Consider the following 144,179-nt stretch of genomic DNA (forward strand, 5'->3'; position numbering starts at 1 on the left):
CATTACCAGAGCTTGGCCATCAATGACCAGGCAGCTGGGTCCCTGAAGGGTAAGATCTGCAGGGGTTTTAACTTGTTTCGTCAGTATATTTGCGAACACAGACTTGTTGGTGGAATGTAGACTCCCGTTAGTTGTGGCCAGAGATGGCGAGATGGGCATGAGCTCATGCTGGAGGATATTGTCAAGGTCTACCTTACGACCTGCTCTGTAAGCTGTGATGAGCATTTGTAGAATCTGCCTGTCCACTTTGATGGTGTTTTGCTTGTTCTTGGAAAGTTGCACAACTTCATACAAAGAGGCAAATGTCTTTGGCTTTGTTCTTTCGAATGGGTGATTTCAGGTTCAGGTGCTGGTCACTATCTGGAGGTTCACACAAACGTTTGTCCACAAACATGTTCAGTTGTGCCTGTCCAAGGTGTTCTGCGCCAAGTATGGATTCTTGAATCTCCGGTGTGACTACGTCATTGTTGATGTATGTAAGAAAACTTACAAAAGCACATTTAATTCAGGTTTGTACCTTGTGTAGTCACACTTAACTCATTAAGCCCCACCATTTATTTTTTGAAAATTCGCCTAAAACAGCATGCTTACATTAAAATGCTTATATATCCAGATTTATAAGAGCTACTTGCATAAACTTGGTACCCAAAGAAAGCTAAGACTTGGGGGATTCTAATGTTGGTGTCGAACACTGTACAGTTATTACCAAATTGCTGTAGTATTCCTGCAAACACTGAAGAAATGTCATTTTTTGTATCCTCACCTATACAAAGATTACAGTTAGACAGTCAAAAACACCCTGTTACTCATGGTTGCACCCCAGCTATATTCCTACTTTCTTCCTCCATAGGTGCAGATGTTCTGTGCAAACTTTCATGTCAGTAAAATAAAAACTGTGGGTTTAGCACCTGTTTTTGTGGAGAGAGGGCCTGGTGCTGGCGGCCATGTTGGATTTCTCAATTTTGAGGCCTTATTTGACATTTTTGAGGTTGGTATACAGCAGATTTGGATTCAGCACCCCTTAATACCCCTAGAAATGTTGTGTACCAAAAATAAACACGAAATGCCTTCAGCACTTTATACAAGCACATTTTCTGAAATTCTGCCTAGTCTATAAGCACCCAGAATCAAAGCTGGTACTGATTCCGTACGATCACGCATGGGCAGCTTTCAAGAGCCACACGGTGGCCCTGGAAGATCAGAGAATGCGAGACAGAATTAACTGTCGGATTGATTATGCAGCTGATCAGCCCTATGCACTTGAAATCAGATATCACCTCAAATGCTGGTTGAAATATGTGCGTAATTACCAGAAAATTAGTGAAGATGACAAACTCCCACACATGCACAATGTCACTCTCCATGAGGCTCAGACTATCTTCTTTGACCACATCAGAACAGTTATCTTTGAGGAACATGAGCTAAGATCACTGCAGAGTCTCCTCCAAGACTACAGCTCTATAATTTCTCGGTATGGATTCCCAACATCCAGGGTCAAGTCATCCTACATCAAAGACATCCTGACCCGGGAGTTTGAGAGCAAGATCGGCTTCCTCTCCCGCCCTCAGAGGAGCCATAGCGATCTAGTCTATGACATGTCTGGGGGTGGTTCATATGTCGAAGCAGCACTCTCCTCCATCGGTGTCAGCAGTGAGCAACTGGTACGTAATGTGGCTGAGCGGCTCAAGGATGACATCAAGTCAGTCAAACTTGTCCCATGGCCACCGAGGGTCGAGGAGCTAGAAGAGGAGGAAGAGCTTTCGCCTCTCATGGTGCAGCTGCTATCTGCTTTGTGGGGGAAGAAGGGGGTAGATCTGACTCCAAGCACACACTCTCTCACCTCTCTCATAACACAGTACGTCATAAAGCGACCCACCACTACCGCAATCAATGCCACTGTCACCCTTCATGGGATGACTCGAAACAAGGAGCTTGTTGACTCTTACTGGGCTGGGCTTGGGGATAAGCTACCAGAATGTGCTTCTCCTGCGTGATGTCTGGACCATGCATGACCTTGAGCGGTGTTCCGTGTGTCCTGGCGGGATCGCTGAGGGAGAACCAAGCATCAGTATCATTGACAATGACGACTTTCTCAATGACACCTTGACAGGAGGGGGTACTGCACACCGCTGTAACTGGATGTTTCTGCAACGTTTAGAATGTCTTGTACAGGACTATGAGGCAAACATCCAGGTTGAGCATGCGTGCATAAAAGATGCCAAGATTGTGTTGCAGGCACTGATGGAAGGTGGCTGTCTGACTTCTGGGCAATGCTGACAGCTCTCCCTGCTGATCAGGTCACCTTCCTTCGTACTGACTTCACTCAGTCCATCACAGGAAACCCCTACTCCATCATGGCCTGGGACATGTGGATCGAGTGTACAATGAACAAGGGCAGCAAAATGAAATCTGGCTGGCTCTCCATCCTCCAGAATGAGAAGCAGCTGCTGGTGCACTCCAAAAATGTAAACAATTTGGCCAAGATCCTGGTGGCTCACAATGCCCTGGCCAAAACAAAAAAAGCCAAGAGGAAGCACATAGAATGTGGTTCGAAAGGGATGAGAGAAGATGAGCAGCGCGTGCAGGACCTGGTCGCATGCATGCATGAGTTTGATTCCTTCCCATTTGATCCAGCCTCACCCACCCTCCGCACCCTATAGTCAGCCATGCCTGCCTCCGATGAACTCATTGCGGATTTCAACTCAGCCCATGCTGTGGGAGAGGAGAAGTTGACCAGCTTCTTGCGAGACCGGGTGTTCAGTAAGAAAACCTCCCTCCATGCACCTGTCCCTCTGAGCAAATGCTTGACATTTGCCACGCGGCCCTGCATGGAGAAGCCTGGGGAGGAACTCAAAGCAAGAGCTGCTGAGATGGAGCGGAGTGCTCTCAAGGCAGTGATCGACCTGGTTGAGGTCAGTCAACTTGTGAATCTCTCTGCGTTGCTGGAACATCGTGTTGTCGAGGAATGTGTGGCCTTATTCAACTCCAACGGCACATATAGGAAGACACAGAAGAGCAAGCTCATTCAGAAGCTCTCTCTCCAATCTGTAGATCTGCAATAACCCTACACCGCTCTTTTCGACATGGGCATGATCTGGAGGATGGCAACCCCATCAGCAGAAGATCGGCAGACACAAGATGGCACCCCATACAAGTGTTTGGACTATGGTGGCCCGCCATGGTGATGCTGACCGTATTTTCTGTGTAAATGACCCGTATGATGCAGCATACTCATCTAAAGATGATGAGTGAGACCTGCGGGTACAAGGTAAGGTACATGTCCCCAACACCTACATGAAGCTGGGCAACCCCTTCCCCTCTGCCAGAGTTCAAAACACTGCTGTGTAGCGTCAGCAACAAGGAGCGGCTACAAAAAGTAATATGCAGCTATCTGACTGACCTTGTTGCACAGGGTGTAGATACAGAGATCATCTACTCTGTTGGCTCCCACTGCACCAACTTGTCAACATTACATTTACATTTACATTTAGTCATTTAGCTGACGCTTTTATCCAAAGCGACTTACAAGTTCTGTACAACAAGCCATCAGGAAGGGCACAACTCTATCAGCTGAGTAACAATGTTCATCCAAGTGTTGAGTGCTACAGTGTAGGTTAGTTTATTAGGACAAGTGCATGACAGTAAGGTTAGTTAGGGTTAGATTTTTATTTTTATTTTTTTAATTCAGATAATGGTTGAAGAAGTGCGTCTTTAGTCGACGGCGAAATATTGGACGTGCCGGGAGGCCAGCGAGCAGTGCGTTGCAGTAGTCGAGGCGGGAGATGACTGTTGATTGGGTTGGGTGGCTTCTTTTGTTAGGAAGGGGCGGATCCTTCTGACGTTGCTCAGGAGGAATCGGCAGGTTCTGGTTGTCGCTGCGATGTGAGCAGAGAAGTTCAACTGGTCGTCGAGGACAACACCAAGGTTCTTGGCAGTCGGGGACGCGGTCACAGCTGCATTCTCGACTGTGATGGAAAGGTCGTTCAGGGGGGAGGATTTGGCCGGCAGGTGGGGCAATTCTGTTTTGATTAGGTTCAGTTTGAGGTGGTTGGTCGTCATCCAGGCGGAGATGTCGGACAGACAGGCCGAGATCCGCTCAGAGACGTGGATATCTGAGGGAGGGAAGGAGAGGAAGAGTTGAGTATCGTCGGCATAACAATGGTAGGAGAAGCCATGAGACGTGATAATGTTACCCAGTGATTTAGTGTAGAGGGAGAAGAGAAGAGGTCCTAAAACCGAGCCCTGGGGGACACCCATCCGCAGGGGGCGGGTGGCCGACAGGGTCCCTCTCCATGACACTTGGTAGGAGCGGTCATTGAGGTATGATGACAGCCATGTCAGCGCAGAGCCAGCCACTCCCATTCCTGCGAGGGCCGCAAGGAGGATCTGGTGGTTGACTGTGTCGAAGGCTGCAGATAGATCTAGGAGAATCAGGACAGAGGAGAGGCCTTTTGCTTTTGCTAAGTGAAGTGCCTCTGTGACCGCAATGAGGGCTGTCTCTGTGGAGTGACCAGTCCTGAAGCCTGACTGATTAGGGTCTAGGAGGTCATTATGTAAGAGATAAGCAGTAAGTTGGTTGGATACAGCACATTCAAGTGTTTTAGAAAGGAAGGAGAGAAGAGAGACAGGACGGTAGTTGCCTATGACGGTAGGGTTCTGGGATGTTTTTTTTATGAGGGGCGTGACTCTGGCTTGTTTTAGGGAGGTGGGGACCACCCCCGAGTTGAGTGAGGAGTTGATGGTTGCAGTTAGGAATGGGAGGATGTCTGGTGCTATGGTCTGGAGGAGTGGGGAGGGTAGCCGGTCCAGCTGGCATGTAGTCGGACGGTTCGACATTACCAGTGTCAGGGTCTCAGCTTCTGTAATGGGAGAGAAAGATGACAGAGTGAAGGATGAGGTTCTCGATTCAGCATTTGAAATGGGTGGGGGTTGGGAGAAGGAGCTGCGGATGTTCTCCACTTTTTCCTCAAAGAAGATCGTAAAGTCTTCGGCAGAGAAATATGAGGGAGGGGGGGGGGGTGCGGGGGGAGTGACGAGGGAGGACATGGTAGAATGCAGTTTGCGAAGATTCTTGGCAGAGGCCTCGATCCTATGGTGAAAGAAAGACGCTTTGGCATTAGTAATGGTTTTGGAGAATGTTAACAAGAGGTTGTGATATGTGTCGATGTCAGCAGTGAGGCGTGACTTTCTATACTTCCTTTCAGCTGCTCTCAGGACCTGTCTTTGTTCTCTCACTGGATCTGTCAGCCATGGACTGGGTGGGGAACGGCGGGCAGGTTTCTCAACGAGGGGACAGAGCTTGTCGAAGGAGGTTGCAAGGGCTGAGAGGAGGGTGGAGGTTGCCATCTCTGTGGAGAGAGCAGAGAAGGTGTCACTCAAAGGTAGAGCGGATAGTATGTCAGAGGAGAGGGTGGAGGGGGATAGGGAGGGCAGGTTGCGTCTGAGTGAGACGGTTTGAGTTGGGGTGAAGACCTTTCGGTTAAGCATGAGAGTTAGTGAGAAGGATATGAAGGAATGGTCAGATACATGTAGGGGAGTTACCGTGGTGTTAATGATGCTGGAGTTACGGGAAAATATGAGATCCAAGGAGTTGCCTGCTTTGTGGGTGGGAGGCATGGTAGTGGGAGTCAGGTCAAATGATTGTAGGAGGGAGACTACTATGACTGACTGAGATGAGTCAGGCAGGTTGAAGTCGCCCCCAATAGAAGGAGAGGGGTACCATCTTCCGGTAAGGAGCTTAGAAGCATGTCCAGCTCATCTGTGAAGTGAGTCAACCCAGCAACCAATGCAGAACTACAGCTTTGACCAGTCTGAGGCTGACAGGCTACAGTGTCCCTGTTGTCATTGATGCAGCCGACACCGATGCCTATGTCACAGCAGCGGTCATCTCTCAACAGCTGCCCGGTATGCTCTGTATCAAGAGAAAGCAGGACACAGTCTTCTGCCGTGGCCTGGTTACTGAGGAGATGGCAGATTGTATTGTGCAGCTACACTGCATTACAGGCTGTGATGCCAACTCAGGCTTCTATGGCAAGGGTAAGTCGTCGGTGTATGACAAGGTCGCAAAGAGCCCTATGGCACGACGGCTGCTCTCGCGGTGTGGAGATAGTCTTGACCTTGAGGAGGAGGTGCTAGAGGAGCTGTTCGAGTTCACACAACATGTTTTTTATGGCGACAAGAAGAGTAGCACCATGGCTGAGGCCCGTGCCACAAAGTGGAAGAGAATGAAGAACAAATCATTCATCCATCTCCCTCCAGATGCAGATAGCCTACGCCAACACTGCCTCTGTGCGAACTACTTGGCATATCTAGTAGTGCACCACCCCTCCCTGAAGCGACACCCTTCGCCACTCGAACATGGCTGGGAGCTGGTGGGTGGTCGCTGTCGTCCTGTCTGCCACACACAACCTGCTTTCCCAACACATCTACCTGCATCAGGGCCAGCTGAAGAAAGTGAGGAAGAGGAGAGTGAGGAGGATGATGATGCGAAGGGAGATGATGATGTATGGAGGAGGAGGGATGATTCATTGGAATCTGATGATTCAGAATTTAGTGTGGCAGAATGCTCTGATTCGGACTGATCATGACATGTTTAAAGTGGTTTCATTGTTAACCTGTTCAAGTTACAGCTATTTAAGAGAGCGTATTTTGAAGTATAATTAGTTATCTTGTCATACTGTACATTCATAAATTATTTTGCTGAGATCCTTATGAAGGTAGTTTGTTTAACACTTTGCCGCCCAACCACGAGTTAACTCGGGTTTCGGTGCCATGCGTTGAGGACCAGAGCCACGAGTTAACTCGTGGCAAGTTGTTATTGTTTTATGTAAGGGATAATGTATAGCTACGAGGTCATTGTCGCAAAATAATTGACTGGAGTTTAAAATACCGAGCCGCCTCTGCAAAACGCAACTGCAACTGCAAAACCGCAAAACTTCACCCTGGGCACCGGTTTCAAAGACCGCGGTTGCAGTGTAGCAAATCCCCGGTTGTGTGTGGCCGAACAGTGCAACTGCGCACATACAATCATGGTTATATTAAAACCAGTGCGCGTGTGGATGGGGCCTCAGTGCTGACATTTCTGCATGCTTCAGAGTTGTACCAGAGGATATAGCGTTACTGTATTTATTAGTATTGGACAGGCAAGAGGAGCAGAGAAGATGAGATGAAGAAGAAGAGGGTAAACAATCAAAAGTTGGTTTACCAGAGGCCTAACTATGGCACACCACTAGCGTAGTATAAGAACTGAGGAGGGCAGTAATACGCCTGCGGGAAATTCAAAAGAAGAAAGAAGAAGAAGAAGAAGAAGAAGAAGAGCTCATCAAAAGAATTGCGGAGGGCAGTAATACGCCACGATGCGTCTACACTGCCGGAAATTCTAAAGAAGAAGAAGAAGAAGAATTCTCTCAGAAGATCTCATTCTGAAGAAGAATCAGGACTGACAGACTGAAGCCTGCATTGCTCAAACAAGATGCCTAAGGTGAGTGTCCACAACGGCTAGCTAGCTGTTCTACTTGAATACTTAATGTTAATATTGAATCAGACAATATTGAATACTGAATGAAAAAAGACTAATTTAATCAGATGAATCACTTTATTTGATATAAAAAAATTATATTTTAAATTCTTTAAATTTTTTTAAATTAAAAATGAAGGTTCGAATGTCCGTTTAATCAGATGAATCACTTTATTCAAATTGAGGATTTAGTTTGAGGATAAAAGAAAAGGTTCGAACTTCCGTTAGAAAAACCCTGACGAAGTTTGAATCCCAAAAACAGGCTTCGGGGACAGCCTTACCAAACATTATTATTTATATTATTCAAATGGAACTCAAACATGTTCCGTTGTGATGTCACAGTATGATGTCATAATCAAACATTCTAGAACATTTGTGTTCTATATATATTCAACAGTTTCAAGATCTCATTGTGCATCTTGAAACGACAGATAGACTAAACACATAAAGCCTGCATTTCTCAAATAAAATGCCTAAGGTGAGTGTCCACAACAGCTAGCTAGCTGTCCACACGGGGAAATTGTGAAGGTGTGGGTGATGCCTGTGCACCGCCGGCCAACGGGAGGTCTATGAATTGTTGAATAGATACACAAATGTTCTAGAATTGGCTACTATGACATCATACTGTGACATCACAAATGTTCTAGAATGGGCTATTATGACATCATACTGTACCATCACAAATGTTTTAGAATGTTCTATTGTGACATCACAAATGTTCTAGAATGTTCTGCCATTCATTCCTTATGACCAACATTTCCCGTTTAAAGTCGATTTGTAGCCAAGCGGTGAGGTGAAACGTTCCAAAAAGTTATAGCAACTCGAGTTGGACCAAGCCGGTCGTTTTTTTTGTATCCACTCTTTCTCCCATTTCTTTTCTATTTTTCTCCAATCCCAATTTCGCCTCGCCAATTCTCATAATAGAACATTCTATAACATTTGTGATGGCATAGTATGATGTCATATTTGAACATTCTAGAACATTTGTAATGCACAGTATGATGTCATAATAGAACATTCTATAACATTTGTGATGTCACAGTATGATGCATAATAGAACATTTTAGAACATTAGTGATGTCACAGTATGATGTCATAATAGAACATTCAGAACATTAGTGTCACCCACACTAATTACAAGTGTGGTTCAGTCAATACGACAAGCGGTTCAAAAGATACAAAAAGGGGGCGCGGCCTAAGGATCAAGATGAATGAGGAGCCGAACCATGGGGGCGTGGTCAACAGACCAATGAAAGAGGATATCTTTACTGAATATGTCATAATAGAACATTCTAGAACATTTGTGTTCTATATATATATAGAACAATTCTAACAATTCTCTCAGAAGATCTCATTCTGAAGAAGAATCAGGACTGACAGACTGAGCCTGCATTGCTCAAACAAGATGCCTAAGGTGAGTGTCCACAATGGCTAGCTAGCTGTTCTACTTGAATACTGAATGTTAATATTGAATCAGACAATATTGAATACTGAATGAAAAAATACTAATTTAATCAGATGAATCACTTTATTTGATATAAAAAAATGATATTTTTTATTTTAAAAAATTTTTTAAATTAAAAACGAAGGTTCGAACGTCCGTTTAATCAGATTAATCACTTTATTCAAATTGAGGATTTAGTTTGAGGATAAAATAATTTTTTTTTATAATTATTGTTATTTTTTAATTATTTTTTTTAAATTAAAAACGAAGGTTCGAACTTCCGTTCGAAAAACCCTGACGAAGTTTGAATCCCAAAAACAGGCTTCGGGGACAGCCTTACCAAACATTATTATTTATATTATTCAAATGACACTCAAACATGTTCCGTTGTATGATGTCATAATCAAACATTCTAGAACATTTGTGTTCTATATATATTCAACAGTTTCAAGATCTCATTGTGCATCTTGAAACAGGCCTGTTCAGACAGATAGACTAAACACATAAAGCCTGCATTTCTCAAACAAGATGCCTAAGGTGAGTGTCCACAACAGCTAGCTAGCTGTCCGCGCAGGGAATTTGTGAAGGTGTGGGTGATGCCTGTGCACTAGGGATGTGCATCTCCTCACTGAGGCCGATGCGATGTGCATCTCGATACGGTGCCAACGATACGATACATTAACGATACATTTGAAGCACCGGGCGATGCGATGCGATATGATTCACCCCCTGTTGAGATACGATACGATTCGATACGATTTGATTCAACATAATGCGATTCGGGGCGATACGATGCGATTCAACACGATGCAAAATAATAATAATAATAATAATAAATAATACAATTTTATGGTATGACAGAGGATTTGATTGTATTCCTTGTGCAGCTTATATTATTATTAAAAATTAAATAATCTACTGTAAGACAATTTATATAAAAACTCTTGGGTGCCTAAGAAGACTTTTGCATAAACTGTCTTTTCTATCCACTTTAGCTAAAAACACACGAGAGAGAGAGAGAGAGAGAGAGAGAGAGAGAGAGAGAGAGAGAGAGAGAGAGAGAGAGAGAGAGAGAGAGAGAGAGAGAGAGAGAGAGAGAGAGAGAGAGAGAGAGAGAGAGCCCCTCCCCGTCTGAGCGGCCGTCGACAGTTGATGATGTCACACACTAGACTAGGTCACTAGGATGCGTCTATACTTTCCGACCGTAGCATTATGTCAACAACACGGAGCCAGGCTGGATGGATTGCATGAAGCGATTAATTAAGAAATGAATAACCAATAAATGTGAAGTTATCTTTGAACCCCTGTTGTCAAGCGTCTTCAATATACCCCTCCCCCCCCCCCCTCACTAATGTTACTGGTATTGCAGAGTCACTTTAGTTAGACACTAGTTTAGCGTTAGCTGAACGGCTAACTGGCGTTAGCCAGAGGCTACTAGCGTTAGCATGTTGAGCAATTCTATTCATGTCTCCTCGACTTCCACTGTTTGTTGATAACTGTGACGCGGCTCTCGCCTTATGTAGTAGCAAAGCAATAGTATCTGCTGTGTGTGTGTGTGCAGTCACAGTGCACTGCTGACAAGTGGATGAGAGGAAATTATATCAATGCATCGGTTTTTGACCGATGCAAAGACGCTACAACAAGATGCATCGCGAGTTCAGCCTGACATTTTGCCGATGCGGACTTATTCCACCGGTGCACTTGCATCGTGAACGTGTATGCTGGCGCACCGATGCAAATCGATGAATCGTCACATGACTACTGTGCACCGCCGGCCAACGGGAGGGTCTATGAATTGTTGAATAGATACACAAATGTTCTAGAATGGTCTATTATGACATCATACTGTGACATCACAAATGTTCTAGAATGAGCTATTATGACATCATACTGTGACATCACAAATGTTCTAGAATGATATATTATGACAGCATACTGTGACATCACAAATGTTCTAGAATGTTCTATTATGACATCATACTGTACCATCACAAATGTTTTAGAATGTTCTATTGTGACATCACAAATGTTCTAGAATGTTCTGCCATTCATTCCTTATGACCAACATTTCCCGTTTAAAGTCGATTTGTAGCCAAACGGTGCGGTGAAACTTTCCAAAAAGTTATAGCAACTCGAGTTGGACCAAGCCGGTCGGTTTTTTTTTATCCACTCTTTCTCCCATTTCTTTTCTATTTTTCTCCAATCTCAATTTCGCCTCGCCAATTCTCCCTTCAATTCACCCCCACCTGTCTTGAACGTTGCCAGACCATGCCTCCCACTGGTCGGCTGCAGTGATGACGAAGCCTTGCATCACGTGTCCCCTCCGGTACACGAGGAGGCAGCCGTCGCATCTTTTCACCTGTACAGCGCAATCTCTCAGTGGCGAGGAGTACCGCGTGGGAGGCTCACGCTGCCCCCGTTACTTCCTGATTCTGCTGTACAGGCGCACCAACCGACCTGTAGGAGTCGCTGTCCACAACGTCCGATCCCCACCGGCTTTTCCCACCCCCTAATACTGCCAATTGTATTAGTATGAACGACCAGCCAAGCCGGAAGCAACGCCGAGAGCTGGGCTCGAACCCAGCATCTCCTGCGTTAGTGGCGAGCGCCTTGCCCACTGCGCCACTTAGCCGCCCTCAAGCCGGTCGTTTTGATACCTTACACTTGTGTGTGGTGTGGACAAAAATCGGCGGAATAGTAAATAAATAAAAATAAATAGTATAGATTACAATAGTGTGGGTGGGTCACCTCACTGTAATCAATGTGGACGGCCACCTCTTTCTCAGTAAGGCTCTCCTTGAGTGACTTCAGCCTCTGGAACTGGTGCTGGATGTTATACACATGAATGGCCAGTTTATTTACATGGTGCTGTGTTTTTGACATTCGTCTCCTCCAGTGCACCATCTACCATCTTTTCCCTTTTTTGTGATTTTACCTGTCCTGGTAACCCACTGGTCCCAGGAAATTATGTTTCCCTTGGTTGATGGATCAATAGTTGTAGGGAAGGTTTAGCCTTGGCATTGAATGCACCTTCTGTACATGCATTCCATATCACTTGAGCTGCAGACACAGGACTCAACTATTTCAGTTGTGGATGGTGTCGCAACAATCCGAAGCTGGTGAAGCTTCTTGATTTTGAATTGGAAATTCTCTTGGATTTTGCAGGCACATGTTTCTCGTTGGGAAACGTTTGGTCTCACGGTCCAAAAGGGCTTCAGTCTGCAGAACTGAGCCCTTGAGAGTTTGTAGCGAGGATGCTGACTGAAAAATGTAATGTGTAGTCTCTCCATAGTGTCAGTCAGTGCCCTCTTCCTGAACACTTGTCCTTTCTTGCGGACATCCCCTGTTTTGCCATTGATGACAGTTGAGTTGTCATCCTGGTGCAAGAAACGACTCACAACATGTCCCATCAATCGTCTCTGGCTGTTGTTGGGCAGGGTCTTGGGCTCTCTCCGGTGGGTGGCTCTCTTCTCAATGGTGCCTATCAAAGGTGCAGGTCCTTTTTTGTTTTTTCTTGTAGCCTCCTAAGCTGCTTCGTTAGGTTAGAGTATTTTCGGGATTGGATTTCCATTTGATCTTTTGTCGCCCTCAGTTTTGACCTCAGTAAAAACTGGGTAGAGGTCTGCTCTGGGTTGGGCAGTTCAAAGGTGGCTCAGGAGGGCTTGGTACTACCTGGACATCCTGCATCCTCCTTTTTCTTCCTGCTTTGGGGGTGGAGGTCTGCTCTGGTGTTGGGCAGTTCAAAGGTGGCTCGGGAGGGCTTGGTACTACCTGGACATCCTGCATCCTCCTTTTTCTTCTTGCTTTGGGGGTGGACATCTGCTCTGGTGTTGGGCAGTTTGATGGCAGTTCTGGGGGGCTAGGTGGTACCGGTAGGCCTCCATCTTGCTCTGGTACCTGTGCGGCATCTGGCTCATTGATGGAGGGAGGGGTCAAATCCAAGATGGCATTCAGTGTTTTCTTTTTAGCATAATGCCTGTTCGAATTTTCTCTCCATTGTTTTTGTTTCCTTTCATATTGTTTGGAGGTAAGATCTTCCATTTTCTTGATCTTACCATTTTCCGTTCGTTTTTGATATCTAGAAATGGAAAGGAAGCATACCATAAAATTAGGAAAAACATATATGGACAGACCCTACACTAGTGTGTGTGCATATGTGTGTCCTACAGTAGGGTTATCCCTGTGTGTGTGTGTGTGTGTGTGTGTGTGTGTGTGTGTGTGTGTGTGTGTGTGTGTGTGTGTGTGTGTGTGTGTGTGTGTGTGTGTGTGTGTGTGTGTGTGTGTGTGTGTGTGTGTGTGTGTGTGTGTGTGTGTGTGTGTGTGTGTGTGTGTCCTACAGTAGGGACTGAATGGCTTACAAAGTGCGAGTGTGTACACATCCTCTAGTAAGGGCCAGAAAGCTGGACATCCTATCAACTAAATGGCTTGTATGAGGCTTCCTATAAACTAGCATGTTTGCTAATGACTGTACCATTTCCAACCCCCCTAACCTCTCTCTCCTTCCTTCTGTACTCGTCTAGCAGGTCAGGGTTGTTGTAAACCTTTTCTCTGAATTTTGCTAGCCTAGCCTTTGCTAACGCTTTCTTTTTCTCAGTGGCTGACTGTCTGCAATGAAACAGGAAAGGTAGTAAATTACATCAAAATGAACTGTTGATGATACACATTTGATTATTACTATGTAATTACAACCTTATGAACACTTAATGTTGAAGTGTTACCAATTATTACTTTTTAATGACAAAGTTATGTGATGTGTTACCAAATTCTCATTGCCGAAAGAGAAGTTCTCATTGCCGAAACACCCATTAAAATGTTGCGGTATATGAGAAGTGTGTTGCGGAGGATGAGAGGAGTTAGCATTTTTAGCTAACAATGGAGAAGCCATGATGACATCGGCAAAAAAATGCCATGGCACATCTTAGGAATGTATTAACCTTTGTATTGATCAAATATTGATGATCAAAACTTTTCAAACAAGTAATACTTCATGTTTCAGTAATGAGAATCAATTTTGTCGTGTAGAAGGGCTGAAGCGGGAAGTTAGAACTTTTAAGTGTTAACCATTGAGGTGACTTCACTTACCTTGTAGCCATCTTCTAGCTTGTCTTCTTTGTGATGCATCATGGGACAATAAAACTTTATTTAAAAAATACTGTAGTCTTAACAGGAAGGTGAAAACTGTTGCGGAGAATGAGAACTGCATCCATGGACATTATGTTTTCCACAAAAAAATCATTAATTTGTAAATGTAATTGTATAATCATCAGAATTTCCTTGATGACACAAATAAATAAACAATATTAATAAAGTTTTAGAGAAACATTTTGAGTTCATGAAATATAAAACTAAGTCAATGGTCCATAGAAATCAATGTGGACGCATTGCGCTAATGAGAATTTAAGCACAAAATGTACTAAAATATTAAAATAATTAATTGTTATGAGTAAACAACTCATTGTACAAAGAGCAAATTTTTATCTTTAATATTATGTTTTGTTTACTTGAATAAATGCTAACCTTTATTTAGAAAAGATCACGGCCATGAATAAATGCTAACCTTTATTTAGAAAAGATCACGGCCATGGTAAATCATTGATTTCATGAGAATGACCCATCATGCGCTCTTCCCAGAGCTCCTAGTTCTCTGCTTTTCCATCGAATGTCGGCCACTTGTCTCTTCTCTTGTTAACCATCCTCTTCGTTAATGGTATGCTTAGCTTTTACTCTTGTTGGCCTAGCGACTAGCCACGCAGTGCTCCCGGTGCTATCCTAGCCTATAACTTCAGCTAAGCTTGCTACAGTACCTCCACTATTTCGCCCCGGCGTTATCTGGGCCCATAACCTGTTAACAGAACTCAACTTAGGGCGACAATAATGTGGTCAAGGGCATGGTTTCTATCTTGTGCCTGAACTGGCGTGGCTTCGTTTATTCACATGTAAGCAGCAGCAGTACAACTCTTCTCTCTCTGAGAGACATTGGGGGAGAGAACGAAAGGGGTTGATACCTTTCCTTTTATAGTTGCCATAAGGTAGAATTACCTGGGTGGCTCCGCCTAGAGCGCCCTCCAGTGGGAACAGATATATATGCAACTAGGCAATCACTGGTGGAGACAATTGTATATGCAGGTAAACAGTTACTAGTGTAAACAGTCATATGTACAGTTAGACAGTTACTAACAATCCTATACAGAGTCTCTGATCTCAACAAGCACTCATTCAAGGGTACTACGACTATGCTTGCACCTCATGGTACCAAAGCACCTCAAAGACGCTAAAAACAAGATTACAAACATCACAAAACAAACTGGTCAGACTACTACTTGACCTTACTCCTAGAACCCACCTCACCCCTGCCCACTTTGACTACCTAGGATGCAGTGGAGGCTGCTGACCAAATTTTTAGGTGAAGCACAAATTATTATATTATATATTAAATTATATTTTTTAAACATCCCCAACGCTGCAACACCCCCATTCCTCCCAGGTGTCAGGCTCCTCATTCGCTTCCATTCATTTTGGGGACCATGTTTAAATAACATCCTTCTGAAGTATAAACAAACTATATACTGCTGTGACGATTTCAATAAAACAGACCATTCTGAGTCAATGGTATGCAGTGGCGTTGCGCAATATGTCGGGCCCCCCCCGCAGGGCAGACCACTCCCCTAAATCAAACCAAGCAGACCATGTACAGTATACAGTGGCTCAGCGGCCCGATCAAACCAAGCAGACCATGTACAGTATACAGTGGCTCGGCGGCCCCTGATCAAACCAAGCAGACCATGTACAGTATACAGTGGCTCGGCAGCCCGATCAAACCAAGCAGACCATGTACAGCATAGGTGTCAAACTCAAGGCCCGCGGGCCAAATGTGGCCCGCCACGTCATTTTATGTGGCCCCCAAGAGCTCTGGCAAAAATGAATAAAAAATAATTTAATTTTTTTATTTTATTTTTAAACATTAATATTGGGTTAAAAAATAGCAGTGTTAAAATAATTGTGGGTTAATGCGTTAATAAAGCGTTCACTTTGACAGCCTTAGTTATTACACATTCTACACACACATACATGTACATGTGTACTTGGACATGTGCGGAGGAGGGAGGTGGGGTATATCGGGAGGAGGATGCTGGAGATGGAGTTGCCAGGAAAGAGGAGGGGAAGGCCCAAGAGGAGGTTTATGGACACAGTGAAGGAGGACATGCAGGCAGTGGGAGTGACGGAGGACGACGCAGATGACAGAAACAGATGGAAACGGAAAGAAAAAGAAGAAGAAGAAGAAGAAGAAGAAGACACATACATGTATGTTGAACATCTGAGGTATTGATGAAGTAACACCCCCATTCCTCCCAGGTGTCAGGCTCCTCATTCGCTTCCATTCATTTTGGGGACCATGTTTAAATATCATCCTTCTGAAGTATAAACAAACTATATACTGCTGTGACGATTTCAATAAAACAGACCATTCTGAGTCAATGGTATGCAGTGGCGTTGCGCAATATGTCGGGCCCCCCCCCGCAGGGCAGACCACTCCCCTAAATCAAACCAAGCAGACCATGTACAGCAGCGGTTCTCAACAGGGGTTCCGCGGCACACAGGGGTTCCGCGGAGAGCTGTCAGGGGTTCCGCGAGATGCCTGGCAATGTTCTTTAAAAATATAGAATGACAACAGTCTTATTTTGAAAATCCTATAGCGGGTCTCATTTATGCCCACGCGCAGCTCCAGCTATAATAACTAGGCTCCGAAAGCTAGCAACATTAAGGTCATTATGATACTCTTATTTTGAAAATCCGTGGTGTCGTGACTCATATCCGCTCCAGCACACAGCCAATAGGATGCATCTCAGGCAGGCTGAGCAGTGAGCAGAGTAACGTCTCTCAGCTCAGCAGTAGTAGTAGCGTCTGGATCTGGAACGCGGACATTGAAACACAGCAAGGGTAGTGTTTTTGCGACCCAAAACAAATCCCTGCTGTTTTATTCCGCAACGGGTCAAATGCATATAACATGCTTTGCAATCCTTGCCATTCCTTTATGACCACGTTGTGTTTAAGACCGGAATTAATGTCCCGTTACCATAAGCTAACAACAAGCTAAAGCCCTGTTCAGAGCGACAGAGAACAGCAGAGTGGGGACTTGGAAGGAGGACTGGGGAGGAGGGGGGGGGCATTCTCCCTCTATGTGTGTGCGTTTGAAAAGTTGATGAAGTCAGACTACTATATTATATTGATAGTAAATGTACTGAGGGTGGACAGACAGATTATGTTGATATTTAAACATAAAAAATACAATACATAAATGTATCCATGATCATCATGCAACATAAAACAATTGCAGGAACGGTTTGGGAGAGGAAGGTGTTTTAGGTTGCGTGTTCCAAAAAATTTACTTAAAGTTTAAAGCTCAATATATCAAAACGTGGCACTTTATAGTGAACAGGCACTTTATAGTGAATCCAAATTATTTTTGGATTACAGAAAATTATCCCTAAAGTGCTATCTGTTGCAGCTGCACTGTTTTCCATGAAAATACCATATTTGGATAAGTTTGACCATTTCTAAAAATCTGAAAATCATTATTTAATAAAACACAGAAAAGTATCACCAAGTTACTCTGGATAAAAAAATACTTTACAGACAACATTGAGACAAAGCTTCCTGACACATCTCCATCCAAACTCTTGGAAGAACTCATTGAAATCTCATCTGATACCACCTGGAGAGCTAGTTTCAGAGTGTGGTGCTGAGTACCAAGTATCTCATGATGCTGCAGTTAAGGTGTTGATACCATTCAGCCCCACATATCTGTGTGAAGCTGGCTTTTCATCCATGACAGCTCTGAAAACAAAATATAGGGCCAAGTTGAGCCTTGAGGATGACATGCGTGTTGTGTTGCCTTGTCAAAGATCTCCCCACGTATTGACCGTATTATTAGCCAGCAGCAGCGGACCTCGCATTGAGCTAGAAATGTCCACTGAGTGAACAAGTGCTTATTTTCTGTATTTATTTATATTTTTTGAGAAATGGTAACTTGGTGATCATTTTCTGTATTTAAAAAAAATACATGATTTTCTGTTTTTGAGAAATTGTCAAACTTATCCAAATATGCTATTTTTATGGAGAACAGTGCAGCTGCAACAGATAGCACTTTAGTGATCCTTTTCTGTATTTAAAAAAAAAACTTTTGTCATCAGATTCAGACAACTTTATTGATCCCGCGTGGGGCAATTCATATTTGCAGATTCACCAACAAGCAACAAAGACAAACAAACAACAAAACATCTCAACGACAGCACGGCAAATAAAGAGTCATTGTATCATCATTGTAGCAAAAAAGACAGGACCGGGAAAGTCTTTATCGTATGTAGGGGTGCCCTGGAATATTTTATTGAACACAGGGGTGCCTTGGCAGCAGAAAGGTTGAGAACCCCTGATGTACAGTATACAGTGGCTCAGCGGCCCGATCAAACCAAGCAGACCATGTACAGTATACAGTGGCTCGGCGGCCCCTGATCAAACCAAGCAGACCATGTACAGTATACAGTGGCTCGGCAGCCCGATCAAACCAAGCAGACCATGTACAGCATAGGTGTCAAACTCAAGGCCCGCGGGCCAAATGTGGCCCGCCACGTCATTTTATGTGGCCCCCAAGAGCTCTGGCAAAAATAAATAAAAAATAATTAAATTTTTTTATTTTATTTTTAAACATTAATATTGGGTTAAAAAATAGCAGTGTTAAAATAATTGTGGGTTAATGCGTTAATAAAGCGTTCACTTTGACAGCCTTAGTTATTACACATTCTACACACACATACATGTACATGTGTACTTGGACATGTGCGGAGGAGGGAGGTGGGGTATATCGGGAGGAGGATGCTGGAGATGGAGTTGCCAGGAAAGAGGAGGGGAAGGCCCAAGAGGAGGTTTATGGACACAGTGAAGGAGGACATGCAGGCAGTGGGAGTGACGGAGGACGACGCAGATGACAGAAACAGATGGAAACGGAAAGAAAAAGAAGAAGAAGAAGAAGAAGACACATACATGTATGTTGAAAATCTGAGGTATTGATGAAGTAACAAAGGAAAAAAGCACTTACTCCTCAGACATTCTTTGACAATTTTACAGCCCAAAATACAAAAAAGATCCAGGTGGAATAGGTAAAGGGTTGAAGAAATATTGTCTGAACTGTCAGATGCAAACTGGCTGTGTGACATAACCGAGCATCTCGCTCAATTGAATAAGAACCTGTAGGGACGCAAACAAGTCCCACCCAAAACTTGACCAATATAGTTGTGAACTGAGACAACCCTTATTTTGTTATTTTTGAGTAGGTACAGTTACAGTTGTGTGTTCATGCAGACACATAATAGCAATTTCATTACGAATTGAAAATGGGGGACCCTGATGTAAACAAGACGAAAGTCTTTCTCTGGTCTGCATCCTCTTAACAATTGTGAGCTGTACTGTACTGTACCCATTCTACAATCTGTTAATTAAAGTTAATTAAACTATCTTCCATTAGTTGGATGTATGGCCTCTGCAAGGTTGTGTGCATCTGCTACATCTGTCCCACGTGTTCTTTGCAGCTCACAGTTGTTAGTTCTGCCCCTCTTGACTGTGACAAAAAGGTTTTGAACAAACTTAATGTCATAGCTTGTATTTGATGATATTCTTCTTTGTTATTTACTTGAATGGTTTGATCATTGATTGATGGAGTAATATGGGGTTCTGATCAACAAAAATTATTTGTTAAAATAACATAAGCTAACATATATGTTTACATCTATGCAAATGCATATGCAATATGTGTAACTTGAATAAGTAATAAATACAGAAACAACATGTTTAACAATATGTAAATGAGTAGCTACATTTATTTTACATTACATTAACATTTATACAGTATTTGGCCCTTTGAGGGCAACCATAATGCTGATGTGGCCCTCTGTGAAAATGAGTTTGACACCCCTGATGTACAGTATACAGTGGCTCGGCGGCCCGATCAAACCAAGCAGACCATGTACAGTATACAGTGGCTCGGCAGCCCGATCAAACCAAGCAGACCATGTACAGTATACAGTGGCTCGGCAGCCCGATGAAACCAAGCAGACCATGTACAGTATACAGTGGCTTGGCGGCCCGATCAAACCAAGCAGACCATGTACAGTATACAGTGGCTCGGCGGCCCGATCAAACCAAGCAGACCATGTACAGTATACAGTGGCTCGGCGGCCCGATCAAACCAAGCAGACCATGTAATTCAATTCAATTCACGGCAGAACATATAGTTTGGCTCCACACACACACACACACACACACACACACACACACACAGCGGCATCACTTATGAACGGTTATTCGGTTACTCACCATTGTTGCAGCTGACGCGCCTTGCTCCAAATGCGTAGACAATAGACAGACAGTGACAAAGTTCTCCTCCATGTCCTGTGGGTGTTGTCTCCTCAACGTTTCTGCAGCTGAGCGAATTGCAGTTCTGCTCAATGAATGAATCCGAGAGAGGAATCCGAATTTCCCCTCTAACTAGTGCTATATGCTTCATTGCGTCATTAATAAAGTTTTCAATCAATCAATCAAACAATTCCGTTTGTTTAGACATTCACAAGACTTGCATAACGTTACAACATAACGTTAGCTAGCAAGCAAGCTAGTCGACAATATCTCCTTCCTCCATTGCAATGCTATCTACAGTACTAGAGAATTCAAAGTGCCCTCGAGGCGATGACGTTGTTGTTGTTGTTGTTGTTGTCACGTTTAGCTTTTATCGGCTCGCAGGTGTATATATATATCATGAAACGATGCACAATAAGTTCATGAACAATAACAAAACACTCCACCCTGGGCCTGATAGCTGCAGTGGTAGCCCTTTAGCTACGTTAGCTCCAACAAGTTATCTTCTTAAACTGAGATAAAAATTATTTTGTAAACAAGCTGCAGAGCCGCAGTACGGCAGAAGCGAAACCATTATCTGTTTGGATCAAAAGGCTGTCAATCATTCTAGCTGCAGAGCCGCAGAGCAGCAGAAGAGAAAACATTATCTGATTGGATCACAAGGCAATCATTCAATCCCCCATTCAATGGCAAGAGTTTAACTGCACAGACCGTGCTTAGATGACGTTAATAGCCTATTTTGATTGGCTATTATTTATTATTTATTTAATCCTGGGTCAACCTGTGCAGCCATCTGCACAAATATTTACTGCAGTCATTACTGCAATGCAGGCCTGCTCAGAGCTGTCAATTTTGGCCATTTTTGAAGAAAAAAAATTCACTGGAATTTTTTTACATTTTTCTTCTTTTTTTTTTTTAATATTTTTTGCACAACTCTCTCCAATATTCAACACATATCTTTCCACATCACAATATGCAACGTCCAAGATTTGCCTTTTTCTTTTTTTGTAAGAACATACAAAACATGTAAAAGACTCATACAAATACATTAAAAACTGACATGGAAATTAAAAAAAGACTTACGAAAAAAAATACTATACATTGTGCATATATATCCCTGATGCACATACTTTACATGTAGACCGATCTACCTGCGAGCAGGTATGTGCTGCATCTTCTATCGGGATGCCATCCTTCTCCATATTGCATGTGAGAGAATGCGTCTCAGATATATGTAGGTGTGCATGAGAGCATGCATGCATGTGTGTCTCAGATATATGTACGTGGGTACATGTATCACGTAAGTATGTGTGCATGCCTCATACGTGTGTGTGTGCATCTTTCTGGTGTGTGACTGTACTCCTACCTCTTGTGTGTGTCTCGTATCCATGTGTGCCTCTGCCCCCTATGTGAGTGTGTATCTCAGGTATGTATATGTATGTGCGTCTCAGCTACGTATGTGTGTGTCCCCTATGTATGTGTATATCCCCCATATGTGTAAGCAATGTTCCCTCTAATTATTTTTTGGTCTGAGCAAACACTCAAACCTCCTGAGCAGACATCAGCAACTACTGAGCAACATACGTCACCTGCCGATTAACCGGTTAGTTGATAAGCGGCGGTTTGTAAAAAATCTGAGAATCTTAATTTCCCTTAATGTCTAACATAAAAATATATACATTTTGCTGATACACAGAGAAATAATACAAAATGGCATATTATATTCCTTAATCAAATATTTATTTGACCATTGATTGACGATACAGAGCATAGTCCTTACTTTGGCTGGGTTGGCGGCGGCGGTGTGAGTCGTGTCACTAACTTTTGTCTTTTTAGGAGGCTGACTCGTCATTATTTTATTAAGTGAATAATAATGCGACTTCAAGGGTGACCATATTGTGATTTTTTTTAAAGAGGACACTCTGCCTTCAGCCTCAAGATACTTAATCAACGTTTACTCAAAGATCCCTTATCATTATAATATATTTAAAGTATACCTCCTCTGTATCGATATAAAATTATTGTTTATATTATTTTATATAACAAAATAATATCTCTCTATAACCAAAGTTACTCAACATGCTGTATTATGCCTAAAGTAATCTATCTGACAAATCTCAAGAAAATAACTAAATCAACCTATGACAAAATAATATATATTTTCAAGTCTTACTGGACAAAATAAATAACAAGAAAAATATGCTGTAATGTTCTAAATAATACCTCTTCTGTATTAGAAAATCCAGCTTTAAAAAATATATCTTCATCTTTTCAATGTAATGTAAATTATAAAACAGTAACCTCACAAAGATACTAATTTAAACATGCACTATGCAGTTTCAGATGTGTTGCAATTAGTGTACTAAACTAATTTATTACACACATAATCCTTAGAATGATTGTATCATAAGCATCTTATCAAACCAAAACATCATTTTGAGGCATCAAAATAGTTTTCAATTATTTTCTTTCTCTCTGTATAGCTGCATTCATGTTTATGTGTGACCAATCAATTCGGTCAACTTTGCCATCAAACTCTCGCCTCGCACTGCTTTGTTTGTAATGTTTTGCTGTGTCCATGTGAGCTTTGAGATCGCCAGCACCTTTATTAGACACATAAACATATGGTCAAGCTTTGCACGCGTTGTACTCCGCTTCCAATTAGTCTCGACCGGGATGATAAATTGGAAATTTTCTCTGCAGTTCATCTGTAATGTACATTTTCGCGTTTGCATTGTGAGGAGCCAGCAATGCTGGTCGGATCTGTCCACTTCCTCATCTGTTGTGTGTGTCTGTGTGAGTGTGCAGTAGCGCTGCCCACAAAGCACTGAAAGCGGGGCTTCTCTTGGTAACGTCACACGTTAGGGATGTCCAGATCAAATTTTTTTGCTCCCGATCCGATCCCGATCATGTGATTTTGAGTATCTACCGATACCGATACCGATCTTTCCCGATCCGATCAAAAAGAATATATATATTTTTTTTTTATCCCAATTTCTCACATTACATTCACCCTGAATGTTGACGTTATCCAGGTGGAAAGTTAACTTCATTCAAGCGAGGCATTGCAATCCTTGACATAAATCATTTGATGTATAATTAAATCGTTAAAGCGTTTGGGGCTGAGAGTGTGGCTGGTCTGCCGTTTTGCAGCTGGATACTATTGGTTTGTTTTGGCAAAATTCTTCTGCTCTGTGACAATAAATAAATGAATGATGATATGCAATTTAAAACCAAAACTAAGGCCTCAGTATGAGTTTAAGACGTGAACATATTTGTTGAATAAAAAAAAAAAAAAAAAAAATTTTTTTTTTTTTTTTTGCGCGACCGATTTCAGATGTGCGCGGGAGCGTTTTGCCATGTGCGCGCGCGCGCACGGGCGCACCTTAGGGGGAACATTGTGTGTAAGTGAGAGCCTATGCTTCAACTATGTGTATATGTACGTGTGTGTATGTCTATTTCCTATAAATGAGTATGTGCATGTATGTGTGCCCCTGGCATGTATATCTCAGCCTTGTGCATATGAGTGTGTGTAAATCTATTATGTACACATACGAATATGTGTATCCTAGATACGTGTATGCGGCTAAACATGCGCATATGAGAGTGTGATAGAGACGGTGGCCATTCCATAGATACACCATCCGGACATAAAATCTATGCATATACATACATAATACAATATAAAGTACCATCAGATCAGATCCCCTTTTTCACATCCATCCTTGATACCATTGTAATCCCATCTTAATCATTTGTCCCCAGACCGTTCAGTCAGGTGTAGAAAACTGTCCCATACCTCAGCGAAGATATCCTCTCTCCCTGCGACTCTATATGTCACCCTTTCATATGATGCTGTCCGGAACATTAGTTCCATCCATTCTTTAAAAGTAATATCAACGGGTGATTTCCAATGTCGTAATGCAATTCTACATCCTGATATCATGGCCATTCTATACCACATTCCCCGGTATTTAGGCAGTTTAATCCCTTTCGGTACTATACCCAAAACACATGCCATTGGGGAGTTATTTATCTTCACATTCAGAACCTTACTTAGGAATATCACAATTTGATCCCACATTTTCCGGACCTTCTCACATTCGTATAGCATAGTAAAGTGCCTGTCTCCTTCTCACATCTCCAGCAGATGTCACTGTCCCTTAATTTTAGTCTGGCCAGTTTACTAGGCGTCCAATAGCTTCTGTTCAACACTTTGTAAAAGATAAGTTGTGATTGTGCCTCCCGAGAGAATTTACCCCATTTGGACACCAGCTTCTCCCACATTTCCTCAGTAATATCCTCACGTACATCGTTCTCCCAGCTCAGCCTCAGACCCGCCAACTTGGGTGCATTGTATTCTCTTATAACATCATAGAATCTTGACGCACCGCCTTTCCTACGCCATCCTTTATAAAATATTTCTTGAATTGCAGTAATCGGGCCACACTTTGGCCCTCCCATTGATGACGATATACAATGTCTAATCTGTAGGAATTTATAGACGTTTTTATTATCTATACCAAAATCCTCTTTAATATCCTCAAAAGGTAAAACCCCATCTTCCCCGGCTATATCACCTAGTACATGTATCCCCCTTTTAATCCAGTCGTCCCATATGACTGATTTCTTACCAATCTTTAGTTTTTTATTATACCATATAGAGGCTCTTGTAGTTAAATATGGGCTATCACCAGTCAGCCTGTGCGACTGATACCAAGTTTCCCTGACAAATGCCATTAGAGGGTTCTTAAAAGGTATAGGTCTGTCTGATTGTGTCAGGAAGGATTCCAGAGATGAGGGATATAACATTTCCTCCTCCATCTTGACCCAAGCAGGTGCCTCCTCAGTCGAGTGATTCAATTTGGAGAGCTGGGAGAGCGAGAATGCATAGTGATACCAGTCTAGTTTAGGCAGGGATAAGCCGCCATTTTCCTTTGCTGAATACATTTTGGCCCGTCCAAATAGCTGCCTTTTGCCCCCCCCACAGATATACATTAATGACTTTGTCATACTGTTTGAGTAACTGGGTCGGGAGAGTCAGCGGCAGCATATATAGGATATCATTTAATTTGGGAGCCAATATCATTTTTACTAAGTTTATCTTCCCCAGGAGGGACATATTCATCTTGGCCCAATTCTGGGTCAGAGCACTAATGTGTTCGATTATAGGGGCAATATTGGCTTGCACTATCTCTTTCAGACCTGGGATCAGCTTTATTCCTAGGTATATCAACCCTGATGGCATCCATCTGTACTGCCAGCCCCTCCTGATAGCAGGGGTACAACATTTAGAGAGAGGCATTGCTTCTGACTTGCTCCAGTTGATTGTGTATCCAGATATTTCGGAGTAGGACTCGATAATAGTTCCAATGACCCCAGCTGCTGTTTGGGGATTGCTGGATACCAATAAGATATCGTCCGCATATAAAAATAATTTATGTTCCACCTGCCCCGCTATTACCCCTTTGATGTCTTGATTAGTCCTTAGTGCGATAGCAAGTGGTTCGAGGAAGAGCGCAAACATTTGGGGAGAAAGCGGAGAACCTTGCCTCGTCCCCCGCCCTAGATTAAAGAGCGAGGATACGATCCCGTTGGTCAAGACTGAGGCCATCGGATTTGTGTATAACAACTTTACCCACCCAGTAAATGATGGTCCGAACCCGAAGCGCTCTAGCGTGTGAAATAAGAATGCAAATTCCACCTTATCAAAGGCCTTTTCGGCGTCCAATGAGAAGGCCACTGTAGGTTCTGTATCATCCCTAACCTTCCACATTATGTGTTGGAGTCTGCGGATATTATCAGCTGAGTTTCTCGCCTTCACAAAACCCACTTGATCTGAGTGCACCAAAGTTGGTAGTACATCTTCTATTCTATTCGCTAGTATCTTTGCAAATACTTTTTCTTCCAAATTGCTCAGGGATATAGGCCTATAGTTTCCACAGTATTGAGGGTCTTTGCCCTTTTTCTGTAGTAACGTAATAGTGGCCGATCTCAAGCTAGTGGGCAATCCCCCTTTTAACAGTGAATCTTGATATACTTTCAATAGTCTCGGAGCGATTATATCACTGAATTGTTTGTAGAAATCGGGAGTAAACCCATCGTCTCCTGGTGCTTTACCCAATTTAAGGCTGTTGATTGCCGCATGTATTTCTTCTATCGAGACCCCCCCCCTCCATTGATTTTACTTGTTGTTTCGATAACGACGGTAATTCAATTTTGTCGAAGAACGCGTCCAGTTTTACCTGATCCACCGCCGTCTGTGGGGTATATAAATCCTGGTAAAAGCACCTGAAAACATTATTAATTTCCTTTTTGTCTGTAATAATTTTGTCATCCTTTTATTACGAATTGAGGATATAATATTTTGATTTTGCATTTGTTTAACCCGATTCGTTAGTATTTTACCCGCTCTCTCCCCTGTTCATAGTATCTTTGGTTGGTCCTAAATAACGCATATTCTGCCTTCTTTTGATATATGTTGTTCAATTCATATTTGGATTTGTTTAGGTTTCTCAACGTTTCTGGGTCTGGTCTCTGACTGTGCTGTTTCGAGAGTGTTTTAATTTCCTCGTCCAATGCTGTCATTTTTTGTTTCTCTGCCCTTTTTAGTATTGCACTGTATTGTATGAGTCGCCCTCTCATGTAAACTTTACATGTGTCCCACATTATGCCACTATCATCTATTGACCCTTCATTAAGTTCCCAGAATTCCTTAAATATAGTTCTAATGTATGCACACGACCCTTCATCATTTAACATCAGGTTATTGAATCGCCATCTCAGAGATCGTTGCCCTTCCTCCATGGATGTGATCACTAAATCAACCGGAGCATGGTCAGATATTACAATGCTCCCTATCCCAGTATCTGCTACTTGTTCTACCAGTGCGCTAGAGATCAGGAAATAGTCTATTCTAGAGTATGAGGAATGCAGGTGAGAGTAAAACGTGTAGTCTCTTTCCTGTGGGTTCATAACCCTCCAAATATCCACTAGACCCAATTCCTCTACCAGTACACCAACCGCCAGTCTCCCTGCGTTGTCAGCGGTCCTGGGTTGATATGATTTGTCCAGCAAGGTGTTTCCAACCAGGTTGAAGTCCCCCCCTATGATTACGTTGCTATTCCCTATTTTCCTGATCACCTCACATGGGATGATGACATCCGTCTATATTCCACGATACTATTTTAATCAGCCCCATATTCCTCGTAATGTATCTCCCCTGTGCAATCCAGGACGTAGTGCCTCTATGTCTGGGGCGCCATCTCCCATACTTCTATATCTAGAACCTGAGATTGTGATGATATATATACAATAGCATAGCATATAATGAAATAAAAAGGAACATATAAAAACTAAGGCTGTCAAATATATCGCGTTAATATCGCGTTAACTCCCGATTCTATTAATGCCACTAATTTTTTTAACTCAAGATTAACTAAAAAAAAAAAAAAAAAAAAAAAAAAAAAAATTACTAGACTTCACTCAGGTGTATTATTGTTGCTCTCATTGATACTATGTTTGTTTCTGAAGTGTGTGTGTGTGTGTGTGTGTGTGTGTGTGTGTGTGTGTGTGTGTGTGTGTGTGTGTGTGTGTGTGTGTGTGTGTGTGTGTGTGTGTGTGTGTGTGTGTGAGATATAGAGAGAGAGGGGGATGAGAGAGATGAGGAAGGGGCAAAAGAGAAAAAGAGTTGGGTGAGTGTGTGTGTGAGGGAGAGAGGGGGGTGTGTGATTAATCAGCCCTTGTGTGTGTGAATGTAACAAGTTCCTAACGTTTTCTTTCCCCTATTATTTCATGCACACTTTATTCATTGTTTTAAATTATTATTTTCTTTTAAGTTATTTTGTTCATCACTCTGTTTTGAATTTGATGCAAATTTGCAATGCATGAGGGTCATCCTTTTGTGTTAAATGCCTGCACAAAGCAAGCATTTGTTGACTCGCATGTTGATAAGAGTATTAAAACTTGGAACTTGAAAAAGATCTGTTTTAGGTAAAACAAAAAATAAAAATGCGATTAATTTGCGATTAATCGCGAGTTAACTATGGACAATCATGCGATTAATCGAGTTAAATATTTTAATCGTTTGACAGCACTAATAAAAACATAAATACATTTCCCCCCCCACATTTACCCAAGCTACATTCGATAGGACCCCAGATAGAACAATTGTACCGAGGGTGAGATCGATACTCACCCGTGCAGAGGAAAACATTTCTAATAAAAAAAAGATAATAATAATAATTAAAAAATATATATATATATATATATATATATATATATATATATATATATATATGTAAATTAATAATAATTATGAATATGAGTGAATTTGTGTTTCACGTGTTGTCATAGAGAAACCTCCACTGCTAGGATGGCTTAGAGTAGACGACAGAGTACAGCAACTTGCAATGGGCCTGGTCTACAAGATACACTATACGACTAAGGTACCCATGTACATGTCAAAATACTTCCCAAAGGTCAGTGAATACCACGACCACAACACCAGAGGAAGCTCAACAAATCATGTTAAACCCAGATTCGGCTCAAACAAGGGACTAAATATGTTTCGCAATTATGCCACATCAATGTGGAACGCCCTACCCAAAGCTGTAAAGGAATTTGAATCCCTACCCACATTCAAAACCGCTCTAAGGGCGCGTTCACACCTACCCTGTTTGGTCCACTTTAAGTGGACCATGGTCCCTTTAGATCAATAGTCTGTTTCGTTTGTACAGGTGTGAACACAATCCGAACAATTTTGAGGATCAAACAACCGAACCATGGTCCTCTTGAAAAGTTGGGCCTTGGTTCGTTTCAAAGTGGACCATGGTGCGTTTGCTGTTGGTGTGAACGCGATCGGACTTTATATAGTACCTAATCTAGATCAAATGAGTGACAGGCGCCTAGTGGCGGCTGGCGCGCGACCCAACTTGACAGCCCAAGTGACAGCTTGCGCGTGACCCAACTCAAATGAATGACAGGCGCGCGGACAGTCTCTCTCTCTCTCTCTCTCTCTCTCTCTCTCTCTCTCTCTCTCTCTCTCTCTCTCTCTCTCTCTCTCTCTCTCGCTCTCTCTCTCTCGCTCTCTCTCTCTACTCTCTAGTCGACTTTCGCCGCGCTCGTAATGACAGTATCTCTCTCATTGCGCTGTCGGCAACTGTTTTTTTTTTTTTTATCCACTTTTTCTCCCATTTTCTATATTTTCTCCCATCCCAATTTCGTATCATCCAATTTCAACCCTCCCCTGTCACAAACGCTGTTTCTTGCCTCCCACAAGCCGGCTGCAATGTGGACTAAGTCATACATAGCACAAGTCCCCTCCGGTACTTGAGGTAACAGCAGTCGCATCTTTTCACCTGCGCAGCTCGATCTCTCAGTGGCTCACGCTGCCCCCGACACTTCCTGATTCTACTGCGCAGGCGCACCAACCGACCTGTAGGAGTCGCTGTCCACACCGCCCGATCCCCACCCATCAGTTTCCCACCCCCTAATACGGCCAATGTGTATTAGTATGGACGACCAGCTAAACTGAAAGCAATGTGGAGCGCTGGGATCGAACAGGCGGTCCCAGCATCTCTGCATTCGTGGTGAGCGCCTTGCCCACTACGCCACGTAGCCGCCCGCGCTGTCGGCAACTGTTTACATTTGTGAGTGCTATAGAGTCCAATAGATGAACGACTTGGCGACTGTATGTCCTTTGTTTACAAATTAGATCCGCACCAAAAAGGGTAGTGTGAACGCAGACCAAAATCAAACAATGTATCATTTTCACATTTGGTCCACCAGACTAGGGGTGGACGGTATAAACGGTATACGGTATAAACGGTATGAATTTGCGCTACGGTATGGATTTTGACTATACCTTGTAACCGGTAGAGCAGCTCTAAAATAGCAATGACGTCATGTAACCACAGCGCGACTATTTCACTCGCATTTGCCCCTAAAAATAGATAGAATTAGTCATAGATAATAGATATGTGCGAACTGGAAAAAGTTATTTAGGAGCACAGAGGCTTCGCGCAGTGGGCGTGTCAACACGCAATTGTCATTTCATAATAAACACAAGCAAACTAGCTCTTCCGCGCTGCGTTTGAAGGCTGTGTGACAACTTCGCTCGCATCGCTGCCTGTCAGGAAGGGGTGTAATGTAAACTCTGCGACAAGTCCAATGGTCTAACATGCTTTGCATCCTCGCCATTCTGGAATGCCCACGTCGCGCTAAAACCTTATGTAATGTTAACTGTCGATGTAGTAGTAGCCTCAGCAAGCCAACGTTAGTTGGCCCCAGTCCACTAGCAGCATGTCGATCTACTAGTAGCATCAGCAAGCCAACGTTAGCTGGCTCCAGTCCACCAGCAGCATGTCGATCTACCAGTAGCATCAGCAAGATAATGTTAGCTGGCCCCAGTCCACCAGCAGCATGTCGAAGTAGTAGTAGCATCAGCAAGCTAACGTTAGCCGGCCCCAGTCCACTAGCAGCATGTCGATCTACTAGTAGCATCAGCAAGCTAACGTTAGCCGGCCCCAGTCCACTAGCAGCATGTCGATCTACTAGTAGCATCAGCAAGCTAATGTTAGCTGGCCCCAGTCCACCAGCAGCATGTCGAAGTAGTAGTAGCATCAGCAAGCTAACGTTAGCCGGCCCCAGTCCACCAGCAGCATGTCGATCTACTAGTAGCATCAGCAAGCTAACGTTAGCTGGCTCCAGTAGCAGCCTCCTCCCTCCCTCTCTCTCCCTCTCTCTCTCTGCTAACAATCCTGATTCGATTCTTGAACCTATTTAATTAAAAAGGAAGATATTGATGGACATTAGCTATAGTATAGCTCAGCAGCTGTAACAGAATAACAGCTGCCATAGCAGTGTTTTACCCCTTCAGAAGAAGGGTTTCTTGTTTACTTTTTATTGTTTATGGTTTATTTATATAAAATGAATAAGGCATTAGAGTGTATCTATCTAGCCATACATACTAGATGTTATTGCTATTTTGATTTATGTTTTTTGTTTCCAGTATAACAACAATTTTAATTTTAATCTTATATCTATATTTACCATCTGTATATTGTGGTAATTTTGACTTTAGTTTTTTCATCGGTTTTCCTCTTTATTACGAGGCTCAAAAAAAGAGTTTGACTGTACGCCAAAGGGCGGACTTATTTACCCTAGGGTTCTTGTTTAATGTTTATTGTTTATATTTAAAATCAAGTCAAGTCAAGAGTTTTAATTGTCACGGCATACAGGTATACAATGAAATGCGGGTGGTCTTGCCCGCAACAATGTGCAATACAGTGGTACATATAATAGAATCAAAAGAAGAAACAACATTGTGCAGTAACAGATAGCAGGTAACATGGAGTGACATCTCGGTATCTGTACATAGTTATTTACAGCGCATGTGTGACATGCTAGTTAGCTTTGGTAGTGCAATACACTGTGTCAAAATGAATAAGGCATTAGAATGTACCTATCTAGCCATACATACTAGATGTTAATTTTGGTTTTGTTTCTAGTATAACAATTGTATGTTTATGTATCTATTATCTACATTTAGATCTACATTTTTTATTTGTATATTTAGGTAATTTCGACTTAAGAATGGACTCTTGACATCAAAGTACTTCCTGGGTCAAATTAGACCTTATAGCAATTCTCAACACACCTGTGGATGATGTCACTTCCTGCTTTTCTTGGTATAAAAACAATATTGTCGGTGAGAACATTTGCTAGCCATCAACACTGAGGAAGGAACATAATTGTTCCGAAACATGTTTGTTTCAGGCTGCCATTAAATATACCAAAATCTGTGAGTGCTGGTCCAAGCGTATTGCTTTCTTTTTCTACCCCTTCAGAAGAATAATTTATTTTTTTATATAAATTAATATACCGTGATATATACCGTTACCGTCTATGCTTAAAATTATACCGTGATATAAATTTTTTACAATAACGTCCAGCCCTAGTCTGGACTATCCGCGGACTTTCAGGTGTGAACACGCCCTAAAAGAGCACCTACGGGAGGCTGCAATTCGAAACTGGCCACCGTAAATGTCCAAACCCCCCCACCCCCTCCTAATAGACAGTCTCCTCCCCACCGTATGTATATATTCTCTCCCCACCGTATGTATATTTCTCTCCCACCCACCCCCTCCTAATGTACAGTATCCTCCCCACCGTATGTATATTCTCTCCCCACCGTATGTATATTTCTCTCCCACCCACCCACCCCCTCCTAATGTACAGTCTCTTCCCCATCATACTCTGTCAGGATCTATGTAACAGTACTGTATATTTCATATCATATATGTCACAAATGTAACAGTACTATATACCTGTATGTCATGTATGTCCCTATGCCATAAATGTCATGGTGTGTCATAAATGTCACTATGAATTGAAAATGGGGGACCCTGATGTAAACAAGACAAACGTACTGTATTGTACCCATTCTGCAATCTGTTAAGTTTTCATTCATTCATTCATTCATTCATTCATTCATTCATTCATTCATTCATTCATTCATTCATTCATTCATTCATTCATTCATTCATTCATTCATTCATTCATTCATTCAGCCATTCATTCATTCAGCCATTCAGCCATTTTATCTGGTTGGCTTGTTGATAAAGAGGGCCAGCCAGTTGCTGAGTTTATTTCTGGGCGCTTGATATTTGCTGTTTCAGGCATCGTAATTCTGCCAGGGATAGATTTATTTTTCGGCTTTGCCCCATGCCTATTCCAGAGGGCATTTTCATTACCAACAGTGTCAATTAGCTGGTGGGGTTTGTTGTCTTTCGCTGGTAGCTTCACAACCGGAGTCCATTGGATTGTCGAGTCAGAACTCTGGAAGCGTATCCTCGTATCCTCGTTTCTAGCAGTGTAACCTTGTATTGTCTAATTATCTTTTTTTGTATAATTGTGCTTATTGTATAATTGTCATTGAGGACCCCCTTGCAAATTAGATGGTACTATCTGTACATTGGTTATTCCTAATGTGGTATAATATGTCCTCATGTAAATATATCCCCCTCCCCTGTGTTCCCTTTACCTGTGCCCCCCCCCCCCCCTCTCTGTGGAATAAGACACTCCCCTCCCCTGTGTCCCCATTACCTGTACCCCCCCCCCCCATCTGACCTATCAAATGGGACCACACCCCCTCCTGTTAACTATATAGATCTCCTCTTGAGATCTATCCAGGCTTCTTACCTGGGTAATTTCAGCTGATCACCTGGGGCGAGAGCCTCAGCCATTCTCTCTATGTAATCTATCTGTTTGGTTAATAAACCTTGTTATTATCCAAGCCTCGGTTGACTGAGACATTCTTCATCAGGATATCCACAAATATCCCACAATTGGCGTCTACGAACTTGTGACGGACTTTTTGCGTCCTCCCGGCGTGCTGTATCATTCAACTATACAGAGAAAAGTGAGTATAATAGGATGGTCGACCAAAAATGTATGGAAAGGAATTGAAACCTTCCCGCTTTTCTCTGTGCCAGGTGAATATTACAGAATGTTGTCCAATATTGAGATCATGGCTGAGTAGAATAATGTGCATTAATATATCTGATCTGTATTGAGAATCGTTACCAGGGCGCGCGTGCACCTGGGTCCTTATCAGGAGGTTCTGAAAGGATGGGTTATATGTGCTAGTCCCAAAAAGTTTAGGCACAAAGGTTGAAGTGCTATTCCTGGTCTAGTCGGAGCCGACCAAAAGCTAAGGCACACAGGTTGTTGGATTGCTACCCCTAGTCTAGCTGATGCAGACAAAAAATATAGGCAACAAAATAGATACGTGAGCTTATTATGATGTGATATCCTTGGAAAACGCTACTCTGTTAAAAACGTTCTGTGATTCCTTTGCAAAGAGGCGGGAAGTAGGACCGAGAAGCTGATAGAATCATAATTAGAAATTACCAGAGTAGCGTCATAATATTCATTGTTTCAACCTCAAACTAAGCTCACAATCTCTTCCATTTCCTGAAAACGATGTATTTTTGATTAAATTAACCAATTGATCAATACAGATAGCGGGAAGATGATCACGCGATGTCCTAGTTAGTACATGATTACGCGATGTCCCGGGAGTACGTAAATGTACATTAAACGGGACATCAGTCGCGGAAAGTACATTAAACAGGACGTTAGTCGCGGGTTAAGAGGCCGAGAGTATGATTAAAAGGTATATATAATCTAATATATCGCTGGTAAATTTCGAAGTCAGGTTCGGTCGTTATGATTTTAATAACGATGTGTAGTTATATATCAAGGGTATGAATGCCTTGTCGCAACAGATGTTGGTCGACTAAACGTACAGCGATCCAATACAGTCAGATATACACACACGTTAACTTATATGTATTAATGTTTGTTTGTCTGTTTTAAGTCTCGTTTGTATGTGCACAAGTATTATAGGACCCGTCGCGTTGCTTTATTGAGTCAAGAACCGGCTGCGGATAGCGCGACGAGCATTGAGAGACGAGTTACCGTTATACAAAGAATAACATTGAAGTGCAGTTCACGGGAACAAACTAGGATAGTAATTTCCGGATTCCGCAGAACACCGGCCCACGGGAACGGCCATTTGGGGAAGTATAGTTTTATCGTTTCAGTTTGTTTACGTTTCACATATGCACAGGCGCGTTCATTCGGTAACAAAACGCTGGTATAGGAATTCCAGGCTATTGAGAGCTCGTGGGAAAAATACTGTTTGAATTACAAAGCGTTATTTCCGAGGCGAATGAGAACACACGAACGTCGCATGGAGCAATGACGTGACGCTATGCGTGCCGTGAAGTTATTATTTTATATTAAACTATCCATAAGCGAACGTAAAGTGTAATGTGCCCAAAGCCAAGGGTGCGTGAAATCCACGTGTAGTATATGTTTTATTTGTATATGTATGTGCGCGCTGCTATTGGAAAATGTTGAGTTGTAGTGGCGAGATGCGGGTTGCTGACGACACGTAACGGATCCAACGTCAACAAAACAGCTTTCCCCGGTGAGTATGAAAATCATAAATATATAGATGCTTTGATTGATTGATTGAAAACTTTATTAACAGATTGCAGAATGGGTACAATACAGCACAGCTCAACACACAATTGTTAAGGGGATGCAGACCAGAGAGAGACTTTAGTCTTGTTTACATCAGGGTCCCCCATTTTCAATACCAGATTTGTTTACATCAGTGTCCCCCATTTTCAATTTATCAGAACATATTATGACATACATGACAGACAGATAGTCAGTACTGCTACATCTATACATTTATGACATACCAGATTTGCAAATTCAGTACTTTTTGTGATACAAAAGGAGTCAAGAAAAGGGAGTCATTTGACGTAGAAACTGTTCATATACACAACTATCATCTCAGTTACAGCAAATTACAACTATCGCAGATCACTTGAGTGTTTATGTTGCTTTAATTTACACATTATAAGTCACATAAAGCTAATTACAATGTCTGTTTCAGAATTATAATACATCTGTGGGCGTACCTTGTAGTCCACATAAACAGCGTTAGATTAGACTTTATAAGCTTTCAATGTTAAAAAACTAGGGCACAAACAACATAGATCATGTTTAAAAGTAAGATGTTTAGGTTATATTCACTTGAGTTAATGTGTTTATCTAAAGAACCAATGAAAGATAACTAGCCCTTTCCATTGTAAGACATTTTTAAACATGATTCAAAATGTGTGGGTCCACATTCATATGATGCTTGTGTACATATGCGATATGATTGATAAATGATAACACTATCATTACATCCAAGAACGGGATGGATGAGATCTAGCTAATGTTTGTTGAGCACACAGACAGTCAAACCCAGGTCTTAGAAAAGAGTGGAAAATTAACATGTGTTTGTATTTACAGATCTGGCTCTGAGGCGAGATGCAAAACAGTGAATGACTACACCCAAATTGTATCACAAAAGACAGAAAATCCAACAATTTGCATGTCAACCGAGAGACAGTGCAGAGCTGAGAGACAATCGATTGACCATTTGGAACAAATCTGCATCCAAATACCCACATGTAAATTTCTTCAGAGTGGGCACTTGGGAGACAAAACAATGCAAATGCCTAGAGAGGACTCTGACCACACCTAGAGACGACGATAGCAGACACCATTGGATGGGCACTTGAAACCCACAGGGTATGCCTACACTCTGACCACAGACTTGGTGGACCAACAGAGAACCACTTAGTTAAACATGAAATCAGACACAAATGATGATGTTGCAAAATTAACTGGCTACCTAGATTTTATGTTTTTTCCCCATGCTATGCTATGATGAGCCACACTGAGATGTGAAGAACAACCGAGAAGTCATGGCGAGGTAAGTATCTTGAAGAAGCACACCATCGTACGCGGCCTGAGGTAAGATCAACTTCAATTTAAGACCATCAGAATATGAAGACAAGGAGCTATTTTATCTGATTCAAGACTTTGGCCATTCATTTACAAATTTTATTTAAAGCCTAATGCTGTAAGATCTAGTTAGACACAAGATCTGATAAAATTGTAGTGAATGTGACCTTCTTGACGTAAGGAATCACTGCTAATGCAATTGGCTTGCATTTCCTATTGTCAATTAAGTGATTTTATTTACAATGAATTGAATTAACCCCAAAATGATTTTCCACTTTAGCAGAAAGGCGTTGAATCATTTATGTGAGGAGTTTTCTAAGGCAGTGTTTATCACCATCAGATCACGAATTGGTGAGAGGACAGGACGAGTGAGACGACGCGTGACCTGAACCAAGGAGCTGCGGACACAACCAGAGGCGACGACAACAACCGTGGGAGAACCATCCAACCCAGCCCACAGACATCCCCAAGAAAGTGGAGCAGAGGACCACGAAGGAGAATGACCAAGGAGACACTGACGAAGAGGAGATCAACCTTTGACGGCCTCCACCCCGGCACTGCAGACCAAACCCATCACCTGCAGATGGGAACCAAAGCCCCGACCATCAAGGTGGATTCCCACAACAAGATTGTCATCCGTGTGAGAGAGAGCGTCCTACTGACTAGCCACTACACCGGCGGGCCCTCGCCCTCCATCAAGTGGTACCGCATTGACGAGGAGAGGACAGCGAAACAAGCACAACACATGTGATGGTGGTGGAGAACAACATAGACTGCAGGAAAAGACCACTATAGTTGACTGCTACCGGTGACCCTTGACAAGGTACACAGGGAGCGGACGGCGACCTCCTGTAGGCCCCCTCTGAATGAACGACGACCAGTGAATGTTCCCGACTGCATCGTCAAGAAGAGACATCATCAGAGACCTGTGGAACAAGATACTTCTGAACACACATTGTCCACATTGTTATGTATGTATTGGCCCTGCCACACGACAGACCGAGAACAGATGATCAACACTTCACAGCAACTGTCAGATTCACAAACAAGAACTGTAATTTTATAATGACAATGAGAAATGATCACAGAGTCACATTGCGAAATGGTATTGTTAAACAGGGCAGAACCAGTTGGATTGTTCCAAGACACCAAGTTTGTTTTGACCACAGAACAATGCATAACGATTATCATAATCACCTTTTATATTAACCACTAGGTTAACGGTTTTCAATTTTATTTTGACACATTAGCCACTAAGGTAATGTCTATTGTATGTATTTATTTAATTTTTATGTGTTACTGTTTGGCCCTGCCACACGACCGACAGAGAACACCTTGTCAACAACGACGCAACATCATTCAGATTAATACCTTCACAAGCAGGAAACTTTTCACACAATTGTATGTATCTGCAAAACGATGAACTAGGGATGTGATGAAAAGAAATCAATGAGAAAGCATTAACAATGGTTAATAATAATAATGAGCTAAAATGTATTGCTGAAGGAAGAAGTGACCACATGATCACATTACATCACATTAGAATTACTTAGGTTACAAAATTGTATTGTCAGACAAGAAAGAATCAGTTGTTTTATTCTCTCATAGAAGAGGACATGTAACGTTGTTTTGCACCTGTATGGTGAACCATTGATAGTATATGCAATAGAATTACATACAGAAGCGATGCATAAGACGTTTTATCTCCTCATTTATAGAGAAGAAATGGAGAAAATTGCCTGATTCTAAGTAAAGACCAACAAAACTGAGGCAATCACAGATGAAAGTGACACTCAAACTCAGGGTAAATACAACTGGATCCTAAGTAATTTCATCAAGAATCATCATAAAACGTGCAAAAATATATATATATATTTTTGAACAGTTTCCCATAATCAATCATGTTAGTTTTATTAACCACCAGGTTAACGGTTGTTAAAATGTTTTTGTACACATTAGCCTAATTATGCACACAATTTTGTTTTTTCACCCTGTGCAATCTGACCACACAGTATTTAATTGGTTTATTACGATGCCTGTATGCACAACGATCACATTAGCTCCCCAGAGTCACGACATGAACGACTGAAGGTATGCCAAGATATTTGCACAGCGATAGCTTCAAATGATTATGTTAATTGTTGTTTGATATCAGAGATGAGGACCACTCATTGATATAGGAATTTTGAGCGATTAATAAAAGAAAAGGGTGATATCTATTCCCACATCTCTGATATCAAAATAACACAGACCGCAGTCCAGTCGATCATGTCATGAATCATGTATGTAAATAATTCTATTAATCATGTATGTAAATAATTCTATTTTAAACTATTATCCCCACTTTTACCTGTTCCAAACAATCCTGGTATATTATACATTAATCTCACCCACATTATAAGAAAGAAAAGTGAGTATTGTGGTATAATATGTCCTCATGTAAATATATCCCCCTCCCCTGTGTTCCCTTTACCTGTGCCCCCCCCCCCCTCTCTGTGGAATAAGACACTCCCCTCCCCTGTGTCCCCATTACCTGTACCCCCCCCCCATCTGACCTATCAAATGGGACCACACCCCCTCCTGTTAACTATATAGATCTCCTCTTGAGATCTATCCAGGCTTCTTACCTGGGTAATTTCAGCTGATCACCTGGGGCGAGAGCCTCAGCCATTCTCTCTATGTAATCTATCTGTTTGGTTAATAAACCTTGTTATTATCCAAGCCTCGGTTGACTGAGACATTCTTCATCAGGATATCCACAAATATCCCACACTAATAAATTATTTGTATAATGTATAATGGGTGGTATTCTCTTTTAAGTGCATTTCTTAAAAATGACTCCTTATACTTTGAATTGAATTGTAATCAAGTAACTACTTTATTGGGGTGTTCAAAGTTTTACTAATTAAGGATTTGTGTATTTTCAGGAGGAAGGGCATGTGGTTAATGATTAGGACTCTGTGTTCATAGTGTTCATAATCTTTGTTTGATCTCCTTCTCAGGGCCAATAATTCATGGAGCAACAATAAGGTGGTGCATTCCCCTGGGTCCCAGAGGAGGAGATACTGTATGTACCAAGCCTCAACACACATTGCTCTAGTCTATTCATGTTGCTGCTTGTGTTTCTACAGACACTTGTCATAAGAGAACAATACATTAGCTTCCCTGTTTCCTTGTTTCCTAATGTTTCCAACAGGGATTTTAACTGTTGACCTGGAGATTATGAACTGGAGACCAAGCATGCGGTGAAGTGTGAATTTGCAGTCTTTTACAAGCCCTTCCCAGCCACTGCAGGTCTCAGAAACGGTGGCCACAAGCAGTCTTTTACAAGCCCTTCCCAGCCACCTCAGTTCTCAGAAACGGTGGCCACAAGCAGTCTTCTACAAGCCCTTCCCAGCCACCTCAGTTCTCAGAAACGGTGGCCACAAGCAGTCTTTTACAAGCCCTTCCCAGCCACCTCAGTTCTCAGAAACGGTGGCCACAAGCAGTCTTTTACAAGCCCTTCCCAGCCACCTCAGTTCTCAGAAACGGTGGCCCCAAGCAGTCTTTTACAAGCCCTTCCCAGCCACTGCAGGTCTCAGAAACGGTGGCCACAAGCAGTCTTTTTGGCGTAATCAATCCAATAAATCCTGACACCAAACTGAGTGTGTTTAGGCCCAATTCCAGCAGCAGAGTGACTATAGCATCAAGCTTTATCCATCTTCCTAAATGGGCAGGATTAGAAGCCTGCTGAGGCCAGGCCGGGCCCTCTACTGGCTCCTGCTCAGCTCCGTCCTGGTGATACTTTGGATGGGCCATTCACACATGGGTTTAGATCCCGACTTCAGTTCCAGCCAGCTTGAGTACAGTGAGTCTGACGGGAGTCCTGAGGACGAGGCGGATTGTCCTGCTATCCTGCGAGGAGACGGTGAGGCTTTGGAGAAGGCCAAGCTGCTGTGCAACACCAAGGTGTTCATGAAGAGGGTCCAGATACCTGACCAGTATTATGTCAACGCCACGCAGGACTGCAGGTGTGATATTGTTACCTTACAGCTTTCAGTTACAGTTTCACACAGGCCTGAACATTTGACTCTGACCTGAACGTAAAGACATTTGTCCAACATTTAAATAAACTGTAATATAGTATATTCTACATCTGAATCTGTCTAAAACCCATTATAATAATAATAATAATAATAATAATAATAATAATAATAATAATAATAATAATAATAATAATAATAATAATAATAATAATAATAATAATAATAATAATAATAATAATAATAATAATAATAATAATAATAATAATAATAATAATAATAATAATAATAATAATAATAATAAAGCATATTTTTTATTACCCCAACCCATCAAAATACCCAATCTGCTCAGCTACTGGCTTTACTGTACATAATAATGAATTGAATAAAAAAAATTCTCAGCAGGGAGGATATGTGACAGTAAAAGGAACATGCCAACATTTGGGGAATGAGAGAGAGACAAGAAGATTCAGTAGAAAGCTATCTGGGTGCACGTTAGCCTAGCTTAGCACAATTAATGGAAGCGGACAGTGCCGGTTAGCCTTCGGGAGAGGTGTCAGTTGGACAATGCCTAGGCTAACCGGCACTGTCCGCTTCCATTCATTGTGCTAAGCTAGGCTAACGTGCAGCCAGATAGCTTTCTACTGAACGCACAGAGAGGAAACTGGTATCTATCTTATTGTCTCTCTCTGGAGAAGACGGTAAGCTAATTTCGACAAATGTTGGCGTGTTCATTTAAACATTAACAGTTTAGTGGACGGGGCAGGAGATGCCCGTGTGTTTTAAGGAGAGGACAAGCAGCACATGTTTACATGGTTAGGTTAAGATTATTTAGAGGTACTACTATCTAAACTACATTACCAAAAGTAATTAGACTATCTACTGGGAGAAAAAAACATTTAACTACATGTTATAACCTGCTCCACACTCTCCATTGGGAAGACTGATCCAAACCCAGGGGATTCAGTCGGTTCCTCTCCGGTTTGGCCAGAGAACGATCAAGTTGTAGTTTCAGTGTTTATACTTAATATACTTCAGGAAGCTCCAGAGTCCAAATGAAATGTTGTACATTAGCTTGTGTAACAGTCACAGTGGTGACATTAGCTTGTGAAACAGTCACAGTGGTGACATTAGCTTGTGAAACAGTCACGCTGGTTACATTAGCTTGTGAAACAGTCACAGTGGTGACATTAGCTTGTGAAACAGTCACAGTGGTGACATTAGCTTGTGAAACAGTCACACTGGTTACATTAGCTTGTGAAACAGTCACAGTGGTGACATTAGCTCGTGAAACAGTCACAGTGGTGACATTAGCTTGTGAAACAGTCACAGTGGTGACATTAGCTTGTGAAACAGTCACAGTGGTGACATTAGCTTGTGAAACAGTCACAGTGGTGACATTAGCTCATGAAACAGTCACAGTGGTGACATTAGCTCGTGAAACAGTCACAGTGGTGACATTAGCTTGTGAAACAGTCACAGTGGTGACATTAGCTTGTGAAACAGTCACAGTGGTGACATTAGCTCGTGAAACAGTCACAGTGGTGACTAGGGTTACCACCTTTCACTAATATAAATAAGGGACACCTGTCATCGAGCGTACGCGAAGCACGTGCGAAAAACATTGGTGGTGACATTAGCTTGGGGAACAGATACTTAAGGCCACCACTGATGCTGTACTGTCAATATAATGCAGCACCTGTAGTATCTCAGCAATATGACGACGTGTGTCCTTTGCAGGGAGTTCAGGACCAGCAGGAAGTACCTGCGATTCCCTCTGAGCAAAGAAGAAGAACACTTCCCTCTAGCCTTTTCTCTGCTTGTCCACCACAAGGTACACAAACATCTACAATATCTACACAGACATTTCAATACTAATTCAAATGACAACAGAAGTCTTTTCCCATCTTTACTCAATGGCGCCAGCGTTATTGACCATTTTAGCGATGTTTATGTTCTTATGTTATGATGTTCTGTATTATAGCTATGGAGACAATAGTATAGCTCATTTGACATGCATTGTTCATAGTCCATCACTGACTAACCATTGAATTGCTACATACTGTAGTTTGTGCACTATTACATGCTAAACATTGCCCCTTTCCAAAATAATCCAGTATTTTTTCATAGATTGCGAGATATGACGCGTTATGCATTATGCCCAAATCGTTCTGGTTGATCGCCTGAAACCCCAAACACTTCCAAATCAAAGGTATAAACCATGTACATATGTGTCTTCACAAAATCATCAAGGGGGGGGGGGGGTCATTTTAACTCAAAACTCGTATCGTTACCAAAATCATGGTTGAGGTCCGGTAATATACGACACTGTGATCGTTACAAAAACATGTTTCAGGTTCGGTAAAATAGACATAGAATATACCTTACCTTAGCCAGAAGGTACTCCAAAAAGAATAATCCCCAGTGATCCCATCGCCATCGCGATTATTCGTGTATATGTCTATACTCGTGTATACAGGGAAATAGGTTTAAAGCGATAAACTCTCAGAGCGATCGCTCTGTCGCTCTGTCCTCTGAGGGGAGGAGTCCTTTGGTCTCCACACCAAACTATTCCAGTAAAAAATGTAGGCAATACTGCCACCTGGCAGGATTCGATCGTCATTGCAATTGTAACGTAGAGAGATGAGCCAGGGAGGCCCAGGGAGCTACGGCAGAGTGTATAGAACGGGGATCAAAGGAAAAAGATCAAAGGATCAAAACCAGAGTATACTCAGGTTTTGGCGCTCAACCGCTGGCGGCGAAACCCGACTATACTCGGGTATGGCGCAGAAAGAGTTAAAGCAAAATTACAAAAATAAAAGGACTAGAGGCAAGAACGTAGGTGTACTTAAGATTTAAAGAATAACTGTCACTAGAACCTCATTTACACCTCATTTTGTTGGCCCTACACCTCATTTTGTTGGCCCTACACCTCATGTTGTTGGCCCTACACCTCATTTTGTTGGCCCTACACCTCATTTTGTTGGCCCTACACCTCATTTAGTTGGCCCTACACCCAGTGTTGGGAAAGTTCACTTTCTACATGAACTAGTTCAGTTCACAGTTCACAATTTTTTAAATTAACTAGTTCAGTTCATAGTTCATAATTAAAAAACTTTAACTAAAGTTCATGGTTTCAAAAAAGAACTAATTTATAGTTTATAGTTTTTTTTTTTTTTTTTTTTGTATAGTTCTTCTTTCAATACGTTGCTGGCTGCGAGCTATTATTTGTAAAAATTATTGAACCACAGACAGCAATCAGAATACTGGCATTTGCATTTTTCATTTGTCATATATGTCCTGATGAATTGAAAATGGGGGACCCTGATGTAAACAAGACTAAAGTCTTTCTCTGGTCTGCATCCTCTTAACAATTGTGTGTATTGAGCTGTACTGTATTGTACCCATTCTGCAATCTGTTAATAAAGTTTTCAATCAATCAATCAATCAATGCATTGCCATAACGCTTTGCTGTCGCCCATTCAGTCCACACTAGTAGCAGCTGCAGCTTTCATTTCTACAGTATATTTTCAAAAACATGAGGAAAAACTTTGCTTGAATTGTCTTTATTATGAAAACAAAAACAGGACGTTTGCTTATTCTTAAAGGATAACTCCACTATTTTGGGAAATTAGCTTATTTAACATCTTCCCTGGAGTTAGACAAGAAGATGCATACCTTTTTTGTCTCTGCGCGTGCATTTTAGCTTTGGGAATAGATGCTCCGTTAGCATAGCTTAGCTTCATCACTGGAAGTGAGGCAGGACAGTAGCCTTACAGTGCCTTACAGTGTATTGCAAGGTCTGACATTGACCAAACTTGATATGCATGACCTTGGTGGGCTCTAGGTCAACTCCTGAAAAGGGGGTCAATGTCAGACCTTGCAATCAAAAGTTAGGGGCGCACTGAAATTATGGCAAGGGTTATTAGCCCCCTAACTTTTGATTGCAAAGTCTGACATTGACCCCCTTTTCAGGAGTTGACCTAGAGCCCACCAAGGTCATGCATATCAAGTTTGGTCAATGTCAGACCTTGCAATACACTGTAAGGCACTGTAAGGCTACTGTCCTGCCTCACTTCCAGTGATGAAGCTAAGCTATGCTAACGGAGCATCTATTCCCAAAGCTAAAATGCACGCACAGAGACAAAAAAGGTATGCATCTTCTTGTCTAACTCCAGGGAAGATGTTAAATAAGCTAATTTCCCAAAATAGTGGAGTTATCCTTTAATGTGCCGTTTAAACTTTAAGGTTTGCGTCGATGTGCGGACTTGCTTCTTCAAACCGAGTGGACAACGCTTACGGACAAACGTTAGATTTTTTCCGTCTGAGTCAGTACTGACTTTAACGTTAAACTCTTTTAAATGCTTATACGCCGACGTCGTAGAGGTAGAGTATGACTCTGAGCGAGTGCTGCTCTCGACCTGCTGCTGCTGCTGCTCTCTGCATCTGCTTGCAGATTCCGCTGTTCCGGTCTGGTCTGTTTGTTGTGATGAGTCTGATGACGTAGCCAGGGGGTGACAGGCGCGTTGCCAGATCGGGTGGTTTTCCGCATACTTTTGTAGCCTGTTTACGGTGTGTTTTAACTGGGTTTTCGGCTGAAATGCATATGAAATCTGGCACACCTTTGAACGCCGTTATAATAGAGTGCTGAGAATGAACGCACGTTTGAACGCCGTTATACAGCGATGATAATGAACGCGTTCTCAATAATGTTCATTTAGCGGATAATCAGTACGTTCAGTTCACGTTCGCCCAAATTACGAACGCGTTCATGAACGCGTTCAGGTACATCACTGCCTACACCTCATGTTGTTGGCCCTACACCTCATTTGGTTGGCCCTACACCTCATTTTGTTGGCCCTACACCTCATATAGTAGTAGTTTCTCTGGTGTGCTGTTAATCACTAGACACTAGGGTTGGTTACCGAATTCTGTACTTTTAAGGGTACCGACCGAAAAACATCGGTACTACCGTGTATCGATTCACGTGAGATCCAACGGTGGCAATTTTCGGTAATGCAAAAAAAATTATAAAAACAACGCTACAAATCCCTGCAATGAATTTTCTTTGGGGGGGGTTATCTATCAAACAACTAATAATAATAATAATAATAATAATAATAATAATAATAATAATAATAATAATAATAATAATAATAATAATAATAATAATAATAATAATAATAATAATAATAATAATAATAATAATAATAATAATAATAATAAAACTTTATTTGCATACAGAAGTTGCAGTTCAAAGTGCTTCACAACAGTAAAAAATACAGGCATAAGCGAGCATAAAAAAAGATAGAGAGGTAGCAAGGTAAATCACAGTGTTTCACATTAGGATCTAGCATCCCAATAGGCCTTTCTGTTTACAGTTTCATTCAGTAATACAAATAATAAAAATAGAATAGACAGAGTAAAAACAAAGTGCGGTTGGATTCAGTTTAAAAATACTCGGGATGAGGGCATTAAGAAAAGTTATAATTATTTTGTCTCGTCTTGTTTTAGTCAACAATATCAACATACATGAAGAGAAATTTCATCCTGGTTTTTGTAAATTACATTTTTGTGTCCTCAGTTGTGGTCAACGATATTTAATAATAATTGTAACTGAGGGGTACAATTCCCTGACTGTATTACTAGATATGATACTTACTACCACTACCTTTGTACTTAATATTCGGCCACCCAGTACACGGCATAAATATATTATCATAAACACTCTCACGTAGATGAAACGGATCCAACACAAATGTACGAAGTCGAAACAGGTCTTTATTTCTACACAGCGATGGTGTGTAGAACAAGCACTTAATCACTTAATTACATTTATGAATTGAAATAGTATGCACTTTTATGGCAAAGAGTATTCGTCGGTATATCAATAGAGAATGTCCAATCTCTGAAGGCGCAGGTGGTAAATATACGACCTGGAATAGTTAAGGAATAACAGCAATGATACTTTAATGATTATATACTAGATACACTAGAGGGGGTTAATCCGGTCGCTTGTAAGCCGACAGGAGTAGGAGGGGGGGGGGGGGGTAGAATCCGGCTGCCTCGTCCGGCCAAGGGTATCCCAGGTGAACCCACTGTAGTGCCGTTCAATGCGCCGGCGATCCTTGGACCACAGATGAAAGCAGGTGGACTCTTTGTGGGCCGGCTCTCTCCGGTCCACGGGGGAGAGACGTGAAGCGACCTCGTCTTGCAGAGCGTCTCCTCACCTTGCGTCCTCTCCAGGGGGGGGGGGTTCCAACACACGGCAGTGTCGGGGGTCTTTATCCATGGAATAATCAAAGTATACAAAGCATAATCCGTGCCTGGGAAGGCGGGCTGTCGTCGGTAGAATAATCCGGTATACAGGTCCACTCGCTCGTCGGCTCTGGGGCTCCTCGGGTGCAGCTTCACATGGGGTCAACCACCCTGGGTAAGCAGCCAGTTCTCTGCCCGAAACGATGGGGTACGGACTACGGTAGTATTCTCACCGCACGAAGCACTATATATTAACAGACTATTATTAGCTTAATAGACTACGTCCAACTCGACGATATAGTGCCAAATATGACTATTCAAATATTAATATACACGATGTCTCAATACCGATGGTAGGCGAACTTGGCCTTACTCCCACACGTGGCGTCGCGGGGAGGCTTTACGTCTGTGACTCTATTGGAGGGTAAGAAACTGGACTGAAAAGAAAGTCCTACTTTAGTAGCGCAGTATATATACGCACTATGAACAAATAGTCCCATTAGTGGTGCGGTAGCCAGATTCCTACGCGGAACTAGGACTTGTTCGTACATGTGGAGCGGTACGTTTGAACTGGGTCTGAGGGGTATGGCAGCCTGGCACCAAGGTCTCGACCAATAGTAGAATGGAGACTATTGTGGGATGTTCAGTAGGCTAGAATGGATATTCAATGCATATTGTACAAGGAATATACAAGGGATATCAGGGAATATTAGAGAATATACAAATACAATTAAATATATATATATAAATAAATATATATATTCGGTTTAATCTGGCCCTTCACAACAGCCACCCCCTGAATAGGTCCCAGACCTAATCAGTTAAACAGAGACAGATTAATCGCGTTGTCTATTTACACATAAGGGTTTGCTGTACGGGTCAGTCAACTTCACAAAGTCATAGGGTTGTAGGGTCATGGTCATCATCGATTGTGTCTGGGAGTCGAGGCAGTTCTATGAGCCTCGCCACGGGACGGGTGTAAGTGCGACCCTGGACGAGCACTTCAGCTGCTCGGACCTTGCCGTCGGCACCGGTGATCACTTTGCTTACGCGGCCGGCCGGCCACATAGCTCTGGGCAGTGATTGATCAATAATCATGACGACTGTTCCTTCTGTCAAATTGTCTCTCTCCTTTACCCACTTCTGGCGGGTCTGTAGAGACGGTAGGTAGTGCAGTAGGAAACTGTTCCAAAACTTGTCGGCTAATACTTGGCTGTACCTCCACATTCGTCGGCCGTTCGCTTCTTCAGGCCGGTACATTGTCTGGGGTAATGCAGGATCTAGCCGCCCCATCAGGAGTGTGTTGGGGGTAACTGGGTCGATATCCGCCACATCACTGGAGACATATCCGAGGGGCTTCGAGTTAAGTACTCCCTCAATCTCCGTGAGGACTGTCAGTAGGACTTCTTCCGCCACAGTCTGGGCCCCAAGTACTGCGTACAGGGCTGTCTTTATGGAGCGCACTTCTCGTTCCCAAGTGCCACCGAAGTGGGGTGCGTTTGGGGGGTTGAATTGGAAATCAACCTGTGCTGGAGCGAGGTGGGTCTTAAGTTCTGGGCCCATAGCTTGGAAGCTCTCTATCAGCTCTCTTTCGCCGCCTTTGAAGTTTGTCCCATGATCGGACAATAGGGTAGACGGTCTTCCTTTCCGTGATGTGAATCTTCGGAAGGCCATAAGGAATGAGTCTGTGCTCATGGTCGGGAGAAGCTCGATGTGTATCGCTCTGGTGGTCATGCATTTGAATACAATACCCCACCGCTTCTCGGTTCCTCTTCCTTTCTTTATGTGCAGCGGGCCAAAGCAGTCCATACCCGTTGAGTGGAATGGCTTGTCACCGATTCGGAGGCGACATGGAGGAAGGTCAGCCATCCTTGGTATGCTGGGCTGCGCGCGCCACTTGCGGCAGTCTAGACATGTTCGCTGGAAGCGTCGTACCGCCTCTCTTCCTTGTAGGATCCAGTAACGACGTCTGATTTCCGCGAAGACTCTTTCTGCTCCTGCGTGATGTACATCCTCATCGTATTTCTTTATAATCAGCTCTGTGACCTTGTGTCGGCTGTTCAATACGATCGGGTATTTAATGTCATCCGGTAGATTGGGGGCTCTGCGTAGGCGACCACCCACTCTGATGAGGGTATGAGCGTCGCTCTCGGGGGCCAGGTGAATTAATCTGCTGTCGGATGGGACGGGCTTTCCTCCCTGTAGACAGGCCAATTCATCGGGGAACGAGTCTCTCTGGGCTCGCTGCAGTAGAAGCAATTCTGCTTCCTCGTAGTTAGCTGCTGACATATCAGCGGGGGACTTGCACTCCGGGTGGTACCGCACGAATGTTCTTTGTTGTGCACTCTCTATGGACGTGCAATCGTCTATGTTAGGGTCGGTGGAGGCTACGGTGCTCAATCCACAGAACACAGACTTCTTATTTTCCACCTCCTCTGGACTTGCTTCCCTCGGGATAGGCATGGGCCACTGTCCTTCCGGGAGTCTTAGGAATGCGGGGCCGTCACTGTAGACATTGCGACGGGTGAGGTCATCCAGGGGCATCCCCCGGGTGATGACGTCAGCTGGGTTCTGTTTTGTATCAACGTAGCGCCACTCTGTTTCTCCGGTTAACTCTTCGGTTAAGTCTTGAATCTCGGTGACTCTGACTCCCACGAAGACTTTGTACTTGCATGAGTCCGATTTGATCCAGGCGAGTACCGTCGTGGAATCTGACCACAGGATTGTTCTATACACCGGTATGGTGAGCTCACGTTGGATGAGCGTGGCTAGGTGCGCTCCGGCTAGGGCTGCGCAGAGCTCTAGACGTGGGATAGATTGTTGCTTGCGTGGGGCTATTCTCGAGCGGGCTAGGACAAATGCTGTGTAGATCTCTCCCCCCTGGTCTTGGGCCCGCAAGTAGGCTACTGATCCGTATGCGACCTCTGAGGCGTCACTGAAGACGTGTAAGTCCATTTTACATGTCTCTGGCCTCACCGTGGGTGGGAAGTAGCTTCGGCGCATATTAACGCCTGGGAGTGAGTGGAGCTCCATCTCCCACTCTCTCCAGGTGGATGCAAGGTGTGCGGGAATGGGGTCGTCCCAGCCCTGGTCCTTGTCCCACAATGCTCGTACAATCATTTTTGCCCTGGTGGTGTACGGTAGAATACATCCTAGCGGGTCATATTGTCGGGCGAGTGTTGTGTACACACTCCGTCTGGTGGTCGGCGCCGCCGCCGGCCTTCCCTGCTCCGTAGTCAGGGGCTTGTGTCTGTAGTGAAGCGAATCTGTTTTGAATCGCCACACCAATCCCAGGGTCATCTCCTGGGCTTCTCCCGGGATTGTAGCCATCCAGGTCTCGCTGCTGGCTGCCTTGTCCTCGGAGGAGAGGCTGCGCAGTACTTGCGGATCGCTGCTGGCCCACTGCCTGAGATCAAAGCCGCCTTTGATCAATGAGGTGCAGAGTTTAATCAGGAGAGCCTCGGCTTCTTCCTGGGTTGAAAGGCTTTGTAGACTGTTGTCTACGTAGAAGCTGTTCTTTACGCTGTGTCGGACCTCTTCGTCCGCTGCTGGGTCCTCTGCTACATGTTTCTGTAGTGCAAATGTCGCACAGCAGGGGCTGCACGTCGTTCCGAAGGGGAGGACTTCCCATTGGTAGATGGCTGGGTGCTCATCTCCTGGCTTCTCTCTCCATAGGAACCGTAACAGGGGCTTGTCCGCCTCTACTAATCTCACCTGCAGGAACATTCCTTTAATGTCCCCGCTGATGGCCACCTTTTCCTGGCGGAAGCGGAGTAGAACGCCGAGTAGGGAGGGGCCGAGTGTGGGACCGGGCAGTATTTTTTTTGATTTGATTTGATATTTTTATTTTCGTGTCTTACATACAGATGTATGCCCAGCCCATATGGGCTTACAAGACACATAATAATAAGTATATAACAATATACTTTACCCATTACTTAACAAATGTCAGACCAAGATGGCCATAAAAAAAGAAAATACAAGAAAATACAATAAAACGTAATATAACACAAGCTGTACTCAATGTAAATAAACAGAAAAACAAGGTGAATTCAAATACAATTATATAGGATACAGTGTGTTTTGTCTCAGGTGCCATGCCTTCTCCAAAAATCCTGCAAAACCAAAGATGTCCTCCACAAAAAAACAACTCAACATACAGCTCTCAGACTGCCAAAACAAATCTGGGTTTATAATTTGAATTTTTGCAAATAAAGCTCTCCTCAAAGTAGTGTACAAAGGGCAATAAAAAACAAAATGATATTCATCCTCCACCACTCCCAGATCACACAGAACACACAACCGCTCCTCCTCAGGTTTACCCTGGAATCTACCCACTTCCACAGCCAATGGCAGGGTGCCAGACCTCAACTGGGCACACAGAGACCTCCGTCTTCTCTTTAAGTTTAACATTACATAAGGTTCAGTAAAATACTCATTTTTAATTGCAATATATTTTCTAAGTTTAGGTTTTTTCAAAATCTCCACCTTCCACTTATCCTGATGGATTGTTGATAATTTTGTTTTAATTATGTGAACCTTACACTGCAAATTGTTCATAAAAATCATACTCAAGTCAGTAGAAGAAAAAATCATAGACATCTCTCTTGACCAGGGATGACCGTGTGCTCTGTCCCAATTAAAAATCTTTTTAGTCACCCTGCCATTTGGCAGCTGGACCAGGCGGTTCCATAACCTCACCATTTCACCTTTTTGCTTGACCAAGCAAGAATCCCACCCCATGTCCCCTTCTATAGCCCCTTTTGGTGTGTATTTATGGACTCCTAAAAAATATCTTATGGCCCGGTTCTGGATCGCATTACATTCAGGTGCATCATCAAAACCCCATACTCCAGCAGCATAAAACAAAACAGAACCCACCATTGAATCAAATAATTGTGTAAATGTTGAAAACCCAAGGTCAGTGCACACTTTCATTTTACTCAACACGCCCCCTAACGCCCTTCCTGCTGACTCAGACATTATTTTCCTTCCTTCTATGAAGCACATGTACTCATTAAAGGTGAAACCAAGATATTTATAAGAATGTGTGTAAATCAGGGGCGTTGGTCCAAATTGAAACTTATGACTACTCTGCTGTTCGTGTTTTTTCCTAAAGTGCATAATCTGTGTTTTTTCACTGTTAATCGCAAGTCTCAATTTCATGCACCAAGAACTCATAATATTCAACATGTTTTGTAAATTTGCTTCATTTTCTGCAAACAAAACAATATCATCAGCGTACAATAAAATACTTAGGATTATATTATCTATTGGAATACCAAGATTGGCTTGCTTGATTTCTTGCGCCAGGTCGTTAACATAAAGGGCGAATAAAGTAGGAGAAAGCACATCTCCCTGTTTTACACCGAATGGGGTGGGGAACCAGCCGGTCCTAACATCATTCAGCTGCAGACAGGCAGATGGGGCCTTATACAGGCTTTTGATAGCCTTATAAAATAGTCCATCAATACCAGAACAGATTAATTTATAGTCCAAAAGCTCTCTATTAATCCAGTCAAAGGCTTTTTTAAAGTCAACAAAACAAACAAATGTATTCTTGCCCTCGTCCAATCTGGCTCTCACCACCGATGATAAAACAAAAACATGATCAATACAAGCTCTCTTAGCCCTAAACCCATTCTGCTCATCCACCAACATTTCATTATATTCTAAGTATTTATTTAATCTATTATTAAGAACACTTGAGTATAATTTATAAACTGTACTGATCAAACTAATACCTCTGTAATTTAGTGGGACTCTAGGGTCAGCTTTTGCAGATTTGGGGATGGGCTTAATAATGGACTTGTTCCATATCGAGGGGATGGTGCCTGTGTTAAAACAAGTTTGATATAAACAGTGTAATACATTCAGCAGATAGGGAGTTTTAAGGACCTCGTTCGACAACTCCTCAATACCCATAGCTTTCTTCAGTTTCGCTCTGTCCACTACACTCTGTACCTCGTCTAACGTAATGTCACTATTTAATAATTCACAACCTGTAGGGCTATTGCTCATCCCAAGTTCGGCCTCACATTTTAACTTACATATTTCTGTTAGGAAACCATCATCAAATAAAGGGTGACTACTACAAGCATACAGACTACTATAGTCGGTTTCCCACTTTTTCAGAATCTGCTCAGTTTCAAAACATGATTCACCATTATCCAATACAATCTCCATTGGGACTGTCTGGGTTTTTTTGGGTCCTAGTTTATTTATTTCTTTCCAGAATTGCTGGGGATTACTGACTTGTAGTTGTTCTATATGGAGAGCTTGTCCTCTCTTGAAACGGCGTTTGAAAAATCTGAGTTTCTTATCAAATTTAGTTTGACAAGCTTTAAATTCATTCAGTAAGTCTCTTCTCACACTCTGTTCCTTGCATTTTAAAAAAGATTTTTCGGCTGCCCTTGAATTAAGCCATAGCCCATTTAATTCATTATTCCAATAAGGTTGTTTGGTCTTAAAATACTTTTTGGGCGACCCGCCTTTCTTTGTAGCACAGTGTCGACCAATTTCTTTATGCAGAAAACTACATAAGTTATTGTAACCGAGATCAATATTCTCCTGGTTTTTCGGACCGTTATTCAAGAGCTCCATGACATCTAGTAAAACCCCCTGGCAAATCTCAGAGGATAGAAAATTAGCTGGCAGGTGTCTATTACATGGTTTGATTTGCTGCGGGGGTTCAACCATGCTCTGGATATTAACTGAGTCACCGGCCCGAAAGTGTAAGCATAGTACTGAATGATCAGGTAATCTACTATGGATATCAATAAGATTTGCACCTTCAGAGCCAACAAGTTCAGATGGTGTATAAACACTAAATTCAATGCATGATTTCAAGTCAACGTGAGGAGTTACAATGTAGTCCACAACAGCTCTTCCCTTTATAGAAATTGAAGTGAAATTATCTTTGTCAGCGTTTAATCTCCCATTTACTACACAGCATTTTGAGTCTTTTAAAAATTCAATGAAGGATTGTCCATGTTTATTTACAGTCAGATCTAAAGCGGATCTAGGCGGGATGTCATCTGCCTCCACATAATCTTTCAGATCTGCAATGCGACTATTTAAATCACCACACAAATAAATAGCATCTGCATTAACTGTATACAATAACGTCAGTAAATGGTTAAAAAAAAAGTCTGCATTACGTCCCCAATGTGAGGTTTCCGGAGACAAATAACAAGAAATGATAATGAAAGAATACTTTGTCTCCCGGTGTTCAAAGCGTAGAGCGAGAATTCCATCGTAGGCTTTGTCCACAATAATAACTGAGAATGTATCAAAAATAGTGTTCTTTACACAGATACCAACGCCGCCAGAGGCTTTAACCGCTCTTCTGTGAGCAACCCGATTATAGCCAAACCAGGTGAAGCCATTGAACTCAAGCAAGTCTGTAGAAAGATGAGTCTCATTCAAGGAAATAAAATCTGGCTTTAAGGAGTTTAGCAGTACAGTTCTAAGTTCACGGTTTGATGATGTCCACCCATTAACATTCCAGTGTACTAGTCGAAATTCTTTACTCACAGATACCAGGGGCTGGGCTTGCCCTTCTCAACTGTCCTCTTCAGGTGGGGACCGTTTCATTAAGCGTCCATTCCCCGTCAGAAAGTATTCCTTCCCTGTTGGAATTCCTTTAAGAAGCGTTCTGAAGTTGAGGTCAACCAGCCGTTCTGTGTGTGACTTCGCTGCAGACACGTAAACACGCTGGTACTTTTCATTTTCCTTAAGGTTGCGTTTCAAGCGAAGCACTGCTATCTTCTCACGTAGAGACCGCAACTCCAATTTCACGAGCCCCGGTTTAGCTCCCCTGGCTCGGAGACGCTCCACCGCGACTACGTCAGGTACTGGTTCACATCCAAGGCCATCACGCAGCAGTGCCCCTATATTGGTTTTCAGGTCCTCGCTGCTCTCGTCACTCTCCTGGGGTAATCCAACAATTATCAAGGAGACGTCCGGGTCAAATGGACTGAGTTGCGGGGTTCTTTCCTTCACACTCCTCTCGATGTCGGTCATTCTCTGTACCATAACACCCACATTCTGGTCAACGTAGCCCGTCATATCCTTCTTTGTGTCCTTAATCTTTTGCGTTATTTCCGCCGTTATTTTCGCCTCCAAAGACACACGCATTTCGTCAATCTTGCCATCTATGGACACACGTAGTGCGTCCATTTTTTTGTCAATCTTGCCATCTATTGACTTACGAAGTGCGTCAATTTGGTCTGCAATCTTGTTCTGCATCAGACACATTTTTTCGTCCATGTTTGCACTGATGTTTATTTCCATCTCTTCCAGTCTATTCATGACAGCCGATATGTCTTCCTTCTCCGGATCCATCTCTTTCTTCTTAGGAGGCATCTGGATAACTTTTTAAAGTATAACTTCAAAAGCTTTTTTAAAGTATAACCCAAACAAACGTAGAACCATCAAGCTTTTAAGAACCTAAGCTCAATTAAAGCAAATGAAACACAGTTTCTCAGACACCAAACAAGTGCATCACTCCTGGTGCTCAGGTTTGTAGACCCAGGCAGTAACTCTTTATTCAGATTTTGGGATCCGATCTGGTAGCTGCAGTTAAATACTATGCGGTCTTTACCGTTGTGATGGACCTTGTGGTGGGGCACGTACCACGATTCAGTGGTCTGGTCAGCCTCTTTAATGTCCATCTTTGTGACGTGTCCCGCTGTGATGAGCTTCTCAATCTCAGCGCGGTATACACTCTCTTGGGCGGGGTTCTTGGCTAAGCGCCGCTCCGTGTTCAGCAGGTACCGTTCTGTGGCGTCTGTCTTGGCGTGGAAAGTAGGCATTCCTTCTCGCCGCAGGAGTGGCGTGGCGTATCTCAACACGCCGTTGACCGGGACTCTCTTGGTCCCTGTCTCGAGGAGGTGAATGGCGTAAATGTCATCTTTAGAGCGAATGTCTTTCTTTCCGTTCTTAAAGGGCATTTGTTCCAAGGTCCATAGCCGCTCTACGTGTTGCAGGAGTGCGGTTTCTCCCTCTGTGACTCGGGAGTGGAGACATCTAGTGGCTGTACTTCGGTTGAGAGATTTGGCGAGCGGGCCTTGGAGAGTCCATCCCAAACGGGTCTCGACTGCTGCAGGACAGCCTCGGGGTCCGGTATGAACCCGGTCTATCGGGACAATGAGGTCTGCATGGTCGGAGCCTATCAACAGGGTCGGCATAGCATTGTCTATGAGCGGGATCGGTAACTTGCGCAGATGTGCATATTTCTCCATCAGCTTGGCGACGGGGTATGTGTACCGCGACAGTCCTATTTCTTGGCTGGTGAAAGCGTCTGCAATCTGGTACCGTCGCTCAGGCTGGCCGCTTGCTGCGATAGAGAATGAGACATTCTCGCCCTTTATCGTCTTCAAATCTCGTCTTATTGTCCGAATTGTCATTTGGGTTTTGCTTCCCCGCAGCCCTAGCTGGGCCGCAGCGGAGGCGAGCAGCAGGGTCTTCTCTGACCCGTCATCGAGGACGGCGTAAGTGTCCAGGACTTTATTCTGGTAGCTTAGTGTCACACGCACTACTTTTAGGAGTACTCGGGCTCCACTGCTGCTGGCGGGATCGATGTACATGACGCTCGCTTTGCGGCTGGATGGTGCAGGTGAAGGGCGCCGTCTGTTACTGTCGTGAAGTATGTCCAGATGGGCTCCATCGCACTTGGTGCACCTTTTCTTTAAGCGGCATTCGGCTGCCATGTGTGAGCGCGCACAGCGAAAACAGCGCTTGTTGGACTTTATCCATTGACCTGCTTCCTCCGCGTTCAGCTTGGGGAAGGAGTCACATTGCGCTAGCCAGTGTTCTTTCTCACAGTAGGGGCACACTATCTTCCACTTCTCCGTTCTGGAGGGGGTACTGTGGCTCCTGCTGCTCGGTACTGACTCCGATTGGTGCATCACAGTCACCGATCTTCTTCCATCATTTAGTCGTCTGGTTCCTTCTCTGGAGCCAGGGGTGCTCCGTCCGAATGTATCTAGCCGTAGGCTGCTGACTTCTCTCGCCAGGAAGTCTGCTAGATCGAGGAGGTTCGGTTCGGGGCCATTCGGGTCTCTGTGGTCCCTCTGCCGCCTAAAGCGCTCCTGACGAGCGGGCGGCAGCTTCTCCAGGATCCTTTCCACATTTGAGTTGGCGTAAAGTTCATGCCTCCCCTTCTCTCTTTGCGCTCCCAACATCCCTACCAGGGACTGCACTCTGATGGACAGGTCGTCCAGTGCTCGATTGTCTATTGCTGGGGGTAAGCGGTCGATGTGTCGGATCTCCTGGATCACGTAATCCCATATGCGCCCATACCTCTGGTCCAATGCTACCCGCGCTGCTGTGTATGGGGTGGTGGAAGTCGCGTAGGCGAGCGCTATATTATGTGCGCGGGGTACCTTTAAGTGCTTCAGTAGGATGGCGTATTTGTGGCGTTCATCCAATACATCCACCAACATGGTCTCCAGACACATGCGGAGTTCTGTATACTGGGCCCGGTTCTCTTGGGTGAAGTCGGGTACCATAGGCGTGCCAATGTATGACGCTGACTGTGGATACATCGGCGAGCGTTGGGGGAGAGGCCTCCTAGGCGAGTCTCCTCCCGCTCCTTGGTATGGGCTGGTACCGGCAGTGTACCATGGCCCGCTTGTCCAGGTGCTGTTCCTCGGTGCGGGTCGTGCGTCGTGCTCACCCGGGTATAGAGTCGGGGGTCTGTAGCGCAGCTCCGCGGGAGTATAGCCTGGGCTGTACCGGGCCTCCTGGTCCGGTAGAGTACTGTGCTGTCTTCGGGCGTGGTTCTCCTCCTCTTCCTCTTCGTCTTCAGTTAGGTCATCCAGTGCTTGTAGTCTCTGGTTTAGCCTCTCCACAGGATATGCTGCTCCTTCCCGGTTGCTAGGTCTCGCTTGGACCGGTGGGGGGAGGTGGTCTGTGGGGGGTATAGACCTCGTCTGTTGGTCAAGTTCAGGGTTGTTTACTCGGCTAGGGGATGCCGCCCTGGAGGTGTGTCTAGACGAGTTCCTGGAGCCTCTGGCGGAGGGAGAGGGTGTTGTCCGTCTGATCAGCTGTTCTATTAGTTGCGACTGCTGTCTGTCGCGCGCTGCGTCCCGTTGAGCACCGGCTCGTTCTCGGGCCACATTCTCTTCCATCTGAATGCGTCTTATTTCTAGACGTATCTGCTCGTGTTCGCTTCGCTGCTGGATCTGCAGTCGGTCGCGTTCAGCAGCGGCGTTCAGGCTGATGAGGAAGGCCTGCTGTAGGGTCCTCTCTGCCTCGCTGGGAGAAGGCGGTTGTATAGGGGAGCCTTCCCTCGGGGTACTCCTTGCGGAGCCTTGGAGTTCTATCTCCACGGTGCTCTCCCCGTCTTCTTCCGTGCCGAGTTCTCTCTCGGTAGCGTTGTATTCCTCCCGGGACTCATCGGGGACTACTTCTTCAGTACTGGCGGGGTGTGAAGTCATGTCTGGTTCCCACTGGTCCCCACCGTGAACTTGGTCAGTTACATTAGAGCCCGTAGGGGCCTCTATGGTCGGGGTAGTCTGGGCGTTGGGGTTAGACATACTTTTACTTTCTAGTTTTACCGCGTTTACTGTTAGTAGAAGACTAGGTTGTTGACTGACAGCGTAAGCCCCTAAGTACTGAGGGAGCCGTCGTTCGCGCTGCGGGCGTTGGTTAGGAGGATCGTTTCGTGGAGTGTTCATCATAGGCCATTTCAATATTAATAACACTATATTAATATTACACTAATTACCCTCCGGCTCGAAGGACCAATTGTAACTGAGGGGTACAATTCCCTGACTGTATTACTAGATATGATACTTACTACCACTACCTTTGTACTTAATATTCGGCCACCCAGTACACGGCATAAATATATTATCATAAACACTCTCACGTAGATGAAACGGATCCAACACAAATGTACGAAGTCGAAACAGGTCTTTATTTCTACACAGCGATGGTGTGTAGAACAAGCACTTAATCACTTAATTACATTTATGAATTGAAATAGTATGCACTTTTATGGCAAAGAGTATTCGTCGGTATATCAATAGAGAATGTCCAATCTCTGAAGGCGCAGGTGGTAAATATACGACCTGGAATAGTTAAGGAATAACAGCAATGATACTTTAATGATTATATACTAGATACACTAGAGGGGGTTAATCCGGTCGCTTGTAAGCCGACAGGAGTAGGAGGGGGGGGGGGGGTAGAATCCGGCTGCCTCGTCCGGCCAAGGGTATCCCAGGTGAACCCACTGTAGTGCCGTTCAATGCGCCGGTGATCCTTGGACCACAGATGAAAGCAGGTGGACTCTTTGTGGGCCGGCTCTCTCCGGTCCACGGGGGAGAGACGTGAAGCGACCTCGTCTTGCAGAGCGTCTCCTCACCTTGCGTCCTCTCCAGGGGGGGGGGTTCCAACACACGGCAGTGTCGGGGGTCTTTATCCATGGAATAATCAAAGTATACAAAGCATAATCCGTGCCTGGGAAGGCGGGCTGTCGTCGGTAGAATAATCCGGTATACAGGTCCACTCGCTCGTCGGCTCTGGGGCTCCTCGGGTGCAGCTTCACATGGGGTCAACCACCCTGGGTAAGCAGCCAGTTCTCTGCCCGAAACGATGGGGTACGGACTACGGTAGTATTCTCACCGCACGAAGCACTATATATTAACAGACTATTATTAGCTTAATAGACTACGTCCAACTCGACGATATAGTGCCAAATATGACTATTCAAATATTAATATACACGATGTCTCAATACCGATGGTAGGCGAACTTGGCCTTACTCCCACACGTGGCGTCGCGGGGAGGCTTTACGTCTGTGACTCTATTGGAGGGTAAGAAACTGGACTGAAAAGAAAGTCCTACTTTAGTAGCGCAGTATATATACGCACTATGAACAAATAGTCCCATTAGTGGTGCGGTAGCCAGATTCCTACGCGGAACTAGGACTTGTTCGTACATGTGGAGCGGTACGTTTGAACTGGGTCTGAGGGGTATGGCAGCCTGGCACCAAGGTCTCGACCAATAGTAGAATGGAGACTATTGTGGGATGTTCAGTAGGCTAGAATGGATATTCAATGCATATTGTACAAGGAATATACAAGGGATATCAGGGAATATTAGAGAATATACAAATACAATTAAATATATATATATAAATAAATATATATATTCGGTTTAATCTGGCCCTTCACAACAATAATAATTTAGTCTCGTTAGCGTCACATGGTATTCAATAACGTGACGTCACGTCTCGTTGTCATCATGAAAAAAACCTTTGGTGAAGAAGATCTTTCGTCACCATTTTAGTTGACAAAATTAACACTGGTAAAGGGGCAACATTATACAAAAATCTCAAAATTGCCCCATAATCAGGAAAATGGTATTTTAGGTGGGTGGTCTCCCCTTAAATGTGAAAGGTACCCATCCCTACTAAACACCAGTTAATTGCCATGCTGCATGGCAGGTGTGTAGGCTTGATTGCCACCTGTTTGGTGTTAGGTGTCAGGTGTGCAATACCTTTAAGTATAGGCTTGGTTTCTTGTGTTCAGAAGAACGGAGAACCCAGAATGTGCGGTTCATCCGGTTGAGCAGTTTTGCCGTATCTGATCGCTAAACTGACATAACCATTGTGTCTGCTGCCAAAAAGATACTTAAAACCATTCATTTCTTCTTGATTCAAAGCAGTATAAATAGTTGCGATCACCTTTGGAAAAAAGTTACACTTATCTTATCTTCATTGGGGAAAGTCTGGGGGTGTTGCAAAATTGTGGATTTTATGTTGGTCTTTTGTGAATGCTATTGTGAATGCTACTTGTTGATCTGTGAAGCCCATTGAGGCAATTCGTTGTGATTTCAGGCTATATACATTAGGGTTGCACGGTATACCGGTATTAGTATAGTACCGCGGTACTAGAGTGTTCGAAATGATACTATACTGCATTTGGGGGAAAAACTGTACTTTTTCATTTATTTTTATTTATTCATTTATGCATGCGAATGCCTTCCTATTGGAGCACAGCGCTGCTGTCAGTGGTGACGTTGCGCTAGTTTACCTGAAGCAACCTTCTGGAATGAAGAACAACAAACTCTAGTTGAGACGAGAGCTGGCATACGTTGTCATCGGTGGCACGACCGCAGCGCCGACAGGAGCCACCGCGGCACGCGGCGCCGGTTGTCGTGGCCATCGGCAGTCGCAGTGAGGATCTCCGTCGACCGACGCCGGCCGGCCAGCTCCGACTAGAGTTGTAGCTCGCTGGCTATATGGGCTGGCGCTGGCCGAGTTCGCTCCATGCGGGGTGTGCTAGCCAGCCAACGTCAATCAACAAAGATCCTCACCGCGACTAGTTATTTATCATAATGCTCGATATTGGCTTTTTTACCGATACCGATATACCGATATTGTCCAACTCTTAATTTCCGATACCGATATCAACCGATATCAACCGATATCCAATCCAATCCAATCCAATCCACTTTATTTATATAGCACATTTAAAACAACAAAGTTGACCAAAGTGGTCCACAAACATAGGATAAAACATAAAACATAAAAATTGAATAAAAGCACACAATAAAACAGTACAATGTGTCACATAAAAAAGGCCAGTCTCTCAAAAACGGTTTAAAAAACAAAAGCCAGAGCAAATAAGTGTGTTTTGAGGCGTGATTTAAACACCTGCAGAGTGGGGGCCTGCCTAACATGCAGGGGCAGCTCATTCCAGAGCTTTGGGGCTGCCACTGCAAAAGCACGGTCCCCCCTAAGCTTCAGCCTGGAGTTTGGAACGGCCAAGAGGAGCTGGTCAGAGGACCTGAGGGACCTTGGAGGAACATAGGGTTCCAGCAGATCTCAGAGGTAACCCGGTGCCAAGCCGTTCAAACATTTAAAAACAAACAGTAAAACCTTAAAATCAAGCCTAAAACGCACAGGAAGCCAGCGGAGGGCAGCCAGCACAGGGGAAATGTGCTCCCGCTTTCGCGTTCCCATCAGCAGACGGGCATCGGCGTTTTGCACCAACTGCAAACGAGAGAGGGAGGCCTGACTGACGCCCATGTACAGGGCATTACAGTAATCAAGGCGAGAGGTCATAAAAGCATGGATAACCGTTTCAAAAATTGAACGGGATAAAAAAGGTTTGACCTTGGACAGCCTCCTAAGTTGGAAAAAGCTCCTTCCCACCACAGTATTGATCTGCTTGTCCAACTTTAGGTCACAATCAAATTTTACCCCTAGGTTGGTGACTGTTGGCTTTACAAAAAACCCAAGAGGGCCCAAGTCACCAGGAGGAGGAACATGACCATAGCTGGGACCAAACACCATGACCTCTGTTTTACTGTCATTGAGACAAAGACAGTTTGATGCCAGCCATGCCTTAACATCGTCAAGGCATGCTAATAGTGGTTTTACCGGGTTGCTAGTGTTTCTTTTTAATGGCATGTAAATCTGGCTGTCATCTGCGTAGCAGTGAAAGGAGACGCCATGCTTTCGAAGTATAGGCCCAGTGGCGAATCCTTATGGAAGCCAACGGAAGCCATGCCTCCCTAATATTAAAATATGAATTAATATCAAATATGAAATATGAAAAAAAAAAAAATATATATATAATTTTTTTTTAATATAGTTTACATTCTTTTTCATCTGTGCATCTTCGTTATAATTTTTTTTTTTTTTAATGTCTCCCTCTTCTCCTTCTCACTCCCTCTAACACACTGTCAGACTCACTGTGCTCACTGCAGCTAGTATAGGAGAGAGGCAGGAGGTAGGTCTCTTTCTCCAGGCTTCCAGCATTATAGAGTCCAAATCCGATCCTAGCCAATCAGATTCAAGCTGACTGCCACACCCTAAAAGTTTAAAACGGGGCTGGGAGGAAGACAATCAGCATATTTTCCCCTCTGCACTCTGAACATTGTATTAACCCGTAACTGTTCCCACGGGCCGAATATTGCCCCGATCCTCGCGAGATTAAATCCACGGGGACCTCTCGGCGTGCCGAAGCTTTTCCTAAATCACTTCCATCATCGAAAACGAGGGGAAAAGGTCGCCTCGCGACCCTGAAAATGTCGCGTGATTTTAAAAACGCTGTATTAAGTGAGCCTATTATGGGATCCACGCGAGCTTTCTATCGTGGAAACATCTGGGCGTGCCGCAACTTTTTCACATGTAGCCCCAAAAATGCTTAGAAAAGGAAAACAGAAAGCGTGGAATAAACTCGCCGAAACGGAAAAGTGTCCCACGGGCGCGCCGTGATTCCGATCCGCGTGAAAATATTCACGGCCATAGAGGAGACCGTGGGACACCTTTTTGCAACCGAATATGTGTCTCGAATTTGCTCCCACGCGGCCCGCAAAATCGTGCAAGGAAAAATCGGACCAAAAATTAACCAATGCTCCAGCAGTATTAATGACCCTGATTTAAACAAGACAAACGTCTTTCTCTGGTCTGCATCCCCTTATACAATTGTGTGTATTGAGCCGTACTGTATTGTACCCATTCTGCAATCTGTTAAATAAATAAAAATAAAGTTTGACTGGCCGCCGAGCCATACTGTAGTGTACATGGTGACTACTTGACTTAAAAAAACAAAAAAAACAAAAAAAATATTAATAAAAATATTTAATAATTTTTTTTTTAATAATTTCTTTTTACTTCCCCTGTTATTTTACCCACGCGACGCCACTGTATAGGCCCTAAGCAGGGACGTGCACAGGACTTTAGAGGGGCAGGTGCTCAAAGGCTGAAAAGGGCACTACACTTGTGTGTATATATTAACCGAGCGCGCAAGCGGGATTTTTAAGGGCCCTTTTTCGGGCGGGGGGCCCCCTTTTTATCCTTTTTGGGGGGTTTTGGTGATCAAATATTGAATATTGAACTATAATAATCAGTGCAGGAGCTCACTTATCCTTGAAAGACACTTTTATCACTGACTTAAAAGGCCCATACATCTCCATAAATGTTCAGGGGGGAGGGAATAAGTGCTTACCGTACAGACCCCAAGAAGTGCATTTTTTATTCCAATCCCGATTTGTATTTGAGATTCCCAAATCCCATCGGACTTGACTTCTTCGTGTCCCTCAATGAGTATAATACCAGCATTCAACTGTATGCGCCACAGCGGTTTCTATCATCATCATCATCACCACCCACGCTATGCATAAAATATATAGGTCCGCGGAGAGGCACGCTGAGGAGGCCGTGCAAACTGCAATGGAATATGGGGCATCTCTCTCTCTTTACCTAATATTTTGATTCTATCCTGAATTTTTTTCAGTTGGAAGGGCAGTCTATATGCTTAACAGAAGAAAAAAAAGAATAAAAAAGATTTTTCTTTTTCAAAAAGGGCACTTTTTTGATGAGGCTCAAAAAGGCAGGTGCTCAAGCACCCATTGGCCTCTATGTGTGCACGTGCCTGGCCCTAAGGGGAGCAGGTACAACACAAATAAAATTGGCCCGAGAATTGAGCCTTGGGGAACCCCGCAGGGGAGAGGTGCTGTGGAGAATACAGCGTCGCCCAGGCTAACACAAAAACTTCTCTCAGACAAATATGATCTAAAAAACTCCAGGGCTTGGCCTTTAATGCCAACCCAGTGCTCCAAACGGGAGAGCAGAATATTGTGATCCACTGTGTCGAAGGCAGCAGTGAGATCTAAAAGTATGAGGATAAGGGAGTCACCAGAGTCAGTGGCGAGAAGGATATCATTAAAAACTCTTAAAAGTGCAGTCTCTGTACTGTGCAGTGCTCTAAAACCAGATTGGAAGACCTCCAGAATGCCATGTGTGTCAAGGAAAGACATTAATTAGACAAGTACAATTTTTTCCAACATTTTGGATAAAAACGGGAGCTTGGAGATAGGCCTGAAATTAGAGAGGACAGAGGCGTCCAGGCTAGGCTTTTTAATAAGCGGTTGCACCACAGCATGTTTAAAATGTACAGGTATATCACCTGCAAGGCTGTTGTTCATAATTGTTAGGACATTTGGTCCTATGACCCTGCTGACCTCTTTAATAAGGTGAGGGGGGAGGACGTCTAGGGGGGAGCCTGAGGGCTTGGGTAATAATTTCCTCTAACTGAGCAAGGGACACAGGCTCAAACTGGCTAAAGGTGGCAGGGCAGGTGACAGTAGTAGTAGAATGGTCACATGTAGGGGTGGACGTGCTAGCTCTAATGTTGGCAACTTTGTCAATAAAAAACTGAATAAAAAGCTCACATGTTTCAGTGGAAGCTTCAAGACAAACAGGCTGGGGGACATCAAGAATATGATTAATCGTTTTAAAAAGAACACAAGGCTTGTGGCAGTTGTTTAAAATTATATCAGAAAAATGCTTTGTTTTTTCAGCCTTAACAGTTTGCTGATATCTACACCAGCTGTTCCTCAGAATGTAGAAAGACACCTGCAGCTTGTCCTTTTTCCACTGTTGTTCAGCCCTCCTGCACTCTCGTCTGGCTTCACGAGTGCTGTCGTTCAACCAGGGCTCAGGTTTAGGTTTGGAGCGCCTGGTTTTTAATGGAGCGACGGTATCAAGGATCTCCAGACAGGTGGAGTCAAACCTGGTTAATTCCTCCGTGTTAACACACACAGGGCTAGCTGAGCTAGTTACAGTAGCGCTAGTAAAAGCGGACAAGAAAAGTACAGCAGTGGAAGGGTTAAACATACGGCATCGGCGGGCCGGTGCAGATGTTTTGTCAATACAGCATGGGAGAGCTACATCAAATAAAACAGGCATGTGGTCAGAGAAAAAAGCATCACAGACTTCAATATTAGAAACGGGTAGACCATATGATATAGACAAGATCAAGTGTGTGCCCGTGTTCTTGTGTGGGACCAGACACAGACTGCACAAGATCGAATGAGTCAATACGATTTAAAAAGTCTCTAGCCAATGGCTTAGAAGGACAGCACACGTGTATGTTCATGTCACCCAGGATTAAGACGCAGTCATATTTAGGCATAATTTCAGCCAAGAAATCAGAGAAGTCAGTGATGAAGTGCTTATTGTATTTTGGGGGTCTGTAAATCACCGCGCACAGTACAGGGGGATAGCGATCCAGTTCAAACATGTTCAGCTCAAAGCTGGAGAATGAGACCGATGACAGTTGTTTACAGTCAAAGTTTTGCTTGAACACTGTTGCAATTCCCCCTCCTCGGCCAGTCGTCCGTGGAGCGCTAAAATACGTGCACGCAGGTGGCAAAAGTTCAGAAAAAGAGCTTGACTCACCAACGCTCTGCCAAGTCTCTGTGATGCACAGGAAATCCAAGTTACGGGTGGTGAAGAAGTCGTTCAAGATAAAAGTCTTATTTGCTAGCGATCTAGCATTTACCAGGGCTATCCTGGCGGGAGCTGGGACCGGCCGAGCCGTCCGAGGTGCCCGGGCCAGAGGCCTGAGGCTGCGGGGGTTTACCACTCCTCTGTGGAGTCGGGGAGAACAGAGGCGGCTGCGGGTATAAAACTCCTCATCCCCGCCGGTGATGACAGGTACCAGCCAGGTGCCGACAGGCTCCAGAGAGCGACGGGAAACAGCAGAGCGATGGTTCGATCCATATCCAGTCAATAATATAGACCCCGGAGAAAGTTTCAGGGAGGCTTTTAGCTTCACCAGTCGGCCGCTGCGTTTACCTCGGCGTCTGAGACGCCTCAGCCGGGGAGGAGGAGCCGATGCCCGGTAGAGGTGAGCCAGGTATTCCTGCCAGAAGCGGCGGAGGAAAAGTTTTATGTCCCAGATCAAACTTGGCCAGATTTTCACTAGCAAGCCGGATATCAAGCAGTGCTTGGCGATCATAAACCAGTAGAGAGTTGACATTTTTCGTGACAAATGACAAAACCAGTACAAACACGAACCGATACCGATATATGCAGGGTTTCCCCCCCAAAAAACGGAATAATTTCAGGTAATTAACATTACATATCTCTTGTTGTTGAATTAACACAACATTTTGCATACTTTTGACAATAAATAAAATCAGAATTTGTTCTTACTTGCCTGCCTGGGTAAATAAAGGTTATAGAAATGTAAAAAAAAGAAAAAAAAATATTATTTTTTTCTTTCTTTTTTTTACCGATACCGATATTTTCCGATATCACATTTTAATGCCAATATCGGCCGATAATATCGGTAGGCCAATAATATCGGACATCCCTAATCATAACCATCGGCAGTCGCGGTGAGGATCTTTGTTGACCAGCGTTGGCTGGCCAGCACATTTTGCACGGGGCGAACTCGGCTGGCGTTGGCCTGTATAGCTGGCGAGCTATGGTTCTAGCCGGAGCTAGCCAGCCGGCGCCGGTCGATGGAGATCCTCACTGCGATTGCAGATGGTTGTGGTGGCCGGCATCGCGTGCCGCAGTGGCTCCTGTCAGCGCTGCGGTCATGCCGTGGATGCCAACACTCGCTGGACGAGCCATGCCGGCCCCTGTGACTACAGTTCCTTATACGAGCATTAGAAAATGTCCACAATGCTATTCGCAAGAATAGAAAATAAATATAAAAAATAAAAAATGCCTAATAATAGCCTAAACTGCCGTGCTGAAAGCTAGTAAACACAACATCTCTATGGCTTAGTCACAAACATGATTTATACAGAGACATTTGACAATTGCCCATTAATGGTTCATACATACTGTATAAAGACAACGGAAATCTATTTTATTTTTGTTAAACAGCCTACAATATGACATAACCTAGTTCTAGATTATGATAGGCTATAATCAGTCTCACTCATCAAAATGTTTTCTAGGTAACTTATGGTATCTCAAACTAATTGAGGCCCTCTGCTATGACAAATGTATAATAATACAACCATACTTTTTCTACCCCTTGAATTTTTTTTAACTACAGAAGTCTGCTGCATTTGGCTCACAGAGTGACTCCCCCCACTCAGAAGCAACCTAACTTCTTTTTTTTTTAGCAGCATATTAAGTACACAAATTAGTCCAAATATGATAAAAGGCTCAACAGGGCAGTCGCAGAGTTCATCTGTATGGACCAAGTTCCAATATATATACAGTTGAGAAAGCTGGGTTCAGAAACCTTGTACAGCAACTGTCTTGAGTGCAAAAAAAGTTCTCCAGCATTTTGAATGCCATTGCTTTTAATTTAATTTATTTATTCTCGTCATTGTTGTGTTTTAAAATAAAGAACAAAAATGACATCTGAGAGTGTTTCCCTGATTTTGAGGAAAAGTATCGAAAGTATCGAAAAGTATCGAAATTAATATTGGTATAGTATCGAAACTAAAATGTTGGTATCGTGACAACCCTAATACACATACATTTGATTTGATTTGACACGTGATTCAGTGTATTTCCTCAAAGGCAAACCGAAACCTAAGTCCCTCACATCCTATCTCCCTTCTACCCCTCTGTTTCGAGTCAGCATCAGAAAACACTCAGTTTGGAGGGCCAGCTGGAAGGCTAGATGATCACTTCCCCTAGGCCAGTGGTTCCCAAACAAAAGCTTGGCAAATTAACATGTGCTACTGTGAAATAATTAGGCCTTAAAAAAAAGTTAGTTTAGGCTTCTGAATGTGCTCTGTATAAAGAATAACACGTGGACGTTGGCGTTTATCAGTTTTGGTAGGCTAAATTAATATATATATGTTTTTTCATGCCCCATATGCAGTACCTCTGCACAGCACACTTTGGGAACCACTGCCCACAAAATAATCAGGACATGAGCAAAATGGAGGGGTAGGGCCAAGTGGGGGTATTGTGATCGGCCCTAAAGGATTCACTTACATAGACATGAAAGACATCGAACAGCTACTGTAGACAAAGGAATGGCAGGAGTGCGCTCCAGGGCCCTCATTTATCAATGGTGCGTACGCACAGATATGTGCGTAAACCGTGCGTATGCTAATTTCTAAGCAAAGTGTTTAAGTTGGCATGTAAATCTGGCTGTCATCTGCGTAGCAGTGAAAGGAGACGCCATGCTTTCGAAGTATAGGCCCTAAGCAGGGACGTGCACAGGACTTTAGAGGGGCAGGTGCTCAAAGGCTGAAAAGGGCACTACACTTGTGTGTATATATTAACCGAGCGCGCAAGCGGGATTTTTAAGGGCCCTTTTTCGGGCGGGGGGCCCCCTTTTTATGCTTTTTGGGGGGTTTTGGTGATCAAATATTGAATATTGAACTATAATGATCAGTGCAGGAGCTCACTTATCCTTGAAAGACACTTTTATCACTGACTTAAAAGGCCCATACATCTCCATAAATGTTCAGGAGGGAGGGAATAAGTGCTTACCCTACAGTCCCCAAGAAGTGCATTTTTTGAACATGTGCTTGAGATTGTGCGTATATCTACACACAGCTCAGACCGTGCGTACATGGCGCCCAGCGGTAGAATAATGCAATAAGACTGCACCATGAGACGGACTTTCATGCATTCGTTTCAACACTGACGTGTTCTGTATGACCCGTAATTCATTATAGTTAATTGTAAAATAGCGACATTAGTCAAATGATTGTCAAACCCTATAAATAACATTTGGAATAGGTATTTCCGAATGAATTCAGCCTGGTTCATAGCGTTATTATAGGAATACTTCTCGTGGTGTGCCCTCAGATGTTTACAGAGATATAGGGCAGTCTATTTGCCGAGAGAACACACCGCTACTCGAGACACATTCTCCTTGATTTGTACCGCAATTTGGGACCCAAATTGGGGCGTGGAACAGTGTTGGATGTCGTAATTTCCCCAACCCCCAACTACATACAATATCCATATATCAATAATAACAGCAGGCCGAGGCCAAGAGAGGATTTTACGCCAGGTTACCCATCATCATCGGAGCAATACCCGTGTAGCTTTCAAAGCTCCATCAATAAACAAATCCAGTTATGTGAACGGCCACTCGGTCAATGTACAGATAATCTGCGATGCACATTTTGGCTGATAATGTTTTTGCTGGTGCCGGTTTTTGCCGGAGTCTCATTCAGGCCTAATTGTATTTAATTCAATTGTAATGTTATTAGTGGGGTATCTGTAATTAAAACATCACTTAAATGCAGATCCTGATTATCCACTGAAGCCATTGTTGAAGTTATGTGTTATGTATGATTGCATGTAACTGCCTAACTGTTTCCACAAGAGCGCGCTATAGGCGTAGCTATTGAAGCTGACGCCAGGTAAGAGGTATAAAAGGAGTTGTTACCTCCCCCTCTGTCTCTTCCTCCGTCGCCTCTCATAAGGAGAAGGTCTCGTGTACTGTTGGGTGCAATGTGAATAAACCATGCCAAAGGCTAAAGAGAAAAACCTTGTCGTCATGAATTATTGTCGCTCCACAGCTGACTCTGTCAACAGGTTATGGGCCCAGATTACGCAGGGGCGAAATAATAAGGGTAGCAAGTTTAGCTGAAGTATAGGCCAGTTTAGCACTGGGAGCACCGCATGGCTAAGGCTAACGGGAGCTAAAGCTACGCCTACTATCAAAAGAGGATGGCGACCAAAGGAAGGAGCAAATGGCCTTCGTTCAACGGAAGGGCAGAGGACTATAAGCTCTGGGAAGAGCGAATGTTGTGCTGCATGCACGGAGTGGGACTGAAAACAACCATCTTGATGGCCCCCACGGGAGAAGTAACGGCGGCCGCGCGAGCCCTGGACACCAAGCAAAATGCAGACGCATACTGCGAGTTAGCACCACTGCTAGACGTTACAAGCTTGGGGCTGATATTCCGCGACACTAAGGACAAAGGCAGAGAGACCCTGAAAGTGTTGAGAGAACACTATATCAGAAGAGGAAGACCCCGAATCGTATCCCTCTACATAACACTGACGTGCTGAAGAAAGCGCACACCGAGACTGTGACCGAATACGTCATCAGGGCCGAGCAGATCATTACGGCGCGTAAGAGTGCAGGAGAAGCACCGAGCGATGGACTAATGATGGCGATGGTTATGAGACGACAACCGGAGCTGTACAAACAGTTCACACTACTGGTGACACACGGTTCAGCGGACATGTCGCTGGGGGAGTTCAAGGCCAAGCTGCGGAACTTTGAGGCCTCAGAAGACACACACCCAGTCGCCGCGGAGGCGGGAGAGAGGGTGCTGAAGGCCCGGGTGGCACCGAGAGAGAAGACCAGACCCCCGACGGAGCTGGCGTGTTGGCTATGCGGAGAAAAAGGGCACCGGAAAGATAACTGCACAAAGACTGTTTGGTGTAGCTTCTGTAAGAGCACGGGGCACACAGACAAAGTGTGTAGAAAGAAACGCGACCAGAGCGCTCGTTACGCGCATGGACAAGATGGCGGCTGTGGACAAGATGGCAACAACGGTGGACGTGAGGCGAGTCGAGACGACGCCCGGAGAGCAGCGAGACGAGAGGACTTCATCTTCGGGGCGCAGACAACGTACGGGGCGCACTTTCGGGTTTGCACAAGGGAGAGGAGACGCACAGGTATGCCTCATAGACAGTGAGGGGCGCCGGTGTACAGTGACGTTAAAGAACGCTCTCTACGTACCCTCATTCCCACAAGAACTATTCTCTGTAAAATCTGCTACTGCGAACGGTGCCAAAGTGTTCTTCAATGAAGGTAAAGATGTTCTTGTAGAGCCTGACGGTATGATATTTAACATAGAGGTGTACAAGAGAATGTATTATCTACAAACAGAGTGTAATGATAACGATAAGTGTAATAATAGTGATATGTGTAATGTGACTGTCAGTCACGATATTCAGACATGGCATGAGATCATGGGTCATTGTAATTACGAGGATTTACTGAAACTGCAAGCAGTGACAGAAGGCATGCACATTAACGGTGAAAAGCATAGACCGAACAAAGAATGTGAAGTGTGCATAAAGGGGAAGTTCACTCAATCGAGAAACAGAAGTCCCACAGAAAAAGTAAAGGTACCACTTGAGCTAGTTAACACAGATCTAGCCGGTCCAGTAAGCAACGAGTCCATAGGTGGCTTTAAATATGTACAGTCTTTTACAGATGTGTGTACAGGGGCAGTGTTTGTTTACTTTCTCAAAGCAAACAGTGACACACTCCAGGCCACGGAGAAATTCTGCCACCTGCTAATTCTGCCAATTGAATTAGAATGGCGGCTGGCCCAAGCCGGAGGCAACGCCGACAGCCGGAGTCGAACCCGGTGTCTCTTGCGTTGGTGACGAGCGCAATGTCCGCTGCGCCACCCAGCCGCCTGCAAGGTCTTAATCTAACTTGAAAAAAGGCATTTTATTTGCAGTATATGTATGGTATATGGAAAACGCAAGCGAAAAATAGTGGTTACGAGTTTGTATTCTCCATTGGGTTGCACATACAGTGTGCTTCAGCAACTTGTTAATTTCAGTCATTACAGTGCTTAATATAATGTTGGGTCAGCTTGTAATTTATTTCTGTCAATGTGCTGGTTCTGTAGCAGGACTGGGTCAGTCAACATCCTTGGCACAGAAGATATATAGTCTACAAGCTCCCTCCTCAGCTAGACCTCCATGATCAATCTCGCTCCGTGAAGTTTCCCATAGTTCGCTCGGCTTAGTCCATTATTTCACATCCCATGGGGGTATTTCATTACCATATGGATAATCATGCACGAGCATAGATGGTAAGAACAATGGTATTTATCAACATGGAGTGTGCATACGACCTGTGCACGCACGGTTGATAAATCCCAATTTGTTTGTGCGTAGAGACATTCTAAATTCTGTGCGTAGGAACAAAAATAGAACACTTTCTACGCATTATTGATAAATGAGGGCCCAGTAGACAATCTGACCTGAGATCAGTTGATTTGTGAGTTTAGAGCCAGAGATGGCCGAGCACCAACAGAGAGAGAGGACTTCCTAGTACCTCTTGATGATTACCTGTGAGTCTTATCTCTACATTGGCGTGAGACAGTGGGGTGTCAATTCTATGGATCTATGATGAAATCTATGGTTACTCATTGTGGCATTGCCTGACAATCTAGCTACCTCGATACCTGGTTGAGATTTAGAACCAAAGACTAATTTCAAAGACACTGAACTGTTTTAAGCCTTTTCGGACTGGACCGTCCCAGTCACCTGAGAGACGGACCAAAACCAAGAAGAGGGGACCTCTTTTCCTCTTTACTCATTGACCCTGTTCAGAGAGGGAATTGAGAGGAAAATGATGCAAATGAATATCTATTCATCTAAGATGAGTTAGGTTAGAGTAGGTATTTTAATACCAATGATCTGCTAAACTCAAATCCAGTCTGTGTATCTGCAAGTCTATAGCCTAACCTGTCATTCTATTGACATCTGAGCTAAGCTCATACAGTAAGTAATAATTCCAATTAGATAGATACAACACTCATCACTGTGTCCTTTATGAGAAGGTTGGTTGGTCCTGATGGAGAGGTGCAACAAACACTGGTATTTGTTCACTTTTAAGGCCCTTATTGATAAGCTACCTCCTTATACTATCATTATTGGAATGGAGTTTTTGTACCTATGGAACCTGTTCTAGTGACTGGCTGGTCCTTAACATCCCTTGAGTTTGCTCTGAAGAGGTCCTTAAAGCTTGAGATTCTCCAAGATAGTTTAAAACCTTGATCTCCAACCATTGTCAATCAAGTTGTACATGTTTGAATTGATTGTTATCCTTACTATAGGTCCGGATGTATCATAGACTGCGTACAGCCAGAATCTAGCAGAGCCTGGAGTGTAACCCCTTATACTATTGTCAGTATGCTGTAAGCCCCTACTGGACCAAGAGAGGGCGCTGGCAGACCAACAACTTGGCCGACTTTCATCACTGGACATTCTCTTCTTAAGTGTCCGGGTTGACCACACCTCCAGCACTCCTGCCCTGCATCTGAGGATCGCCCTGTGGGTCTGAAGCAGAAGCTGAGACTGGGACATGGAGAAAAGATATTCAAGATTCAAGAGTTTATTTATCACATACATACCAGGGCATACAGTGAATGAATGCGGTTGGCAAAAGAGACCGGGGGGGACCTAGTACGAGGCCAAGGAATGGATTTTCTTTTCCCCCCCAGATGGAATGGAATGGGCCTAGCGCTGATGGATGCTCCACTCTGCACCTGGTGGATGGAGGAAGAGATAATCCTCTGCTAAGGTGACAGCCGTTTCCAGGTCCACTGGATGGTGACAGCACACCCACTCTGGCGTCCCAAATGAGAGCCCCTCGATAAACTGCTACCACCTGCGCCGCCATGGAGGTGGCTGGTTGTAAACAGTACATTGCTGCATCCCTCGGTTGCTGGCTGTAGTCAAAGGGCCGGTCCGTGGGCCCTAACTTGGTTTGTCGGAACCAGTGTGTGACCCACCCGATCGAAAACAGCCCTATTCAAATCAACATAGTCCCCACCGGCCATTCATGATCCGGCCAGTCTAGCCATTGTTTAAAACATCTCAACAAAAGCCTGGGAATCATCTTCCGCTGTCAGCTTTTGAATAGTTATCAAACAGAACCCAACAGCATCCACCAGTCAAACTCAACTAAATATACAAAATCCAAAAGGCTAATATAAATATAAGAAAACAAAGCCTGGATTGGCTGTCTACTGCCAGTGAGCTCCAGTGCTCTCGCTCTGCTTCATGGTCCATGTGTGTGTCAGAGAAGAGTCGCAGTCTCACTGTGGAAATAAAGGAGAGATAAATCAACTAGACCATCTGCACCTGCATCAATTAACCTCCCCCACTCAGAATTCTCAGACATGTCCAGCGGATAAAACCTGATAAAAGGGTAAAGGGTAGACCAATACGCTGATGTGCAGAGACCCCTCTAATGGCGCTTTTCCACTGCATGGTACCGACTCAACTCTATTCTACTCTTGACTTTTTGGTTTTCCATTGCCAAAATGTCCATGGTACCTGGTACCAGGTACTTTTTTTTGTACCTGCTTTGTCGGGGTTCCTAGCGGGTAGAAGAGGTACCAAAAAGAAATGAAACACTTCAGACCACTGATTGGTCAGAGGAGAGAATCATCACTACATCAGCATTGCGCAACACGGGGGGTCCTGCACAAAAACACAAACCCCTCTATCAATCAATCAATCAATCAATCAATCAATCAATCAATCAATCAATCAATCCAATGTATTTATATAGCACATTTAAACATGACACTTGTCAACCAAAGTGCTTCACAAAGGATGCTTGGTTCATACACATACAGCTCATTATAGTAATATTCCACAATTATTACATTTGATAGTAATAATGGCACACAGTCATAAATTCACCAACATGCGCATTTGTTGATACATGCAGGACTAGCTTTGAGACAGACGTATGCGTATTACCGCTGCCATGTTTGGCGCGGAGCACCCGGGGGGGGGGGGGTCTCACTGCAAAGTCTTATCAGCAGCTCTCTGGTTCGTCCTTGGTGAGTCGTCCGGAATTTGTTTTGACTGGCTGGCAACATTCCTTACAGCCACGTCGATTTAAATTAGATTTTGAGTAGAATTATAACTATTGATTTGAGTGGAGTGAGTTTTAACAACTCCGTCCAAATAAATAAAATAAATAGCCTTGCAACTACTAAACATTAGCATTCATTATTTGTTTCAAGCGAGAACAAAGTGCATTAAACAAAAAAAATATACATTCACAGTGTATTCTGCCTCATTTATTGATGAAACAAAACCGACAGCAACACAATTGACCACCAAGAACAAAGAGTTTAGTCTCACAAAAAGATTGCTAATTTTGTTAGCTTATGTGACTAGGATTTCCCATTATAAAAGTTAGCATTGTGGCTAACGTACATTAGCTAATAAGGGACTGGTTTCATAGCTAGCTTCGATATGTGTGTGTGTGTGTGTGTGTGTGTCGCATTGAAGACGACGGCATGGCGCCCCCTCGCTATGACGACCAGCAATACTACCTGAGGTGGAAAACAAATGAAGTACCAATAGTGAGTAGAGTCTAGTCAAGTAGGTACTGTACCATGCAGTGGAAAAGCGGCATAAGAAGAGCAAAGAACGCAGATACTCTGTGAACTCTTACACAGACTAGTGGAGTCTGACCGGTAGGGCTGCAACTAATCATTATTTTGTCATAGATGAATCTGTCGATTATTTTATCGATTAGTTGATCACTCTAGTTCAAGTTCAAGTTTAAAGTTTCTTTATTATTTGTCATACAGAAATACATAATACTTTGCATGAAATGTTTCCTTCTGTTTCGCTCCTGAGAGTGTGCTAGATAATAATAAGATAGTATAAATAAGTATAATAAGTAAAAAATTGAAAGTCAAGAAGTCAAATAAACACAAGTGTAAACAACAATTGTTCAGTATACCTCTATATACAGTATGTACATCTGGTACAAAAATGGTGAGGTATAGCTGAGCTTGTGGTGCCACCGTTGTGGTGGTGAGGTACAATAAGGAATAAAGTGCAATAAGGAATGAGAGATGTGCAGTTCCCTTACCAATAATATAAATATAAAGTGTAAAGTGTGATAAAGTGGGTGCTACAGTGTGTTGTTTATTTAAAGTGAGTGTGTGTGTGCTGTGGGTGTGTTGCTGGCCTGTTATTGTTCATTGTTCAATCATTGTTCATTGAGCAATCATTGTTCATTGAGCATCCTGGTGGCCTGGGGATAGAAGCTCATTCTGAGTCTCTCTGTGCTTGCCATGAGACTCCGGTATCGCTTGCCTGACCGCAGCAGTTCAAAGAGGCAGTTGTTTGGGTGGCTGGAGTCTTTGATTATTCTCTTAGCCTTGCCCATGCACCGCTTGTTGTATATGCCTTGGAGAGTGGGAAGCCCCCCTCCAATTGTGCGTTCGGCTAAACGGGCCACTCTCTGTAGTCTGCTACGGTCTTGTGCAGTGCTATTCCCAAACCAGGAGGTGATATTGCCAGTGAGGATAATAATAATAATAATTAATTTAATTTATATAGCGCTTCTCAATAACCCGAAGTCGCTGACAATAGTCGGGAGCAAATGTAAAAACAAAGAAACAAAAGCAAAGAAACAAAACAAAGAAACAACAAAGAAACAAAAACAAAAGGAACATGAGACCATGGGGGGAACAGGGGAGACAGCATGATAGCACAAAAAGACTGGAGACAGACATCAATCAGGTTGGAGGGGGGGGGGGGGGGGTTATGGGTGGGGGGGGTTGAAGGCAAGGGAGAACAGGTGGGTTTTGAGGCGAGCTTTGAAGGTGGAGAGTGTAGGAGAGTCTCTGATGGACTGGGGGAGGGAGTTCCAGAGTCGAGGTGCAGTACGAGAGAAGGCCCGATCTCCAAATTTTTAAGTTTGGATGTCGGGGCAGTGAGGGAGGCAGTGGAGGAGGACCGGAAGGAATGGGTGGGGCGGTAGGGAAGAAGGAGATCAGTCAGGTAGGGGGGGGGGCAGGCTGTGGAGGGCTTTGAAGGTGAGGAGTAGTGTTTTAAAGTTTATGCTGTGTTTGATCGGGAGCCAGTGGAGAGAGTGGAGGACAGGAGTGATGTGTTTGCGGGACCGGGTGTTAGTGAGAAGGCGGGCGGCTGAATTTTGGACCATTTGCAGTTTATGCTCTCTATTGTGCATGAGTAGAAGTTCTTGAGGATCTTCTGACTCACGTTGAACTTCCTTAAAGGTCAACCGTCACGTTGTATTTTTGTTCAATAAACAATGTGGACTAGGCCAACAGTGACTTTCATGAAGAATGGAAAAAAAAGTATTGAAATTGACCCAGTTTTAGTGTTTTTATCAAACATTTTGTCTGCCCAACACAATCACCACGCACGTGCATATTTTAATCAATGGTTCATAACGTGCGTGTGTAATCGAAATGATCGTCACAACAGGTGCAGGGCACCAGGGGGCTCACCAGGGGGCGCTGAGAGTCACACACAGCTAGTGGCAGGCACTGATATATGCTTGCTACTACTAGCCGAATGAAAATGTATCTGTTTCACCTAACACTATTGCTCCGTGATTATAGCCACCCATCTCTGAAGCCACAACCACGTTACCATATTTGTAATAATGTAAATCATTGTGTCGTTGTACACATATTGTGTTTATAACGTTAGTAGCTAACATAGCTTAGCTTGGTAGCTATTGTCCTAACAAAATATCCCGACATCCGGCTCGCTGGCCGGCATGAACGGCTGACCCAAAATGGTTCTCTCCTCTCTGTACACCCCGTCCCCACGGGTACCCTGCCGGGGGGCCATGGACGCGACAACGGCGACAATGGTGGCAGCCTGTAGGGTGCTCGAGCCCGTAAAGGCTAGTGGTACAAACACGATAGCTATGAGCTAACAATGGCCGCCGCTGTTGTCGCGTCCACAAGCTCCTCCGCAGGACACCCGCGAGGACGGGGGCACACAAAGAGGAGAGAACCATAGGCTAACGTCAGTGTAGTGGTCCCAACTGTAGGCAGCAGGGACGGCGGAGCTATATAGGCTAACTGTGATGCACCGAGTGGGCCACCATTGAACTAGTACTATGACCCGGACGGGCAAGGCATTTCCTGAAGTGACGTCACGGCGGTGCTAGCTTTTAGATTCGGCTCATTAATATGCACCTGTAGTGACGTCGGCGTTTGATAAGCTTTTTTGATTCGCGCGTGCATGTTATTCGTGCGTGGACCTTTTTAACTGTTTCAGAGTGGCATTTCCGGTGTCAAATGGAAAAAAATAAATAATGAAATGATATACCAATGATGTAAACTACCCATAATTGATCAGTAGGGTTTAACCTGGAGGTTGGGCTTTAAGCGCCTAAGGAAGTAGAGGCGTTGTCGTGCCTTCTTGATAACACTGTCAAACTGTCTAAACAATTAATTTACCAGAAGAAACAACGAGAATTGATAACATTTGCAATTGAACATTTAAAAATGTATTTACATGTTTTTCGAGCGCGGTACTACTCTCCTTAGGTCACATGGGTAGTTGCCTCTCTGACACCACCTACTGAATACCCAGAGTAGACCATCTTTTAATAAGGAGCTCAAAAGCAGACTGATATAACATATAATATTATTTACTCTTTATTTTTTCGCAGATAATCAGCATCCTGCAGAACCATTACTGTGAATTAAATTGAAGAAACATTCACATTTGATGTGAAATAAGTTGAATACTAAATATAAAAATAAATTCCTCTGACTGGAGACCAATTAAGTGGGAATGTCCCTGAGAAACAAGAGGCTGACAAGCCTAACAAAAGACGTACAACCTGTTTAGCCAGCTCCAGTTAGAACTGAATCCACTTTACTGGAACGGAATGAATCAGTCAAACTGCATAACTGCCAATATTGCAGCCTCTCAAACCTGATGGGATACAGTATGTATATACATATAATAAATATAATAAAAATTCAAAATAAAGCAAGTCCATTCCAAGTTTTTATTTGAGATCTTTTAACAACTTCTTTCCATCATATCAAATAAATCCACTGTCTCAACATTTTAACTGTAACTTTTAAATGTAAAATTCAATGTAACATAATGTATCCATTCTACATTAATTGCACACAGCTTCAACATCCACACTTTTAAACATTACACCGTATTTTATCTATTTATTCTTACACATTTACACTACCACTTTTACCAAATTTTTGCATTTCTGTACATTTTCGTTTTGAATATTGTATTTATTTTAGTGTTTGGTCTTTTACTTCTTACTGCTTCTCAAACCTCTTCTTCTAGGAGGGAGCACCCAACCTCCAAAACTAAAAAGCTCTACGGGTGCGCTAGATGGGGTTGGAATATTGTACTTCATGAGAATGTTTTTCAAGATTCAATATCGTTTAATGTCATCCCACCCCCTACCCAACCCCCCCCCCCCCCACACCTCAAATGTACAGTTCCCCCCCCCACCTACCCAACCTCCTCTAATGTACAGTTTCTACGTCAAATGTATATACACTCTTCTCTGGACACTTTTTGTATCACAAACTGTACTGTATTTGTAAATCTGGTAAGTCATAAATGTATAGATGTAGCAGTATCTGTATGGCATGTATGTCATATATGTTATGATGAATTGAAAATGGGGGACCCTGATGTAAACAAGACAAAAGTCTTTCTCTGGTCTGCATCCCCTTAACAATTGTATTGAGCTGTACTGTACTGTACCCATTCTGCAATCTGTTAATACAATTTCCAATCAATCAATCAAACAACTAACTCATGCCTCTGTTCTAGCAGCTTCAGAGCTGCCACTACATCAGCAGGGTGGGGGGCTTCGGGGGTAACTGTACATTGGATTATCGACGAAACCTTACTTGGTCCTTACTTGGTGTTTTTTCTACACATTGATGTGGCATAATTGCGAAACGTGTTTAGTCCCTTGTTTGTGCCGAATCTGGGTTGCACATGATTTGTGGAACTCCCTCTGGTGTTGTGGGCGTGGTATTCACTGACCTTTGGGAAGTATTTCGATGTACATTGGTACCTGTGTGGTGTAGTGCAGGGGTTCCCAAAGTGGGGGTCGCAAGCCGCCGCGAGCGGGGGGGGGGGGGGGGGGGGGGGGGGTCGCCAGATGATTTACAAAATACATTTTTATTTTTATTTATTTTTATGCAGTCAGGCCACTGAATTTAGAAGCAGGCCAGGCTGCGTGAACACTTAAGGCAACTAACATGTGCTTCCGCATTGCTCTGATTGGCCAACTGACCCCACGTGACGCTACGGCTCGTTTTCCCCCTACGCCGGTAACGCGCGCATGCGCATTTTCGTTTTGACGGCACTCAAACGCCAAGCGAGGCTGCTCGCGGAAATGTAATGTTATGTTTGAATCCGTAGAATACATATTTATCAAAACAACATATTTATCAAAACAACTACCAGATTCACTCATAACTAGGGTGACCAGATCCCAATAAACCAAATGTGGGACAAATGGTATGTTTGTGAGGGACAATGTGGGACCCCCCCCCCCCCCTCCCCCAGCGCAGCCCCCCCCCCCTTTTATTGGTGGACTGTAGTGTCCCTGTCCCCTCCATCAAGGCTCATCCGCCACTGTCCTCATTCAAATGACCACAAGCCTAATATGTTTTGCCCTTATTCATTTCTTTTATTTTCCTTTTGTCTCTAATGGGTGTTATACTCAAAATAAATAAAATGACCACCCAGACTTACAATCACTTATGATTATAGGTCTGGACCCCCAGTCTTATCACGCGCGCGCACACACACACGCACACGCACACGCACACACACACACACACACACGGCTTGGTTTCATGTTTTGAGGTACTTTCAATTATCTGTAAATAATACATACATACTGTATCTAAATAGATGAAATATTATTGTCCATGAGGGCAAGTTGTGTTGTTGTCTTGATATATCTACAAATAGCAGACGAATAGCCGGTTGCCTCTGGATCAATGAATGTCTAATATTGAATAATATTATTAGCTATTTTTAACATCCCTAATTCCAACAGTCAAGAGGCCAGGTCTTGCTCGAAAAAGAGATATTTGATCTCAAGTGACTACCTGGTAAAATAAAGGTAAAAAAAAATTAAAAATAAATTAACTTATGTCATGGACTTTATGGACTGTCAGCTGAACTCGCATCAATGCATAGGGAAATAGTCAGACATCCCAGAATTATTTCATAATACAAAGTTTCTGAATGGACGTTTGGATTAAAATCATCCCGAAGACAGCATTGGAACGTTTGTGAGTATAGGCTCTGGCCAGATCTATCAATGAAATACGTTGCACGCTCAGCGCTGTGGAATGAAGGAAATGCGCGTCGGGATCGGATTTGGATGTTATTCTTTGAAGTTGTGTTACAAATGGAACGGCCTTTCCCCGCGGAACACAAGTTACTTAATGTTACACAGGTCGCGCTATGCAGATGCTTAGCTTGCTAACGTTAAGATAGCAGTGTAATTTAATGTTACACTATGCATGCTTGATGAAAGCAGAGCTCTCTGTCTGACTGGGACCCGCTGAAGAGACTGTTTTCATTCCGTGAAAACCCGCCCTACTCTGCTCTGATTCGCAGACTGTGGGTGGGGGGGGGGGAAAACGCTGAATGTGATTGGATCAGAGTAGCCAGACAGACACAGACAGCAGAGAATTTCGAGGAGGCGCGTTAATACATTTGTTTATCTGGCGTTAGCGCGGATGACAACCAATCATGCGGGACATGGTCTCAATTTGCGTGACGCGTGAAAAGAGACATAAATGCTGTACAATCACGTGCAATGCGTGACGTCTGGTCACCCTACATAACGTTATTTCACGTGACAACACAGCCCAGCTGTCAGAAACTGTACATTGTAACGTTATATAACGCAACGTTATATAATGTTATTTCTTCTTTTTATTCATAACGTTATTTCGCGCGACAACGCAGCCCAGCTGTCAGAAACTGTACATTGAGGGGGTTTGAATCACTGTACATTGAGGGGGTGCGAATCACTGTTTACACTCCCCACAACTGTACAGTGTAACGTTATATAACGCAACGTTATATGCTGTTATGTTGCGTTTTATTCATAACGTTATTTCGCGTGACAGCACAGCTGTCAGAAACTGCACATTGAGGGGGTTTGAATTGATTGATTGATTGATTGATTGAATTTGATTGAATACTTTATTTTGACACAATCGTAGGAGAAAACATTTAAAAGACAAAACAATAACAGTGTCAACACGCTGGTAAAAAATGGATAAAACACAATAAAGCCAAGGCTTGTTTCCATTGTGGTCCATACATGGAACATAAAAAGGCACAAAAACACAAATGGAAGACTTCCGGTTTAGCTACGATATGTACGCATTTGGTAACAGCTCCGCTCCCGTCACCGTTAATTTCGTTCAAAAACATTATTTTAACAAATACCAAAGAGATTAGACCACATCGTATGTATTGATAGGAACTCCTACTAACTATATCAAAATACATAAAGACTCAACATGGGGGGTAAGGATGAGAAAAAGGGTAGAAAGAAACACGAAGCAGCGAATCCAACGGCGACGATTGATACACGATCCAAGAAAACAACAGGCGACGCGCCGGCAGATCCGCTGTTGACAACCCCCGATGGGAATATAACGGAGAATATACCGGGTCCATCGGCGACTGGCTCCGAGAGGGAGACAATAGAGGACAACACAACGGGAACGACAGGAAAAAGTAGCGTGAAGGACAAAGCAGAGGATATTGAGAAGATAATAGCCAACAAACCCGTCGGCCCCATCACTGCACCTACAATATCAACTGGCACTGGCAGTGTAATTACACAACCCGACTTCAACTCCCTGACTAGCCTGATCAAGGATCTGATTAAGGAACAGATGGTAGCTTTCAAATTACACGTCGCACACATCGATACTAAATTCGAACACATCGATGCTAAATTAGAAGAAGTTATGAAAGCGGTCGCTGTACAGTCCGTGCGAATCACGACAGTGGAGAATACGGTGACAGAAATTACACGGGCAGTCAAAGAGAACGAGAAGATCATCAACGTTGGTTTGACAGAGGTAACGGAGGAGATAAAAAAGGTGGAAGAGGCATGTCGGATAAAAATACAAGAAGTTAAAGATGAAGCGATGGAGAGGCTACTCGAAACCCAACGTTACTACAGGCGAAATAACATCCGCATTGTAGGACTTGATGAATCAGTCAATTGCACAGACGACAAGTTTCCAACAGTGTTATCAGAGATTTTGGGTAACAACATTCTAACCACAGAGCTGATAGTGGACCAAGGTTACAGAATCGGTACTCGGGAACAAAGAGGCAACAGTCCAAGAGTCATCATTGTTACTCTGCGCAAGACGGCAATAAGAGATGACATCATCAGAATTGCTCGCAACCAAAGGGGAAAGCTGAAACATGGTGAAAATCCAATATTTATCTACGAGGATCTTTGCAAAGAGGCCATCGCTCAGCGTTTCCCCTACAAGGAGGTGATGCAGAAATTGTTCAAGTGTGGCCTCAAACCAAGGCTAGTATACCCGGCACTATTATCGATCGTGGGTAGAGACGGCCGTAGGGTAGGATTACACACGCCCAAAGAAGCCGAGGAATACTGGAATCTACATGGAGCAGAACCCCCAGGGCAGAACGAAACACTGTCTAACAACAGATAAGCCTTCTCATCTCTCTCTTTCTCTGTGTATCTCAGTATTAGAATGACTTTATCCGGGCTCAACAAAAGTAGCAGATGATATGCATGCCGGCTACACCAAGGCACAATGTGTATAATATGGTTCGTAATGCATTATATTTACAGACTTCTGGTCTCCATGGAGACAAGAATATATCATTGACACTAAGAACAATCTGGAATATTCTGGGCTCATCGCTCGACTGCTCTGGGTCACTAAGAAATATCCCGAAAATACTAGTAGTCATGAACCCTGGGTAGGAAGATCATTCTGGAACATAACAGCAGCCTGTTAGTATATACTAGTGTATTCTACAACCTTCTAGAATATAATGCACCATTACAACGAAGGCCTGCAACTCTAACATTAACATCCGGTGTGTATAAGCATAAGCATATGATCAATTGACTGAAGTTTAATCAGGCCTTAATAAGGCTTTAAAAAAAAATCAACCACACCTAAACGTATGAGCACAACAAGGTTATTCTAATAATTTAAATAATCACTCCACTGATGTAGAGATTGGCACATTGTAGCTCTAAAAGTCTCTGTTTTTCTCTTTTATCTATTTATTCAATTCTGTTCTAGTGGTTTCTCCACGTTGAGTTTTATTTTAGCTCTCACTCCATTTTTTCTTTTTTATCTTACATTGTTCTTTCCCATTGTTCTTCATATTAAGGTGTTAGTGTTTCTCTACAATCTTTTCCTTTTTCTGATGTTTCCTACATAAGTTAGTAGAAGGTTCAAATGAATATATCGATGAAAGTGTATTATTTTTTTTTTTCATTTTTCATAATATTTCATTACAGTAAGGGAAGGCGCAAGACCAAAAGCGACATTCTATTGAATTAGAATGAAAATGTTAGATCCTATGGCAATTAGCATAGGAAGATTAGGATTACAAAGCTCAGTTTGGGCAATCCGGTGGCCTAAGGGAGGGAGTCATACGCGGAGGATGTGTTGGAACACAGGCCTGTACAACTCTCTGGGAGAGGGGAAAAAAGGGGATTTTTATTTGTATATATATATGTTTTTAAGCTCGGCTCTCAACGGGACCTCAATAATTGGATGTACATCTATTGTAGCTTCGCACTCCAGAAGCATTACCAAAAACTACACAAAAACATGTATAGATTATGGCTAGTTTGAATATAATGATATGGAACACTGGTGGGATAAATAAACAACACAAACACAAAAGCGTGCTCACACTGATGAAAAAATAACATGTGGACCAGTGGCGTCGTTAGCCCTGGGCTTCCGGGGCTTTAGCCCCGGATGTTTTTCTCCTAGCCCCGGATCTAAAAAAAAAAAAAAAAAAAAAATTGTTTACATTTTTTTTTTTTTTACTTTAAAATTTTTTTTTTTATGTCAGCATCCCCATTGTCTGTGCTGAATGTTTGTTAGTGTTTGGTATTTTTTGTTGGTTTTTAGTACTTTAAAAAAAATTTAGTAAGTAGTTTTCATTTGATCCTATAATTCTTTCATTCACCGATTTGTGGACTATTTTTTTAGTGTCCTGAAAGGCGCCTTATAAATCAAATGCATTATTATTATTATTATTATTATTATTATTATTATTATTATTATTATTATTATTATTATTATTATTATTATTATTATTATTATTATTATTATTATTATTATTATTATTATTATTATCATCCAGGAGGGAAAATACACTTTGGATAGTAGGGACTGCATCTCTGCCTGTCCTGACCAGGAAACACTTTGCAACTGTGATCTCCTCTGGCAATAGTTGGATATTGTAATGTGTGGCGAGGGGTTGCAGCAATTCCACTGAGAGAAACTGGTCTGAGGCTGGATAACCTGCCTGTATGCCTCTCATAAGTTGTTATCCAACTCATGAAAACCTGCTCTCAAGCTCTTGCAGAATTCTGTCGACGACTGGATAGAACAGTCTCTGTCTCAGCTGATCTCCTGAGCTGAGGTCTGAGCTTGTGCCACAAAATGACTCAACTACATACTCGTCCATCCTTTTCTGCTTCCTCCTTTGGCTGGTAGTATGTTCCTCAATCCAAAGGCCATTACATATGGCCTTTGTCCTGTCATACATGTCCACTGCCATCTCTGAGGTGCGATAACCTTTGAGTGTGTCCTGCACTGTGCTTTTAAATAGTACAGATATTGAAGATGTGCACTTTAACGCAGCAGCACCTGGAGACATCCATACCCATGTCCAGTGTCCTATAATAAGCTTTAATCGAACCTCGGATAGTCCGGTTGGTTTGGGGTGGTGTGAAAGCTCATTCACTCTTGCAAGTGAACCCTGCTGCGGTTCATTTGAGATGTGAATGCAAAGCGGACCAAAGGCAGGAAAAGACCCAAAAATCGAATATTTTTTTTATGAGAAGACTGAAACATATGTATATAATGAAACACACAATAGTTTTTTTTCGATTGCCTAAGCATGATTTTGAAAACGGGGCCCGGTGTTTCAAAACACACAATTAGCACAACCACACACACAATTATCAGAACACCTCAGATCCTTTGCTAAATTAAACACTTGTCAAAACCATACACTAATTTTGTTACCATATGAAACACACGTTACATAATGACTTAATTCTGTTTGAACCAGTTACACACACTGCTGTGCTTAACCTAAAACACATTTAGCTATTCTACTTCTCAGTGATTAGAGTACTGTAAGTGAAGTACGCAGAGAATGTGCAAATATACAATAAATTCACCAAACACTACACAAGACCAATGCTGTAGACTGATGAAAATATAATTTATGTATCTACATATACCCAAATCAATGATGCAGACTGATGAAAAAAATAACATTTTCTCTCCATATACCCAAATCAATGATGCAGACTGATGAAAATATAAATGTTCTCTCATATAACCAAATCAGTCAACATTTCAACATGGAGAATCACAACAATACATGTCCCAGTTTTCATGCTACTATGTGCATAACACTGTAAGCTCAGCAAATATCAGACACACATAAAATACTGTATCCAGTACAGGTTACAATTACAGTAACACAATTTTTTCTTTTTGAAAAAATGAAAAACAGAAAATACTAGACATTATCTCTTTGCCTAGCTGGATCTGGCAATAATTTTTTTTGTTGTGATTCTCCATGTTGACATGTTGACTGATTTGGGAAAATGGGAGAAAATGTATATTTTCATCAGTCTGCATCATTGTTTGTCTTGTGTAGTGTTTGGTGAATGTATTGTATATTTTCACGTTCTCTGTGTACAGTACTTCACTCTCCTTCCATTTTGGTTGAAGACAGGTGAACTCACCTGCTGCATTTTTATAGTGCTTAAACCTGATTGTGTATCTACAATTAAGCAATGGTGTGTTTGTGCATCTGATGGCTGTGTTTAACCAATTGGCTCATATGTGTGGTAATTTGACATTCTGTGTCTAATGTAATGCAAGTGTGTTTAGTGTTTTGCAAATCACTGTGTGTATTGTTTTGCAAAAAGTGAGGCTGACATTGTAGGGGTGCAAATCTGTGCCTATATTTTGCTCCTTGAGTGTAAGGTTTTGATAATTGTGTAATACTTTTGATTTGAGTGTTTATGCAATTGAAGAAAACTGTAAAGACTAGAGATGAACTGTTTATTTATTTTGTACATAGGCTGTGCATATGTTTGTTTGTTTGTTTATTTGCTTATGTGTATGATTCTTAACTGTGTTTTTATTTTGTTATTGGTGTATATGTGTATGTATGTACAGTATATGTATATATATTATATATATATATTATATATATATATATATACACATATGTATATATATGTGTATATATGTATATTTGTACTCCTGTTGGGGCTTCTTGGACCAGATCAATGTTTTATCTGGCTAAATAAATAAGAAACTGATGATTTGGTCCTGTTAACTTTGAATTTTCTATGGGGACTGCCCAGATCCCTCTCATGGACCTGGACATCACTTTGAGAACCTCTAATGATTCTAGTTATTCAGTATTCATCTCTAATTACTCTAAAATTGCGTATTTCTGTGGTTAAAAAAAAAAAAAAAAGACCCCCCCCTCCACCCCCTGGGCTGAAGCCCCCAATGTTTTCTAACCCTAAAAACGCCCCTGATGTGGACGTGGCTCTACTAAGCGAAACGCACATTTTAGAGGAAGACATAGATACGTTAGCGGATAACACATATCATAATATTAGTCACTCTTCTTTTGGTACGAGAACTCGAGGTGTAGCCATAGTCGTTAGACGTAAGTTAAATATTGAATTAAAGGGGGTATGGTCGGATGCAGATGGGCGTATAACTATAGCTAGGATTGTACACAATAACAGGAAAATAGCGTTGGCAGCGGTATATGCCCCAAATTTGTACGAAGAGGGTTTCTTCACTACACTAACCAATGCAATGTTAAACCTTCCCGATTACTCATTTATAATAGGTGCAGATTTTAATGCCATTTGGAATCCAAGGATGGACAAATCTTACCTCGCCTTTTCCAGCGAACAAAAGAATTAATCTAAAGCATTAAAGGATTGGTCGAAGATTACAGGTGTAAATGACTTATGGCGTTCACTTAATCCCACGACTCGAAAGTACTCTTGTCAATCGGCGAGACATAACACATTATCCAGAATAGATTATGTCTTTGCATCCCCGAGACTATTTGATAAATATGAAGTGGAAATGATACCCAATGCAGATCACTGTTATTTACTCCTAAAAGGAACATTTGGTATACTATCTTCCCGGGCCCCAAGATGGCGTTTTAATTCGATGCTGCTTAATAACAAGGAATTCATTACACAACTCAAAGAAGCTCTTATAGTATTCCTACGGGAGAATGCAAATTTGGTGCAAGACCCCAGAATAATATGGATGTCGGTAAAGGGAATGATCAAGGATTTCACTGATAGCTTTTCCTCCAAAATGCGCAAGAATCAATGCACAAAACTGTCTGAACTGGAAACGCTTTACTCAACGTTATTTAATTCTTTAAAATACAACAACTCAACTAGACTAGAAAATCAAGTTAACGTACTAAAAATAGAGATCAATGCCATATACAGACAACAATCGGAAATACAAATACGCAGCACAAGACAACAGCAGTACTCCCAAGGTTCTAAACCTAGTCACCTAGTAGCCATGCGATTAAGAATGAATGCAAAATTTGCAGATATAACTACCATTAGAGCACAACAAGTACTTGAAACAGACCCCAAAATAATAAACGATACATTCAAAGAATTCTACTCCGACTTATATAAATCAGAAACGACCTTCGATCAAAACAAAATGGACACATATCTTAATCAAATTATTCTCCCTAAACTTTCAGAGGATGACGATAAACAGTTAGAAACACCGATCACACTAGAGGAACTCAAGAAGGCCATATCCGAAATGCAAAATGGTAAGGCTCCTGGAAGAGACGGTATCCCATCAGAAATGTACCTTTCTTGTTGGGACATAATTGGACCCTTATTACTAAATATGATCTTATACTCAGTCAAGGAGGGGAACTTCCATAAAAACGACAATATTGCACTCATATCAGTCCTTCTCAAAAAAGACAAAGACCCCACCGAGTGCGGTAGTTACAGACCCTTAAGCCTCCTCGGAACCGATGTCAAACTGTACTCTAAGGTATTAGCGATCAGATTACAAAAGCATATGACGTCTTTAGTTCATCCAGACCAAACTGGCTTCATAAGAGGTCGCCTGATCACTGATAACATAAGACGAATACTGCACGTACTAGATGCAGACAAGGACGACACCATACCTAAGGCGATGCTGTCCCTGAATGCTATGAAAGCCTTTGACAGGCTGGAATGGTCATATCTATGGGCAGTATTAGAAAGGATGGGGTTAGGAAAAGGATTCATTGATATGATTAAAGTATTATACAAAGACCCATCGGCCATGATTACAACAGGTACATTCATCTCCAAAATCTTTCCGGTATCACGCTCAGCCAGACAGGGTTGCCCTCTTAGTCCCGGACTATTCGATCTATCATTAGAGCCTTTAGCACAATATATAAGACAATCCCAATCCATAGAACCAATCGTAATCAAGGGCACACAACATAAAATTAGTTTATATGCGGACGACGTAATATTGTTCATGCAAAGCCCCAACACCACATTGCCTCATCTACTCAAGTTGATTGAGAACTTTGGTGATTTATCCGATAAATTAATTGGCCGAAGTCGGCTTTCCTTCCACTTAACACCCCTGCAAAAAAAGATATAACCCTCCCAGGTGAGATACCTATGGTAAAACATTTTAGATGCTTGGGAGTGGAAATATTCCCCACCATAAGACAAACGGTGAAGCACAATTACACAAAAATACAAAACAAAATCAAAGACGACCTTGACAGGTGGGCAAAACTTAAAAACTCAGTACAGGCAAGGGTATCAATAGTTAAGATGGATGTACTACCTAGAATCAACTTCTTCAGTTCAATGCTACCGTTACCCCCTCCAGAGGGTTACTGGAAAAGATTACACTCCTCCACATACAAATTTATTTGGAATAACAAACCACCACGTATAAAAAGATCCACCGCACAGAGAAATAAAGCAGACGGTGGCATGGCATTTCCAGATTTTTTCCAATATTTTAAGGCATACACATTAAGACCATTGACAACATGGTTTGATCCCCAAGCATTAGTATCCTGGAGAAAATTGGAAGAAAACATAGTAGCCCCACATAGACTGAAGGACATAGCATACACTAAACTACCAATCAAGCACTGTGAGCGGAAATTTGGCCCCATAATTACCCATGCGATCCGGATATGGCGTGAAACACAAAAAAAATATCCTAACCCACAAAAATGGCACAATCACACTCCCTTATTCAATAACAATGCACTCTTAATTGAAAAACGTCCTATAAGAATCCCTATATGGGAAGAGCAAGGCATACACTCATTAGGGGATGTTTTTAACAACCAGGGTTTTTGTAGTTATGGAGAAATATGCACAAAATTTTATCTCACCGAGTCCACATGGCTTTTTTACATACAGTTACGGCTATGTTTGAAGTCTCACAGTGTTCCATTAGACATACCAGTTGAACACCACAGATACCACAAATTCTTCTATGAAAGAGAGACATCGAGAGGTTTTGTTTCAGGTTTTTATTATCAATTACTAACGTCCTCGTATGAAACCCTCCAACTAGACTCTGTCTGGAGGAGGGATATTACAGACCTGGAAAGTGACTTTGATTGGCAAGGAGCATGGGCAAATGTCCGACTTACATCAAGGAACCCGGACCATCAACAAATCAATCTTAACTATATTCACAGGACATACTTGACTCCTATAAGACTGAACAGAATGGGTCTTAAACAAGACTCCAAATGCTCCCAATGTACAAATGGAGACGAAGGGACATTTATGCACATGTATTGGGACTGCCCACCAGTTAAGGCATTCTGGAAAGATGTGACCCAACAATTATCAAAACTCGTATCTTGGAATATACCAGTACACCCCTCTGTATTACTATTGAATGATGTTTTTGAGTTTGCAGTAAATCCACAGTTAAAGAGATTGGTTTTATCGGGTATCACAGTAGCTAAAAAGCTGATCGCATCACGCTGGTTTCAACCGGAAAAAATGTGCCGGAAAGTTTGGTTTCTTACATATCTCGATGTGATTTATCAAGAAATATCTACAGCAAGAATGCTGGGTCTCAATGAATCCAAAATGTCAATGTGGTTAGAAGTGGTGGAGAGAATAAAAGCTAGCTTATAATGGTAGTGTCTGGTTAGGAGCGAGGGATAATGGAAATACTATCCAAGGAGGGGTCCGGGAGGGGGGGGTTCGAGCTGGAGCGTGTAGGGTTTTAGATAATAGGTATTAGGGGTATATCCTGTATAAGACATTGGTATAATTGGTAATTTCGTTGGATATACACTGTATACGGTAAAATATTATTATATATTTTTTTTTGCTTTCTGTTTCTGTGCTTGCATGTCATTTTAGCCATCTTAACTGTTAGTTTCATTATGCATTGTGTGTTGAGTACTGACTTTTAATAATTTTGTTTTGCAATAAAAAAAAAAAAAAAAAAAAAAACACAAATGGACATGTACACTAGACAGGACACATCCTAAAAATTTGTATAAAAACACCTAACCTAACAACTCATACAGTCAACTAATGTTAAAAGAAAATCCGCAAACCCTTAAAATCAACTCATGATAAAAGAAATAAAAGCCAAGTTATGGAGGGTCATGTCTCCGGCGTAGGGAACGAGCGTAGAGCGGCTGGTATTCACGAAGGAGAGCGCTGGCCAATCAGAGAAACGCGGAAGTGCATGTTAGTTGCCTTAAGTGTTCACGCGGCCAGGCCAGTGTTTCTAGTTGCAGCAGCGCAATAGTTAGATAACCTAGGTGGGGAACAACCAGGAGATCACTGCAACTCACACAAGTTGGAGAACTATCTCTCTCTCTCTCTTGCTCTCACACACACACAAAGGGAGCCGCATGTGATTGGTGGAGGCGGGACCCTTACAAAAAACTGTTGTTGCTAATCATTGACACATGCTAGCCCGTAATAATCTCCCCCAGAAAAATCTACTTTGCATTTGATATATTGCAAATATATGCCATCACACACACTGGCATTTAAAGGGTTAGAATTATAAAATTAATATGTGGTGTTATGATCAGGGCTGAATTTGAATAAAAGATTGTATTTCTTTCAATCTGAGATTACAAAAAAACAGAAAATCCATCTAAATCAGTGTTGTTGCTAATCATACATATTATGCTAGCCTGTTTTTTAACAATAATTTGTGATGCCATCACAAACACTGGCATTTAAAGGGTACAAATAAAACAATTCCTGCACCAGAATGCAGGAAATGAAGTCTTTGTAACAAAATATTTCCTGGTGGGGGACCCCCAGACCCCCTGCTTAAAAAGTGGCCTGACTGGGGCTATATTTTGCACTATATTTCCTGGCCTGAATGATTTCCCCAGTCCGGCCCTGGTTAAAAGCCTCCAATGCTTATTAGTGTGTGTGCGTTTGAACGTTTGCATGTTTCAACCATACATTTACATTTATATAAAAAAAAATATATATATATATATATATATATAAAAAAAGATTCTCCTATAATAGTGGGGGTCGCGGCTCTCTGACACCGTTATTTGGGGGTCGCGGCCTGAAAAGTCTGGGAACCCCTGGTGTAGTGTATCTTGTAGACCAGGCCCAAGTTGCTGTACTCTGTCGTCTACTCTAAGCCATCCTAGGTAGTCAAAGTGGGCAGGGGTGAGGTGGGTTCTAGGAGTAAGGTCAAGTAGTAGTCTGACCAGTAGTCTGACCAGTTTGTTTGTGATGTTTGTAATCTTGTTTTAGCGCCTTTGAGGTGCTTTGGTACCATGAGGTGCAAGCATAGTCATAGTACCCTTGAATGAGTGCTCCTGCCAGAGTCTTCAGGGTATTCTTGTTTACCAGAGAGGAGATCCGGTACAAGAATCTAGTTCGTTGGTTGACTTTTTTTTATTACATTGGATGCCATTTTGTCACAGGAAAGATTTGCCTCTAGGATGGAATGTAATTTCATTTTTTCTTGTGACAATATTGTCACCCACTGTAATTGAGAAGCCGTCGGTCTTGTCAAATCCATTTCTGCTCCCCCTTCAGCCATTGTGCATTAAAACAAATAACAGAACAAAATACAAATCTGAATACAAATTTGGAATCTGCTATTTTACGGACTTTACGTTACTAGTTTTGCTTCAGTAGCTGGCCCTCTGATAGCGAGTCCAATTTCGTGCCACTCAAGAAAGATGCTGCTGATGTAGCAGGCTAGGGCAGCTAGAAGGCTCTAGCATGCCAACGAATACGCCCAACATGTCAAATTTGAAATCTGATTGGTTAAAGTATGTGACAATTACAGTAACATCTCATCAGATTTTGTTTCAAGGGGATTCACTAAAACTCCTGAAGGCCTCAGGGTAGATTTTCTTTACCCGGAGACAGCACTGGTGGAAAATCGGATTGGATAAAAGCTCAAATGTATATGAGCTGCACTGGAGGCAGCAGAACTGAAGGAGAGGGCAATGAACTCCAACATTTTGGGAAATTAGCTTATTTAACATCTTCCCTGGAGTTAGACAAGAAGATACATACCTTTTTTGTCTCTGTGCGTGCATTTAGCTTTGGGAATAGACGCTCTGTTAGCATAGCTTAGCTTCATCACTGGAAGTGAGGCAGATCCGTAGCCTTACAGTGCCTTACAGTGTATTGTAAGGTCTGACATTGACCAAATTTGATATGCATGACCTTGGTGGGCTCTAGGTCAACTCCTGAAAAGTGGGTCAATGTCAGACCTTGCAATCAAAAGTTAGGGGGCGCACTGAAATTATGGCAAGGGTTATTAGCCCCCTAACTTTTGATTGCAAAGTCTGACATTGACCCCCTTTTCAGGAGTTGACCTAGAACTCCAGGGAAGATGTTAAATAAGCTAATTTCCCAAAATGTTGGAGTTCCCCTTTAACAGATTGATGTGAACAAACTTTGTAAAATACATGAATGAAAATATAGGCTATATTAAAATATTCTGATTCGGACCCTGACGGCCCACCTCTGCCTCACACAGTCAAGTGTGTACTTATGTATTGTATATGTAAACATTTACATAATAACATAACAGGTGAAGGGCTGATCGATGTTGTTTCTGTTGTCTTTTAAAGCTTGTTTTAGTTTGTGCTTTAGCAATCTGGGAGTGAGTTCCATGCAACCATGGCTCTATACAGCACTGAGTGTTGCATTGATTGTGTTCTAGCTTTGGGAATTGTGTAGAGACCTCTGGTGGCATGTCTCGTGTGGTATGTATGTATGTTAGAACTGAGTGTTAGTAGATATATAAACAATTAGGATTGAATAGCTCAGAAAGGGTGGTCTGAGACAGCCAGATATGTCGATGGGTCAGGGTGAAAAAATATATCACCCTACTGGCAGTGACAGTCAGAGCCTGTATGAGGTGGAGAATTGGGGTCTGACTGACAGGTGGGTGACCGGCAGAGGAAGGGCTGGCAGACTCCAGTGAAGGCTGGAAGCCTTCCTCTTCATCAAAGTCGGAGGGAGGCTAGGTGGAGCACAGAGCCGCTAGCCATGAGGGGCTCCTCACCCAAGATGGAGGCGATGGAGAGCTCCTCCTGTTTACCTCACAGAGGTCCTGGACCCCATTATTTTTCATTGTTAAATTTAGACCTATAGGAAGAGGTCTTGCTTTTGTTGACAGTACAGATTCATTGCAACAGGCAGCTAATTACATTCTAAGAACATATTGTGAATAAATATTGTGCTCATAAGGGCACGCTTTGGTTGTCAGTACAGATTCTTTATAATAGGAATATATATATATATATATATATATATTATATAATATATAATAGCTAATAAAGATCAATCAGTAATTTGGGATTAATAGTGAAGGGTTAATAATATTAATATATATATATATGTAACGGTTGTGACAACGTCACCTTAAACTTCGATGCCCCGAGGGAGATTCGAACCCCGGTCTCCCAGACCGCAGGCAGCAACACAGACCGCTATACCAAGAGGTGAATCCACTACTTCGCAACGTGTCTATCTGTCTTTGAGGATGTGAGAGTGAGTTTAACCCATAGCACCGCTACTCACCCCAGCCCTTCTTGACTGCGCTTCACGATACCATCCGTTACACTCACCCTCTCAAACTCACTCCACTCCACCCAAGGCACTTCAATGCCCCGAGTGGGAGTCGAACCCCGGTCTCCCACGCCGCAGGCAACAACACAGACCGCTATACCAAGAGGTGAATCCACTACTTCGCAACGTGTCTATCTGTCTTTGAGGATGTGAGAGTGAGTTTAACCCATAGCACCACTACTCACCCCAGCCCTTCTTGACTGCGCTTCACGATACCATCCGTTACACTCAACCTCTCAAACTCACTCCACTCCACCCAAGGCACTTCAATGCCCCGAGTGGGAGTCGAACCCCGGTCTCCCACGCCGCAACAACACAGACCGCTATACCAAGAGGTGAATCCACTACTTCGCAACGTGTCTATCTGTCTTTGAGGATGTGAGAGTGAGTTTAACCCATAGCACCGCTACTCACCCCAGCCCTTCTTGACTGCGCTTCACGATACCATCCGTTACATATATATAATATATAACAATAATAAACACATTTCTGTGTTTCTAATTGGTGTCCAATTCGGTAATAATTAAATATTGTTATTATTTAGTGTATGATTGGGAAATACATTGTTTCAAGTGTATAAAAGGGAATCTAATGTCCATTTAGGTTAAAATTATTTTTAAATGTCTGTCTATTTAGGCTCTAATTTGTGTCTAACCTGGTTTTGCATAATTTCAGGACTGTAATATTAAGTGCTACCATAAAGGTTTACCAAAAAGATTCTTTCTTTTAATTTCGTATAGGTGCAGAATTTTGAGCGTCTACTGCGGGCAATCTACGCCCCACAGAATACTTACTGTGTCCATGTGGACATAAAAGCAGAGGACTCTGTGCATGCCGCTGTCGAGGGGATCATTTCCTGTTTCCCCAACGTCTTTATGGTCAGCCAGCCAGTGTCTGTGGTATACGCCACCTGGTCACGTGTCCAGGCTGACCTCAACTGTATGGCCGACCTTTACAACATCAGTTCCACCTGGAAGTACTTTATCAACCTGTGTGGGCAGGACTTCCCTCTGAAAACCAACCTGGAGATGGTTAGAAGTCTGCGGATGCTGAGAGGAAGGAACAGCATGGAGTCAGACAGGATGCCTAACAATAAGAAGTGGAGAGTGGAGAGGGTTCACCAGATAGTGGACGGAGTCATCAAGGTTGGTTGGCCTATGGTTTTGTTTTTAGATGTTGTTTTTAGTGAAGTGCATTATATGTCACTAACTCACTCTTTCTTCTTTATATTTTGTGTCAAACAATGTACTGTTTGAATTAGGGAGAAACTTCCGAGATTTTGTCCAAAGTAGAACACTGGAGCACACAGATTTAAGGCAATAATCCTCTTATTTCAGACTAACGTTTTGACGCAGGGAGAGAGAGCAGTTGTATATGGTAGGGTAGCGAAAATAAAGCAGCGAAAACACATTCTGTGGTGGAAAATCCTACAGTATATGTGTAACTGGGTTGAAATAGTTTTTTTGAAACATCACCAAATCCTGATACATTTGTTTTGTTTATGTTGCACTCAATTATAATAATTATACATTCTGCATGCAGTCAAAGCTCTGCTTGGTGACTCATATCAAACAATGGGAGTACATGATACTGCTGCTACAGCCACAGAGGTGCCTTCCACCCTACGGACCAATGTGGATGCCGTGCAAGCAGACACAAGGGATGGGAAATACTGTACACTTTGAAAATGAATTATGCTACCTGACACATACACACTTACCTATATTAAAAACGCAACAAACTGGGAAACGGGCAGGGAAGTTGTGGACATGGGAAGACAGCTAATGACCGGGTAAAGGGAGTTCAAATAATTGCGGCTGCCCTGGGCGAAATGGCTCAGTCAACACGGCACAGCTAGCCAGCTAACTCGCACAGGGCAGAACACCAAAACAACACTGATTCCTTAGGTAAGGAAAACACTACTACTGTTTACCACAGTTCAACCTAAATATGGCATGAATAAATAACTTTAGTGCTTTGTTACAGTAGGCGTAGCCATAACATTACACTAAGCAACCAGCAGTAGCTTATAATGTCTAAAGATCAAAGGAGAGGACGACAAAATTGGACAGAGGAAGAAGAAGCTTCTTCTACTTGAAACAACAAATGTGGCTAGAGATCACACATAAACTAAACAGTGAAAGGAACTAATTATGAAATATAAAACAAATATATATATATATGACAACATGACATCAGCATGAAAATAAACCAGTCCTACATTTCTTCTATGTTTTTGTTGCTAAAGGTGATTGTGCAACACTTAACCGTTTTTAATTAATTACTAGTTAGGATACAAAAAATAAGACCAAAGGAAGAAGACTTAAGTATCCTAAGTGTTACGAAGGATCAGATTAAACCGAATATATATATTTATTGATTGATATATATTGCATAATATTTGTATATCGTTTGATATCCCTTGTGTATTCCTTGTACATATACACGGAATATCCCTTTAGCCTATAATATTTCATTCTCCTATTGGACAGCGGTCCACCAGGCGCCATTGCCATACCTCCAAGGTCTGGTTCAAAGTCACCGCCGGGGACTTGCCTGGACATGAACGGTTCTGCGCAAGGATATGAGACAGGAATAAAGCTGGTACTAGTTTGTTCACCTAACGTATAAATACGGCGCAGGTGAATACAGAAGTAGAGTTACCCAATAAGTTGAAGCCTCACCCACGATACAACGTGCAGTGAAGTATGGCCTGTTTGGCCCCAAATAGAGCATTGAGACCGCGTGCGAATTAATAACTGAAGTATCAGAGTTTAACGCTGTACCGTCGAGTTCGACCGATTCTATTAAGTCAGTAATAGTCTATTTGTGTATAGTGTATCGTGCGGCTACCGTTCTACAGTGACCAGCATCACCAACGTTTCCTCGTACCAGCTAGAGTGCTTATCCAGGCTGGGCTGACCACCCTGGCGCTTTCACCCGAGGGGCCCTAGACGAGGACCGTGTGGATCATGTACACTGGATAACCTACCGACGACTGCATAGCCCTTTTCGGCTGGATTATATTTGCTTTTGGTCCTGTAATTGATGGAGCGGAGAATCGCAGACACCCACAATTGTGTGGGATTTACCCTGTGAGGAGCCACGTCGAGCCCGCCTCTCAGAAGCCTGAGGCCGGCTAGCTTTCTTCCATGCTGAGCTGCATGCTACGGAGAACAGCTGTATTCGTCTGCGGATCAAGAGATTATTGCACCGTCTCCTGTACTTGGAGTCTCTTTATCGTCGTTGACCCAGACTCTACTACCGACAAATCCTCTCCCCTTGCTGGCTTACGACCGGAGGGACCCTACCAGTATCTCCCGCTATATTACCAGAGTACCATAGATATAATTCCTAAGATTCAGGTTGTATTATTATCTCCTGCGTAATATGAGAATGGACATACGTTATTGATTTGCCTACGCACATTCCTTTGCCTTATAAGCGCATCCAAAGTAAAGTATATTATGTACTATCATTGCTGCTAATAAATACTTAAATACAGTTTTATGTGGAACCGAGTCATTGTGGGAAGTGTTCATCATAAGATACCTGTGTACTGTATGGCCAGTAGTAATGTACATAAGACGGTAGTGGTTTAATGATACCATACTTATCAATACAGTCAGGGAATTGTACCCCTCAGTTACAATTGGTCCTTCGAGCCGGAGGGTAACTAGCGTAATATTAATATAGTGGTATTAATATTGACATGGCCAATGATGAACACTCCACAAAACGGTTCTCCTAAAATAGATCGCCCGCAGCGTAGACGGCAGACACCTCAGTACTTAGAGGATTACGTTGCCAGTATACTACCTAGCTTTCTACAGACGGTAAACGCGGAAAAAGTAGATAGTAAAATTATGTCCGACCCTACCGACCAGGCTACCCCGCCAGTAGAGACCCTAGTGGGTTCTAACGTAACTGACCAAGCTCACGGTGGGGACCAGGAGGGACCTGACATGACTTTACCCCCCGCCAAGACCGAAGAAGTAGTCCCCGGAGAGCTCCAGGATAAAGAAAGCCCTCCAGGGATGGAACTCGACCCACCACAAGAAGGGACGAGCACGCCGGAGATGGATCTCCTTGATTCGCCACAGGAGAACGGATCTCCAACGAGTACTACCAGGAGCGGATCACCTCAACCAGCGTCTTCCCCCAGCGAGGCGGACAAGATGCTGGTGTAGGCCTTCCTCGCCAGCCTGGCAGCCTCAACCGAGCGCGATCGACTCCAAGCACAGACGCTTAGTGAGCGCGAACATTCTTCCATGGAAAGAGAACGCCTTCAAGCGCAGCAACGGAGTGAAGAAGACCGCATACGCCTAGAGATTAGACGCCTCCAGACGGAAGAGAATATGGGAAGAGACCGCGCCGAAGCCCAGCGCGCCGCCGCCGAAGCCCAGCGCGCCGCTGCCGGTGCCCAAAGAGAAGCAGAGCGCGACCTCGCTCTCACCAAGCGTGAAGCCGAGCGCGACCGATTACAAGCGCAGATAATGGAGCAGCTGATTACCAGGGCAACCCCCCCTCCCTCCGCACGGGGCTCCAGGGCCTCGTCAAGACAAGGGTCAAGGGCACCCTCCCCTACCCGATCAAGCGACCCTGAGCCTGACCACCAGAGAGAGCCTATACCCCTCTCCGAACCCCTTCCCCGACCGGTCCAAGCGAGACCCAGCTACAGGGAAGAACCGGTCTATACCGCGGAGAGGCTAAATAGACGACTACAGGATCTAGATGACCTGCCAGAGGAAGAAGAAGAGGGAGAGGAGGAGAATCAAGCCCAACAGCATCACAGTACTCCACAGGACCAGGAGGTCCAGTACAGCCCAGGCTTTACCCCCGTGGCTCTGCGCTACAGACCCCCGACTCAATTCACGGGTGAGCTTGACGCACGACCAGCCCCGAGGAACAGCACCTTGGTACGCGGGCCTTGGTACCCGGCAGGTACCAGCCCACCACGACACGTAAGAGGAGACTCGCCTAGGAGGCCTCTCCTCCAACGCTCACCGATGTGCCAGCCATCCATGGCATCGTACATTGGCACACCGACGTTCCCGGACTTCACACACGAGAACAGAGCACAGTACACAGAGCTACGAATGTGCTTAGAGACAATGATGTCCGATGTAACTGATGAACCGTACAAGTATGCTATCCTACTCAAGCACCTCAAGGTGCCCCGAGCGCACAATATAGCGCTGGCATATTCCACCTCTACTACCCCATACACCGCGGCTCTAGCAGCACTCGACCAAAGATATGGACGCATATGGGACTACGTAATACAAGAGATAAGGAATATTGACCGTCTACCCCCAGCCACAGACAATCGCTCACTAGATGACCTGTCTATCAAGGTACAATCCCTGGTAGGGATGCTGGGGGCGCAAAAGGAAAAGGGTATGTACGAACTGCACGCAAACTCTAATGTCGAGAGGATTTTAGAGAAGCTTCCGCCCGCCCGACAAGAGCGCTTCAGGCGGCAAAGAGACCACCGTGATCCTAACGGTCCCGAGCCATCCCTCCTAGACCTAGCCGACTTCCTGGCGAGAGAAGTCAACAGCCTACGGTTGGATAAGTTCGTGCGGAGCACACCAAGCTCCAGAGAGGGACCTAGGAGAGCAAACGATGGCCGCAGATTGGTGACCGTCATGCACCAAGCAGAATCAGTACCGAGCAACAAGAACCACAGTACCCCCTCGATGAAAGAGAAGTGGAAGATGGTGTGCCCGTACTGCGAAAAGGAACACTGGCTGTCACACTGTGACACGTTCAAGAAGATGACCGCCGACGAGGTGAGTCAATGGATAAAGTCCAACCGACGCTGTTACCGATGTGCGCGCAGTCACATGGCAGCCGATTGCCGCTTAAAGAAGAGGTGTAGTCGGTGTGACGGAGCCCACTCGGACGTCCTACATGACAGTAACAGAAGAAAGCCTGCACCCTCAAGCAGCACAAAGGCAAGTGTTATGTACATTGACCCCGCCAGCAGCGGGGGCGCCCGGGTGCTCTTAAAGGTGGTCCGCGTAACATTGAGTTACCAAGACAAGGTCATGGACACCTACGCCGTCCTTGACGACGGGTCAGAGAAGACCCTTCTCCTCGCGTCCGCTGCGGCCCAGCTGGGGCTGCGGGGGAGCGAAGAAACGATGACGATTCGGACAATAAGAAGAGACCTAAAGACGATAAAGGGCGAGAATGTCTCCTTCACTATTGCAGCAAGCGGGCAGCCAGAGAGACGGTATAGGATCACTAACGCTTTCACCAGCCAAGACATAGGCCTGTCGCAGTACACCTACCCCATCGCCAAGCTGATGGATAAATATGTGCACCTGCGTCAACTACCTATACCCCTCATAGACGGTGCCACCCCGACCCTGCTGATAGGCTCCGACCATGCACACCTCATCGTCCCAATGGACCGGGTCCACACAGGGCCCAGAGGCTGTCCTGCAGCAGTCGAGACCCGCCTAGGATGGACACTACAAGGCCCCCTCGCTAGGTCTCCTAACCGAACAGCAGCCACTAGCTGCCTCCACTCCAGAGTGACAGAAGAAGACACCACCCTCCTACAGCATGTCGAGAGGCTATGGACACTGGAGACAATGCCCTTTAAGAACGAAAAGAAAGACATTCGTTCCAAGGAAGACATTTATGCTATAGCCCTCCTCGAGCGGGGGACAAAGAGAGTCAAAGTCAACGGAGTGATGAGATATGCAACTCCACTCCTGAGGCGAGAGGGTATGCCTACCTTCCACGCCCCAAAAGAAGCGACGGAGTGGTATCTATTGAACACAGAGCGGCGCCTAGCCAGAGACCCCGCTCAAGAGACTGTGTACCGCGCTGAGATTGACAAGCTAATCACAGCGGGACACATAAAGAAAATTGACATTAAAGAGGCCGATCAGACGACCGAATCATGGTACGTGCCGCACCACAAAGTCCACCACAACGGCAAGTATCGTATTGTGTTCAACTGCAGCTACCAGATCGGATCACAAAATCTGAATAAAGAGCTCTTGCCCGGCCCAACACTCGGCCCCTCTCTACTAGGCGTGTTACTACGTTTCCGCCAAGACAAGGTGGCCATCAGCGGCGACATCAAAGGGATGTTCCTGCAGGTGCGACTAGTGGAGGAGGACAAGCCCCTGCTGCGGTTCCTATGGAGAGAGAGGATCGGGGACGAGCAACCAGCCATCTATCAATGGGAAGTCCTCCCTTTCGGAACCACATGCAGCCCATGCTGTGCTACGTATGCACTGCAAAAACACGTCGCAGAGGACCCAGCAGCTGATGAAGAGGTCCGACAAAGTGTAGGAAATAGTTTCTACGTGGACAACTGTCTGCAAAGCGTCTCGACGCCAGAAGAAGCCGAGGCCCTCCTACTCAAGCTCCGCGCCTCCCTGATCAAAGGCGGCTTTGATCTCCGGCAGTTTGCCAGCAGCGACCCTCAAGTATTGCGCAGCCTCTCCCCAGAGGACAAGGCAGTAAGCAGCGAGACCTGGATGGCGACCATCCCAGGAGAAGCCCAAGAAATGACATTAGGACTAGTCTGGCGCTTCAAAACAGACTCGCTCCATTATAAACACACACCCCTGACCAAGGAGCAGGGAAGGTCGACTGCACTACCGACCACAAGACGGAGTGTATACAGAACACTCGCCAGACAATATGACCCGTTGGGATGTATTCTACCTTACACCACCAGGGCAAAGATGATTGTAAGAGCGTTATGGGACAAGGACCAGGGCTGGGACGACCCCATACCCGAACACCTTGCCTCCACATGGAGAGAGTGGGAGACAGAACTCAGCTCACTCCCAGGTGTCAACATACGCCGCAGCTACTTCCCACCCACAGTGAGGCCGGAGACGTGCCAGATGGACCTGCACGTCTTCAGCGACGCCTCCGAAGTAGCCTACGGTTCGGTGGCCTACTTGCGTGCCCGAGAGGAGGGAGGAGAAATACATACTGCTTTCATCCTGGCTCGCTCCAGAATAGCCCCACACAAGCAACAATCTATCCCGCGTCTAGAGCTCTGCGCAGCCCTAGCAGGAGCGCAACTCGCCATGTTAATCCAACGTGAACTCACCATCGCGGTGCAAAGAACGATCTTGTGGTCAGACTCCACGACCGTACTCACATGGATCCGGTCTGATTCGTGTAGATACAAGGTCTTCGTGGGAGTCAGAATCACAGAGATCCAAGATTTAACAGAAGCAGCAAGCTGGAGGTATGTGGACACAAAACACAACCCAGCTGACGTCATCACCCGGGGAATGTCCCTGGATGACCTCACCCGTCACAATCTATATAGTGACGGGCCAGAGTTCCTCAAGCTCCCGGAAGAAGAGTGGCCTACACCCACCCCACGGGAGGCGAGTGAAGAGGAGGCAGAGAACAAGAAATCTATGTTCTGTGGGTTGACACACACACTCGTCCCCACAGACCCCAACATAGACGACTGCCTCACCCTTGAGAGTGCGCAGCTAAAGACATTCCTGTGGCACCACCCAGAGGTTCAGCCCACTACTGACATTACTGCAGCTAACGACGAAGAAGCAGAACTTCTTCTCATACAGCGAGCCCAGAGAGACTCGTTCCCCGACGAGCTAGACTGTCTACAGGGAGCAAAGCCCGTCCCGTCAGACAGCAGATTGCTCCACCTAGCCCCCGAGAGCGACGCCCATAATCTCATCAGAGTGGGTGGTCGTCTGAGGAGAGCTCCAGACTTACCGGATGACGTCAAGTACCCGATAGTCTTAAACAGCCGACACAAGGTCACAGAGCTTATCATAAAGAAATACGACAAGGACGTGCATCACGCCGGGGCAGAGAGAGTCTTCGCGGAGATCAGACGTCGTTATTGGATACTGCAAGGGAGAGAAGCAGTACGACGTTTCCAGCAGACTTGTCTAGACTGTCGTAAATGGCGAGCACAGCCCAGTATACCCCGGATGGCTGACCTATCCCCCTGTTGCCTCCGACTCGGCGACAAGCCTTTTCACTCCACCGGTATGGACTGTTTCGGCCCGCTGTATGTAAAGAAAGGAAGAGGGACCGAGAAGCGGTGGGGTATTGTATTCAAATGCATGACCACCCGAGCGATGCACATAGAACTCCTTCCAACCATGAGCACAGACTCATTCCTTATGGCCTTCCGAAGATTCACATCGCGGAAAGGGAAACCGTCTATATTATTGTCTGATCACGGGACAAACTTCAAAGGCGGAGAAAGAGAGCTGAGAGAGAGCTTCCAAGCTATGGGCCCAGAACTTAAGACCCACCTCGCTCCATACCAGATTGATTTCCAGTTTAATCCCCCGAATGCACCTCACTTCGGTGGAACTTGGGAACGAGAAGTACGTTCAATAAAGACAGCCCTGTACGCCGTGCTTGGGGCCCAGACTGTGGCGGAAGAAGTCCTAACGACAGTCCTCACGGAGATCGAGGGAGTATTGAACTCAAAGCCCCTCGGTTACGTCTCAAGTGATGTAGCAGATGTCGACCCAGTCACCCCCAACACTCTCTTGATGGTGCGGCTGGACCCCGCGCTACCACAGACAGTGTACAGGCCTGAAGAAGCGAACGGCCAAAGAATGTGGAGGTACAGTCAAGTATTGGCTGACAAGTTTTGGAACAGTTTCCTACTCCACTATCTACCGTCTCTACAGACCCGCCAGAAATGGGTGAAAGAGAGAGACAATTTGACAGAAGGAACAGTCGTCATGATTATCGACCAGTCACTACCCCGAGCTATGTGGCCGGCCGGCCGCGTAAGCAAAGTGATTACCGGTGCCGACGGAAAGGTCAGAGCAGCAGAAGTGCTCGTCCAAGGGCGGATATACACTCGGCCGTGGCGAGGCTAATAGAGTTGCCAAGGCTCCCCGACACTATTGATAATATTTCATTCTCCTATTGGACAGCGGTCCACCAGGCGCCATTGCCATACCTCCAAGGTCTGGTTCAAAGTCACCGCCGGGGACTTGCCTGGACATGAGCGGTTCTTCGCAAGGATATGAGACAGGAATAAAGCTAGTACTAGTTTGTTCACCTAACGTATAAATACGGCGCAGGTGAATACAGAAGTAGAGTTACCCAATAAGTTGAAGCCTCACCCACGATACAACGTGCGGTGAAGTATGGCCTGTTTGGCCCCAAATAGAGCATTGAGACCGCGTGCGAATTAATAACTGAAGTATCAGAGTTTAACGCTGTACCGTCGAGTTCGACCGATTCTATTAAGTCAGTAATAGTCTATTTGTGTATAGTGTATCGTGCGGCTACCGTTCTACAGTGACCAGCATCACCAACGTTTCCTCGTACCAGCTAGAGTGCTTATCCAGGCTGGGCTGACCACCCTGGCGCTTTCACCCGAGGGGCCCTAGACGAGGACCGTGTGGATCATGTACACTGGATAACCTACCGACGACTGCATAGCCCTTTTCGGCTGGATTATATTTGCTTTTGGTCCTGTAATTGATGGAGCGGAGAATCGCAGACACCCACAATTGTGTGGGATTTACCCTGTGAGGAGCCACGTCGAGCCCGCCTCTCAGAAGCCTGAGGCCGCTAGCTTTCTTCCATGCTGAGCTGCATGCTACGGAGAACAGCTGTATTCGTCTGCGGATCAAGAGATTATTGCACCGTCTCCTGTACTTGGAGTCTCTTTATCGTCGTTGACCCAGACTCTACTACCGACAAATCCTCTCCCCTTGCTGGCTTACGACCGGAGGGACCCTACCAGTATCTCCCGCTATATTACCAGAGTACCATAGATATAATTCCTAAGATTCAGGTTGTATTATTATCTCCTGCGTAATATGAGAATGGACATACGTTATTGATTTGCCTACGCACATTCCTTTGCCTTATAAGCGCATCCAAAGTAAAGTATATTATGTACTATCATTGCTGCTAATACATATTTAAATCCAGTTTTGTGTGGAACCGAGTCATTGTGGGAAGTGTTCATCATAAGATACCTGTGTACTGTATGGCCAGTAGTAATGTACATAAGATGGCAGTGGTTTAATGATACCATACTTATCAATACAGTCAGGGAATTGTACCCCTCAGTTACACTAAGGAAAGGACTTCATGTGAATTTGTTCAACTTGTTTTATTTGAATGAAATTAAGATTCTTAAGTGAATCTTTGAGGAAAAACTTAAATTAAGATGCTTCATGCAACTGGTGCTGCAGGTAACCTATGACCTTTGATCAAGCAGGTGGTGTAGAGGAATTTAACTGGATCAAGGATGTACTGGATCAGGTTTATTTAACTCAAACAGAGTATCGGAATACAATAGTTATGGCGGATGACTCCACAAAGATACTGGCTCAGTATCCTCGACAGAGCTCTGGAATCATGTTAAACGTAGACCTTTATACTAGGGTGTGGCCAGGTGAGAGATAGGAAAGTGATAGGAGGATTTGGGGTGAAAGGGGGAGGAATTGGAGGAGGGTGAAGGAGGGAGGAGGGGTGACAGGAGCTACTGTAGGAAGGGGAGAAGGGGGTAGACAAGGGGGGTGGTGGTGAAGGGGGGAGGAGGTGAGAGACGAAGGGTGGTGACTGGTGACTGATTGATCAGGGAAGACAATGGGATTGTCTGGAAGACAGCACATTTGGGTATTGGGACAAGGGAATCTGGGATGGTAGTATGTTTGGGGGGGGGGTGCATATAATTCCACAGTGGACATATGGGATGTTGTGGTGTTGGTCTTGTTTTTACATGTGGTATAATTATGTCGCAATGTTATGCTGCTGGTGGTAATGGCAGGCTATCAACAGATGTGCCACAATGCTGCTATAACCTGGAGTAGTTCAATAATTCATGTTTTCATTGGTGTCAGACCACCAACAGGACCGCCTCCCTTCAACCTGCCCATCCTGACTCTGGCATTGAAACATGGTCGCGAAAGATAATGCAGGCTATGCTTAAAAAATATACACACAAATATGAATTAATATTTTCATTGGTTTCAGACTACAAAAAGGACCAAAGAGGCGCCTCCCTTCAACCTGCCCATCCTGTCGGGGAGTGCCTATATGGTGGCCAGCCGAGGCTACGTGCGCAGCGTGTTCCAGGACTGGCGGGTCCAGACGCTGATCCAGTGGGCCAAAGACACCTACAGTCCTGACGAGTTCCTCTGGGCCACCATCCAGCGCATGCCCAGCGTTCACGGCTTCACGCGGCCCAACGCCAAGTACGACATGACGGACATCAACGCCATCGTTCGGCTGGTGAAGTGGGAGTCGCACGAATGGGAGGAGGACCCGGTGTATCCGGTGTGTCACGGGAGTCACGTCAGGTCCATCTGTGTGTACGGCGCCGGGGACCTGCAGTGGCTGATGGAGCAGCACCACCTCTTCGCCAATAAGTTTGACTCCGACATGGATCCCATCGCCATCCGCTGCCTGGAGACGCACCTCAGACACAAGGCTCTGCTTGGTGACTGATATCAAGGGGAGTACAAGGCTCTGCTTGGTGACTGATATCAAGGGGAGTACAAGGCTCTGCTTGGTGACCGATATCAAGGGGAGTATGAATGAATGAAAACTTTATTTAACAGATTGCAGAATGGGTACAATACAGTACGGCTCAATACACACAATTGTTAAGGGGATGCAGACCAGAGAAAGACGTTTGTCTTGTTTACATCAGGGTCCCCCATTTTCAATTCATAGTGACATTTATGACATACACAACATACATGACATTTATGGCATAGGGACATACAGGTATTGATTTATTGATTGATTGATTGAAAACTTTATTAACAGATTGCAGACTGGGTACAATACAGTACAGCTCAATACACACAATTGTTAAGGGGATGCAGACCAGGGCGGTTAGGTGGCCGAGCGGAGATTGCGTTCGTCACCAACCCCGGAGTTGTGAGCTGGATTTGCCTGTTCGAATCCAGCTCACAGCTCCGGGGTTGTCACCAGCTTGGCTGGCCGTTCACACTAATACAATTGGCTGTATTAGAGGGTGGGAGAAGCTGGCGGGGTGGGTCCGGGTCGTTGTAAACAGCGACTCCTACAGTTCGGTCGGGGCGCCTGCTAAGCGCGGATAGGACCTGAGGGGGATAGTGTGATCCTCCCACACGCTACGCCCTCTCAATGAGAATCCGCGCTGCCAGGTGAAAAGAAGCAGTGATTGGCTGGACGTGTGTCGGAGGAAGCACGTGGTAGCCTCCACTCTCCCAGATGATCTGACTGTGGGGGGTAAGTGCGCAGCGACCAGGAAGGGACTGGGAATTGGCATACGACTAACATTGGGATGGGAGAAAAATCGGAGGAAAATGGAGGGGGAAAAAGATCAATAAAAAAAAAGGGGATGCAGACCAGAGAAAGACTTTCGTCTTGTTTACATCAGGATCCCCCATTTTCAATTTATCAGGACATATATGACATACATGACATACAGATAGACAGTACTGCTACATCTATACATTTATGACATACCAGATTTGCAAATACAGTACTGTTTGTGATACAAAAAGAGTCCAGAAAAGGGAGTATATACATTTGACGTAAAAACTGTACATTGGAGGAGGTTGGGGGGGGGGGTTGTGTGGGGGGGGGTTGGGTAGGAGGGGTTAGGACATTTACAGGGGCCAGTTTTGAATTGCAGTCTCCCATAGGTGTTCTTTGAGAGTGGTTTTGAAAGTGGGTAGTGATTCACAATCACATCCCTTTACAGCTTTGGGTAGGGCGTTCCACATTGATGTGGCATAATTGCGAAACGGTTTAGTCCCTTGTTTGAGCCGAATCTGGGTTTAACATGATTTGTGGAGCTCCCTCTGGTGTTGTGATCATGGCATTCACTGACCTTTGGGAAGTATTTTGACATGTACATGGGTACCTTAGTGGTGTAGTGTATCTTGTAGACCAGGCCCATTGCAAGTTGCTGTACTCTGTCGTCTACTCTAAGCCATCCTAGGTTGTCAAAGTGGGCAGGGGTGAGGTGGGTTCTAGGAGTAAGGTCAAGCAGTAGTCTGACCAGTTTGTTTTGAGATGTTTGTAATTTTGTTTTTAGCGCCTTTTAGGTGCTTTGGTACCATGAGTACAAGGCTCTGCTTGGTGACTGATATCAAGGGGAGTACAAGGCTCTGCTTGGTGACTGATATCAAGGGGAGTACAAGGCTCTGCTTGGTGACTGATATCAAGGGGAGTACAAGGCTCTGCTTGGTGACTGATATCAAGGGGAGTACAAGGCTCTGCTTGGTGACTGATATCAAGGGGAGTACAAGGCTCTGCTTGGTGACTGATATCAAGGGGAGTACAAGGCTCTGCTTGGTGACTGATATTTACATTTTACATTTACATTTAGTCATTTCGCTGACGCTTTTATCCAAAGCGATAAGTGTTGAGTGATACAGTGTAGGTTAGTATATTAGGACAAGTGCATGACAGTAAGGTTAGTTAGTTAGATTTATTTTTAAATGTATTTGTATTTATTTATTTGATAGCAAGGGGAGTACAAGGCTCTGCTTGGTGACAGCTGAGTAAGATGGCTGCGCCACTGTTTTCGGCTGCCTGCCGCTGCGTCCTACTGTCACTGTTTGTCCTCATTTTGTTTGTGTCTCGTCTTCACCATTCAAAAATGATCTACGACCGACAACTACTTTTGGATATCCGTGTAGTTGTACTACTTTATGGACCTCCGTGGTGGGGATTTCATGGAGAGAACACTACCGGGAGAAAGGATTCTCTGGCTGGCCAAACTCCCAGCCGAACTAATACGTCCGTGCCTCGGTGTCCCCCATCGCTAAAGACGATCTAGGAAGCGGAGAAAACGAGGAGGCACGGCGGCCAAATGGAAAAACACCTGTCGTTCCTAACCCCGCCCCGCCGCTCGTCCAACCCGGTGTGTGGAATTATTCCCTGCCGGCTTTCATACACCGGCCCAGCCCAGAGTCTGTCTCTCCCTGGGTTTCATTGCCCATGGAGGCCCAATGGATGTCGTGGCGCAAACCCCTATAGTCTCCGCTCCCTGCTACAAATGCAGCCTACCGGGAGCTCCCCTCCCGCCCCCCGCGGCTGGCCCTATTCAACGCTCGCTCGCTGTCAAACAAGGCCTTCAACTTGAAACAAGACAAACGTCTTTCTCAGGTCTGCATCCCCTTAACAATTGTGTGTATTGAGCCGTACTGTATGGTACCCATTCTGCAATCTGTTAAATAAAGTTTTCATTCATTCATTCATTCATTCATTCATTCATTCATTCATTCATTCATTCATTCATTCATTCATTCATTCATTCTTATTCATTCAACGCTCTCTTCTCACGGACCGCAAACTGGATTTTCTCCTGGTGGTTGAAACATGGATACGGACTGGTGAGCAGCCTACTCCTCTCATTCAACTTTGTCCCCCGGACTGCGACTTTATTAACACCCCTCGTCTCACAGGAGGCGGCATAGCAGCTGTTTTTAAAAAACATTTTAATTGTCTCGCTCTAAGTGCAGCTAATTAAAGTTGGACTCCTGCAAAACTTGCGAGTCCTTAAAATATATCTTATATTATAGCTATGGGTCTAATAACGCCGTCGATTGTCAGTGAGTTGCTTCTGGTCAACATGCAAAAAACAGATTGTTTTTTCATCCGTACATTTCCGGTTTATACCGTTTTGAAATTTGAATATGAGTATAGTTTTGCTGATTCTTAGTAATCCCAGGAAAATCCGCGATAATAGTGTTTTAGTGGAATCCACTTATCACGTTGTCATATTTCGCCTAATTATCAAATCTTCCTGAAATCAACGCTAGATTATCGTTATTATGCTTCCTCATGCACCCATGCAATGGGGCTTGTAGCGGGGCGCTCGCCCCCCCCCCCCCCCCCCCCCCCCCCCAGCCAATGGTAAAAAGTACAACACAGTCCACACACACAGCTTCGATCGCGGGAGAAAGAAATATCAGATCAATGCAAGATTTGATATAATAGTGTTCTTACCTTGTCTCTGATGTAATGCAAAAAAAAGAATCCAATTATCTGATCGCCATTCCAAATACTGCTCGCGGAAGTCCGTCCCACGTTGTCCGGCATTGCATATGAAGGGGGGGGGGGGGGGGGGGGGGGTGCCTCGCAGATGTATCGTTGTAAACCCCGCCCGCACGGCTCAGATCGGGCCGGAAAATAAAGACATTGTTTCTATGCAATACCGGCTGGAAGGCGTAGGCGGCGGTATTTGGCCTTTTGCGAGCTCAGACCCATTCCCAATGATAACATCAGGCTGGATGGATGAAAAATAAATGGATATAGCTAATAAAAGAAATAACGATTAAAACCCGACTTTTCTCGTGATTGGCGCAGAATGAGTTAAACAGGGTGTGACGGAGTGGCTCCATCACTGACTCCGAGCAGCACACGCACGCACGCACGCGCACACACACACACACACACACACACACACACACACACACACACACACACACACACACACACACACACACACCACACACCACACACCAAACATTCATCATTGGTCTGAGATCAGATTGGAGACTGGATCAGATTGGACTGAGAACTGCAACCCCCCCCCATTATTAATTTCATATTATCATACCTTCAGACATATCATACATACATACATACATACATACATACATACATACATACATACATACATACATACATACATACATACATACATACATACATACATACATACATACATACATACATACATACATACATACATACATTCATCTTATCATACATACATACATACATACATTCACTCTGTAAGAGCCATATGAGTGTTTTTTGTTATGGATTATTATTATTATTATTATTATTATTATTATTATTATTATTATTATTATTATTATTATAGAAGGATATGTGAATGTTATGATTATTATTATTATTATTATTATTATTATTATTATTTATTATTATTATTATTATTATTATTATTATTATTATTATTATTATTATTATTATTATTATTATTATTATTATAGAAGGATATGTGAATGTTATTATTATTATTATTATTATTTATTATTATTATTATTATTATTATTATTATTATTATTATTATTATTATTATTATTATTATTATTATTATTATTATTATTATTATTATTATTATTATTATAGAAGAAGGATATGTGAATGTTATGATTGATCTGTGTAGCCAAAAAGGGAATGCTTGCCCAGTGTTTGTCTATTCTGGGGAAAATGTATTGGCCTCAGTTGTATTGTGGGCTGTGGTTCACCTGACTTGCCTGAAAGTAAAAATGAAAATAAACACTTTGACTACTGTTTTTGATAGGGTTATGGTCTTTAATCTTGGCTACAAAAGAAAATATTTAAAAACATTGACCTCTTAACATCCAAGGGCCCACATGTGGACGATTCTTTGCCGACCTCTAGTGGCTCGGGTGTGCATTTCTTTTAATACAATATATAGATGGAATTAAAGCCCTATTTGTTGCCTGTCGATTGCCCTTTCAGGTGACAAAATCCGTTCAGCGGTTCTCGAGTTACATGCCGATATGTGAGGCGTGCCCCAAAGTACGCAAAAGTACACATTACCACCCCTGACTCCCGGGGCTCTAGCTCCGTCAATCATTTAGTGATCTCGAAAATCTTTGCCCATGATATGATAATTGGGGATCTAATACGGTCTCTATTAATCGATTTATGATAAAGAAAAGCATAAGCTTAAGGCTTAACAGGTTAAATTGTATTATGCTTGCCCAACCATTTTTTTTACTTGTCCCGGACGCGTGAACACTTAAGGTAACCTACTTGCGTTCAGTGTTTCTCTGATTGGCCACAACGCAGAGCGGCAGAGCGGAAATAGGCTGCTGCTCCGGCGAAAGAAAGACAGGCATTCTATTGCCATGCTCTGCGACAAACTCTAACCTTAACCAACTCCGAAAGAATGCCTAAACTTAACCCTAACCTTAACCAACTCCGAAAGAATGCCTAAACTTAACCCTAACCTTAACCAACTCCGAAATAATGCCTAAACTTAACCGGCGAAAGAAATACAGGCATTCTATTGCCATGCTCTAAGACAAACTCTAACCTTAACACTTTAATCGCCGGAAACGCCGAAACTCGTCATTGCCCGCCATGCTCATTCTGCCGAAGACGCCGTAACACGTCTTTGATATCAATATTTCAAAAATCTGTGATCGAAATCATATTTCTCCTCCGGGGACCTGAGATATACTGCTGAGCTCCACTCAACTCTCTAACGGTTCAAGAGCGCCATCTGGTGGCCAATCGGCAGATCGCCCAACAGGAAGTCATGTGGATGAAGTGGTGCTCACCCATATTTCGTCCGGGCACTCGCTATCATTAGCAGGACTCCATCTTGACACAGTGAACACCGATCGGTGCAAATAACTCGACAAACAACATGATTTGGACGTATATACTATTATACAACCTGGAGATGGATCGGGTATTTCGACATCCCATAATAGGAATATCTCTGCTCCACGCTCATCGCCCAAGGGCGCAAGGAAGATACGGTAAGATCCAGCGTTATTTTCCAACGTGTTCTTTACCAACTGCTCTGATGATCATATCACTCACACTAGATGAATGATATAACGTTGCCCACGGAATTATAAACGACCCCCCGCCCATCCGGTCAACATCAGATGATACGTAGTAACTTCTAGAACCACGTCCAGTTGACATTTTCTATCTCGCGCCGATTGCTATCAAACTGTATTTCATCATCAATATAATGCATTTGGAGCTATAAATCACGTTCTGGAGAAAGCTGCAGAAAACGATAAAAACATACTTGTGAAAAAGTATAACGTTGCTACACCCTGAACAATAGATATAGGACATTGAATGGGCCATAATAATGTCAATTTAGCAATAAAATTTAAAAAGTTATAGCCCTGCAAAGAAGGGGAACTTCTCCATAGACAAATAGAGATGGCGAGGGATGGTAAATTATGAATTTAACCATGGCGATCAAAGTGGTAACCAACTCCAAAAGAATGCCTAAACTTAACCTTAACCAACTCCGAAATAATGCCTAAACTTAACCGGCGAAAGAAAGACAGATGCTAGTTACGTTTATATAGAGAGGCGATAAATTAATTAAACGTAAAAAAAAAAAAAAAAAGAAATTGAAGTGATTCCAACTTGCCACCAACTGGACCGCAGGCTCCACAGCAAGCTAAGGAACGAGTTGAGCTAACCATCGATGTTAAAACAGGGGGGATTGCGTATACATAATGCCGCGGCAACCTGCGCGCCGCTGCCGCTCTGCCGCTCTGCCACTGCCGCCTGCCGCTGCCGCTCTGTCGCTCTGCCGCTCCGCTCTGGCTCTGCCGCGTCGCCGCGGGGGCCGTGCTAGGCGTGGTCACGTGGGACGCTGAACGCAAGTAGGTTACCTTAAGTGTTCACGCGTCCCGGACAATAGGACAAGCCTTAATGTCAAGCCCTGAGTGTCATCTATCAATACGATGATAGTCTCTTTCAACCAAGAGAAGGAAAGTATAATTTAAGAGGGTTGTGTATTCTTAAAACATATAAAAATGTAAGAACTAATGTAAAAGCTAGATGTGTTTCAATTTTGGGAGTTAAATTGTGGAATAGTCTTAGTGACGGGTTGAAGTTGTGTACCTCTCAGGGGAGATTTAAAAAGGCCCTGAAGGATAAAATAATTCAGGAGTACAGTTTTGAGTAAGACATCAAACATTTATTTTCTCTTTTCTTTTTTCTCTTAAAGAAAAAGAAAAAATTATTATATCTTGCAGCATATTTAAAAATGTTCTTTCTTATATTAAAGTATATTTAGTTTTTAAGAATTGTAAGGGATAGACAAAAATAAGCATGTGCTTCAGCCTATTCCTTTTTTCGTCATTGAGTTTGGATTTTGTGTGTGAGTTTACTTTGAATATGTACATTTGTGATTTTTTCTTTTTTTCTTTTCCTTTTGAAAGTCCACACATGTGTGTTTTTGATTTATCTGTAAACAAAGACCGAAAATAAAACTATTCATTCTGTTATTTTGTTAGTTTGCTTATGTCACTTGTTTTGAAATGTCACCTCTGCACCCTGGAGGCTGGGCAATAAAAGCAACATCAACACCTTTTATTCCGACTACGCCATCATTTGTGGGAGTTTGGAGGGGAGAGAAAAACCATTCTATATAGTCAGGAATTTAATTGAACATGTATATGTGCGGTGTAACATTTGTGTATGTGGTTGTGTAATTTTAACCTCTTATTAAAGGAACACGCCAACTTTTGGGGAAATTCGCTTATTTGCCATCTACCCTGGAGTTAAACAAGCAGATATATACCCTTTTCTTCTCTGTGCATGCATTAGGCTTAGGGAACAGCCGCTCCGTTAGCCTAGCTTAGCGTCATTCACTGGAAGTTAGTGTGCCAGTGTAGCCTAGTTTCCGACAGTCACTCCAAATACACTCCAAATACAACCCCAAAACGTTCCTGTAAACATGTTGTGACCTGTGTATTTACCACGTGGAGAAAAAAAAATTTATTAAACATTTTCGTTTTCTAAGCAAATATATACTCTGAATTTTTTTTTGCCGAACCACTGCTGCCTAGCTTGGCGCAGTGATTTCATGCATCACCTCTGAAAGCCCCGTTCTAACGTCAATAAATCCATAGATTAGCTAATAGTATCTAGATAAATCACAACTTTACATTCAACTACTACTATCACTGAGTGTGTCTGACTCCCACATAAACGAACTACCTAAACGGACAACATATGAAGTATATCACGCCATATGTACCTTATGCATACTGCACCTGTGTATACTGTATATACTTACTTAACTCAATCAGCGCCGGACCCGATGATAGTCGGGTTAACTCGCCAACCGTTCAGCGCCAGACCCGAGTATAGTCGGGGTTTCATCGTTATTTCTTTTATTCGATATTTCCATTCATTACAGGCACACGGACATCTGTATGGGGGTAGATTTCTATCAAAAATAAACAAACGCAAAAGTAGAATCCACAATCGTAAAAACGATCCACACAAACACACCTCAGAATCCACAATCGTAAAAACGATCCACACACACACACCTCTCAATTTGTGTTTCATAAATCATAAAAACACGCTTGATTTGTTTAGATTTACGTACGGAATTCTAAAAACAGCTTGATCTGGTTCGATTTACGTACGGAATTCTAAGGACACGCTTGATCAACTTGGAGTTACGTACGGAATTTTGAGACAAATATTTCACTGTTTTCCCCGTGGGGATTCGTGTGTGACACTTCTTCTTCTTAGAGGTCTATCAAAAATAAACAAACGCAGAAGTAGAATCCACAATCATAAACATGATCCACACACACACCTCTCAATCTGTGTTTCATAAAACGTTTGATCTGCTTAGATTTACGTACGGAATTTCTAAAAACACGTTTGATCTGCTTAGATTTATGTACGGAATTCTAAGGACACGCTTGATCTACTTGGAGTTACGGACAGAATTTTGAGACAAATATTCCACTATTTTCCCTGTGGGGATTCGTGTGTGAAGCTTCTTCTTCTTCGGCGCTACCGAACACGGCCCGAGTTGTGTTCGGCTCACGAGCGCAGTGGCGAAAATTGCACATTATCTTTAGCCCTATCAACATTCCATGAAAATGAATGCTCAAAGTAAATATATATAGTACCATTTTGAAGATAACAACTAGGGCTTTCAAATGATATAAAATATCTGTATGATTATCATGATTATTATTATTATTAATATCTTTCATATTTGATACAGAAATTATTACAAAAATCTTGTCCGGCCACCACATTTCAACAAACTGCATTTTCAACCACTTTACTGACAAGCCAGCAGGAAACTTAGATAGTATGGGATATAGACAATTATATGGGCAATATAGAACAGCTGACAGTTTAGAAATATAATTTATTGTTCAAAAGTTATTATAATTATAGTGATAGTAATAAAACAATTCCATCTGAAAATTAACTTGAATGGGTTTATGATGAATATCTGTTTGTGGGTATGCTCAAAGTAATATATTATTCATATCTTTCATATTTGATACAGAAATGATTACAAAAATGTTGTCCGGCCACCACATTTCAACAAACAACTGCATTCTGAATTAATTTAGCCTTGTAGTTTTCTAATCCCATCGTTTATTAGTTATATTTGTATTGATTAAACATAAGTCAGTTACTGTACATGACACTGTACATGTCAAATATGCTAAGGTAATTAGCTTTAACTTATTGCTTATGGAGCAGTGTCCCCATTTATCCCAGAGGAGTTGATGAACACTGCAGCTGTATTATCTAAGAAATACATACAGTATATAATAATTGTATATAATAATTGTAAAGTGTTTTTTGATGTGTTTTTTTTGTTTTGGTGTAAATCTAATCTAATATATAATCTATAAATGCTAAATGCTATATGATCTGATAAAGTATACAGTATTCACATAAGGTGCTATAGGTTCCTAGTTGGAGGTCTGGCAGCAGTCCCTGCCCACTGTTGTGGAGTCTGATGGCCGCTGGTATGAAGGACTGGCCGCGTAGCTCGCATCTCTACAAATCGTAGCTCCAGTTCTGCAGACCCCTCTCTGATTGGTTGAGCTCCATTTCTGCAGCCCCCTCTCTGATTGGTTGAGCGAAGCCCCTCTCTGATTGGTTGAGCGAAGCCCCTCTCTAAGGTACGCGAGGGAGGTGCGCGTAAGGTTATCGAGGTGCTCTCGCCAAGAAAAGAAAAAGATGTCGCAAATGTAATGCCGCAAATATAATGTTATGTTATGTTGGCTCGCTGCGGGGAGGCCGAAGAAAAGTGTGGTGAGCACAGACCATCGCTATAGTTTCCCAACAGGAGTAAAGTCTGGAACGCACCACAGCCTGTCACAAGCAGTAGAGATGTGTCGTAGCAATCCGAAGTGACATTGTCCACCAATATAGCATGTACATAAAGACCCAGTGCCTCATCCGGAGCTAACAGTGTATTGCACTATCACAGGACCTAGCATGTCCTACCACGCTCTGTAAATAACTTATGTACATATACCGATATGCCCTACTCTGTTTACTTGTTTTATTGCACAATGTCGTTCTATTGGATTCTATTATATGTTATTACTATTGTATTATGCACATCGTTGCGGGCAAGACCACCCGCATTTCATTGTAAACTTGTATGCAAATAAACAACTTGTGACAAATAAAACTCTTGACTTGACTTGACCACCAGCCTCTCTCTCTTAAGGCATTAACTGGGTTAATTAATCTAAATGTTATATTGTTAACTGTCTAGTTAGGCATTAACTGTGTTAATCTAAATGTTATATTGTCACAAAGGCAACATGAATATACCTAGATCCAAAAGGACAAAGATCAACACTTAAATCCAAAGAGAAGAGGGTCTATACCAGAGAAAACAAAGTAGCAAGGAGCCAATGGCCGACATCAGCTAAATAGACTAACTGCAAATAGTGTAGCCAGGTACTGACACCAGGCCACACACAGCTTTGGCCAACGCTACCCAAGCTACACAAGCGACCAAGACAATTCACACACAGCACATGTCGTATCTCCAAATGTTGTGAAGTAACATATGTTTTGCCTGGAAAAAAACATCGTTATTAACAAAACATTTGGGAGGGGAAGGAAGGAAGAGTGGGGTAATGTCCAATGGACATCTTACCTGCACCAAGGAAAACAGGGCGAAAGGCCGCAACACAGGTCTCCACGTTGATGAAAGGCCTCTCGCTGGCGGGACAAAAAGAAGCTATGGCCGGAGCCTTGTCATGGTGCAGGCCAGACTACATCTTCTGTCAAAGATGATGTCGTAGTCAGAGTGCCAGGGCCTGCTATTCTCACGGCTAATGTCAATGGTCGTAGCACAAGCTAACAGCTAACTCTAGGCTAACTGATAGCATCAAGCTAACGTTCCCAGCCGAGCGAAAACGAGCAGCTAACGTCGTAGCTAAACAGCTAACTGGCTAACAGTTAGCTCAACCCGGCTATCGCTAACCACTAGCTAACGCAGAAGCAAGCTATGCGGCTACCACTGAAAAACTGTACAACGTGAGAAAAGCAATACAGGCCAACACTTCAGACAGCCGCTGTGTGTTCCTCTTCTCATCCGAAGAGGGAAGGGAAAAAGAAGGCAATACACGTCCCACTACAGAGTGGTGTTTACCATAGCGGTGCCGGCAACAAGTCCCTCGCGGACTATAGCCGACTTGAGCATGGAGATATTCCCATAATGAAACACCAAGCTCACCTCCCTCGCACCAGGTGCTGACACCTGGCCACACACCGTTAGCTACTACAACAGCTAGCCGGCCCGTTTGGCTCCCCAGAGGGTGAGATATATCCACGGCGGGAATAGAATAGAGTGCGTTAAAAACTCACCAAACGTCCAAGAGGATGGAGACAACCGCGTGGAGTTGACGAAGTTCATCTGCCGAATGACCGTCCTCTTCATCTTGGCATAACAATGCTGCACGCGCTCTCTCTAGGTTAGCTAACGCTAGTTAGCCTTTAGCTAAGCTAGCTACTAGCCGACATCATCATGGCTATCCCGACTGAACCACACGTTAGCACTCAATATTATAACGTAGCTAAAGCTAACTAGCTGTCCCTGCCTTTAGCCGGGATGGCTAAACTGACTGACTGAACTGTCTAACATGCAACAACTTTCATCTTCAGTCCATCTGCCGAATGACCGTCCTCTTCGTTTTGGCTGGCATAACTAAGCATAACCTCCAAAGCTGCACGCGCGAAATAGTCAAACGCAGCTGACGCACGCCAGCGTACACATAATGTAACCCCTCCCTTCTTGAAACCAATAGTAAAAAAAAAAAAAAAAAAAAAGAAGAGGCCCTCTTCCCGCGAGGCCCTGTGCGACCGCACTGCTTGCACACCCCCTGAGGCGGCCCTGCACACACACACACACACACACACACACACACACACACACACACACACACACACACACACAAAGCGACTACTTTAGCTCTAATTATCAGCAGAACAAAGGTACAGAACAGTGTTAACTGACATTTAAAGATGCCCCCCCAGTGCACGGCAGCCAGTGTAAAGTACCTCTTCATTGAGCTCTTACTGTGTTGGCATCAGGGGTGATGAGGTCATCCGAGTGTGTGTGTGTGTGTGTGTGTGTGTGTGTGTGTGTGTGTGTGTGTGTGTGTTGCAACTATTATTATAAATAATATACATTTTCTTTCAGACTCATAAAGTAAAATATAATACACACACATAGTTAATTGGTGATAACGTTTTGTCTTATTTGTTTTATTTTTCTTTATTGACAATGAAAGTGCAATGCTTGTTCGCCAACAAAACTAATGCAGTTTGTCTTTCAGCACCACGCAAGAGTGGACAGCTCCTGCCAACGTGTTCCAAAACACTGCAGCTGAGCTGAATTGTTTTTGATTGCTATTAGAACCAGCTGTGTAATATAGGTGGCATGCTCTTCGAGCACACAGCATGAAATGAAATGGAAATGAAATGTAATAGGACTTTGAACTGAACTGAACTGAACTGAAAGAATGCAAAGAGACTTTGAATTGAACTGAACTGAACTGGAAGAAAAAGAACTGAACTGAATTAAAATTTGTAACTAATAGAAAATAAAGGACCTTAAGATTTGATTCAAAGAAAAGCAACGATTGGACATTCCTGATTTCATTCTTTGTAACAAAAGCTGGTGCCGAAACCAGGGAGGAACAAAGAAAAGAAGTGCTTTGAAGACAAAGAAGGATCAAGGGAATGTACAGAAATGCCTACAGCAGCGATGTCCAAGACACAACTAAAGAAACTACTTCTGAAAAGAGGTGTGGTAAGGACTGCGATAACAAAATTACTCAATGTGATAGATGAGAAGACAAGAGTGTCATTAGAAGATGTGGACATGGATTATGAAGAAATGCTGGACATGCTTGTGGAAAAAGAAATTGCATTGAAAGCCTTGAACACAGAAATTGAAGACGGAATTGAGGAAGAGGATTTTGAAGATGAAATTCAGGGTGTACAACGATATGAAGAGGATATATGTGTGCGTAAAACCAAATTGAAAAAGGCGATGAGAAGAAAAGAAGATGACCGTTCATCAGTGTGCTCCAACAAGGGATATGGTTTTGCAGTCAAACTCCCGAGACTGATCATTGATAAATTTAACGGAGAAATTAGCCTATGGCAAACGTTCTGGAGCCAGTACGACATGGCAGTTCATAGAAACCCAGACCTCAGCAAGGCTGACAAGTTTAATTATCTAAAGTCCTATCTCACGGGAAGGGCTGCAAACGCAATCACGGGTCTCGCATTAACCAACGAAAATTATGATGCTGCGATTAAAATGTTGGAAAACAGATTTGGCCGAAAAGATCTTTTAATCAATGCCCATATGAATAAGTTATTGAACTTGACCCCGGTTAAACGTGCAAACGACACAGTCGCCCTACGAAAACTATATGATGAGATCGAAATACAAGTAAGAAGTCTGTCAGCTTTAGTCTGTTAGCTTCCGGTTTAGCGTAATATGTAGCACACGCATTTGGCAACTGCTCCGTTCCCACCAACGTTAATTTCGTTTAAAAACATTATTTGGACAATATCAAAAGAGATTAGACCACATCGTATGTATTGATAAGACCTTCTACTAGCTATATCAAAAGACAACATGAGTAAGAATAAAGGAAATCAGGGAAAGAAACAAGATACGGTAACTCCAGGGTCGCAGAAAGATACTCGCTCAAAGAGACACGTTCCAGCCGACGCGGGTAAACTGCCGTTGACGAAAAGCCCCGACGTGGAGAATGAAGAGGAAAATACACCGGGACCATCGACTACGGTCCCCGACAGAGAGTCAATAGATGCCAACATAACAGAAGTGACAGGTACAAGCTCCGTGAAAGTTAGAGCAGCCGATCTGGATAAGATGATAGCAAAAAAATCCACCGTCACCGTCACTGCACCTATATCACCAATTGAAACAAGCAGTACAACCGCACCAGCCGATTTCAACACACTGTCTATCCTGATGAAAGAACAGATTACACAGATGGAGGCGCTCAAAGCAAACGTCGAAGATAAATTCGATCGCATCGATGCTAAATTGGAGGAAGTCATGAAAGCGGTCGCTGCACAATCCGAGCGAATCACGTCAGTGGAGAATTCGGTGACAGATATTATACTGTCAGTCAAAGTGATCGAAAACAACATCGACAAGGCCTTGTCAGAGATGGCAAATGAGATAGAAATTGTGAAAGAAGCATGCCGGAGGGAAATACAAGAGGTTAAAAATGAATCGATGGAGAGGCAACTCGAATCCCAACGCTACCACAGGCGAAATAACATCCGCATTGTAGGGCTTGAAGAAGCAGTAAACTTTCGCCAACTTTCCAACAGTGCTATCAACGATTTTGGGTATCAACCCTCCAAACAAAGTGCCGAAAGTGGACCAAGTTTACAGAATTGGTCCTCGGGAGCAAAGAAACAAAGGGCCAAGAGTCATCATTGTTACTCTGCGGAAGACATCACTAAGAGATGACATCATCAAAGTTGCTCGCACCCAACGGGGGAATCTGAAATATGGTGATAATTCAATATATATCTACGAAGATCTAAGCAAAGACGCCATCGCTCGACGTCTACCATACAAGGAGGTAATGCAAAAATTGTTCACAGCTGGTCACAAGCCAAGGCTAGCATACCCGGCGCTGTTATCGATCGTGGGCAGTGACGGCCGCAGGTTTGGATTACGCACACCTAAAGAAGCTGAGGATCATTTGAATCGACATGGAGTGGATACCACAAGGCAGGACGGCAATGCCTGAAAAACAGATAAGCCTCTTTCTCAGTGTATATCAGAATTTAGAATGACTTTATTGTGTTCATCAAGGTATCAGACGATATGCAGGCCGTCTATACCAATGCGATCTGTGTACAATACGTTCCGTAATACAATATAATTTCAGACTCTGGTCTCCGGGGAGACAAATATATATCATTGCAAAAAGATCAATCTGGAATATTCTGGGTTTATCGCTCAAATGCCCTGGGTCTCTTAGATCATTCTGGAACATAACAACAGTCTATTGGCACTAGTATATTCCACATCCTTCTAGAATATAATGCACCATGACAACGAAGGCCTACAACTCTAGCATTAAACTTCCGGTGTGTATATACATAGCAGATAATCAATTGAATGAAGTTCAATCAGTCCTTAATAATACTTTAAAAATCAACCACATCTAAACGCATGAACACTACAAGGTTATTCTAACAATTTAAGTAATCACTCCACTGTTGAAGTGACTGGCTCATTGAAGCTCTAAAAGGCTCTGCTTTTCTATTTTATTTTCTATTTTATCTAATCAGTTAATTCGGTTCTAGTGGCTTCTCCACGTTGATTATTATTCTATCTCTCATTCCTTATCTATATCTTTCTTTTCTTTTTTCTTTTTTCTTTTTTCTCTCATTATTCTATTTTTTATCTTTATCTTTTAACTTACATTGTTCTTTTCCATTGTTCTTCACATTAAGGTGTCAATATTTCTCTACAATCTTTTCCTTTTTCCTGACTTTCCAACATGTTAGTAGAGGGTTCAAATGAATATGTCGATGAAAGTTTATTCTCTTTTTAATTTTTTGTCATTTATCACAATATTTCTTTACAGTAAGGGAAGGTGCAAGACCAAAAGCGACATTCTATTGCATTAGAATGAAAATGTTAGATCCTATGGCAATTAGCATAGGAAGATTAGGATTACAATGCTCAGTTTGGGCAATCCGGTGGACTAAGGGGGAGAGTTATTCACGGAGGATGTGTTTTTGGAACACAGGCCTGTACGACTCTCTTGGCGAGGGGAAAATAGGGGATTTTTATTTGTATATATATATGTTTTTAAGCTCGGCTCTCAACGGGACCTCATTAATTGGATGTACATCTATTGTAGCTTCACACTCCAGAAGCATTACCAAAAACTACACAATAACATGCATAGATTATGGCTAGTTTGAATATAATGGTATGGAACACCGGTGGGATAAACAAACAACACAAACGCAAAAGCGTGCTCACACTGATGAAAAAAGAACATGTGGACGTGGCTCTTTTAAGCGAAACGCACATTTTAGAGGCAGACATAAATACGCTAGCGGATAACATATACCATAATATTAGTCACTCTTCTTTTGGTACGAGAACTAGAGGTGTAGCCATAGTCGTCAGACGTAAATTAAATATCGAATTGAAAGGGGTATGGTCGGATGCTGAGGGGCGTATAACTATAGCTAGGATTGTACATAATAACAGGAAAATTGCGTTGGCAGCGGTATATGCCCCAAATTTGTACGAAGTGGGTTTCTTCACTTCACTAACCGGAGAAATGTTAAACCATCCCGAGTACTCATATATAATAGGTGCGGATTTGAATGCCATTTGGAATCCAAGGATGGACAAATCTTACCTTACCTTTTCCAGCGAACAAAAAAATTCATCTAAAGCATTAAAAGATTGGTCAAAGTCTACAGGGGTAATTGATTTATGGCGTTCACTTAATCCCATGACCCGTAAGTACTCCTGTCGTTCGACGAGACACAACACATTATCCAGAATTGATTACGTCTTTGCATCCCCGAGAATATTTGATAAATATGAAGTGGAAATGATACCCAATGCGCTGTTACATAATCCTGAAAGCAACATTTGGTACACTATCTTCCCGGGCCCCAAGATGGCGTTTTTAATACTATGCTGCTTAACAACAAGGAATTCATTACACAAATTAAAGAAGCACTCACAGTATTCCTACGGGATAATGCAAACGCGGAGCAAGACCCCAGAATATTATGGATGTCGGTAAAGGGTATGATCAAGGATTTCACGGATAGATTTTCCTCCATATTGCGCAAAAATCAATGCACAAAACTGTCTGAAATGGAAACGCTTTACTCAACGCTTTTTAATTCTTTAAAATACAACAACTCTACTAGACTAGAAAACCAAGTTAACATTCTAAAGACAGAGATCAAAGCAATATACAGACAAAAATCGGAAATGCAAATACGCATCACAAGACAACAGCAGTATTTCCAAGGTTCTAAACCTAGTCACCTATTAGCCATGCGATTAAGAATTAATGCAAAATTTGCAGACATAACTGCCATTAGAAAACAACAAGTTCTTGTAACAGACCCCAAAATAATAAATGATACATTCAAAGAATTCTACTCAGACTTGTATAATTCAGAAACGTCCTTCGATCAAAACAAATTAGACACATATCTTAATCAAATTACTCTCCCTAAACTTTCGGAGGACGACGCTAAACAGTTAGAAGCACCGATCACATTAGAAGAACTCAAGAAGGCCATATCCGGAATGAAAAACGGTAAGGCTCCGGGAAAGGACGGTATCCCATCAGAAATGTACCTTTCCTGCTGGGACATATTTGGACCCTTATTACTAAATATGATCTTATACTCAGTCAAGGAGGGGAGCTTCCATAAACACCACAATATCGCACTCATTTCAGTTCTTCTCAAAAAAGACAAAGACCCCACTGAGTGCGGTAGTTACTGACCTTTAAGCCTCCTCAGAACCGATGTCAAACTGTACTCTAAGATATTAGCCATCAGATTGCAAAAGCATATGACGTCTTTAGTTCATCCGGACCAAACAGGCTTCATAAAAGGTCGCCTGATCAATGATAACATAAGGCGAATACTGCACGTACTAGATGCAGACAAAGAGGACACCACACCTAAGGCGATGCTATCCCTGGATGCTATGAAAGCATTTGACAGGTTGGAATGGTCGTTTCTATGGGCAGTATTAGAAAGGATGGGGTTAGGAAAAGGATTCATTGATATGATTAAAGTACTATACAAGGACCCATCGGCCGTGATTACAACAGGCACATTCATCTCCGAAATCTTTCCGGTATCACGCTCAGCCAGACAGGGTTGCCCTCTTAGTCCCGGACTATTCGATCTATCATTAGAACCTTTAGCACAATTTATAAGACAATCCCAACACATAGAACCAATAGTAATCAAGGGCACACAACATAAAATTAGTTTATATGCGGACGACGTGATATTGTTCATGCAAAACCCCAACACCACATTGCCGCATCTACTCAAGTTGATAGAGAACTTTGGTGATTTATCGGGATTTAAAATAAATTGGCCGAAGTCGGCTTTTCTTCCTCTTAACATCCGTGCAAAAAAAGACACAACCCTCCCAGGTGCGATACCCATGGTTAAACATTTTAGATGCTTGGGTGTGGAAATATTTCCCACCATAAGACAAACGGTGAAGCACAATTACACAAAAATACAGAACAAAATCAAAGACGACCTGGACAGGTGGGCAAAACTTAAAAACTCAGTACAGGCAAGGGTATCAATAGTTAAGATGGATGTATTACCAAGAATCAATTTCATCAGCTCAATGCTACCGTTACCTCCTCCAGAGGGCTACTGGAAAAGATTACAATCCTCCACATACAAATTTATTTGGAATAACAAACCACCTCGCATAAAAAGATCCACCGCACAGAGAAATAAAGCAGACGGTGGCATGGCAGTTCCAGATTTTTTACAATATTTTAAGGCTTTCACATTAAGACCATTGAAAATATGGTTTGATCCCCAGGCTTTGGTATCTTGGAGAGAATTAGAAGAAAACATAGTAGCCCCACAGAGACTGAAAGACATAGCACACACTAAACTTTCAATCAAGCATTGTGAGTGGGAATTTGGCCCCATAATTACCCATGCAATCAGAACATGGCGGGAAACACAAAAGAAATATCCTAACCCTCAAAAATGGCATAATCACACTCCCATATTCAATAACAATGCACTCTTAATGGGAAAACGCCCTATAAGATTCCCTATATGGGAAGAGCAAGGCATACACTCATTAGGGGATATTTTAAATAACCAGGGCTTCTGCAGTTATGTCGAAATATGCACAAAGTTTAACCTCACCGAGTCCACATGGCTTTTTTACATACAGTTAAAGCTATGTCTGAGGTCTCACAGTGTTCCATTACTCATACTAATCGAACACCACAGATACCACAATTTTTTCTATGAAAGAGAAACATTGGGAGGTTTTGTATCAGGTTTTTATTATCAATTACTAACGTCCTCGTATGAAACCCTTCAACTAGACACTGTCTGGAGGAGGGATATACCAGACCTGGAAAATGACTTTGATTGGCAAGGAGCCTGGGCAAATGTCCGACTTACATCAAGGAACCCGGATCATCAACAAATCAATCTGAACTATATTCACAGGACATACTTGACTCCTATAAGGCTGTGCAAAATGGGGCTTAAACAAGACTCCAAATGCTCCCAATGTACAAATGGGGACGAAGGAACATTTATGCACATGTATTGGGACTGCCCACCAGTTAAGGCATTCTGGAAAGATGTGTCCCAACAATTATCAATACTCGTATCTTGGAATATACCTGTACACCCCTCGGTATTACTATTGAATGATGTTTTTGAGTTTGCAGTGAATCCACAGCTAAAGAGATTGGTTTTATCGGGTATCACAGTAGCTAAAAAACTGATCGCATCACGCTGGTTTCAACCGGAAAAAATTTGCCGGAGAGTTTGGTTCCTTACATATCTCGATGTGATATATCAAGAAATATCTACAGCAAGAATTCTGGGTCTCAATGAATCCAAAATGTCAATGTGGGTAGAAGTGGTGGAGAGAATAAAAGCTAGCTTATAGTGGTAGTGTCTGGTTAGGAGTGAGGGATAATGGAGGTACTATCCAAGAGGGGGTCCGGGAGGGGGGGGTTCGAGCTGGAGCATATGTGTGTAGGGTTTTAGAAAATAGGTATTAGGGGTATATTCTATACTAACATTTATATAATAGTAATTTCGCGGGATATACACTGTATACGGTTAAAATGTTATTATAGACTATTTTTGTTTTATCTTGTTTCTGTACTTGCATGTATTTTAACCACTGTCGTATATTTCTAAATGAAAACATGAATAAATGCAAGTGAAATGTACAAGGAAAATGATTTGAAAGACAAAATGCTGCTTGATAGAAAGGTTATTTAGAACACCATGTGAAGGTATTTCTGAGACCCTAGGGTAGAGGCGGTTGACTCCCCAGAAAACAGATGGCTGACCTTAAAGACAATAAAACTTACCCCTACCCTAAGTAAGGACTTTCAAGTTACGACATGGCAGAGTGGTCAGGAGACAGAGTAAATCGGACTGTAAAAAGAGCCTCTCAGATAGATAAGTCAGCAGCACTCAAGTGAGGCCAAATGTTCAAAATGCATCAAGGATATAGAGAAAACTAATAAAGTTACATGTAGGCATAACTCTTAGAACAACTAGAATAACTTAGTCACAATAAAGAATAAAAACTCTTAAAACTAGAAGCTAAAACTATACAGTATTGGTCAAATGTTCATCAGGAAAATAAAGTGTTCTATTAAAGGACGGGGATATAGGGTTTGTTGTCTGGGCACTGTCTGAAAAAGTAGTCTGGTTCATATCTAGACTATGTAAACATTTTAGTCACAAGCATGATGATGTATTACTCAGTGAACAACTACCCTCTCATTAAGTAATGATTAAAGTATCAGCAGATTCCAACTGTGAAAACCGTTGTCAGAGGACCCAGGAGGTTGAGTCAGCGAAACATGTGGTCACAGGACACCAAGCAGACATGTTTTCTGCTGGAATGTGACCAAAAATAAGTGGACGTGAATAGGCAGGCAGGGTCTCCCCCCCCCTCTCGCACTCTGTCTCCCCCTCCCTCTCTCTCTCTCTCCTCTGATAAAAAGGGCTGATGGCGACTCACTAGACACACGACTCACACCAGAAGGAACCTGGAGAGACACGCCACACACACCGGCTGAGCGAAGGAACCTGGAGATGAAACGCTCCTGGCTTGAGCGCTGAACCTCCACCGACGGAGAGAGGATCACCAACCGGAGCTTGAGAGCCGAGCCGGAGACTCAGAGCCACTGACACCCAATGACAGAAGATCGCTTCGCAGCAGGAGATCCTGCCACGGAGAGAGATGAAATCAAGCGCTCCTTGCTTGAGCGCTGAGACTGACGGAGACCCAAGGTTGCCTTGGCAACCACCACAAAGAGAAGCCGCGTGTTGGCCATGGACAACCTGAGACAGCGAACAGCACCGAGAGACGATTAGATTGAAATGAAAGAGACAATTAGATTGAACCAAAGAGACGATGTACTGTTTTAATTCCTAAAGCTGTTTTATTAATAAACACCGCCGCCCGTTGATTTTGACCATATCGTCAGTCTCCTCTTACTTGAAACCGAACATCTGAAAATACCTAAACCAATGCAGAGGAAAGGGTGATATACAACACTATACGATCAATGAACTTAGATAGAGATACATGAATGAAGAAAAGACACTTCAATTGGTCCGTGACCCGTCCTGCATTCGACCAGAACCGGTTGAACCACAGAGAGGTTCTCTCCCCATCATCGAAGCCCTCTGCGACTGAATGATCGTCCACTTCAGCCAAGGCCAGCGGGACTAGGTAAGTAGTGATGATGGTGTTTAAGATTAGTAATGGTCGAAGCAGTCTCGCTTTTTGGGGTTGCTATTGCATTAGGTAGAAATTAGTTGGAAATGGACCAGGATAATGTTGGTGTTGGAGGAGTACCGGGGTCCAGGTTTCACAACCTGGCTCTGGTCTCAGCCACACACCGGCGCTGCACTTAGAGATGTTCAGTTAGGATGCCTATAGTTGGTACAAGGCCAAGTGAGGGGAGGAAATAGATGTCTGTATTTAGTTATATCAGCTTAGGGGATAGGCTAGGGATTAGGTGAAATATTTGAGGGGACCGGCGTAGGAGCAGTAGAACGGAGAATAGTCACAGATAGCGGGAAGTGGGACTGTGAGTGACGGAGTGGTTCATTAGAGGGTAAGGTAAGGAGTTTAAAGAGATAAACCGTGGTGTAGTACAGGGCAGCCTGGTTCCACGAAGAGATAAACCGTGGTGTAGTACAGGGCAGCCTGGTTCCACGAAGAGAAAAACCGTGGTGTAGTACAGGGCAGCCTGGTTCCACGAAGAGAACAGAAAACGGAGTGTAGAGTAGAATAAGAGAACCGTGGTGAAGTACGGGGTAGCCTGGTTCCGCGAAGAGAGACAGAGAACAGGGAGATGAGAAGAGGTTAAGGGTTCGGGCTAGAATGCTGTAGAAACCACACTTAGAATCGGTGCGACGGAGTAATGGACTTTGGAAGACGTTCCATAAGCGAATTACCACTTCTAATCCGACGTCATTTAGGCTCAGATTGGCTAAGGTCGATATCTGAAGAACATCAAGCCGCGTGGATGAATGCAAGGGGCTCTACGGGTGGCGGGGAGTACGGTCGAACACACGATTTGGCCATATAAACTCCGATACAAGCCAACATAGGGCGCTGCTGAAACTTTCACGGGCTACAATACATGAATGGAGTGGGTTTCTCAGGGGTATAGCAAGTCGGACTCAGTAGATATATGAAGCACTTTGGAAGTAAATACTGCACGGGGGATTAGAAAATAGGAGGATATTGTGTGAAAAAAAGCGAGGAGATGCGTTTGGAATGATTGTGTACAAATGAATGGTATGCTTATGAATGAGACATTGTTTTGCTAAGTATATGTGTTTAAATGGATGGATGTTAGGAGCTCTGAGTGAATGTCAAGGTATTTTTTGTATTATTATGAACCAGCTGGTGGCCAAGGCTGCAACGGAGAAACCACACCCCTGTCCTGCCAGCATTAGCTGAGCGCGACGGGACTAGCGTGTGGACGCTGTGTTGCGTTTTCGAGTGAATTGAATGAATGACATGTGAGATGGAACCTAGGAGATGTGTAATGTTCGTTGAAATTTTTCAAATCGGGGCTGTGGAAGTCTAAAAGTAATGTAGTAAAGATCAAAGAAAACGGGGATTTTAGAGCTGGTGACGTCATAGGGAGCGTCGGAGCTTGGGGTGCGTTAGATTTGAAATACGGGGCTAGATCGGGAGCGTTAGATTTAAAATACGGAGCCGGCCGGGGCCAAGCGGGCGAGCGTACTGGGATAAGGATAATAATATATGTTCTGTGAACAGGGGCTTAATATGATTAAAGTTATGTTGCGGGGGAAAGCAGGGGTTGTGTAAACGTCGCGATGTGTTGTGCCGCTCGGATCAACAGGAGACTGGGCCGTTTAGGGGGTGTGATGTTGGATGCTAAGCTAAGCTGGAGCTAGCGGCACTGAGCTAACGAAGCTAAGATGCTAAGCTACCTGTGCTAACAATATAGCAGGATTGAACTCTCGGGGAATCTCGCGTGTTGCTACTCTTTGCTAAGTGCGGGATCTTAGAGGGGCGGAGGACAGGGACTTCCGGTGTAGAGGGTTCTGGGAATTGTAGTTTTGTGGTTTGAGGTAGAACGTCGAGTTGACGTCTTGGGGTGGTTTACGTAATGACGCACTTGCGGGGGTGGCGTGGCGCCTCCTACAGGAGGTGGTGAGTGCTGTAGTGCGTTGGTGATGGACAAGACGTTCCAGCGGAGGGCGCTGTTGCCTCTTTTATAGTTTCGCCTTTACAGGTGGAACGAGGTGCAGTAAACAATAGAGATCAGTTGTGATTATTATAGGTTTTGAAGCGCGGCAATCTGTGGGAATTTGTGGGTTCTTTTTATCGGTTTTTTTCTGTTGTTGATGATAGGTGTGTTTACTGGTTTGATTATAAATCTGTATTTGTTATGGGCCAAGTATGGTTGAAGTGAGAGCAGCGGCGTTTTGTGATGGGATTTGGCGTAAACAACCCCCCCCCCCCTTTTTTCCTCTGTCTCTTCCTCCCTCGTTCACGCTCTCTCCCTCCCTCCCTCCCTCCCTCCTTCCCTCCCTCCCTCCCTCCCTCCCTCCTTCCCTCCTTCCCTCCTTCCCTCCCTCCCTCCCTCCCTCCCTCCCTCCCTCTCCCCCCCCCCCCGCCCCCCTCCGCTCCATCCCTATCTCCCGGCTTAACTTTGTGAGATGACAGGTGCACGGAGGGAGTTTTGTTTAGGATAGATTGCCTGATTGATTGATTGATTGAAATTTTTTATTAACGGATTGTTTAATGGGTACAATACGGTACAGCTCAATACACACAATTGTTAAGGGGATGCAGACCGGAGAAAGACTTTCGTCTTGTTTACATCAGGGTCCCCCATTTTCAATTCATCATGGGTTTGGAGTATTGGGTATATTAATATAGTGTTACTTGCTAAAATAGGATTACGTAAGGATAAATGGGGTATTCTGCTGATTGAGTGTAGACGGTTTTGGTAATAGTTAATGTTGCATTGTGTGCCCCCCCCCCCCCCCTTTCCTCCCCTTAGTCCCTGTATCCCTGTATCCCTCCCTCCTTTTTTCTTTTCCCTTCCCTGTCTCTCCTTGTATTTCGCCATCCCTAGATTGCGGCGTGTGTTGTGGGCATTTGGTTGTAGGTTTATTTGAACTGCGTTGTTATTGTGTATGTGAAGTAGGTACCGGATGGGCGTTGGCCTGTCTGGGTGCAGGTGGTGGTAGGATGATTTGTGATATTCTTGGTGTGATAGAGCTTGGGGTGTTTCCGTTCAGGTTCGAAACTGAAGGGAGGACGCTTTGGGCTGTGAGTTGACGGTTCTTTGTGTATTCAGAGAGCTGGGTGAATATTGCGGTGGCATAGTGCGGGTGTCCATGAAATTATTAACGTGGCCAGCTGTACTATGTGTCGGTCAGGGTTTTAGTGATCTAAGTTGCTAAAAGTTTATTGTTTTCCCTGATTAGGTGGCTGGTAGCAGTAGCAACACTGATTAATTTTTATTAAGTGTTGTGGGGGGTAATGGTTGTGTGTAAGGATGAATGAAATGGATGTAGTATGAGAAGTGAAGCGAAAGCGAATAATACATTTAGTCGATACGCTAATCGGGCATTTAAAAGTAAGAAATAAGGTTAGGATGAACAGATTCATCAAGCAAAGAGAGATTAGAATCAGATGAAGGACCAGGTTTACAAAGGATTATTAGACAATGGATAGGAAGGGGATTAATGATTATATTTCCCAGGAAATCAGGTGGAGAGAGCACACAGGGGATTGGAAAACCTCCAGTGTTCCTGTTGAAGGAACGGACAAAAAACAAGATAAGCTGTATCGTTATTTTTTCAAGCAAATCACACTGTGTCTCTTTAAATATATTAGTATAGTGTTGCCCGACATTTCCAATGCATAACGAAGAGTGGAAATAATAAGGGAAATGCCACTGTATTAAGTGCTGGATATTTCTGCTTTCTTTCTGTACAGGTGCTCGGCCGGACAGGTGCTCTAACGACTTCCATAACCATCTAGGGAAAACGGCTTTAATGCGCCTTGGTATAAGTATGAATGATAAGCCAGTTATCAATCCTTGTCTGCACAGTAAAAATTTGACAGTGTGAGTGTTTTAACTCAAGTAAGTAGAAGTAGTGGAAGACAGAGAAACTTGTTTTTTCAAACGGTGATTACAAGAGTGTGTTGAAAGTGGAATGAATGACAGTAACATAGGAAGTTCACTTTAGTGGGACATTTGATAGGAACAACTGAAGCGTTAGATGCAATAATAATAGAATAACAACAACGACAATATGGAAGAGGGCCTTAGTGATCGGGCCATTGGGGGGAGTAGGCCGAGAGCCTCTGCAGACATTTCCCAGATAGACTTTGCCGGTGATAATGATTTTATTGATTGGGACTTCTCTCATGTGACCAGTACGACAGAAGGACTTGGAATGATGACTTTGATTCCGATACAGGGAAGTGAACCAGTGACAACGGTGTTACTCCAACCAGAACCGATTCAAGCTGGAGTGTCCATTGCAGGCGACTGCGGTTTAACCAAGGGGCAGAAAAAGAGACTGAGGTTACAGCCGTCCCACGAAGTCCACTCTGGCCGGAGGGCTGGAACTGAGACCGACAGCAGGTATGGAATATACGAACAGTTTCTACAGCCCACCCGTTTCCCATATCCACCCTGCCCTCAGCACCAGAGCCAAGATGAGAGGCGGAGCCCAACGGTGGGACGTCAAACCGCCGGTGCTGAGATGAGGGAAGAGGCAGCATACTATAGACAACAGAGAGCGTTTGTGACAGCGTTCGAACAACACGAGGCAGTTCATCGAGATCTGATGAAGACACAGCTGGAGATCGGTCAAGCCGCACACGAGACTCAGAGATTGGAACGGGAACTGGCGAGAAAGACTGTGCTACTAGAAGCAACAGCTGTTGAGATCATGCTTCGGGCGTCTGACCTAGGCCGCTGTGATCAAAGAATGCCCTGTGCTCTGTTGCCCGGACAGGGAACTGGGCCGCGACAGGGTGAACAGAACCGCAGGAGGGGTGAGTTTCCAGGCCCCTCCCAACAAGAGAAGGCCCGAGGAGAGGCAGCAGAAAAGGACAGGTATGCCCCTCTCTCCTCCAGGCAACAGGACATGCGACCAGAGGACAGGAGAGGGGTGGACCTGGCGAGGACTGTGGGGGGCCAGCCGAGAGACTGTGGGAGTCGTGGTGAACTGGAACCCCTGGGATGGCCGGCGTCGGCTGTGTGCTGGGGTTGTGGGGAGGTTGGCCATTTCGCTCGGTCATGTGACAAAGGGTGGAGGACTCAGCGAACGTCCAGTAAGAAGCAAGTGCCCAAACAGGGTTGCTGGGGATGTGGAGAGTTGGGACATTGTCAGAGGGGGTGTCTGCATAGGTCATAGGTTAATTAAGAACGAGGCAGGAATGCACAAGCGGAGCTAATAGTGCTCGGGAAAATAGAGTTATTAATAAGTTAAAATGGGAAGAAGGACTGATTGGAATGAAAATAGAATAAAAAATATATAGAAGCGTTGGTACATTAGATTATGAGTGGAAGCGACTAAGATGGATGTGCAACTAACAGGGAGAGATGGAATGACTGACAGATGCATGAGCCAATCGTACTAACAGTTAATTAATAGACAAATCATGGGTTTTCCTTTTTGCTACAGTGTGTCTGATCAACTCTTGCTGTGGCAGTGAGGAAAACGTAAGGGAGAATGGTATGGTGGACGATTTTTGGTATCTCCCACCTGTGCAGCCTGGCCCGGCTGCACAGATTGGAGATAGAGAGAAAAATGGTCACCGCAATGGCTCTTGTGGTCATGTGAACTCTGAACCAGACGGTGTCAGAGAAGGGTTAAACAGTTGGTTTTAGACAGGAACAATGGAACATATAATATTAGACAGAGTTAGAAACAAAGGACTATTTATAGTAGTGATTACAATACTTGATCAAAGGGTGGTCAAAGTTGAATTAAGGAATTAAAAAAAAAAAAAAAAAAAAAAAAAAAAAGAACAACGACAATATTATTATTTCATTACTTATTTTATTTCTTTTTGGATTTCTAATTTTGCTGTCTTAGTTTTGCGGGGGTATTTATGCCTCTAGATGATAATAATTCTGTTGGATGGGTGTGTAGCATGTAGGCACTCACAATTTTTTTGTTTATTTTTAATTTTCTTTGTTTTTTGTTTGACTATATTTTTTTTAGGAACTGGCTGGCTGGGGGGGGTTCTCTCGCCGGTCAGGGATAGCAGGTGGTGGTGACACAGCAAGACTGGTAGGAGGTCTGATATAATGAGCTGGAAACTGAGAATGGACGGGAGCTGGTTCATGGTTTGTTTTCCGCTCATTAAGGCTCCAGATGTAGAATCTGGAGGGTTGTGTCACTTTTTGGGTTATGATAAGTGTTGGGGAAACATATTTCTCTGTCTATAAGAAAGCTCTGTAGGTTGTTGGTCGCAATTTGGCCAGTTAGTGTTCATGTAGGGTGCAGACATGTGAATTTGATGATTGACTTATGGAAGACTCTGTACCGGTTTGTTGAAAGCTGGCGGAGTGTGTGTGATGTGTGTTTAAAGGGACTGTGGTTTGTTGACCATGCACATAGGTTCTGTTGGTGATTGGCCTCGTCTAGAGCTGACTGTCCGGACCGAGGAGCTGTCGGGAAACGAGGTATTTGAAAGTGAAATAATGGTTATTCCACTGTCAAGGGTGGAGGTAGTTGTGTTGATCTTAAGATATTTGATCTAGTAAAACAGTACAGCACAAAAAGAAATGAGACAAAGATGATTTGATTGAATGCTAACGTAAGAAGCTGTGAAATACATAGATAATGAATTGGAGAAAAATGTATTGTCAAAATGCAGAACAGTAAAGATGTATCTGTGAAAATAAATGTTTCCAATCTATTGTGTGTTTGTAAATAATAATCCAAAATGAAAAAAAAGGACAGAGGGAAAATCGTTTCCTTCTGTGGAAAATCGGAGCAGTACCAGAGACCTGCATACAACGAAGAAGGGGCGGTGATTAGCACAAGATACAACAAGAAGAAAACGGTCAAAAACGAGTTAGCAGTAAAGGCCTTAGGAGGTTTTAAACAGAGATAACTGACAGGGATGAAAGCGAAGAATAATTGAGGCCTCAGTGGTCTTTTTAAGGAGTAAAAATGATTTATGTTGCTTGTTTGAATTTCCCTCAAATGTTTAGAGAGTTAATATTTTAGTGGTGTGATGTATTAATCTTTTCTTGCAGAGTCCATTACACAAAATAGACATTTAAGCTAAGTACATGGATAAATATAGTCTTAAACGAAAAGAAGCTGAGAATGGTACGATCATCTCTTTGCATAGAGAGACGGACCTAGACTGGATGTCATAATAATAACTGATAAATGTGTATAACTGTGAAAGGAGGAAAAGGTAGGTGAAATGATGATTTTGTAACTGTACAGATGGAAAGGGGTTTTTTCTAGTTCGATTTGGGTCAATTTTGGATTTTTTTGAAATTTTGAAAAATATTAGCAAAAATTATGATTATGATTTTTAACATGTTTAATTTAGAAAATTAATATTGTATAGTGGGTTATTAAACCCCCTAAGGGTGGATTGTCGTATATTTCTAAATGAAAACATGAATAAATGCAAGTGAAATGTACAAGGAAAATGATTTGAAAGACAAAATGCTGCTTGATAGAAAGGTTATTTAGAACACCATGTGAAGGTATTTCTGAGACCCTAGGGTAGAGGCGGTTGACTCCCCAGAAAACAGATGGCTGACCTTAAAGACAATAAAACTGACCCCTACCCTAAGTAAGGACTTTCAAGTTACGACATGGCAGAGTGGTCAGGAGACAGAGTAAATCGGACTGTAAAAAGAGCCTCTCAGATAGATAAGTCAGCAGCACTCAAGTGAGGCCAAATGTTCAAAATGCATCAAGGATATAGAGAAAACTAATAAAGTTACATGTAGGCATAACTCTTAGAACAACTAGAATAACTTAGTCACAATAAAGAATAAAAACTCTTAAAACTAGAAGCTAAAACTATACAGTATTGGTCAAATGTTCATCAGGAAAATAAAGTGTTCTATTAAAGGACGGGGATATAGGGTTTGTTGTCTGGGCACTGTCTGAAAAAGTAGTCTGGTTCATATCTAGACTATGTAAACATTTTAGTCACAAGCATGATGATGTATTACTCAGTGAACAACTACCCTCTCATTAAGTAATGATTAAAGTATCAGCAGATTCCAACTGTGAAAACCGTTGTCAGAGGACCCAGGAGGTTGAGTCAGCGAAACATGTGGTCACAGGACACCAAGCAGACATGTTTTCTGCTGGAATGTGACCAAAAATAAGTGGACGTGAATAGGCAGGCAGGGTCTCCCCCCCCCCTCTCGCTCTCTGTCTCCCCCTCCCTCTCTCTCTCTCTCTCCTCTGATAAAAAGGGCTGATGGCGACTCACTAGACACACGACTCACACCAGAAGGAACCTGGAGAGACACGCCACACACACCGGCTGAGCGAAGGAACCTGGAGATGAAACGCTCCTGGCTTGAGCGCTGAACCTCCACCGACGGAGAGAGGATCACCAACCGGAGCTTGAGAGCCGAGCCGGAGACTCAGAGCCACTGACACCCAATGACAGAAGATCGCTTCGCAGCAGGAGATCCTGCCACGGAGAGAGATGAAATCAAGCGCTCCTTGCTTGAGCGCTGAGACTGACGGAGACCCAAGGTTGCCTTGGCAACCACCACAAAGAGAAGCCGCGTGTTGGCCATGGACAACCTGAGACAGCGAACAGCACCGAGAGACGATTAGATTGAAATGAAAGAGACAATTAGATTGAACCAAAGAGACGATGTACTGTTTTAATTCCTAAAGCTGTTTTATTAATAAACACCGCCGCCCGTTGATTTTGACCATATCGTCAGTCTCCTCTTACTTGAAACCGAACATCTGAAAATACCTAAACCAATGCAGAGGAAAGGGTGATATACAACACTATACGATCAATGAACTTAGATAGAGATACATGAATGAAGAAAAGACACTTCACCACCTTGACTGAAAGTTGCATTATGCATTGTGTGTTGAGTACTGACTTTTAATCATTTTTGTTTTGCAATAATAAAAAAAAAAAAAAAAAAAAAAAAAAAAAAGTCTGTCAGCGCTTCAAGTCGTCTCTGAAATGTATGGTAGCTTACTCTGCCCTATCCTAATGAAAATGGTGCCAGAGAGCATAACGCTCGCGTTCAGCCGTCAAAGAGAGGAAGACGACATGTTGGAAGTAGATGGCCTAATGAAATTCCTGAAAAGAGAAGTTGAAAGCCGAGAAAGAACGGCAACCTTGATTGATCTGAACCCACAAATTGACAAACAAAATTATGAGCAAAGACATAGGCCTACCGCAGCCTATAGAGCGTCTACCGCTGCATTATATACGGGAGCGCCACAGAACTGCATATTTTGCAACAAAGCCAACCATATATCCAAATACTGCACGGAAAATACAGTCAAACAAAGAAGAGAATTCCTTAAAAGACAAGGACGTTGTTTTGTGTGTTTGGGGACAGGACATATGGCCAGAACTTGTAAAATGCAGGTTTCATGCGAGAAGTGTGGCCGGCGACACCACAAAGTAGTATGCGCTCAACCCCATGATATGCGCCCTTATGAACCAAGACAGCGCGTAGCGCAACAACCCACAAACCTACAAACTGATACTACCGTCGGATATAATTCGGGCAATAATAGCAATGTTTTACTCCAAACAGCAACAGTGTGGTTGGTTGGCCAAAACGCAACCAGGAGTAAATTGACCAGATGCCTGTTGGACGGTGGGAGTCAACGTAGCTTTATAAGGACAGAATTGTCACGCAAACTAAATCTACCGGTAATAGGCTCCGAGGTAATACAATTACACACGTTTGGCAGCCTACAACCAAAACGAGTGCATTGCAATAAAGTACGGGCAAAATTATCCGATGTAAGAAATGGCCAAACAATCGAAATTGAATTACTGGAATCACCACAAGTGTGCACGTCACTAATGAGTGTACCCGGAGAGCCATTACGCACGGAGATGGAAGAAAAAGGAATGCTGTTGGCCGACGTAAAGGTCCACGGAATGGAAAATCAAGACGTGGAAATATTAATCGGATCCGACTACTATTGGAAAGTGGTCTCTGGGAAGATTGAAAGACTACAAGATGGACTAGTGGCAGCCGAGAGCAGCTTCGGATGGCTCATTCAAGGAACGGTAACTACAATGCACGTCAGCACTATAACCAACGTCGGAGTGATGCATGTCAATGTAGATAATAAAACACTGTCTGACCAGTTACGCTTATTTTGGGAGCTAGAATCCCTGGGAATCAACCCTGAACTAGAAACTAAGTTGAGCGCCAATGATGAAATTGCTCTGAAACAATTCAAAGAAACCATTACGCACAACGGAGAACGTTATGAAGTGCAACTACCATGGCGCACAGATAATTTGAAACTGTCATCCAACTACGGAATTGCAGAGAACAGGTTTCAACGTCTGATGAGAAGATTCAAACATGATGGGAAACTCTTCACAAGATACAATGAGGTGATCAAAGACTACTTGGAGAAGAAAATCATTGAACCAGTCGAAACCAATATCACCGGTAACCCATTGTACTACATGCCACATCATGCTATTGTGAAGGAAAAACGCGCAACGACGAAAGTCAGGGTTGTATTCGATGCATCATCACATGATGAAAATAGTGACTCACTTAATGACTGTCTATTAACTGGGCCCAATATGAACCCTGATTTATTGAATGTACTACTGAAATTCAGACAACACAAAATTGCTTTCATGTCGGACATTGAAAAGGCCTTCCTACAGATCTCAATAAACCCGACAGATCGAGACGCACTGAGGTTCCTGTGGACAGACAAGACACCTCATACAGAGAATGAAAACGAATATAATGAATGCATAATGAGGATGACAAGGGTTCCATTTGGCGCGACTGCCAGCCCATTCCTGCTGTCAGCAACGATCAGACATCATCTGGAGGGATTGGAGTCAACATACCCCTCTACGGTAAAAGCATTAAGAGAAACTCTTTATGTGGATGATTTCATAAATGGAGCGGATACAGTAGAAGATGCATACAAGTTGTATAATGAATCCAAAATAATCATGGACAAGGCCACAATGAAGATGTGTAAATGGAAAACTAATTCACCTGAACTACAGAACAAATTACAGGAAACGAAATCGGACCAGAATGCCCCAGTCAAGGTTCTGGGAATGACGTGGAGAACGACATCGGACAATTTCATGTTTGATCTGACAAGTATTCTACGAGAATCAAAGAATACAAAATGCACAAAGAGGACAATCCTGCAAACAGCCGCCAGGTTATTCGACCCTATCGGGTTCCTGTCACCATTCACGGTGAGGGCCAAGCGACTATTCCAGGAAACATGGGAACGAGGCCTAGAGTGGGATGAGGACTTGCCCACCGATTTAAAGTCAAAATGGAAAGAATGGTATGGAGAGTTACAAACTGTCAAGAATATGGTAATTCCCAGACCCTACGACACTGGAACCACGAGTTCAATCACAGAGCGACAACTACACGTATTCTGCGATGCCAGTGAAACCGCGTACTGCGCCGTAGGCTATTTACGCACGGTTGGGAATGACGAAAGCACCTGCACGTTAATATGTGCCAAAACAAAGGTAGCCCCTTTGAAGAAGGTGACGCTACCAAGACTGGAGTTATTAGCAGCTCTAATAGGAGCGAGACTTTGTAAATATATATCGGACACCAGAGACACACCGATAAAAGCTTACCTTTGGACAGACTCAACAATCGCACTTCACTGGATAAAGGGCTCCGCCAACCAGTGGAAACCATTCGTTGCAAACAGGATAGTTGAAATCCAAAAACTTTCCGAGCCAGAAGATTGGCGACACTGTCCTGGTAAAGATAATCCAGCCGATCTAGGCACACGAGGAATATCCGCGGAAAACCTAAAGACTCAGAGCTTATGGTGGAATGGACCACAATGGCTAAGAGACGCGGACCCCCGTCAAATAGAAAAGGAAACCCCCGGGCATAGCCTACAAGAGCCCATTGAGGAGACTGTCAAACAGTACCATGTTGTGACCGAAACAAAAACGTACCTAACAGAACCTGCAATTATTCCGCTTGAAAATTACAGTAGGCTAACTACAGTTCTCAGAATTACTGCATGGGTAAACCGATTTGTGCATAACTCGCGCAATAAAAGTAAACGCCAAGGGCCACTGACGGCAGTGGAAATGAACACAGCAGAGTTATACTGGATTGCTGAAACGCAAAAGAGAGCCTTCCCACAAGAAATGAAGGAATTGCAAAAGGGAACGGATATTCACAAGCACTCGAAAATTAAAGATTTAAACCCATTCTTGGATAATGGAGTAATGCGAGTTGGAGGTAGATTGCAAAAATCAAGCCTCAGATATGGACAAAAGCATCCGTTTATTCTACCCACGCATGACTTATTTACAGAACTGGAAATAAAACATGCGCATGAAGAGGTAATGCATAATGGACTTCAGAACACCTTAACACAGCTACGTGAACGTTTCTGGATCCTAAGAGGACGACAAGCAACTAAACGGATTCTAAACAGATGTCTCATTTGCAAAAGGTTTACAACCAAGGCCAGTCAAGAAATAACAGCACCTTTACCTACGGACAGGACAAATGAAGCTGCACCATTTGAAGTGACTGGAGTTGACGTCAGACCTAACCACAAAAAGGCCTACATTGCTTTATTCACGTGCGCAGTAACCAGAGCTGTTCACTTAGAATTAGTGTCAGACTTGACGACACCTAACTTTCTTTTGGCCTTCAGAAGGTTTATTGCAAGAAGAGGCATTTGCTCAACAATTTATTCAGACAATGCACAGACATTTAAAAGGGCATCACAGGACTTGAACGAAATATGGAAATCAATGAAATCCAACCAAGTGAAGGACTTCTTTGCAGAAAAACGGATAAACTGGAAGTTTATTGTGGAAAGAGCTGCATGGTGGGGTGGTATATGGGAGCGTATGATGCGTTCAGTCAAGACCAGCCTCAAAAGAATTGTGGGAAAAGCATTTCTGAGCTTCGAGGAACTGCAGACCTTTCTGACTGAAGTGGAGGCAGTGATCAATTCAAGACCACTCACTTATGTGGACCACGAAAGCGAGGTGGCACCTCTAACCCCAGCTCACTTCCTGGTAGGAAACCGACTGACGACACTACCACCACAGACTGTAAAAGAGTCAAACATACAACAAGGAACTCGAAAGGACATGAACAAGAGATGGCGATACAGAGAACGTCTCGTCAATGGATACTGGAATCGGTGGAGAAGTGAATACCTAATGGAATTGAGATCTGCTCACGCATCCTCCACAAAGAAAACAACACCACTGAAGGAAGGTGATGTGGTACTGGTAAACGAACACATGTTGCCAAGACAACTCTGGAAAATGGGTAGGATACATGAAGTATTCCCAGGTCGTGATGGCAAAACTAGAAGTTGCTCAATACAGTTACCAGGAAGGAAAATGATCAGACGGCCAATACAGTTATTGTATAACCTTGAGATTAATTGATGAACAGTGTTCATCGGGCCGGAGTTTGTTGCAACTATTATTATAAATAATATACATTTTCTTTCAGACTCATAAAGTAAAATATAATACACACACATAGTTAATTGGTGATAACGTTTTGTCTTATTTGTTTTATTTTTCTTTATTGACAATGAAAGTGCAATGCTTGTTCGCCAACAAAACTAATGTAGTTTGTCTTTCAGCACCACGCAAGAGTGGACAGCTCCTGCCAACGTGTTCCAAAACACTGCAGCTGAGCTGAATTGTTTTTGATTGCTATTAGAACCAGCTGTGTAATATAGGTGGCGTGCTCTTTGAGCACACAGCATGAAATGAAATGGAAATGAAATGTAATAGGACTTTGAACTGAACTGAACTGAACTGAAAGAATGCAAAGAGACTTTGAATTGAACTG

General features: G+C 43.4%; 1 protein-coding gene across 1 annotated transcript; it reads left to right on the forward strand.

Moving 5' to 3' along the window:
• Positions 1-40,451: 40,451 nt before the first annotated feature.
• LOC311228505 (beta-1,3-galactosyl-O-glycosyl-glycoprotein beta-1,6-N-acetylglucosaminyltransferase-like) lies at positions 40,452-108,210 on the forward strand (the record flags this gene model as incomplete). The annotated part of the gene is made up of 4 exons (XM_084314409.1): positions 40,452-40,753; positions 42,506-42,599; positions 96,489-96,893; positions 107,737-108,210. 4 exons carry the CDS (start codon positions 40,452-40,454, stop codon positions 108,208-108,210), a joined length of 1,275 nt encoding a protein of 424 aa, XP_084170535.1.
• Between the last annotated feature and the right edge of the window lie 35,969 nt (positions 108,211-144,179).

Source organism: Notolepis coatsorum (assembly GCF_963971535.1).
Source record: "Notolepis coatsorum genome assembly, chromosome: 5".
NCBI lineage: Eukaryota > Metazoa > Chordata > Actinopteri > Aulopiformes > Paralepididae > Notolepis > Notolepis coatsorum.